General features: G+C 32.6%; 1 protein-coding gene across 2 annotated transcripts; it reads right to left on the reverse strand.

Moving 5' to 3' along the window:
- Positions 1–17,630: 17,630 nt before the first annotated feature.
- On the reverse strand, positions 17,631–80,174 carry LOC149898084 (thyrotropin-releasing hormone receptor-like). 2 transcript variants are annotated; one of them, XM_090115392.1, is made up of 4 exons: positions 80,002–80,174; positions 49,326–49,807; positions 39,987–40,167; positions 17,631–19,088 (listed from the first exon to the last, which is right to left on the reverse strand). In XM_090115392.1, exons 2-4 carry the CDS (start codon positions 49,750–49,752, stop codon positions 17,993–17,995), a joined length of 1,704 nt encoding a protein of 567 aa, XP_089971518.1. In that variant the 5' UTR covers positions 49,753–49,807; positions 80,002–80,174; the 3' UTR covers positions 17,631–17,992. The 2 variants fall into 2 exon arrangements, with proteins under 2 accessions (XP_089971518.1, XP_089971519.1); XM_090115393.1 differs by lacking the exon at positions 17,631–19,088 and adding an exon at positions 27,358–28,632.
- Between the last annotated feature and the right edge of the window lie 24,835 nt (positions 80,175–105,009).

The following is a 105,009-nucleotide window of genomic DNA, read 5'->3' on the forward strand; positions in this document are numbered from 1 at the left end:
GTATTTGCCTTTTTTGAGGCAAGTAAAATAAGTTATCCGATTGTAGTACATTATTACTGAATTACATTAGTTTCACGCTTTTTAAATTACTTCAGATAAAACAAACTGCAAGCGCCCCCTCAGCTTATTCTTCATTTTTCTTGAAATTCTTCTGCAATTTCTTAGATTATTTTCTGATAAAACATTACCTGAATAATGGGCCTTTCATAACAAACCACTAATAACCTAGATTACTGATGTCTACACATCTTAAAATGTTGTCATACTTTCAAATGCTTATAACTCCAGTTTATGTTTTGTGCAGATAATCACTTTTACCAGTAAGGGGACGATTTATGAAAATGCATTTAATATTTATGCTGATGGTTTGCTGGAAAAGCGGTTTTGAATTGTAAAAGACTACATCAAAAGTCAAATTTTAATAAATATAATGATAGATCAAAAATTTTTAAATCGCTTCTTAATCGTTATATTACATAGAAATTATAGGTACCACCAGATTAAAAAACAGCTTTTACAGAGAAGAGTCAATAAAAAAAAGACGTGTGGCACTCGGGAACTGCCATGGTAAAGCTATTGCATGCTATGCCTTCAACTTTCAAGCCACACCTCCGTGCCCGTCGGAGTGGGGAGCGTGAGGTTTGCGAATAAAAATTGCGATAGAAGCTATGCAATAGCTTAAAAAATACTTATTTTTCCTAGAATATTATTGTAATTCTATAAAATACACATCCATTTCTTAAAATTTTTATAAAATATGTAGCTACCATCTCAAGTCTTAATTCTAAAGAAATCCTTTCGACCTTAGGTCAGCCATATCCAATCTGTCAGCCAATAGCGGCCATCTTGTTTTATGAGCCAATCAAAATGAACGCTTCATAAAGCTAACTCATTTGACACACCTGACGCGCGTGCAATATTTATTTTAATAGTTTTTTTTTCAATAAAATGTTTATGTTTTGAAGTTTCATGAATTATGAGTAAGTATTTGCTACATATTTATTGAATTATTTTACGAGATTTTTACCGATTTTTAGTTTATGAAAACAATGATGGATTTATCCAAAGGCAAAAAATAAATGACCTAGTGTGATAGTAACAATTTTTTGGGACGTGAAATTTTTCGTTCTAGCTCTACCTACCTATAGAAATAAAATTATTCACAAATCATTTTAGTGAGTATTAACGAACGACAATAATTTGTTATTTTATAGACAACGCGAGTGAAGCCGCGGGTGGAAAGCTAGTTATCTATACTAATATTATAAAGCTGAAGAGATTTGTTTGAACGTGCTAATCTCAGGAACTACTGGTCCGATTTGAAAAATTTTTTCGGTGTTAGATAGCCCATTTATTGAGGATTATAAATCATCACGCTAAGGCCAATTGGAGCGGAGCACTGCGGGTAAAACCGCGGGGCACAGCTAGTTATCTAAATAAGAGTCACTTGTCTAGATGTGAATAATGTCTTTGATGACTTGCAATAATACACAATGGTTTAACTTTAGTCTGCGAAGTTTTAAAGTCGAGGTGTTATTATAATTATTGACTTTCTTATCGAGTAATAACAAGACAATCATAATAGAACTATGTATTTGATCGTGTTTTTTTATTCTATTTTTGTAGCAAAGTTATTTGATCGATTATTATTTATGTATTTGTGAACTAGATTTCCACCCGAGGCTTCGCCTGCGTTTTCCAAGAAATTCCCGCATAGTTATCGTTTCTGCGGGATTTACGGGATTACGGACGGATACGGATCTTCAACTACCTACAAAGGCTAGAAACCAAATTTCTACTGTAATTGAACCCTAATCAGCATGAAAAAAAAAACATTACTTACTGACATTAACGAATTCTATAAAAAAAAGTTAACTACATAAAAAGTAAAAATACCAATTACTACACTCCGTTAAGACAGTACCTAATTAGTATACCTAGGTACCAAAAAGCGTAATTCCAAGAAAAAATCACGAAACCTCACACTAACGTGAACTAATAAAATTATTCATCCAAACTCCCATTTCGTACCTCAGCTTTACTTTTATGAACATTCGTAAAACATAATGATCTCAAATATAAGCCGAGAGCATATAATATAATACTAGTACCGAAGTTCGGATTTGCGCGATCTGTTTGTAAGGAGATTAGGCTTTTACGCTAGAACGACTTATAAACGAATTGTATTACCGCGTGGATGGATTAGATAAACTTACAGAATTGTTATTGAATCTTTATAATATAATTATACTAGCGACCCGCCCCGGCTTCGCACGGGTGCAATGCTGATACTAAATACACTACAGAAAAACTGTGAACGTTGTATATAAAAACATAGCCCGCTCCGGCTTCGCACGGGTATAAAATAGATAGCCGGGCGGCCGGCCGCAATTTTTAAATCTGTAATATCTTCGAAAATATTCACTTAAATCATACGGTGTAAAGGGCCATATAGATCTATATTAAATGAACAATGTATTCAAGGTATTTAATTGGTTAAGGATTAATGCTGTATTGGTTAAAATCGCATCGAAAATTAGCCATTAATTGTCGTAAAAAGTAAATGACAAAAAAAAGTTATTGTGGGTTATCCATAAGAGATAGACATATACCATCGCGGACTTTTCTGTAGACCTTTTCAATTTGTATAATACTTAGTACATTAATTTGATAAAACTCGTAGGGTTCAGCCTGCGTTGGCAATGTAAGCGGAAAAAATGTAATTTTTTACGACATCACATTAGAAACCTCAAAAATAACAGTACTTCTCCACTATTTAATAGATGTTATTATACATATAAACCTTCCTCTTGAATCACTCTATCTATTAAAAAAAACCGCATCAAAATCCGTTGCGTAGTTTCAAAGATTTAAGCGTACAAAGGGACATAGGGACATAGGGACAGGGAAAGCGACTTTGTTTTATACTATGTAGTGATAGTGATATGAATTTACAGGTTGTTCAAATACAACACCCAAATGTAAGCATATGCGAATAAAAAATAGAGGAAATATTCGATATTTTTCTTTTCAAGAAAAAACAGGCACAGCCAAAAATCTACACAAATACGTGAATTGAAATCGGGGGTTCGAGACTCGTCGTTGGCCTAATTGATGCCAACGACGAGTCGTCGTCGTAGTCTGATATCCTAGCCAACTTATTAAACTGTGCAGTTGAGATGCGGCCTAAATGATGACACTCATAACACTCATAATTAGGTTATAACCTAATAAAACAATTTTCACATCATAAATTATAAACCAAATTAATTTCCACCAACATTTAAGACAAGTCGAAAGTTAGCAACAAGCCTTACAAGTATCGCGATAACGAAGGCACTAGGCAGTTAATTAATAAGAAACATTTTGAGTTAATTTTATTTACTTGGGGCGGGCCGTAAATTACTAGATAATTCAAGCTTAACCTGATGAGAGTGTAATAACATTTTACGATAGTTCAAATGGCCAGCCGTGAGAGGAAGGAATTTTTCGATTCTTATATGTAAAATAGGATTTTCAGCAACATAACTACTGGATGTTTAGCTTATCTTTCAGTAACAATTTTAAGTTAGATTTTTGCAGCCACACAACGCTGCTGAGCCTATCTTTTAGTAATATAATTTTAAGTCTAGAGATGGTTATAATACGCTTTCAATGGCTTACTAAGCCCTGAAAACTACCAAAACATGTGTTTTCTACGTGTAACAGTCTTGATTGTTGGGTGATGAATATTTGTACCGATGCAGATGTCATTAGGTAATTGATAGGAATTGGGAAGTAAGACAATTATTTGTTAGTTCGTTCAGTCTAATCCCTGCAACTGATGAATTTGAAAAGTGAAGTACTATGTAGTATATAATCTTGATAAAAGCATACCTATAGGTTAGGTACGCAACACCTAGGTATTAAAATAATGTAATACTAGCTGCTCGCCAGGCTCTACCCGGCTAGACATATTTTCTAGACTTATAGCAAGTTGTTAATTTTTATAGGTTGAGAGAAACCAACCCAAAATTCATTAAAATCCGTTCAGCCGTTCTTGTATTACAAGTGGTGTAACTGACACTTTTTATATTTACAAGAAGAAAAAATTAAGCGACTTTTAACTGAATTAATGTAGGCTTAGCATCTTAGAGCTTAGTAATGTAAAATTGTTGACGGCTGCTAAAAGCCGAGTCTTGCTCGAATATAAATGACTGAATTTAACTGATTTAAAGGTTTGTGCTTATTCACTTAGAAAGAGTAGATTTTGAGAGTAAGTAACGTTATTAATTATTATTGACTACTATGTAAATAAAAGAGACAAGTTTCAGTAGAATTTAAGAGTAACAAATAAGGCATTCTTCTTAAGTTATTATTATTATTACTATATAAATTATCTGTGCTATTAGAAAAACTACAATATAATTTAAAGATACAAGTTTAACTTCCTAAATGTGTACAGTCAAGACGATGTTTCAGTTATTTAGCTGGGTTTTCATTAATTTGGAGAATATAATAGTTCAATATTGCACGCCTCATAAGCGAAGCGTTGAGGTGGGTACTACTGTCACTTCGCGCAAAACATCTGATTTTTCAAACTTAAAATGTCTTTATGTATCATACATTGCACTTGTAAGATAATACATACACACACATATTAAGAAAAAACACTATTTTTAACATTCATGATATTTTTGATGTCATTTTTGTTATTTAAACTAGTTAAAAAACAGTTTAAAAAAGTTCTGTCTTGGACGTCCGTGTGTCTGTATGTGCGGAGGATTTTCTTGTTAACACGATAGCGACCGAAATACTTTACTAATCGAGTCTTTTTTTTTCTCTTACGCTTGAGTATGCTCAGGAATAGAACCCTTTCATTTTTCAGGGTCTGATTCGATGTGGTTTAATTGTTATTAAATAAACAAAAATAATAATTAATAAATAATTATTAAAAAAAAATTATGAGGCGTGCACTTTTGGATTTTCCAAACTATTTTCTTCTATACTTTTTCGAATAATGTAAAAGTGAAATGTGTGATATTGGGTGTTTTTCTTCCTCGTTTGTTTTTAATAAAAGCATCTGATAGTAGGTACCTGTATGAAAGTACAGAGTTAGACATAGGTTACTTTTTAGGGTACCGTACACCAAGGAGAAAACGGGACCCTATTACTAAGCCTCCGCTGTCTGCCTGTCTGTCGGCTGTATCTCATAAACCGTGATCGCTAGAAAGCTGAAATTTTCACAAATGATGTATTTCCGATTCCGATATAACAACAAATATCTAGGTACTAAAAATTAATAAATATATTATATTACTGGGGGAGTGGGGGACTTCATACAATGAACGTATTTTTTTACTCTCATGGATTTATTTAACAACTAAAATAGACAGAGAAAATTAGTAGGTATAACTACAACAAACGTGATTTTCGATTTATGATGATAGTAGATACGGAACACTTCGTGCGCGAGTCCGACTCGCACTTGGCCGATTTTTATAACGATACAACTGGAGCAAAGCCACGCGCTTCATTTGAACAAAAAAGGAACAGTTTTATCTGGCATAAAACAGAAGGCTACTACTTATTACCTACTTGTCCGTAAAATCGATAAGTGAAACAGATGTGCAATCCCCATACCCCACAAGGGGACAATTAATAACTTGCGATATAAAGTAGTAAAATAAAGGTATTTAAGGTGATGAATTAATTTTTCTAACATTTACGGCCCTTTTTAAACCTTCGTAATTTTTATATTATTAAAGTTGTCGTGATGAAAATTCTTGACAAGAAAGTTCAATAGTAACTCAATACGTCTACCGTTTTAGAAACATGATTCCATGATATTTTCTCGATAGAAAAAAAATACAAAGTTCTCATTGTTATTTTTTTTTAATCTCTGGCATCTTCAAAATAACAAACGTAAAGTTACGACTTTTTGGATATTAACTATAAAATATACAACCTATACGTCTACCGATTCAGAATTTTGAAATATGCGATGGTTTTGAAATAAACAAGAAATACTTGAAATTAGCGCGCGACCAGCCAATATAGTGAGAGCCGCCCTGTACCTTCCTACCCCGATCGCTGCACGAGTCATTCCCGCTACGGCCGTCACACGGGGAACTTGTGTCGCTCGCGCAATCGTAACAAAGGGTGACAACACGATAAGACAAAATGAGACAAATGGGGACAATAAAGAAAATAAGAAGAAGAAACATGAAGGTTGGAGGAAAAAGAATGCTTACAATTGGAACAAATTAATGAAGTAAGTTGGTTTTATTTTAAATTTGATGATAATTATATTATAGACGATGTTTGACATGTACCCCTGTTTTAAGTACATAACGAATGTGTAAGGTTTTTTCATTTATAGCATAGATAATCTTTTCAGAAATCCGGAATCCAGAAGGAAAATAAACCCACTGATTGTTCACAATGTGAACCCACTCCTTCGTAAGTACCTTTATTCAGTCAAAAATGTATGTTATCAACGCTCTACTGGTTTTATCGCATGATTCCATTTAAAAAAAAAAGCAACAAAGTGCAAAGAAATAAAAAATCATGGTGAACTTAGTGGAAGTATGGCGGATGTAATATGGAACAGGAGCTCATTGGAGTAGTATTATATTTTAAAAAAATACGAAAAAATTTCAAGAATTACATTTCTTAGTAGGTGGTAGATAAGTATGTTGTATAAAGAATTTGATGTTGATATTTATTTCATTTATACTTACTACACCTGTGCGGGAAATTGCTTAGTACTAAAACAGGTTTATATTCATATTTACATAGTAATGTGAGTTTTCATTTCGAAAAATTTTGTGTAAGTATATTAAATTGAGTTCCTGGGTGATCTGGAAACACAATTGGGCCCGGAAGATGGCGCTGCAGTCCCTCCTCCTAATCACATGAACCGATTTGGATGAATATTTGTGTGCACATTTCATTGTTGTGGGATGATTGGTTGGTTCGTTTTCACATTAGCTAATATTATGTATTTTTGTTGTTAGAAAGTAAACTTAATTTAATGTTTATAATACATTATTATTGGTATAAATAAGCCAGTGTTCGTCTCACATTGCTGTACCTGCCTACCTACCCTACCAGGGCCTAACTTTGTACTGGCTATTTTATTTTGATTATTTGTAATGAATAATTAGAATTATTATAATAGAGTGCAAAAAATAAATACATGCGTCAATATATTTTGTGTTTTTTTTTAAACAATTTTTTTATTTAAAAAAATATCATTCCGACCGCGTCTTTGCCCGCGTGGAATTAGGTTATATCGTGAATCCTGTTTTATCCCACAGAAGTGTTCAGTTCGGATAAAAAGTATCCTATCTGTAAATCCAGGCAATTAGCTATATTTTATCAAAATAGCTATATTTTATCAATTAGTATTGACTATTGACGTGATTAAGTAACAACTAACAAAAAAATATACAAATTAACATCCAAAGTTTCGCATCAGTTTTACTGTATTAGTGATATCTTCCACTCTTGACTTTGACTGAGAAGAATTAGGGTTTATAACTTCTTTCAGAAATAGTACCTTTCATTTCTGGGCATGATGTAATATCTACGTCAGCATCAAATTCTATCTAAATCAATTCAGTAGTCCGCGTTATTGAGTACCATTTCATTTTTTCAGAGTAACAATATTTTTTGTTATTTTAAAGATTATTTATAACCTGTATTATTTTGTAATAAAGTAAACATTACGAAATAATAATAATTATTAATAATGTCTAAGTAGTTGTTAAAAAGAGGATTATTTGTTTATAAGCAAGAAAATAAAACCAATGAATCAACAATAAAATAAATGTATAACAATATTATAACTGTATGACGACTCCATACATGTTTGTCCCGAGTCGGCCAGCGGCAGCGCGGCGAGTTTGGAAGAATGACTTCGCGCACACCCGCGTTCGCGATAGCGAGCTATTAGACTCCGCCCGCCAGGCAGTGGATTTTTTTTTGTGTATCGTCTTAATATAAGTCGATGTCATATTACAGTAATTGCGAACGGGGTTTATCGCCAAATTTATGGGTGTAAAGTTTGAATTTCAACATATTTCCGAATTTATTACATAGGTAATAGAAAACTTTTTGATAAAGTTTATTTACTATCTTATTACATATGAAAATCCATTTTTTTTCAGAATTGTAGATACAAATATTTTTAACATTTTTCACGTCCATGTAATTCGCCAACAAATTGGCAAAAATATTTATGTCGTAAGACATATATACCTACCCACACATTTGTAATATGTTGTTTATATAAATTTGAACATTTTACAATTACATACATATATATAGGTAACAATTACTATTGACAATAGTGGATAATTTCTTGCTAATGCTATTAATTAAAAAAATATAACTTTTTACTGATGTCGAAAGAAGTTATCATACATACATAGTACATACATACACTCAAACAATTTTCCTCCCACTTTACTAAAACCCATCTAAAACCGGACACTACATTTTGTACTACATTTATTTAATAATAAATTTTATTATTAGAAAGAATTCTCATCTAATTACATACCAACTTCACGTTAGGTTAACCATTTAGTATAATTACTACGAACCTGAAAGTTTTTTTATTCGTCCAACAGTTACTACGCAATTGTTATAACTATCACTGACTGTAATAAAAACTTTAAACGGTGTAATCAGCAAGTAACGACACTTGTTAAATTTTCATGAGCTACCATTATCTTAGTCAATAGTTTTATAATTCTCTTTCTACGCTTTTTCTCCGACGCTGTTGATTTTATCCGATTGTGGCAAAGGATGGTTATGTTTTCTTATATTACTTTCTGTATTTAGACACTACCGTCTGGTTACTATGTCAATGTTTTTTTGTGTGTTTAGTATTACTAGGTACTGTATAGGTATAAGTATATTACTTACGTAATGTTTACTCTATCACTCTTTCAAATTTCATCAAAATCGAGTCAGTAGTTCCGATACAAAATTGAATCAGACAAACAGATTTACTGCGCATTTATATTATTTGTAGGGTATCTCAAATCACATAATATCTCAACAATAACACAAAGAAACCACAAGACATCAATCAACAACAAAAACTTTTATGATTGGCCATCTTGGATTCTTACAGAAATCTGCGGCATCGCAAACAGTAAAAAACAAATTTCAATCAGAGCGTAAGTGCGTGAGATCAGTACAGGCTTATTATTTTCCAGAAAAGCGACTGATTGAGAAAAATGGCCCCGTCCCAACAATTACATTGACCTTTTGGCTAGTGATGTACTGTTTTACTTCTTATCGATAACTTTTTTAAAGAATAATTTTTATCGATAATTTGAAATTCGTCTTTAGACTTCAAGTAGGCGATAGATAGGCTAGAGAGTAACACAGTACATAAGCTTAAGTTTGAATTTTTAAACAATTATTTTTCTTTCCTTCTTAGTAGCAAACAAATATAGAATCTAACCTTTTTCCATTATAAAATGTTTACTTAGAAAATACGTGATGTTCTAAGCTTCTTTAATTCCTTAAAGCATAGCACCGTGAAACGCGATGAGTTTGCTAATTTCCCTAATCCATTCTATTTTAAATTGGGAAAATTATTTGACTCAGGTATATTATGTTGCAGGCAAATAGTAAATTTTTGTTTACAAACAGAGACAGGATCGTCAGCTTACAAATGCGGCATTTTGTATTACGCCTTAAATTAACTTTTCCAAACGTTTGCAGTTTTACGGAGCTGCTATATCTATGTAGTAAATGAAATGAACCTAACCTAACCTACCCCCTAACCGAACCAAACAATTTTAATTCCAATTTCTCGGGATTTTAATTACAATTTTTCTCTTTAATACAAAATGCCAGGCGTTTGTAACCGGCACAATTGTACAATTTGTCTGTAACATACGTACACCGTTAAGAAGTTGAATTTATTACATTGCGATATAATATATTCTATTAAACACACTTAATGAATTGTAGAATAAATACACGTCTTCAAGATAACGTGATTGAAATTAATGAAGTATGTGTATGCGTACTAAAACTCAAGCATTTCTACAGAGTAAATAGCAAGCTAGTTAAAATGTATTTAATTATTAATACATGAAATAAATATCTTGTTAGTTCTATACAGTTATCAATAATAAAAGAACGAAATTTATTACGATGTCCTCCAAGGCTCTATACAAAAAATTCAAAATTCTATAAAATTTATATTTTTAATTCTATTCAAAATTCCAACAATAATATTTTCTATCGATATTTAACTATAACACAGCACATCACCACGCGTGGGTCGAATTTGTAGATATCCAAGTCACTATCTGGTCGGGCGCCAAAGTGCGGGTAAAATAAAAGCCGGTAATGAAATACCGTAGCGACGTTATTATTTTTATCGAATTAGTGATGTGCGGTTGTCGATGCCCTTATTTTTTTCGCCTATTTTTATGCTTACGAGGAACTGGAACTTATGTGTGTGTTTTTATCGTATTGTTGGTAGCGTGTGGGGAACTAATATTATGATAGGGAATGATTTGATTTTTTGTTTGTTTGTTTCGATCTAATTCAAAATCACACAAGAGTGATTTAAAAAATAAATGCATATTTAACCATTAAAACTCCAATTTTTTCCTGATATCGACTACTTTTTAACGGGATGAGGCTGAGAGAGATAAGAGACGTAGGTAGTTGAATTTGAAAAAATATTTGCTTTATCTTTTTCATTACTTTAAAGCTTATAATTTCCTTGTACAAAATTTCATTATTATTGGCGAAAATCATCATAAAATTCACAGATGAGTAACTTTGAAATGTATAATTTGAGTAAATATTTAATAAAAGCTTATGTTTATTTAGATAAAAATGTTTATTACTTATGTCTAAATTTCTAAATGTATTGTATGTATTCGGATACATAGATCGATTGAATTCAATGGAGTGTTTCTCGGTAGTAAATTGAATGAAATAAGGGATAGATTTATGAACAGCTGTCGCGTGATAAGAAACGAAGCCATGGGCGGAAAACTAGCAGGATTATTTTAAACAAACTATAATCTTATTTAATAAATAATTACTAAAGATCTTAGAAACGACATGTTAAAATTGAAATTATTAAAAAAATGCCTTTTACATATAGATTATAGTAACTTAATCTGTGACGTAGGGCTATAAAAAGACATATTCTCATACCCAAAACTTCTTTTATAAAAATCGGTTGAGCCGTTTCAGAGTATAATGTTTAACACTGTTATGATCTGTCATCAGTTTTTCTAGCTTAACTTACATTCTATAACCAAACTCCTTCGAAAAGCTCTTCCGTAAATAAATAAATCCCTTGGTTATTACAGATTCTAAATGGCCATAAATATAATTTATTCCTAACGTTTCCTCAATAAAATATATTCGTGTTACCAAAGCAAAATATTATTTAATATTCGATCATTGAAAACGTGTTGATGTTTTATTTATTTATATGTTAAGTATACTATCCAAGTGTTTTATATATGTAACTAAATTTCCGCCCGCGGCTTCACCCGCGTTTTCAAAGAAAAACCCGCATAGTTCCCGTTCCCATTTCCGGGATAAAACCTATCCTATATGTTACTCCAAGTTACCATCTATACGTGTGCTAAATTTCATTGTAATTGGTTCAGTAGTATTTGCGTGAAAGAGTAACAAAGACACACACACACACATCCTCACAATTTTTCGCATTTATAATATTAGTAGGATTTGTATCGGTATTAAAATAAATATAAAATGCCTCAGGTAGTATTTGTTTGATTATAGATTCGACCATAGATGTAGAGAAAAGATTTGAATAAATCTCTATGTTATTATTATTTGTAAAGCATAATCTCATCTATTTTTGATACGCATTATAACTATATAAATTTACGCAAATGAATCAATAATTGATCCTTTTTGAAAGAGATAAATAAAAATAACGACCAAGAAGTACAAGGATGCTTCCTGAAAGAAAATTGTTCAGTGTAACAGCTGTGAAATATAACAAGAACCCACAAGAGATATAGACTTTACTTAATTGCATCAACATCTTACCACTATTTATAAAAATAAAAAATTTAAGAGATAAATTACCTATTCATGGAACAACTTGACCATGTGTGAATTCCTCTAAATAGCATACCTATGTTATTATCTAATTAAGATAATATTTTAATTAGACGTGTAATATATTTGTACCTTCATTTATGTCTATGCTTTCCCCTTGAGGTTTCTTCGACCTAAATGTATTTTTAAGCTCGTAATTTGCTCGATTGCCTTTAGGAAAGCTTTAGGAGGTCACTACCAAGTAAAAAGGCCTTATCAACCTGTAGGTATCTACTAGGTATATAAAAATAAGTCGGGTTTTCCTTCCTGACGCTATAACTTCAGAAAGCACGAACCGATTTCCACGGTTTTGCATTCGTTGGAAAGGTCTCGGACTCCGTGAGGTTTATAGCAAAGAAAAGGTGTCTCTGGTGGCGAAATGGAGTTCGCCCGGTTTGCTAGTTTTGTATATAATTTTTTTTTCTCTTTATCACAACAAACGTTTTAACAAAGAGTTTTTAACAAAACGTCTAATAAATAAACATAAATATTAAATACTTCTTATAATGCACCTAATAAGGTATTACGAAACACAATTTCAAAGACTTCCGTTCACAAATCACAACAAGGGTACAAGTTTTTAATTTGTCAACGTCATAGCAAGACCAAGAGGCACTTTAATTAATGTTGTCCCAAAACTGTCGGCAACACTATTTAGTTTTTGTCCCATTTGTTCGGGAGATGTTTATTAAATCCGGGAAAATAAGTGCTATAGAATTTTGATAGGAAAGTGGGAGAATTTATGGCTTTCGGAGTCCAGATGCTTGAGGAAATTGGGGTAATAAAACTGGATAGATTACAAACAGGGTAGTAGATTAAGGAAAACTTAATGTGTAAAATAAGGTATATTTAACATATGAAAGATGGATGTTTGCTTGCTGAAATGGTACCAATACCTAGATTCTCGAAATTAAATAATAAAATTCTCAATTTGGTAGCGTATGAAATCTATGATAGAACATCATACATTAATTACAGTTATGTTTTGAGCAGTTGGTTAAGTTAAGTTATAAGGATTAGAAATTAAAGCCTTTTTAACGGATTTCAAACGCGATTTATTCATTAATCCTTATATTATTTTCCCGGTGTTTCGAGCACTTTATACAGGGAGCGTGGTCACGTTCACATAATATAATGAATAAATCGCGTTTAAAATCCGTTAAAGTCTTTAATTTCTAAATGTATAATACTCGCGTAAAATAAAACACTAGATAATATTATGTATAAGGATTAAGGATTAATTTTTGAACATTTTCTTAAAGAGTTTTTCCCCTAAATTATTACTTTGTCTCATAAATTATAAAAGTCCAACCTTGATGTCTTAATATCTTTAAAAGTATCTAGGTAAGTATTTTTACGTCTTTACTGGACTTAAAAATTAAAACGAAATTTATTCAAATAAAATATTGTAACAATTTACATTCATTCATAATTTTAAATAGCAGACGAACGGTGAACTAAGATAAGGTGAGAAGCGTGGAGTTTGCGAGCTTAGCTGCGAATAAAGCTTTCTTATACAATACTAGCTTTCCGCCCGCGGCTTCGCCCGCGTTGTCTAAACTTAACAAATTGTATACTCAAACCTTCCTCAAGAACCTTGCTATTCATTGGAGGAAGTAGGCTGAAAATAAGTGCAGTGGTTTTTAAGTTTATCGCAACAGAGACGCTTTGATGAATTTTATTTTTTAATATGTGGTGAAAAATCATGTAATAATAATAATAAATAATAAAAAAAATTCTTTATTGACATAATAATTAAACAGGTCAGAATAATGAATCCTTCGGCTCCCGAACTAGTTTAAAGCTGTGTCTCAGGAGCCAAAATATTAAGTAAGTATTCTGTTCTTTGTCTTTTTTCAACGAAGCAGCGCAACTCGCAACGAAGCGATTTCTATAGCCTTAAATATGATAAATTATTTATATAAAATGCCTTCACCACTCTACATGTAGTTTATAAATTTCATCGGCGTGCAACCACATCACCAAAGCCGCGGGACAAGCTGTATTTGCAAGCAAAGTATGATTATATGTATAACTAAAGTGTTTTAAAGCAAAATAAGCTAAAGCTGAAGCTCATGATGTTAGCGTCGAGCCCAGCTATCTGCTTTTCACGATTTATGAGACAGCTTCTTTTTAGCTGCAATGATTTACTGCAACGGATGATGTTATTGTTATATTCACTCTTTGTTGAACTTTTAAACGGGCTTTTTCGAGTGGAAAAGGCTGAATTTAAACTGAAAACGTTTGAGCAATCAAACCACGAATTCTTTCAAATACGAGCTTTTTTCGAATGCTGTTTTGTATAACGTGTTACAAAAAACTTTTGGCTATTTCTACAACAATTTTGACAAAAAAGTAACATGGTTCTTTTGGTAAGTTTGTGTTTATTACATAATGAAAATATTAATATACATTAAAAGAGGAGTTTTATAGGAAACAATTACTGTTATGGCTGTATTTTGTTAATATTTTAGTATTATTATTCTTTCATTCTTGTATGTAAAAATCCAGTTAAATCTATACCAATATTATAAAGCTGAAGAGTTTGCTTATTTGAACGCGCTAATCGCAGTAACTACTGGTCCGATTTGAAAAATTCTTTCGCTGTTAGATAGCCCATTTATCGAGGAAGACTATAGGCATTTATCATCACGCTAAGACCTACAGAAGCGGAGCCACGCGGGTGAAACCACGGGGCGCAGCTAGTTTAATATAAACAAGGATTTCACACACATCAATGAATATATATCTAACCCAAATTTATTATTTACGGTGCCATTTCCATAAAAGTTTAACCTAAAATCGTATTTGTTTACACCTCAGTGGCCGAAGCTATAACAACGAAAAACAAATATATCTACATCGTAAAAGATCAGTTTGCTAAAGTTTATTATTCTACGCTAGGTGAAATAAACAAAAGGGTATAAACAATTTTTTACCTTTATCTAAAGCGGAATGTATACATTTTATATAAAGATTTGAACATGAAAAACTACGTTGATCGAAGACATTGTTTTTATATTTAATTCAAATTATGACTTAATATTTCAAACTCAATATTTTTAGTTTTAAAATGATATACCTGACTATTGAATATACTTTAGGTAAATAGTAAATACCTATGTACTGAAAAGTTTTGTCTGATACTGATTTACTGTACTTAGGTACTTATTTTCAATAAGATATGGTAAAAATATTTAAATTAGGTAAAAATAATCAAAATACACAAACAATACAGTTAATAAGAAGAAATTCTCTCAGTATCTATATCTAAAAATAAATTCGTTCAGTGTGTTGTGTCCAAAGATTATGTCTCTATTTTCAAATTGCATATTTTTTATGAAAAAAACTTTTAATGCCATACCTTATAATACCTTAAGATAATACCTAAATAATGTTATGAAATACGTTATATTTACTATATTTACCCTACGTCTACAGCCAGCCTAAACTGACCTTATCGGTTTCAATTGAGCAAAACTCGTAAACCCGTAAAACCTCTCAATGCAAATCGTATTACTTGAGTGATTGGTCTGAATCTAAATGTATTGTATTCTATTTATCTCATTAATATACATAGTATTAGAAGAATAAGTTATTCTTTATGTAAGAGGAAGATAAATGAAGTCATGTGTCACCTGAAAATAGGGTTGCCAAATGCCAACATGTTATACACGAAAAAATGTACCTATTATTTTATATTTTAATTTTAAGTGTACTAAACAAAAAACAGAAAGAGAACATGTGAAAAATGAAAATATTGAACAGTATTGTCTGTTTTTGTTGTATTTTAAATAAAAATAATTAAAGAGTTTGTTTAAAATAATAAAATTGTTTTTAGTACTTCTACAAGCCTATTTATTAGATAGTATATATATCATTTTTAAGGGGTCTTCAATATTTGCTATTTAATGCCGAAAAACAGTTATTTGCTCAATACTCTTGTTAATATAGTCGGTAACTTCGTAACCCTACCACAGTAACCCTACCACAGTAACCCTACCTTAGGCACGCATCCTATTTAAATGTGTAGGTAACATATTATTTACAAAGCGCTCTATTTTTTGTTGTCCTCCATGACATGAGGAAAATTTTAGTCTCAAAAAGACAAGTATTTTGTTGTTCCTGTTTCCAGTTGAGACTGTAATTAGTTTCAGTAATGAAAATAATCACAATTTGTTAAAACTTTTAGCTTTTGTATTTTTAGAAGCCTACGTCATCAAGGAGGTAATATACATTAATTTTTTTCAGAGATAATTTAGTTTTAATCTGTACCGTTATTTCAGTGTTATTCTAATATAGGAAAATGGGAAAAAATATAAAATCGTATATCTTATCCATACTAATATTATAAATGCGAAAGTAACTCTGTCTGTCTGTCTGTTACTCAATCACGCCTAAACTACTGAACCAATTTGCATGAAATTTGGTATGGAGATATTTTGATACCCGAGAAAGGACATAGGCTACCTTTTATTGCGAAATATGTACCACGGGCGAAGCCGGGGCGGACCACTAGTATAATAATCACACCGTCTTGGTGTATGTTCATGTGATATCTCTTTTATGTCTATGATAATGTTAAAGCTTTGATGACGTCATAAATGCGTTTATCACTTTCTATTGTTGAATCTAAAGTTATCGTATAATAGCTCTATTATAAGCTATTTCCTTATCTATAATGCTATGGAGTATAAAATTATTGGGATCAGGGAAAATGGCGACAAATGGAAGGAAAAATAAGCCAGTAAGCTTAGGTAGTTGCCGAATGGCTTGCGCTTCTGTAAATGTTCATGGGCCGACTATAACATAACAGAATTAGTAATCTAAACAGACTCCTCTGTTTTTTTTTTTTAATTTATTGTATGTTTTCGAATAAAAACTATGGAGACGATCGATCAGTAAAACAATGTTTAATGCGTTTTTTCAATGCTTCACTTTTAATTTTACAATTAAAAATAGATATAGCTAATGAAAAAGGGCTAAGAATATTTCCATTTTCTTCAAAATTATAGTTGGGTATTAAAAATTGAGCTAAATTCAAACACAAAAAAGATAAAGCTATCGAAAGCTGCTCAGAGATAAGGCATCGCTATTTCATCATGAGTTTACGTTCTGCCTAAATAGCTTATTTCAGTCGAAATTGTACTGTCCGAATATTTGGACATAAAAGCTATACAAAACTATTTATTTTCTTTTGACATAAGCAATACATAATTATAGAATATGGTGATGTATATACTTTGTTTTTAACGGACGTCAAAAAGAAGGTTTCTAATCCTGTATGTTGTTTTTCGGTTTGTCATCTCAGAACTTTCACGGACCGATTTTGATGATTTTTTAATTTTATTTCAAAGTTGGTGCAATTTCAATTTGGCCTATTTTTAATAATTGGAAGGTGATTTTTTTTTAATAATAATTGTATGACAAAAATCTTTTACTTTAGTTACAGCAGTGAAGTTGAAACTGCCAATTTTTATTCATTTAGCCTCTTTGGAAGGTAAATAAAAACACAAAAATTGATATAAATGTAACTTGTATTTTTAACATAGCACTTATAGGCAGTATTGATTACATTTGTTTATATATTAGACCTGATTTACATCACGGAGTCCCGCTGAATTTTTATTTATTCCCTCTAAATTAATAAAACATTTGCATTCAAAACACATCATTTTTAGTGGGACTATCTGGGTATTGTAAATCAGGTCCATTCATAAATTAAACTATTACATCAAAACAATAAATATAAATAATCTTATATTCGCTATTGTCAAACATTCTTACGATATTATTAAGGTATCTATACAAACTTACATATAAAATTTATAAATTCTAACTAAATGCATTGATTTACTTGGCACATTGCCAACAGCCGTAATTAGACAAAACTTTCGTTACTTTTAAAATCGTATACAAATATATTTTTCTCTTGATCTGGTACATAAACATATCTATTTCTATCACATCGCTCATTCACGTCTAATGTCGCGGAATACACATTGTTCTTAGAGTCTAAATTCAGTATTTGTATCTGTTTACTGTTTTCAACAGCAGATTCTGATTTATCATCTTTAACGTGTACTTCTATGTCACTATGATCATTCACCGCTTCGAAATTTACATCATCATGTTTCGAATTATTTACATTAATTATATTACTCAAATCATCATTTAGTTCGTTCATAGCTGCTATGATTTTCATACTGTTCCGCCTCGTGTTTTCAACGTTAATAATTTCACCCACTTTCATCTGTTGAACTTTTGTGTCGAAAGCTTCTTTGACTTCTTTCAACTTTTTGCTTTCTCTGTTGAAGAAATATCTCTGTGATGATGTTCTGTTGCTGTATCGTCTCCAGAAGGAATCACTAGTATTTTGACTGCTAGAAAAACCCGTCGATGTGGTTGTGTTAAATGTGTCTCTCCTTTGCATATTCTCTCTTAAATTCCTGCCGCATCTCATCAATTTATTTACTCTCAGTAGTTTAACGAACCCATCCCTAAACTTCGAAGACATCAAATTGTATAATATCGGGTTGATCGCCGAATTCAAATATAACATTACTCTACAAAAATACAAAAGTATATAATAACCGTCTATACCTAATGACATTATTGTCTCTGGTGGGAACACGATGATCCACAGAGTGAGGGCCTTGAAGGGGAGGAGACAGATGAAAAAAGATAGAACTACAGTACCAAGCATGAGGATGACTTGCTTCCTGTATCTAATGACGTTGGCTGCATTATTCGAGTTTTTACTATTATGAGCGATAAGTACAGGATTCTCCATGAGGTTCTTTGCGATGATGCTGTACAGGACGAGGAGGATACCCAGAGGGATGATGAAGAAGACTGCAATGATCAGGATGAAGAATAGCGCCGACCAGAAGGTGTCGGCTTGCGTGAGGCAGACGGGGACTTCGGTGCCGTCGTCATACCTCTCGTAGGTGAATGTTGCTACTCCCAGGATTGGACTGTGAAAGAAAATACGTATTATTTTCCAGTTATTTGATAAAAAATGTTTTTAAAACTTGTTGTGTGCGTAAAGTGTCTGTGTCTGTGTATGTGTGGCACAATTTTGTGAAATTAAAATTAATTAATATTTTGTAAATTATCGTGTTTAATATTTAATATGTAATGAGTATAAAACTCAACATAGAATTAAGGTTAGCTGTGATCTGATAAAATTAAATATTCCATCAAAATAAATGTTTTATTTCTACCGCATATGCATGTATGTGTAATGTTAAAATACTGTTAATGGAATCCAGATGCAAACAAGTAAACATTGAGATGGATCAATATTTAAACAATTTTTATATTATCTTATTGAAGGAAATTTGCTTGCCAGGTAATCCTTAAACTGTTAAACCAATACTCTAATCAGAATGTTGTTATTTACTGAATTTACATTAGTCTGATAGCTTTGAATAACATCGCATCTTTAGGGATCCATTTTATTTTGAATTTCCAATTAAGAATTGATACCTATTAATGTTTTAAGTTGGAAGCTCTCTCTTTCTTAATTCTAACCTTGCTTATATTATAATAATATATTTTTCTTTACTTTCAGGAAATTAAAACTTATAGAACAAACATATATTTGAAAAACGATTTGAAACGAATGTTCATCTGCCTCTAAGTTTTCATTATGAATGTATGTCGATGCTATTGGAGCAAGTGAAATATTATAGGGTGGGAATAAAAGCCATTAAAACAACATTTTGGCATTGCTCACGAAAGTTACCTTAATCTCACCAAATTTTTCTACATTTCTGAATAGAAATGGTACCCATTATAAGGATATTCAACTTTTTGGCACTGTTCATAGAGGGTATAGATCTCAGTTACTGTATTCGATATTAATGAAGTCTTTTAATCGGCTTCAAAAAAAAGGACGATGTTCTTATTTCGACTGTTTTTTTTTTGTATTTGATAAATCGATTGAGTGAACCAATTTTGATGTTTCTTTTTCATTTGAAAGATATTACCTTCCTTTAAATTTTGTGCTATTTGTCAATTACTGTTGGAAATACCTCAGTTGTAGAAGTTATAAATTTTAAATGCTATAAAATTAAAAATATATATAATTTTTCAATTATTATATTAAAAATACTACGGAACCCCTGGTAAAATTAACTTTTACTTACGTTATTTAATAAATTACTCAGCGTATGTAAGTCCCTGATAAAAACCGGCATACTAAGTAGGTTTATTAACATATGGATAACCTTTTGTACATTTTATTTGAATTTGGGCTTGTTGTTGAAACCTAAATCCTGTTTACATGTATCGTCTGACAAATTAATTCTTACTTTTTCTGTCGAAGATTTAAATTGGACCTTTCCTTTAGATCCTGAAGAAAACCCTTTATTGTACACTAGCTGCTCCCCGCGGTTTCACCCCCGTGGCTTCGCTCCTGTTGGTCGTAGCGTGATAATATATATCGCCTATAACCTTCCTCGATAAATGAGCTTACTAACACCGAAAAATTTTTTTAAATCGGACCAGTAGTTCCCGAGATTAGCGCGTTCAAACAAACAAACAAACAAACAATCAAACAAACAAACAAACTCTTCAGCTTTATAATATTAGTATAGATTGGAAACGATATAAAATAAGATCTTACATCTGGTATCTACTATAGAACTCAACATAAAAATTTTACTTGGAAAAACAGGAATGAATTTTTAATATTTATTTTTGACATATTCCTTCATATTCCAATGACTGCTTCACATTTGTTGATCGGCTTACCTCTATTGAGACTTACCAACTACGCAAATGATACGTTTGTTTGTTTGAACGCGCTAATCTCCGGAACTACTGGTCCGATTTGAAAAATTATTTCGGTATTAGATAGCCCATTCATCGAGGAAGGCTATAGGCTATATTATATCAACACGCTAAGACCAACAGGAGCGGAGCCACGCGGGTGAAACCGCGGAGCGCAGCTAGTGATAATATACGTTCAAAGCCGTTCGATGTCGCTGAAATGTGCACAACTTGTTAGCATACCTAAGAACAATTCTTAGATAAAACTTTCTTTCTTTAACTGTCTTTATGAAAAAATACCAAACTCAATCGTGGAAGATTAAACTCTACAGACACACAGTAACACATACATATTGCATATATTAAACTTATAACACTTATTTTGTGTTAGATTAAAAATAGTAGGGATAAAAGATGCAGTTAATAGCCAAAAATAACTACAGCAGAAAGTTACTTCCCTAACTAAGTACATTTTAGAATATAACATCATTGAATTATTCTGGTAAACTTACAATTCATTTCATTACTTACCATACCTGTAAAATTAAATAATCTAATGTTCTTCCTACAGTAGAGAAAATCCATCCATACTAATATTATAAATGCGAAAGTAACTCTGTCTGTCTGTCTGTTACTCAATCACGCCTTAACTACTGAACCAATTTGCATGAAATTTGGTATAGAGATATTTTGATACTCGAGAAAGGACATAGGCCACTTTTTATTGCGAAATATGTACAATAATATTATGTAGTAGTTAATAATATCATATCTTTTTTATTTCTTACTTTTCCGTTTTTGAAGTCGGTTGTTTTTAACGCAGTTATTTTTATTTAATACTTTTTAGTGTATTTTTCAACACGAATCAAACGAGCCCAAACTCGATAAAGTTGAGTCAATATATTACTGAGTTCCTATGGCCACCTTCCGATTCCATCATCAAATCAGCTTCATGTCATGATAATGTTTCATCGCTATCAAATTTACATACGTATACAAAATTTCAGCTCAATCGGTTACCGGGAAGTGAATCAAAATTACTTCCTACATATCAACTTAGTCATCGAGTACAGACAAAAATGCTCATAAAATAAAAACTACTGGGCCTATCCGAAAAAAAAAAATGGGACCAATTCGACACCATCCCGCATCGAACAAAAAAAGAATCACGTAAGTCGGTTCAGAAACCTCGGAGTAATCGGTGTACGTATACATAAAAAAAAATATACCGGCCGAATTAATAACCGCATAAAATCGCATGGAGAGCTTAATTTTCATTAAAGGCTCTAATCGCACGGAAAGATAAATTTTCACAAAAAAGCTCTAATCGCACGGAGAGCTTAATTTTCACAAAAAACTCTCATCGCACGGAGAGCTTAATTTTCACAAAAAGCTTTAATCGCACGGAAAGCTTAATTTTCACAAAAAGCTCTAATCGCACGGAGAGCTTAATTTTCGCAAAAAGCTCTAATCGCACGGAAAGTTCAATTATCACAAAAAGCTCTAATCGCACGGAGAGCTTAATTTTCACAAAAAAGCTCTAATCGCATGGAGAGCTTAATTTTCATAAAAAGCTCTAATCGCACGGAAAGCTTTATATTCACAAAAAGCTCTATTCGCACGGAAAGCTTAATTTTCACAAAAAAGCTCTAATCGCATGGAGAGCTTAATTTTCACAAAAAGCTCTAATCACACGGAAAGCTTAATTTTCACAAGAAGCTCTAATCACACAGAGAGCTTAATTTTCACAAGAAGCTCTAATCACACGGAGAGCTTAATTTTCATAAAAAGCTCTAATCGCACGGAAAGCTTAATATTCACTAAAAACTAATCGCATGGAGAGCTTAATTTTCATTGAAGGCTCTAATCACACGGAGCTTTATTTTCACAAAAAGCTCTAATCGCACGGAGAGCTTAATTTTCACAAAAAGCTCTAATCGCATGGAGAGCTTAATTTTCACAAAAAGCTCTAATCGCACGGAGAGCTTAATTTTCACAAAAAACTCGTCGCACGGAGAGCTTAATTATCACAAAAAGCTCTCATCGCATGGAGAGCTTAATTTTCACAAAAAACTAATCGCATGGAAAGCTTAATTTTAATAAAAAGCTCTAATCGCACGGAGAACTTAATTTTCACAAAAAGCTCTAAGCGCAAGAGCTTAATTTTCACAAAAAGCTCAAGTCGCACGGAGAGCTTAATTTTCAAAAAAGCTCTAATCGCATGGAGAGCTTAATTTTCACAAAAAGCTCTAATCGCACGGAGAGCTTAATTTTCACAAAAAGCTCTATTCGCACGGAAAGATAAATTTTCACAAAAAAGCTCTAATCGCACGGAGAGCTTAATTTTCACAAAAAGCTCTAATCGCATGTAGAGCTTTATTTTCACAAAAAGCTCTAATCGCACGGAGATCTTAATTTTCACAAAAAGCTCTATTCACACGGAAAGCAAAATTTTCACAAAAAAGCTCTAATCGCACGGAGAGCTTAATTTTCACAAAAAGCTCTTATCGCATGGAGAGCTTAATTTTCACAAAAAGCTCTATTCACACGGAAAGCTAAATTTTCACAAAAAAGCTCTTAATCGCACGGAGAGCTTAATTTTCACAAAAAGCTCTAATCGCACGGAGAGTTTAATTTTACAAAAGCTCTAATCGCACGGAGAGCTTAATTTTCACAAAAAGCTCTAATCGCATGGAGAGCTTAATTTTCACAAAAAGCTCTAATCGCACGGAGGCTTAATTTTCAAAAAAGCTTTAATCGCACGGAGAGCTTAATTTTCATTAAAAGTTCTAATCGAACGGAAAGCTTAATTTTCACAAAAAGCTGTAATCGCACGGAGAGCTTAATTTTCACAAAAATCGCTAATCGCACGGAAAGCTTAATATTCACTAATAAAAATAACTGCGTTAAAAACAACCGACTTCAAAAACGGAAAAGTAAGAAATAAAAAAGATTTGACATTATTTACTACATATTATTTATATGTGCTATTTATTAAAAAGGTTTGATGTCGGTGCACGGGCTTAATACTAAGTGCTTAATGTTCGGCACCAACTTCAAACCTATTTAATAAATAGCACATCCATATTAATATTATAAATGCGAAAGTAACTCTGTCTGTCTGTCTGTTACTCAATCACGCCTTAACTACTGAACCAATTTGCATGAAATTTGGTATAGAGATATTTTGATACTCGAGAAAGGACATAGGCCACTTTTTATTGCGAAATATGTACCACGGGCGAAGCCGGGGCGGACCGCTAGTAAAGAATAAAATCAAAATGTTATTATGAAAGTACCTATACTAAAAGATTGACACAAAGTAGCTACGTGACGTCATGAAGAAAATATAAAATTTATTTTTATCTATTAAAATCTTATATATAAAATTCTCGTGTCACAATGTTAGTCTGCATACTCCTCCGAAACGGGTGGACCGATTCTCATGAAATTTTCTGTGCATATCGGGTAAGTCTGAGAATCGGCCAACATCTATTTTTCATATGTACCACGGGCGAAGCCGGGGCGGACCGCTAGTCTCTTATAAAATTGTATACCGATATTCAATTTTCCCTATAAAGCAAACAATATTACCTTCAACGTACCTCAAGTGTTCAAACAAAGTGCACCAAATGAAAACAAAAGATTTCTATGGAACATTGATGGTCAATACGTTCAGGTATTTTCATAAAATTATAGAGTGTTTATCAAGAAAACCTTAGGGTTTTATATTTTTCATCGATGTAATTTAAGTTTTAAATTGCTCGATGTTTGTGTTGAATGTACGTTAAAAAACCTTGTATAGTGTTATTTATCGAAAGTAACTTACGTATATAAAAGAAAAGCTTAATTGAAAAAAAGAGCGTGTGTGCCGAGCACACGTGTCAGAACTGAAACTTCTTTGCCAAGATTCAAAGATACTAAAATCATCTCCTTACTCCATGACGTGACGGTATTGCCATGACGCGAACTTGAATTTTTACTCTCAACGCGCCTAAAGAAGTTTCACTTAAAAAAATCTTGAGAACCAGCCAAATAAATCATGAAGTTTTGATTAAAACTTAATATTTCATGAGTTTTTATACTAACCATCGAATAATTACTATATCCATAATTTCCTTTTACAAATAAACAAACAAATTCTCAACAAAAATTATTAAATAGTTCACAAAAGATCACAATAACCATTGTTGAGGCGACGCAATAACCGCGCTATGACAATAATGGATCGGAATGTAAACTTCAATAAGCGAACTTGCTTTTAAATAAATATCGGAATGTGGAAAATATTTCGCTTTTGAAAATTCAGATATATTATACTATCCTATTAATATTATACGTATATATGCGAAAGTTTGTGAGGATGTGTGTGTGTTTGTTACACTTTCACGCAAATACTACTGAACCGATTACAATGAAATTAAGCACACACATAGAGGGTAACTTGGATTAACACATAGGATAATTTTTATCCCGGAAATCCCAACTATGCGGGGAACGGGAACTATGCGGGTTTTTCTTTGAAAACGCGGGCGAAGCCGCGGGCGGAAAGCTAGTCTAACATAAAAAGCAATCATATAACATAGCAATATAAACTTTTTATTAATTTGTCAAAAGGATTTCTTTAAAGCAATATCGTATAAAACTAGTAAACCAAACATGTGAGTAACATCTGCCGCCACTCGAACATCTCAGCCACTCTTCAAACTTTACTGTTTATTTCATACTAGCTGACCCTCCAACTTTGTCTGCTCTCGAGAGGTATATTTTCATCGCTTTGTAATATTTTTCATAGCTTATCTACTCCGATTGGTCTCCTATTGGTGGTATTGTACTTATAGGTAAATCTATGTAACGATTCATGTGCTTCTAGAGAACATTTACAAAAAAAAAATCAAAATAATGTAGAGTTGTAGACTATAAAGTATATATTTTGTCGGTAAATGGACTATCAAATTTTTTGTGTTAAGGAATTTGTAGGTCCTGAGATTACCATAGTAAGAAGTCTTCCGATTTATATTATTTATATAGACTAGCAATGCCTGCGACTTTGTTTATGTGGTCTTCACAAACAGTTTTTGTGAAATGAAAAATATACTAACTTACTTAATCTTTACTTTCATAAACCAAGGATTCATTTAAATAATATAAAGGCAAATGTAAGTTCGTCAGTCTTTCTAAGACGATTACAATATTTTTTTGTATACTTACATCTACTACAAATACTGCATCTACTTCTTCAATAAAATGTAAAAAATAAATAAAATGCAATCAATTGTTCAATTAATTTATTAAACAATCCTTCAATAGTCTTTTATTTAATAAAGCAATAACATTATAATTTAAACTACCTATCTACATACAGTATTGCAACTTACTTAAAAAATAAACTAAAAAAGCCTCCTAACATATATACAAATCAATCAGGTTCTCATAATATTAAAAAACAAATTCTATTCTATCAACAAATATAGCAAAACCCAAATTAAATAAATATTTAAATACAATTAAAACGTCTTTATATCTGTATACAAAAATCTAACTTTATAAAAATTTCTATATTTCTTTCGACAGATTACATAATAAGTATAAAAACTATTACATATCTCTTCATGAAAATAGATTACATAATACGTAAATGCATTTGATTTATGTACAGTGATTAATCAATATTTCACTTATTAAGCTCCAATTTTATAGTCATTTTATCATAAAAATTACTTTATAATAACCACAATACACTTGGATATAACCTCATTTCAAAAGTTGGCAAGAATAGCTAATATTTTGTTCAAAAGTACATTCGACTAGTAGCATAAGGGTGTTTTTCCACTAATAATGTGCGAGAATGTGCAGCAAGGAATGTGGTTGTTAAAAAAATCATATCGCTTTTGAAGTTTGAAGCGTTTAGCGTTTGAAGCGATACCACATAAGGGTCAGCTCACACCGAGACGCGACGCGGCGCGACGCTGCGCGCACATTTTTCATAGAGCGACTCAGAATATACTTTATTCACTACACGAAAAGATACACATTGCTACGCCGCGAGGCACCTCGAGGCGCAGCGCTGCGTGGTGCAACGTAATCTGAATTCTCACAATGTAATGTGTATCTTTTCGTGTAGTGAATAAAGTATATTCTGAGTCGCTCTATGAAAAAAGTGCGCGCAGCGTCGCGCCGCGTCGCGTCTCGGTGTGAGCTGACCCTTATACATAATAGTAGCTAAACGCTACAAAACGGACACTCTCCGCCTCCCGCCAAAATTAAACACTTACCTCACCCCGCACGATCAGTCTAAAAATGGTCCACATTTTACTGCAAGGACGATACGCAACGAAGATTGACAACATTAATCAAATTGACTTAAAGTAATTTATTATTTTGGATTTAAGATTATCGTTTTTCGTAGAAAATGGTTAGATTTTGTGCTGTTTACGGATGTGTTTCATTCAACGCGAATTTTTTTTACGCTAGTCACAAATGTGCCAACCATAAAGCGTTAACACACACATTTGCAGTCTCTACAGTGTGACTGTCAAAACGATAATTTTGTTTGGGTGTGGCGATACTATTGGTTATTTACATTCACATTCCTCGCTACACATCCTCGCACATTATCGGTGGAAAAGCCTAAATGGGTTAATTTATCTCGATGTCTACACAGATCAAACAAAGCTCTCCGGAAAATCGTAATCAACACTCTTAGATTTGATGCCGACGACACAATCAACCTTTATCTTTTCATAGACAACGAACTTTTTATGACCATCGCCTTCTAAACTTTTGGCTTTAGCGCTGTTTATGAGGACACTTCGTCTGAGCGATCCTTGATCACGATTACCCAGATCGAGTTCCACATCCAGTCTATTTTTAACATTGGAATGACCTATAAATCTCGCGCCCTCCGCGTCCCCTGTCCTATCTACGTGTAAAATATTCCTCACTTCCGTCATGTTACCTTCGCTGCGCATTCTGTTTATTTTTTTCGGTTTAGCCTCACACACCGGAGCTGAGTGCTGCCTTATAAATCGTCTGTTATTAAATATTCTATCGAAAAATCTGCTGTGCTTAACGGTATCTTTGCTTTCTTTGGTGTCGGCTTCTGTGTCACTTTTATCGATACTACTTCGATGTGTGAACAATTTCTTCAAGCTATTCGTTGTTCTAGAAAGACTACTGCTAGTCGTCGACCCGTTAGTTACAGTTCGTTGCACTCGCCTATTCTGACTCTTATCAGAAGTGCGCTTGTAACAAATACACACTTTGCAGAACCCTATACGAAATTTCGATGACATTAAGTTATATAAAATTGGATTTATAGCGGAGTTTATATACAACATTATTCTAGAAAAATACAATAAATTATACCACTTTTCGGGGCTTATATTGTCCGATAGTTCTGATGGCGTAACAATTATCCAGAGCGCCAACACTCGGTAAGGCATTAAGCATAGAAAGAAGCACAGAACCACTGTCCCTAACATTAAAATCACTTGTTTTCTTGCTCTCACATTGTAAGGATCTACTGTCTTATTCATCACCACTTTGGAAGCTGCTGATATTAAATTCTTAGCTATAACTGTGTACAGAACAATTAGAATAATAAGAGGTAGCAGGTAAAGGAATATTATGACCATCACGAAGAATGTGATTTCCCAAAACGTCACAGCTTGTGTTAGACATTGCTCGAACGTTCCATCTTGCCTCGTCACTGTATGCAGCTCCGCGATCCCCAAGATTGGACTGAAATAGAAGAAATCCATTAAAACCAAATCAAAATTTTTAATCTCTAACATTTCATTCTAATTGCAAACAGAAAAACAATACCTAAATTAAAAGATAGGAAAACTACGAAAAACAACCCAACCGAAAGGAAAAACAAACATGTTATAACAAATGATGTGTGAAAAAGAAAATGTGTATGTAAAAACGGAAAAGACGATAAAATCAGGGGTGCAAAGCATAGTGAGGTGCGAATGTAAAGCTAGTCGTACAAAGCTGTCATATATTGTTGTGTACGAACCTTGTTCTCAAAGGGTTCTTGGCGGTTAATCACATGCACGATTTGTCATTATCACTTTTAAACGATTATTTTATGAAATTATTATGTATTTTTTGAATTACAAAACGATATTGAATATGAAAATCGTGTGATATTATAGACTTTTTGGGTAATAATTCACGCCATGCTACTTGTATTATATCCTTATCGATACATAATTGAATAGAAACTTCTAAAAACAAAATATTAACCCGTTTTCGATTCCTAGGTCTTGTTGATAAAGTCTTGATAAATAAAAGTCTATCTGTAAGTACTAAGTAGTTAAGTAATCACTACCTCAAAAGTTAATAAATCCCGTGCAAAACTTGAAGCAAACACAACCTCAAGAGCCTACAATTGAAAAACTTGGTCAGCAAATATTAAAGTAGCTGTGCCGCACGCGGGCAAAAGCAAGTATTTTTTATAACTTATGTATGGTATGTGTTATGTGTTATCCTTATCTAGCAAGATAAGTACCTAGTAAGCTACACAACTGCAAAGTATCATCAAAATCCGCCCAGCGGTTTTCACGTGAAATAGTAACAGTCTAAACGTACATTCTACAAACATTCGTTTATAATATTAGTATTATGCGCTGCTTCCTCAAAGCGATTATATCAAAACATATTATTTTAAGCGTATTCTTAGCTAGCATGTAATATTACTTTCAATTTCACAAGGCGACCCAAATTGTGAACAATACAGTACAAGTTAGTACTGGTACCAGGAATGGTCCATAAAATGCAGAAGAACTTGCAAGTAAGTGTCGTCAAACCGTTGCTCTGGGGCCATAAACCGTGGCTTTTAGGTTACGTTATGTATTGATAAAAGATAGATAAATTGGTTTTAAGAATATCTTACTTTTCTTGGATATAAAGACTGGTATTTTTGGTCTAGTTGCATGTATTTTAAATATTGGTTTAAAGTTTTTTGTGTATCAAATAGGTTACATAAACTTTGATATATGCCAAGTTTAGTTTAAATTGCATGTTATATTGTGCGGATATAATTTTCTAAATCATTGGTATATATTTCGTTTATGAATAAATAGACATTAGACATATTCCTCGACACTGTTTGGATAATTTCGATAATCATAATAAATCGCAGGTTTTTATAGCAAAACTAAGGTACTTGACAAGTTTAGAAAACATCAATTACTTTAAAAGTCGATGTTGATATTTTTTTCACAAACAATAATTCTGATTTTGGAAATTAAGATTTCTTGTTTGTGTTTTACTGTTCGTCCTTTATTTCAGCTCAATTACTTGCTGAAGCGTTTATGAATCGTCATATTACTAACTATTTAAGTACCTCTAGTTAAAAAACATTCACAAAAAGAGACTAGGTACTAGTAGTTAACTTTTTACATAGCAATTAGAAAGTGTTTCTTTTTATATTTCTAAATCTATTTAACGCTAGTTTCATGGCGCACTATCCAATAATGCTTGCTCCGCTTACAGGATTAAATCGCTACTTTATTTTTTAATTAAAGCAAAAATTTGCATCGCACGACGGGGTTAACATAATGAAGACCCATTGATGGGGTCAGTGACTCTTTGATGCAATTTGTGTAACGAAGATATTGATTCAAAAACTTTGTAACAGAGATCAAAAAATTAGTGTTCAGAAGTGAAACTGCTTAGTCAAATTCAAAGATATTTCAAAAATGTCGCTTTTTTTCCATGACGTGATGGTATTGCCATGACACGATCTTGAAATTTTACTCTCAACGCGTCCAAGTGAAGTTTAACTTCACATGTGTTTTTTTTTCTCATTTAAATACAGTAAATATAATTAATTTTAAGTGGCAAGTTCGGTTTTATATTGCATACTAGCGGTCCGCCCCGGCTTCGCCCGTGATACATATTTACGTTTTCTCTACATAAGAACCATCCTCGTACTTCAATATATAATAGAAAAGAATAGAAAAGAATTATCGAAATCGGTTCAGCCGTTCACACGTGATGCCGTGACAACGCGAAAGGGGTGCGGACCCGCCGCCTTTATAGCTCCCGCCGCGAAGCGCGTCGAACGCGGCAACTCATACACAAAAATAATCCTTATGGCATGATTCTGTAATTCACGCGCGATGACTTATAGCGTATTTCATGTATAACTTTGGTGTTTCTACACCGATTTACATGATTCTTTTACTATAACCTGCCCAGGAGTATGAAGAATAATTGTGCCAAATTTCGTTAAAATCCGTCGTGTAGTTTTTGTTTCTATAACGAATATACAGACAGACAGACAGACAAAAATTTTACTGATTGCATTTTTGGCATCAGTAGCGATCCCTTATCACCCCTTCATAGTTTTTTTTTTAATATATTTCATGTACAGAATTGGCCTCTCTACAGATTTATTATAAGTATAGATTAAAATGAATCGCGAAAAAGAACGCGCATTATTAGTAAATTCCTATTTCTACTGATAGGATTTCTATGAATAAAATCCGTCACAAAAATTGATACATTTTTTTTATTTTGTTTTAATTCAATATTCTTAGCAGACCATTAGGAAAACAATATTTATTTAATGATCCTCCCACGTTTGAACGTTTAAAAGAAAACCTTTTATTTCAGCTAAATAATTGTACAAAAAGAAGTTATCTTTACAAGAATATGATATTTATATAATAAATTGCACGATTTCTGACACGCGTCCGCGGATAATCTCGCAAAGCTGTACTTTATTATTTATATTTCTATTTCATTTGACGTTATCGACGAAACTTGCTGAATTTATCTGTCTCCGCTTATTCTGTACAAACTTCTTTATAAAATATTATATTAAACTAGTTGTTCGCCCCGGCTCTGCACGTGTAGACGATAAGCTAAACTGTAATATTTATTTATTCAAAACTAGCTTTCCACCCGCGGCTTCGCCCGCTTTGTCTATAACATAATAATTTATATACTAAAACCTTCCTCTTGAATCACTCTATCTATTAAAAAAAAACCGCATCAAAATCCGTTGCGTAGTTTTAAAGATTTAAGCATACATAGGGACAGAGAAAGCGACTTTGTTTTATACTATATAGTGAAGATTTCGTTTAAAAGCGCTCGTGGATCGTCAAAATACAGAAAATTTTACCATTACTACGCAAAATAAACTTAAATATCATATTTAGGTGGACTTTCTTTTCAAATTATTAATTGTGATTTTGCTAATGCAAGTAGAGACAACTACAAACCAAAAATTATTAGAATTTGTTCAGCCTTTCTAGACTTTTTTGATGTGAGACAAACACTTTCTCTGTATTTAGATTTCGATGGATAGATTGGAGAATTATTGCTTCTTTTGGTATATAAGAAATAGGTCAAGTATGTTTTGTGAAATCCAAGTGGCTACTTTCAATTTTTGGGTCACTGAGAATCAGTATTGTTAACTGTAATTTACAGACCTGCCAAGTAAGTACGTATTGTTGAAAATAAACCGCCTTTTATTGTGGTTTGATTAAAGTCTTATTACATTTGTCATTTTTATTTTTATAGTTTTTATAACGCATATTTTCTGTGCGGATTTAATACATTGATTCTTAGCAAATAAATATAGTAATAATAATCGGTATTAAATGGTTAATCTATTCAAAGCGTATTTGAATATATAAAACTAGCTGTTGCCCGCGACTTCGTCCGCGATTAGGTCGTTTTTCGTCATTCGTCGTTTAAAAAAAATACGTGACACTTTATTTTTGAATGTTCTTAATTATTGTCTCTTATAAAATTTAACTACTTACTTTAAAATTGAACACTCTGATAAGAAAATCTTAAAATCTGAAGAAAACATGAATGAATGTGATTTAAATTCTACATTACTTAGTATCAAAATATAATAATCTAAATTAAATTTAGATTAACAGTTTGAGCACACCATTATAGAATATGTACTTAAGTATTAAATTACGTTAGTTAACATAGTAACTTTACTAAAAACACGATGACTTTCTTTCGCGCTCGGTACCACAAACTAAACATGTTTGTGGTAAGTGGCCCGCGTGACGCGTCACTTGACCCCCCGCGAGTTCCCCTCCGTTGCTATGCAAAAATACATTCGTTGCTCTATTTTAGGAAAAATTTGTAATACTGTGGCCTGGGCGTTATAACACGTCCAGGGAGTTCCTGAGTGCCGATATCACCATCTTGAGGAAAAGCTTCTAATGTCGATTTAAAACTGCATACATACGAATTAACCTGTTCTAAAATTGTGAAATGAGTTCAGTTTTAAATTTGAGAAATATTGATTTCTTGTATTCCACTATTCGTTGTAGTCGAATACAAAATATACCTATTTAAACAAACTTAGGTTGGCCTACAGGCAAAAGGGATCCTATCAAATGGTAAACTTGACCTTGTATCTTAAAAGTAAGCATGAACGGACCTTCTGATAATTATTGAGCACCAAAGGATCATTTGAAACGCGCTACTATAAGAGCGAATATTGTCTAATAACAGTTTACATTGCACAGTATGTTCCTCTAAAAGTAGTGATTTCAAAGGTTCCGTTGTATCTTCAAATGAAAGCCGACTCCTTACTACACTTTAAAGCATTACAAAAAGAACATACTACGCCTTTACAGAAGATGATCTGTAATCAATTGTGAGGTTATAAGCAAACCCACTTTTATATTTGTCAGACCACACCACCGAATTCGTAGATTGTTTACCTCAAGTCATTAAGACTATGACGAAATCTGTCTGCAGTAAGACGGGCCTCTCGCTATTCGTCCGTTTCCAGAGACCGAATAGTTTCAATTCTTAATCTTTCATTAAACAAACTTATTAATCGTTCTTGTCTCATATAATTGTAATATTCGCGTCCCTACTCTAGTCATTGCTTATACTCATGTTCATCTTCAAGAGATCGAATAATATTATGATGCACCCTATCATTTGTCAAACGGTCTTCATATTGAGTAAAGTTTCAGATTCTCGAGATAAAATATGACTGTCGTGATCAGTAGTGAGACGTAATTCCCTCTCAGTGAGGGTTTCGGTCTCACGGGATAGTACAATATGCCGTTTGCGATCAGCTGTGAGACGTCATACCCTCTCAGTGAAGGTTTCGGTCTCACGGGATAGTATGGGGAGACCGGGTTTGGTTGTCTCACGGGTTGGTTGTCACAGCGGTCTTAACACAAAACTGAACTATCGAATAAGTCTGTTGAACAGCGTGGCAAGAGCGATACAGTGACAACGCTGTCCCCACTTCGCGTCAGACCGCCCCGATCTGCCGTGAGGGCCTCACACGTGTTTATTGTTTTCGCACAGATTTTTTATGATATGAGGACCGAATATGCTCCTCATAACATCACTTTTTTGAACGAAATGACAGCGCGGTTTAATTTAATGCCAACACCATTAGAAAAAAGGATTATTATTAATTGTGAAAAAATATCATGATTTACACTATTAACACTCTTTTAAGATAAAATATAAGCCTGTGAGTGTGTAAAAATAAATCCAGCTAATTACACATCAAACTTATGTTTATAATTAGGTATACGACATGAAAATATATTAATTACCAAGCAATAATAATACCTACAGATAAGCAGTGGTGGCTCTGTGGTGAGACCTCGGACTTCGAATCGATAAGTCCGGGGTTCGAGACCAGGCGAGCGCGCAGGAAATAAATTGATTTTTCAATTTATCTGCGCATGTTGTAACATCACCACTGCTCGAACGGTGAAGGAAAACATCGTGAGGAAACCGACATGTCGAAGAATTAAATAATGAAAATGATATTATATTTATAAAATATCAACAAAAAACATGAATTGCTATCATTATAAAAAATAAATACCTATAAGTAACAACTTACTTTTTGTGGGAACGCATGATGGTGAAAATTCACAAAACACGAAGATTGCATTTGATATTTTTGGTTTTATGGCATTCAATTGCTTTATAAATATCACTACATAGTATAAAAAAAGTCGCTTTCTCTGTCCCTATGTCCCTTTGTATGCTTAAATCTTTAAAACTTCGCAACGGATTTTGATGCGGTTTTTTTAATAGATAGACTGATTCAAGAGGAAGGTTTTAGTATAATATAATTTATTAGGTTTTAGACAAAGCGGACGAACCCGCGGGCGGTAAGCTAGTAAATTTATAAAATACGAAGATTTTTAAAATTGTAACTAATGAACGCAATCAATATTAGATTAACTTTAGATAATGGTGTCTAGTTTTACTTAAAATAATAAACATCTACCCTCACTTTAAAAAAATGTAGTATATTTATTATTTACACGAAATATACCTTATAGGGAAGGGAAGATATGGGCTAAAGAGTTAAATAAATAACATAATTATATTTAAATTATTAATTTCCAACTGTGTATTCAGTAGTGTTAACATCTAAATTGATTTGATTTTTACGAAATCTCATAGATGGCGCTGTTACAAAATTAACATTATACAACTTACATTCTTTAAACTATGTTTCTCTTCCCAAGTTACTTAAATGGCATAATTTTTATAGTGTCAATCTAGATATTGTCAAACAACATTTATATATGCGTCATTTGATTATTAATTTCCAATAGTTAACGTGTGTTTGATTTTTATAACACTTCATAGATGGCGCTGTTTCAAATTTGTCTTTATACTGCTAAGATTCATTTAACTGTTTCTCTGCCCAAATTACGTAAATGACATAGTTTTTATTTTGTAAAGCTAGATAATAGCATGGCTTACTCGAAACCAACATTTAAACATGAGTCTTTAGATTGTACGCTGTCGTAGTACACAGAATATGTAAGAAAAATAAAGGCTCACAGCTCCTCCCCCGAAGGTGATATCATGATAATATGTTTAAACTATCCTCACCCGACCTCTAAGGAATATTCATGCAAAATTTGAAGTAAATCTATGCAGTACTTTTCGAGATTAGCTCGGTCAAACATACAGACAAACAGACAAACAGACAAACAGACAAACAGACAAAAATTCTAAAAACTATATTTTTGGCTTCTATATCGATTATAGATCATGGATTATGTATTCTTTTAAAAAAATATTCAATGTACAGTTTTGACTTTCCTACGATTTTAATGTATAGATTCTCGTGTCACAATGTTAGTCTGCATACTCCTCCGAAACGGGTGGACCGATTCTCATGAAATTTTCTGTGCATATCGGGTAAGTCTGAGAATCGGCCAACATCTATTTTTCATATGTACCACGGGCGAAGCCGGGGCGGACCGCTAGTTTGAATATATAAATGTTTGAGTTTGAGTAATCAAATTGCTGAAAAGAGCTTTACGTAATTTGGCACAGATAAACACAATCCGATTCACATTACTAGTAGCACGATGAAATATTGACTTAATTCTACTTGTATATTATAAGTAATTATCACACGTTATTTTAGCATTATCAAGACATACTATAGGAACTAAATAAGGAAGATATCAATACGAAGATCTTTCTTCTCTATTTTCTGCTTTAAATATTTTTTAAAGAAATATGTAAATGTATGTTACTATAACTAAACCAGTCTCATTTAAAAACCGCCTTTTCTAATATGAAAACGTTTAAACGGTAGTCGTTAATTCCAAAGGTAATCACGCATACTAATTTATCTCTCTGCTAATGATCATTTCAAGTGCTATAAAAAGCTCGAAACGGTTCATTATGTTTCATGTGATCTGGATAAAGATAGGCCCTTAAGGACTCATGTATATATAGATAAATAAAACTAGTTATGCTCCGAGGTTTCACGTGCGAAAAAAAACTTTAACCAATTTCAATCATATTGAGTTGATTTTTGAAAAAAATTGCCTATGAGGAAAAACTTAACGCAATTTCAACACAATTTGTTTTTTAAAATACTAGCCTTTGTTTTCAGCTATTTTTTATTCCAAATCCCATGCAAATCGGTTCTGTAGTTCAGCTGCAGCTAGCGATTGTTTTTTTGTGTGTTAATTTTTTCAAATATCATAACCACATAATTACTCCGAAAGATTTGTTAAATTATTTACTATTCAATTACGCTTGCTCGACAAGTCTCATTTAGCGCGAACGCAGTCACGTGCATCAACTATCCAATAAATCTGAATAAAAAATAGCCCTTCATCCCAGAAAACGTCTGCATATCAAAACTTGTTCAATATATTCCCATTTCTGACAGCCCTATTGCTTAGTCAATTCAACTTTACATATCAAATGGCCCGAAAGTATAGCTTGAAAAATGCTGAACGTTAAATATGAAAAGTTTTAAGTGTAAGGAAACCTGCGAGCCAATTTAGTGGACGTTTTGACAGCGTATCACAAGATATCGAGGAGTTTTATTCGTTAGGGTTGCGCTCTCGGAGTTATTTCTATACTTTATGGGTGCGATGCTATGTTGAATTTGAAACAAAGGAATAATTTAGAAGGTTATTCTTGTTGTAGATAAAATTATTTATGATAAAAACTGTTTTAGCGCGATTTATTTTAAAGTTGTTATGTTCAACTTTTACTTGCTTAGAACTTATTTATAAAAAGTAAATTTAACGTAAATATAGACCCTCTTAAAAAGTTTTAACAATTATTATATTACCCAATTTGATACATTGAATAGTCTAGAACTTTTTAATGTAATTTTTTACAAGCCCTTTCATTTACTTTGACTGGCCGGTTGGCTTGGTTGGTAGTGACCCTGCCTTCCAAGCCACTGGTCGTGGGTTCGATTCCCACCCGGGGCAAATATTTGAGTGATAAACATAGATGTTTGCTCTGTGTCTGGGTGTTAATTATCTATACTAAAAGTATTTATTTAAAATTATATATGTATGTTTATCAGCCATCTGGTTTCCATAACACAAGCGAAAGCTTAGTATGGGATCAGATCGTGCCGTGTGTGAATATAATCCCGAAAAAAATATTTACTTGACGTGAGATTTTCAAATTTTAATAAAAAGCTTCAATCTATATGAATACTAAATCTATTATATCGCAAGTAATTCCTGCTTTTGACCCGATGCAGTATTCAATTCTCAGAAACAGATGTCGCCAACTGTCATCAAACAATGGATTAACAATTGTCCCATCGAAGCTTCCAGAACTTTCGATACAGAAGTTCCACAGAACTTTATATTGCGAACTAATTGTCGAATTTCCTGAAATTTAATGCTTTATTGAGTATTCAATGGTGGAATATTTGGAACGCTGCGTTTTCTGTTTGATTAGTTCTTGCAAATTGGATATAAATTGTACCTATTAATGTTATGAATTTTACCTATTTTCCGTATTTACGGTAGTTATTTAAGTATAGTTAAAAATCTCAACATTTTTTAAAACAAACTTTTTACCTCGTCTGCCTATCTATTCTTGATTATAACAAAAAATAAAAAATAATTTATACAATTGTTGCAATAATATCACGGAAATCTTTTGTTCTTAAATCATTTAAAATCAATGAAATTTTATAAATGTGGAAAACAATAACTTATTCTTTATCTATTTAATTAATTAAAATTCTATTATTTTCACATAAAAGTTAGTAGACACGAACCCAAAATATTAATCTTTATTTTCAAAAGTTTTCAAAATTCGTGTTTATTAACACGAAACAACTATCAAACCCATCCTAATATAATTTCGAAATAGTATTTTTATAATTAATTTAATAAGTATTTGGTAACAGCAGAAATACAAAACACACAAGCGAACCCCAGAAGTTTCTATGTGGGGTATCGATATAGCATTATAAATATTTTGTGCGTATTATGCATTTAAAACATGGTAATATCACACCAAACCAAACAAAACCAATTTATATGCTTGTGAAATATTTCGCATAATTCTAACAATTCGTCTTCGCTTCGCTTTTACTAAAAGAATAACGAAGCTATGTTATTTTCATTGACAAATGTGATAAAATCAGTTCGATAGATTCAAGGCGCAAAACATACTTCATATTTAAAAATCTTGTCATTCATTTAAACATCATTCTTAATTAATTCTTATTTGGTTATCACCTTAAAGATCTGTTTACCTTATAATTACTTTATTAATCGAAATCACACCCTTAGACTTTCCCATTAACACGATACATTGCTCGCTCACCAAGCGCCCCAAATACACATCTACTAAACAAAGCAGCAAACAACCACGCCAGCGCACATATTACCATAGCCGATCACCATACTTTCCCAACATCGCTATCCATTGCTCGCTCATCAAGGTGGCTTGATGCTTTGTTTACTAAACTAAACAAAGCAGCGAGGAACCACGCCAGCGCGCATGTTAACGCTACCCTACCACACTTACCATACTTCACAATCCATCGTTCCCTCACCAAATACATTCCTAGTTAACAAAAGCAGCAAAGAACCACGCCAGCGCACATATTCAAGTTATTCTAGCATACTTTCCCAACATGCAAAGGCTCTATCACACTTTTTCATCATCACAATCCATTGCTCGCTCACCAAGCGTCCTAGAATACATACCTACTGTGTTCAGCGGCAAATAACCACGCCAGCACACATTTAACGCTACCCTACCACACATTCCACACAGACCGCCTCCTTGGTACAGTGGTTGGGGCTTGAGCGTAGAACCGAGGGGCCCTGGGTTCGATACCCGGTGGAGACGAAGAAAAAAAAATGTCTCGGTCTGGCAGGACACAGAAGGCTGATCACCTACTTGTCCCTAAAGAAAATCGATCAGTGAAACAGATGTATGAATAATGCATCTGCCCCTTACCCCACTACGGGGACACGGGACTTCACTTTTTTTACCACACATTCCAACATCACAATCCATTATCCCCTCACCAAATACATTCCCAATAATTAATATAGCAGCAAACTTAAAAGCACACTTTCCAAACATCACAGTCCATTGCGCGCTCATCAAGCCACGCCAATACGTACCTAGTAAACAAAGCAGCAAAGAACCACGCCAGCGCACATTTACCGCTACCCTACCACACTTTTACAACTTCACAATCCATTGTTCCCTTACCAAATACATCCCTAGTTAACAAAGCGGCAAAGAACCACACTTTTCCAGCTTTACAATACATTGCTCGCTCATCAAGCCACGCCAATACATACCTAGTAAACAAAGCAGCAAAGAACCACGCCAGCGCACATATCAACGTGGCCCTTGTCTTGGTGCACACGTAGCCAGCTCGGAGGGGCTCACAAATCGCGTAGTATCTCTCGAAGCTGATCGCCAGAATGGTAAGTACGGACGCGTGGGCGACTGTTAACTCGACGAAGGGCACTGCTAGACCTGTAATATAGTGTTTTATTAATTGAAAGAATTTTTATATGTTTTTTAGCGATTAGTAATTATTGACATTAATACGATTTTTTGTTTAACATCAAAATATTACGAAATAATTTTGATACATGATAGAGATTGGAGATTACAAAATAGGATTCGATGCTATATTATTTATCAAAATCCAAATCAAAAATATTTATTCAGTTACAAATTTGTTAACAATTATATCAGTCTTTGAGACATCCTTTAAGCATTTAAATGCTTGCGTTAGAATATCTCGCTCTTCCTATAGTACATTACCATTTATTGTTACACGAATAACATTTTCTTCAATCCATACTAATATTATAAATGCGAAAGTAACTCTGTCTGTCTGTCTGTTACTCAATCACGCCTTAACTACTGAACCAATTTGCATGAAATTTGGTATAGAGATATTTTGATACCCGAGAAAGGACATAGGCTACTTTTTACCCCGGGAAATAGGATAGGTTTTATCCCGGAAATCCCACGGGAACGGGAACTATGCGGGTTTTTCTATGACTGCGCGGGCGAAGCTGCGGGTGGAAAGCTAGTAAAGTATAAAGTGATATATAAAGATGAATCTCAATGAAAATTATTAAATTAACAATAAGAAAAACTTATATCTCAGAAATTTATTAAACGTTTTTGATGCATTATTTAAGTTCGCAAGTGCCAGTATTTTCCGTTGAATAGAACAGATATTATGACATCATCTATAACATACAGATAATTACATTTCCCAACCTAAACCTAATTTCCTAAGTCCCTCATCGCTTGATAAGTCTAAAGTGATAAATTATACCCGCATGCTGTTCTATTGATAAGCTCTATCTAATATTATCTTAGTTAAAACCCGTTACTTGTATATTCTAACATTTTCTATAATTTTTAGAAGCAATACTTTATAACTTAGGTACATACGTGGGTTCATATCTATACATGATTTTATTTTTTTAATAAAATCGAAGTTTATGTAATGTGAAAGTAACGGTTGTATCAAGTTCTTTAGTTTTTAAATTATATCTTACTGATAATTATAATACGATGTTCTGTCGTTCACTGAACTTCTAGGATTCAATCAAGACAGTCTTTAGTTTATGGAAATCGAACCCAGGCCATGTGTAATCTTTATGTAAGTTTATCCAGGAACAACTCGGACAAAGCCGGCACCAGCAACTAGTGTTAGAAGTCTTCACGCAATCCTAACAATATTTCATATAGAAACTCGTTTGTCTGTTCGTCTCGCCTCAAACCACTGAACTGATTTTGATGAAATTTGGTACAGAGGTTAAGATAATTTAGTATAGAAGCAAGGCGATTTTTCCTTGGAATACACGGGCAAAGCCGCGGGCGGAAAGCTAATCACTACATAGTATAAAACAAAGTCGCTTTCCCTGTCCCTATGTCCCTTTGTACGCTTAAATCTTTGAAAGTACGCAACGGATTTTGATGCGGTTTTTTTTAATAGATGGAGTGATTCAAGAGGAAGGTTTATATGTATAATAACATCCATTAAATAGTGGAGAAGTACTGTTATTTTTGAGGTTTCTAATGTGATGTCGTAAAAAATTACATTTTTCCCGCTTACATTGCAAACGCAGGCTGAACCCTACGAGTTTTATCAAAATAATGTACTAAGTATTATGCACATTGAAAAGGTCTACAGAAAAGTCCGCGATGGTATATGTCTATCTCTTATGGATAACCCACAATAACTTTTTTTTGTCATTTAATTTTTACGACAAATAATGGCTAATTTTCGATGCGATTTTAACCAATACAGCATTAATCCTTAACCAATTAAATACCTTCTATACATTGTTCATTTAATATAGATCTATATTGCCCTTTACACCGTATGATTTAAGTGAATATTTTCGAAGATATTACAGATTTAAAAATTGCGGGACGTAGCGTTTGCGGCGGTACAGGCCGTTCGCCCGTATACAACGTTCACAGTTTTTAGGGTTCCGTAGCCAAAATGGCAAAAACGGAACCCTTATAGTTTCGTCATGTCCGTCTGTCCGTCTGTCCGTCTGTCCGTCTGTCACAGCCGATTTACTCGGAAACTATAAGTACTACAGTGATGAAATTTGATGGGAATATGTGTTGTATGAACCGCTACAAAAATATGACACTAAATAGTAAAAAAAAGAATTGGGGGTGGGGCCCCCCATACATGTAACTGAGGGATGAAATTTTTTTTTTCGATGTACATACCCGTGTGGGGTATCAATGGAAAGGTCTTTTAAAATGATATAAAGTTTTCTAAAAAACATTTTTCTTAAAGTGAACGGTTTTTGAGATATCAGCTCTCAAAGTCGTAAAAAGTATGTCCCCCCCCCTCTATTTTTATAACTACGGGGTATAAAATTCTAAAAAAAATAGAGGTGATGCATGCTAATTAACTCTTTCAACGATTTTTGGTTTGATCAAAGTATCTCTTATAGTTTTTGAGATAGGTTGATTTAACTGTAATTTATTATATTTGCTGCTACGGAACCCTTTGTGCGCGAGCCCGACTCGCACTTGGCCGGTTTTTCTGTAGTGTATTTAGTATCAGCATTGCACCCGTGCGAAGCCGGGGCGGGTCGCTAGTAAATAAATAAAGCTAAATGAAATAGCTTTCAATGTATGCTCTTACTAAAATGGCGGATTATCTCCTATAGCATTCTACTTGTAAACAAATTAATTAAATGCATTTCATTAAGACAAACATGCTATTAACGTTGAAATAAAAAGGATTGTTTGTTTGAAGGCTATTTGATAAGAAAATACGTATTTATTTTATAACATGTCAATAACTGCGTTAAAAACAACCGACTTCAAACTTGCACTTGCAACATTTACAAATACAGACAAAAATGCTCATAAAATAAAAACTACTGGGCCTATCCGAATAAAATTTTTATGGGACCAATTCGACACCATCCCGCATCGAACAAAAAAAGAATCACGTAAATCGGTCCAGAAACCACGGAGTAATCGGTGTACATACATAAAAAAAAAAAAAAAAAAAAACATACCGGCCGAATTGATAACCTCCTCCTTTTTTTGAAGTCGGTTAAAAAGTCAAATTATATAAACTTGAAACTATTAAATAAATACACAAACGCATACAGCCTTAACAGTTAACATATCGGTTAATATTTTTGTATCAATAAAAAAAGAGCGTCTATGCCGAGCACACGTGTCAGAAGTGAAACTATTTTGGCAAGATTCAAATATCAAAATCATCTCAACGCGCCTAAAAAAGTTTCACTTCAACAAAATATTTTTACATACGGGAAAATTTGAAGAACGTGCAGTTATTCATAAAAATATAACAACCACAATTCGATCAGTGGCTGTGATAAATACGTGTACAAACATACAAACATATCAATCGAATTGATGAACTATTCTTCTAAAGGTGGTTAATATTTGAAAGCTCTAAATAAATATTATTTTTAACCAATCAACGAAGACAAAAAGTCTTACAGAACAGTCACCCCTAATAGTCTCAATTAACAATAACAGCGCGAAATAAAAAGGAAAATTCTAGAAAAAATATATTCTATTGCCCTCTTGTTTTTATCGAAGATTGAATGGAAAGTTCGAGATTCAATTGAATTAGAAACTTATCAAATTTCAATTCATATCAGAATGCTAAGCGTCGAGGAATCCCGCCGTTTTGACGTTTCTTAAGTTAGTTTTCTAGGAATTTATAAACTTTAAGAATTAAATTGAACTGGCTGTCTTGGAATAATTTTGAATTCAATCTCTCGATGCTAGTATGGCAGATTTATATATGCTGGCGTTCCCGTATTTACCCGCGATAAGAAAATTATTAATCTGAATACCTACTTAAGTATCCTGCCTAAGTAACCAATCATACCAACCCAAATGTTTTGATATTTTAAATTTCAAGTCAAAAAGTTGCCTATATGTTGCTCTATGTTGCTTATACTATCTTCTAGGTTTGATTTATATAAATTGATTCTATTCTATAAATTAACGAAATCAGACAGCCAAATAAAACTTTCAAAACTTTATTTTACTACCTATATAATTAGATCTACATATGTACTTATACATTGAAATCACAGTAGAAGTGTGCATATGTATGCTATTCGTTTGAATTCATTAGACTGAGTTATGATTTTAAAACCTTCGTCTGAGCGATCTACTAAAAAATCATCCAGTCAGATGTTTAAGGAAAACTAATTTTTGTGCAAAATTTCAGTTTCAATTTAAATATAGCATTTCTTGTAATTGCCTTCATAAACATATTGCACGCCTCATAAGCGAAGCGTTGAGGTGGGTACTACTGTCACTTCGCGCAAAACATCTGATTTTTCAAACTTAAAATGTCTTTATGTATCATACATTGCACTTGTAAGATAATACATACACACACATATTAAGAAAAAACACTATTTTTAACGTTCATGATATTTTTGATGTCATTTTTGTTATTTAAACTAGTTAAAAAACAGTTTAAAAAAGTTCTGTCTTGGACGTCCGTGTGTCTGTATGTGCGGATCCTTTTTCTTGTTAACACGATAGCGACCGAAATACTTTACTAATCGAGTCTTTTTTTTTTCTCTTACGCTTGAGTATGCTCAGGAATAGAACCCTTTCATTTTTCAGGGTCTGATTCGATGTGGTTTAATTGTTATTAAATGAACAAAAATAATAATTAATAAATATTTATTAAAAAAAAATTATGAGGCGTGCACTTTTGGATTTTCCAAATTATTTTACTTTTTATTTCCAACCAATATGACGAAATATGATAAAAGCATTTCGATTTCTTCAATTTCCTCGTAATTTCTTGTTATTTTTGATAATTGAATTTTAATTATTTTTTTTAATGTAATATAATGGTAATTTTTGTGTCCCAATCTTCTTATATATAAAAATGAATCGCAAAATGTGTTGGTAAGCGCATAACTCGAGAACGGCTGAACCGATTTCGATAATTCTTTTTTTATTATATTCCTTGAAGTACGAGGATGGTTTTTATGTAGAGAAAACGTAAACATGTACCACGGGCGAAGCCGGGGCGGACCGCTAGTAATATAATAAGAATCTCGATTTGTGTGTAAGTATATATATAGATTGATTTTATTATGAAACTGAAAAATGAGGTTTTAGTACTAAAAGTAACCTGTTTCTACAGAAATATTTATAGATCACTATTTTACTATTAAGAAAATATGATTATGCGCTCGTTTGTATAAATAACATGGCCCTGTTCCCCTTATTTTTTGTAATTTCTAGATTTTTATGTTGTTGTATGTTAATAGTGCTTAGAATTAATAATCAATTTTTTTAAGATTCTTGATTTTCATTGTTTTAAAGTTATCTGTATAAAAAGGAACACGATAAAATTAACTTATTCCTCGGGTTACAGCAGCTTATGAACATATTATGTAGTTTTTATCAAGATCGATCAAGTAGTTTCAGAGTTTTATGACAAGAAATATTAACATTTTTTATAATTAGCTTCAGACCAAATTATCAACTCTCAATTACCTATTATCTGTATTATCTGCATATAAATAACTGATAATTCAATTAAAACCAGAACGAAGTACTTACAAGTAATAAAAGATATAATTTTAAGTAATTTTCAAGATTGACGCCCACTAAATTGATATTTCATTGAAGTGAAGGGATTTTCAAAAGGATGGGTTCCTTGTCATTTTATATCAATTAATAATTGAAATCTTTGAACCGCAATTATAAACATATTATCGTTCGAAAGAATTTGTGGTTAAACTCTATCGAAATTGCACGACCGATTATGATGAAATTTTCGATATAAGTATGGTAAGTAGGTCAATTATTTAATAAGTCCTATGAAGCGGTGTCCTGCTAAAACAATGTTTAATGGATCAGGCAGTGAACATATTATTTTAATTCATAGTTATAATTGTCATTTAATTCTATAGGTAGGTATTTATGACACCATAGATATACAAATGATGAAGTCACAAAAAAACCAGAATATAAAAACGTTCTCTTTGAAATGCCCTTATTTCGCATGCATCATAAAAACGTGGTTGGAAGGTATAGCTGTAATTTTATCAGTATTTATTTAATTTAGCAGCCGTTGATAACAAAATATTGAAAGATAATGATTACCATATTATTGGCTTATTTGTAAATTAACATATTTGTAGCGAGTGGGTTTGGTTAATTAATTTTATCTTTACGGCTTTGATTTATTACTAAAGAACATTGTAAAATCTTTAAAAGTGGGCTGAGGAAGGACTTCTCCGCCTGGACCCTCCTTGGTACAGTGGTTGACGCGTGAGCGTAGAACCGAGAGGTCCTGGGTTCGATTCCTGGCGGAGACAAAGAAAAAAAAATGTCTCGGTATGGCAGGACACAAAAGTCTGATCACCTACTTGTCTCTAAAGAAAATCGATCAGTGAAACAGATGTATACATAATACATCTACCCCTTACCCCACTTGGGGACATGGGACTTCACTTTGAGGAAGGACTGCTCATACACAGCATAGTACAATACACAGTATGGGCAGATGTTTAGAGTATTTTTTTTAACCGTTTACAATATTGTTTTTAATATAGATCGTACATTTCATTTTATTTTTTTATTATCTCAATATTAAATTCGTTAACTACTCTATAAAAAAAAAACAATATCAATAAGTATATAATTGTGCAGTCTTTATATCGAGTTGTTGCCAGTTACAAATTCTTACGTGAAAGAAGGCCACGGGCGTTAGTTAGTTTATTTTACTCTAGCATTATAAATAAAATATTCAACAGTTGCAATAAATAAACTTCTGACAATTCCTTCACCAGTAGATACATCATGGCTGAGTAGACAATAATACATGTATATTTATCAACACAGGCAGAGCCACGTTGTGAGGCTTGTATTATCGAGAAAATAATACAGAACCCTCAGACTATAATCAACTGAAATTCCACTGTTTTTGTATCAATGGCTCAAATTACAATCAGTATCGCAGAATATCGGTTCATAAAAACAGTTATGATTCTCAATTTAGTTCGAAAACTTTTTATTAATATTTAATGAAGCCGCAATGGGACTATCTGAATATAAATTTCAAATTAATTTGCTCGTAATCTCGTAACCGAAGATTTTAGTGTTGAAAAAATTGTTTTTGTTGAATTTACCGATTTTTTACGTAACGATGAGTTTTTTGGTAATATTGACCATATTGGGTATTATATTAAATACTCCATTGTTGAAATCTCTTTCAATATTGGATTAAAAGACAATAATTGGAGATCGTGTTTTTGGTTGGCGAAATTGTTTGTTTATTACTGTATTTGTATAAGTAAATTTTTATATCAAACTAGCGGTCCGCCCCGGCTTCACCCGTGGTACATGTTTACGTTTTCTCTACATAAGAACCATCCTCGTACTTCAAGGAATATAATAAAAAAAGAATTATCGAAATCGGTTCAGCCGTTCTCGAGTTATGCGCTTACCAACACATTTTGCGATTCATTTTTATATATAAAGATAACACTGTACTATATATATATTTTAATACTATATATTTTTATCAAATATTTTTGAAGTTATATAATAGTAGAGCAAAACTAAATAATTATTTGTACGATTTGTTTCAGATAAAATTTAAACTGGCTTGAATCCTTATCAAAATACGTCAAATGACAGAAACTTGGGCGCAAAATAGGTTACATATGTTTTTTATTTCAACAATTTCTGTACTGTCTATACTAATATTATAAAGCTGAAGAGTTTGTTTGTTTGAACGCGCTAATCTCGGGAACTACTGGTCCGATTTGAAAAATTCTTTCGTGTTAGATAGCCCGTTTACCGAGGAAGTCTATAGCCTTCCTCGATAAATTGGCCTGGATAGCCATCATCATCAAGCTATCTATCTAAGGCTATCATCAAGCTAAGACCAACAGGAGCGGAACAATGCGGGTGAAACCGCGGAGCACAGCTAGTATCTTAAATACATATTAATTTACATAGAAGCAACAGGATCTTAAACCACATGCCAAAATCAGAACAACACACGTATCAAATGAAGTCCTTTGAAGGCATAACAATAGCATGTATGAATAGACTCAATAGTATAGAATTATATTATTTGTGCTTACTATTATAGTTTAAGCCATTGATGTGGTGATTAGCGAATTAGTAACAAAAGACGATACAAATGTAATATAATAGGTTAAGACGTTATTGTTAAAGAGAGAAGTACTTGTAAAACGTTTGTGAGCATATTTATGTATCGTGTATTTGTATGTGTCAAAATTTGTTGGCTTAACTTGTCCAAAAGTTACGGAGTATTTAAAACACGGCACAAGTTGCACAATTTTATGATATTTAACATTTGAAACATTTCATTACAATCATTTGAATTGTTTTAACGATATGATATTATCTGACGCCACAAAGCTTACGACTCCTTCTTTTGTCAAATGCATTGATGTTTTTTTTTTAATTGATTATTGAAAACTTTTTTTCGTCGTCCTATAACGGCCTTTATTCATAAAAACACGTGTAAAACCAAAAACATCACTACCACGCTAATTTGTCTTGGAAATGAGATAAGAGACAAAAGGTCTCTTTTATAGGAGCTTTAACACAGTATTATTTAATTAATATACTCCGAATTCTAAGTTATCTCTATATTTCATTAGCTTTTCCTGGAAACTTTGAAACGCTTCATGAATCATCTAGATAATATAACATTTCCAAAAACGACAGAAGTTCGCAATTCTTAGGACATGTCCTTTTTCGAGAGTAATTCAAACATTAATTTAAACAAAAGAATGTGTTGTCTAAAAGAAAAAAGCTATAGCGATGAAACTGTTCTCATGGTTCTCATTCATTGATCACAGATCAAGCCAGTTTAAAAGTTATATAATGATGTTTCTATCTCGACTTTATGCAATACACATTTAATCCTTATTACTTTCGGTCTCCTCTTTAAATATAGCCATTTCTTTGCATTATATATATCGTATGATATTGATTATGTATATTGCTATACATAATCATTTCTTTACTTTTATAGAAGAATTATAAATTATAATTTTTAACATTGATAATTTATTGTTACAGGTACTCAAAGCTTCATCGTGTTAAGTTCATGACGAGTTAATACTTACACAGTTCCTTTCCCAGCACCCACGTCTCCGGCTTCGAGTTGACTTCCACGAGCACGGTGGGCGTGCATACCAGCAGCACCATCAGATCCGCAATGCTCAAGTTCACCAGGAATATGTTCGTCGAGTTCCTCATATCCTTCGTCTTCAGTATCACTATCGGCACCATCACGTTACCGATCACGCCCAAACACATGATCACTATGCAAAACGTCATCGACGTCGCCTTTATGTAATATGGTATTTCGGCGTACTCAGTAAAATTGACGGCCATGAACGAATTATTCGATGCGTTCGACTCGTAATCGATTCGATCGAATATATTCGATTCGCGACTCGCGTTCTGCGTTTCATGTTTGTATGTGTGTATCTGTGTCTCGTACGGCTGGCTATTTGTCGTTGTGTGAGTGAAATTGGCGATTGAAATCATGTGCGGGCGCGCATTTCACATTTTTGGGCTTATTCCTCTCCTCCGTACCGCTTTTCTGGAACAATGGTGTTGAATTAATGATTGCGAGTGGGGTTTTTGACAAATTTTAGTTTACATACAAAGGGGTTTTTTATCGGAGTGTCTTTAAAGCATGTCAATTTTATCTCTTGCTGATCGTGAGACATTTTAATGGAGACGTTTCTATAGCCATTATTATTTAGAGTAACAAATGTGCGACAACTGCCTTATGATGTAATCACTTTCGATTGTAAAGTCAATGGGCAGTGTAACAGAGGCTTTGCAATTTTTTGTATGTATAGAAGCGGAGATGACGCGTATTGGATGATGATAGACACTACATAATGTTATATAAATAATACAGGTATTGTACATAAAAATTCGGGCTTGATAACGATATTCATAGATTTCCCAAAAACTTTGAGCCACTTATCAAATTCAAAAACTGAAATGTTAAAAAAATCATACACATACACCTAGAAGAACGCTCGTTAGAATATTTGTTGTGCTTTAGCACAGCATATTTGCCAACAATTATTGTCACACACATAGCTTATAACTTGAACTAACAAAGAATGATTTTATCCCAATTCAAAGAAGAAAGAAAAGAGTGTCCAAATCAAAAGAGTATAATAAAACAGATACTTTACATCAAAATCGAATCAAAAAACAAGTCGAATTCAAACCACAAATCCTAGTAATCAGAACAATAAGTTTTTGCGTCACCAAGCCAAAACTCCCATAAATTGATCCTTGATCACAAGAAATACGTCTGGAAGCATTTTCTTAGTGATTTGTGACCGATATTTCCCATTAAATTGTTACTAAGTAATTCGCTCTATAAATCAAATTTTGAAGTTTTTCTCAGCACTCATAAATATAATCTATGTTATCTTTTTTCAGGTGTTATTTAGAAGATATTGCAACCAGTTTTTCTCGGGATGAATAAGGTCAACTATTGGATCGTTCTGTTAAAATCGCTTCATCACAGATACAAAAATATCAATTTACTATGATATAACAGCTCGGATACGGTTTGACCGATATTTATTAGATTTTTGTGTACATATTCGATTATCCTCCTATCTTAATATCTTAATACTATTATAAAGGCTAAAGTTTGTAAAGTTTGTATGGATGTTTGTTACTCTTTCACGTAAAAACTACTGAACCGATTACAATGAAATTTAGCACACATATAGAGGGTAACTTGGATTAACACATAGGATAGGTTTTATCCCGGAAATCCCACGGGAACGGGAACTATGCGGGTTTTCCTTTGAAAACGCGGGCGAAGCCGCGGGCGGAAATCTAGTTTTTATAATAAGTCGTAACTCCTGACTTTTTTAAATTATAATATTAGTGTATACTAAACATAAAAAGCAATAATTGCTTTTCGTTTGTCGTTTGTCGACCGAAAACAGTTTCACAATTATTTTGTTCACCGGGTCATCCAGTAATTATATTAGTTTTAGCGTCTACATTATTTCGTGAGCTTTTTCTTGTAATGGAGCTAGCGGGGTGCCCACTTGGGTCAGAATCTGGATGGGGAACGGTTTCTTAGTTTCATTGGAACCATGGGGTGTTTTATAAATATATAGTGATAGATCCTTTGTGAGGGAATTTGGGATTGAGCAAAGGTTTATCCTGTGTATGTATGTGTATTTATTTATGCTTTGTATGTTGAATATAATTCAAGATATACATAATGTAAAATTCCCTAACTCTGTAACTAATGTATTATGTAGGTAATAGTTGTTACAATAATATATTTTATTAAATAATAAATATAAAACTATATGTTTGTGTTTCATTGAATATACCTCCACCTTCACCTTTAAAATATCAATACATATACAATATACATACCTACTCTTATTGACTATAATTCATATATAATTATTTTTATTTAGATTCGAAACAATGTGGTATAAATCTCAACAAAGTGGAGATATGTCTATTAATATAAATACAAAAGTTACTCTGCCTGTTTTCACGCTTAAAGTACGCTAGTGTTCATTATTATGGTTATATTATACTATTCCTAAGCCACTGAACCGATTTATAGTAAGAACGGACTCAGTTTTACAACTGCATTCATGAAATAAAAGTTGATAGGTGTGGATGAAAAGCCGCAGAATACCCATACATATATCTAATCATTATCAATACTTATGTATTTATATCCCGCATGATTCTCGTTTCTGTGGGATTTCCGGGATAAAACCTATCCTATGTGTTAATCCAAGTTACCCTCTATATGTGTGCAAAATTTCATTGTTATCGGTTAAATAGTATTTGCGTGAAAGAGTAACAAACATACACACATACATCCATCCTCATAAACTTTCGTATTTATGATATTGGAACTTAAACTCATTGTCCACCAACTAACTATTCCCTTTCAAATTTCTGTCCCTTGTCCCATAGGATTCAACACAGAACTTCATCTAAAAGGAAAACTTATTTAAATCGACTGAACCTTTCCAAGAATCATTAAAGTGTTTATTTTAAACGGAAATGTTTATACTTGAGGAGAGTTTAAACTGCATCAAACATAATTAAAGTTAGGTGTTCATCATCTCACAAGCATTTTTAAGGGTTTCACTAAACAAAGCTCTTTTCAGCCTAAGTTTTCAGCCCACTTCTAAAAACAATTAAGGTTGTCAATTCGACTATATTTTATTGTTTACAACCGACTTCAAAAAGGAGGTTCTAATTCATCTTTTTTGTGTTTGCTACCTCATAACTTTCGACTGAGCGAACGGATTTTGATGGTTCTTATTTTATTGGAAAGCTCGTCCTTCCCGTGTGATCTCATATTAATTTTGTCAATTTAAGGCAATGTAGTTTCATGTTAAAAATAATAATTTACTTAGCATTAGTAGTCTCCGAAGTTTATCGTTTACATACAGAAAAGACAAAACAAACAAATGTAAAATCTTACTCCCGTCCCTTAAGAGGGCCACATTAGTCTTGTAATAAAAATAAAAATTCGTAGCCAAGAGCAACGTTTTAATAAATTCTATATTCGACTGTGTATAATAATGAATTGCTGAGTCAACGTTATTTTTACGGCCGCTCATAAACGCTGCTATCAAAACCTATTCTTATCATCGAGATGAAGTTGCTAGGGTTTGTATGCACGAGCGTTTTTATCGAAGTTATTTTAGTTTTATCGAAATAAGTAATAGGTTGTGGTAGATATCAGAATGTGTAAAAATGTACATAAAACTGCATGCAAGTTAAAACTCTTAACTCAGGGCAATTTTGTTTCTTCTGCTATATAACGTTCCAAAGCTAAGGTTAAACTCCTAGTTTAGTAGTATGTAGTAGGTTTATATTAAGAGTGTGTTTTCACATGTAATAGACTTATGTAAGGAACTTGATTTTATCCCATTTTTCGTCACAAATAAGGCCAATGTAAATGTAGGTAGATTATAATTTCGAAAAAAGTTTTAATTTGCAGATAAATCGTAATTAATATGATTTTTTCATGAAAAGAGAAGATGGAACTGGATGCATACATTTTTATTCCATAGTAATATACACACTTACAGACAGTTTATAATATTAAGTAATTAACAACAATAACGCATAACATTATAATATTTCCTGAACCGTTCGTGCATAAACAGCCTAAATGATTCAAGTATGCACTTCACTAGATTACTAGCTGTTATTTATTGTTACATTCTTTTGTATAATTATGTTCAGTACCTAGTCTAGCACCTGATATATATTGCTATTTGCTACTTTATGTATTCAGATTATTTTTTATTATCCGACTGTGCGAAAAAGGGTTATGTCCTTCTAAATTACTACATAGTATAAAACAAAGTCGCTTTCTCTGTCTATATTATGTATGTTTTAGTCTTTAAAACTACGTTGATGCGGTTTTTTTAATAGATAGAGTGGTTCTCGGGGAAGGTTTTAGTATATCATTTAATAGGTTTTAGACAAAGCAGGCGAAGCCGCGGGCAGAAAGCTAGTGTGATATAATTTCGCGGGGACAATTTGTAAGTTCTACAAAGGCTATAAAGACTTAGAGGCGAGTACGGAGTAACATAATCTTATAACAATATTTTGTTGTGGAATATGAGCGTAAAATTATATTTAATCTTCTATTAAATTTATCGTTTATTTAAAAATGTATAGCTATAATAGAAGTGGTTTATAAGGTAATTAATTAAAATCTCAAGCTTTTCACGCAGTCAGGTTTTTCTCTTTAATAAATCCTTGTTACATTTTGCGTCCAGATCATCTTCCCGGCTTATCTCGACAACACCTGCGACAAGCAATTGGAAACTAGTGTATTTAAATTAAATATAGGTTTTAGTTTTATAGAAAAAAACTTTAACAAAAACTTATAACAGAGCGTAACAGCTTGGTAACAGCACGTAAAAAAGAGTATTTTTTTTGCTATGTCATTTTGAACACATCTGTGACATTTTGAACTATTCAGAACATTGTAAAATCAAATCTGAGCTATCCTGAAGAAACCATGAAATTTCATACACAAATTCATTCCCAAGTTACAGACAGACAAATAAAATAAAAGCACTCCCATAAACTAGACATGATCATTAAAATAACAATCCGAACTAGAGGGAATAATTCAGCCAATCGGAGTGGGTTTTTATTGGCCACAAACCCAAATCTTTTGGCTTCATAGCGCCTCATTAATTTTTGGGCTCATTTTTCCAAATGGCCATCTAACATGAACGTGATTAACACGATTGACGTTAAGTGGTCGGAATTTGGGGTTATTTAATGGTTTAGCATTATATATTACTAGCTTTCCCGCGGCTTCGCTTGCGTTTGCAAAGAAAAACCCGCATAGTGACCGTTCCCGTGGGATTTCCGGGATAAAACCTATCCTATGTGTTATATGTGCGCTAAATTTCATTGTAATCGGTTCAGTAGTATTTGCGTGAAAGATTAACAAACACACACGTATGTGTATTCATCCTCACAAACTTTCGATACCGTGCAGTTTCCTTAATATGTAGAGTCTTAGATAGTCTACATTGTAGGCTATCTAACACAAAAGAATGATTCAATTCGAAACAGTGTTCCTGCTATGAATGCGTTCATACAGATAAACAAACAAACTTTTCCGTTTTATCTTAATCTTTATCTTAATCTTAATATTTAATATACTATTATAAAGGCGAAAGTTTGTTTGGATGTATGGATGTATGGATGTTTGTTACTCTTTCACGTAAAAACTACTGAACCGATTACAATGAAATTTAGCACACATATAGAGGGTAACTTGGATTAACACATAGGATAGGTTTTATCCCGGAAATCCCACGGGAACGGGAACTATGCGGGTTTTCCTTTGAAAACGCGGGCGAAGCCGCGGGCGGAAATCTAGTTATATATAAGTGTAGATTTATTTTATTGATTATTACATTAACGTATTTTCTCAAAATAGTTTTCAGACAGAGTTTGTAAAAGGCAGCAATTTCCACCTAAGATTACTGAGAACTATTTCGATAAATGAAAAACCGTTTCAAAATCCATTTCGTTTGAACTAGGAGAGTCGAAAAGAAACAGACAGATATGAAGGAAAATGTAGAAAGCGAATGAAAATAAATAATACTAATAACGATATTAAAATACATAATACGACCTCCTATCAGAATTTTGAAGTGAAGAAAGATTTGATTTTATTATTGTTTGCTACACAAAAACTATTTGACTTATTTTAACGATTCTCTTACCTAAGATAGGCTATATTTTACATACTTTATTGATCCCGGGTAACCTGGGAAAAGAGACAAACGGCTACATAATAAAGAACATTGAACTCATAGATCTAAAACCAAACTAAACACGTGGCAACTTACAAAATAATTTTGTCACGTATTTTTGCGAAAGAGGCGCGAAGTCAAGAATTGTGTTATAACTTTCGTGATGCTGTTGCCATCTTATTTTTATATTTCCTTGTAAATGTGGATTATATTTAGATAAAAGGATATTGATTTGGTAGAAATTGATGGATTTTCAAATTGTTTCTTTGTTGAAGATGTTTTCATTAAACAGACATCCCCAAGTCTGTTACATATAATATTATATGCCATGAAAATAAATTGAAACAATTTCAGATCACAAGTCATGAACAGGTATAAAGTGACTTCTAATATTTTTTTATCTTAAAAAAATGTTATTTTCTCCTCGTACTTTTAAGATTGGTTTATTTCTTGAAATAAATATCCTTTCTCTACTATATTAATACAAACTATGCACTAAAGGTAATTCTTATATTTTCTTATAAAAACCTCGACCTAAGCAATAACATAGTTACGCACTTAGCAGAAGTGTGGCCACAATCGATATAACTTCATTGCCTACATTATGTGATTGTAGTGAAATTGCTTTGATTTTCAATTTGTTTTTTATTTACCTATGTGTATTGTTTAATGATGAAGAAGGGTGTCTTACAGGTAAATGTGTGTTTTAAAAAATATGATTGGTTTATATCAATAAAATAAAGATACCATACTCATGAGTATTTGTAATTATAGCTTTTATGGATAAACAAGCTTCAGTAAGCTATTAAATTGTGAACTTTATCTCTTTAAATCAATCTGCTGTTAAAATATAAATTTAGGGCCGATCTTTCAATGCTTGGATGAAACTTATCCGTCCAATAAAGTATTACACGATAATATTAAAATGTCACTTAAACTGTCAAATACGGGCAATTAGAATACGTTATTAAAATGGTAGTTTTATGAATTATTCAACGAATAAGTTTTATCCAAGCATTGAAAAATCGGCCCTAAATAGTTTTAACACGGAGATAACAAACGAACAAAATAACTATCTCGTGTTTTTTGACGTTTAAAAACAGTAATAGTCGTTGTAATTCTTATTTAATACACAGTTAGAGGTACCAAAAAACAATGCAGTTAAAATTAAGTAAGGAGAAAATAGAACATAAATTGGTTTCAAAATGGTCACCACATACATGTGTTGTGGATGTTTCCGCAACACTGGTTTGTAGAGACTCGTGGTTAAAATAACAGAGTGTGCGCTATTATTCAATCTAGCCTTTGCCATGTCTACAAGTTTAACATACTACATAATTTGTCTCAATTTATTCATACATTTAACACTTTTTTATCTTAGTAATTTTTTTTACTATTTATTGATAGAGTCTGGCCAGCCAAAGCTGAACCCAGTAAAAGGAGGCAAATTTAAAAAATATGGACCTGGTAACATCGGCTTTAGTATTTATCTTATACACAAAATAAAACTGTAGTAGAAGTAGAAGACTGTCTGTTGACCGGGTTTCGTATAAAAACTACTGGATGAATTTCGATGAAACTCTTCTGCTATCCATTCCTTTGCAACAAAAATACTAAAATTTAATTTAAATATATTACGCACATGCGAAGTTGCGGGCACAATAATGAAATGAATAAGAAAGAATCAAGTCAACATGCAACCCATACTCCATTTAGTCAAACTTCGACAAACCATGTAAAGGTTTTCCATTAAGGAAGGGAGAGCAATAATTGCTCTGAAAAGCTTTTAGCTTAAGAGATTTATTTAGGCGCTGTTTGATTGATATCCCGCCAAAATATCATGGCTGCTGGAAGGGGTTCCTAATCGATTAACAAATACTTCGGAAAATAAATGTATTTTTATTGAAGCAATCACTTATTTTAATTGCTAGCGATTTTGCCTGCGTTATTTGTCTATATCGTCTTGACTAATAGTATAAAGCTTAAAAACGCGCTAATTTCAAGAAATACTGGACCAATTAAAAGATATATGTACATTTTAATATGTATAACGTAATATTCTGTATGTATTTCATTTTATATTGCTATTGGCTATATTTGTATATTAAACAAAGCAGGGGCCGATATTAGTCGTTCATCATTATCATAATAGAATTAATCATTTTACTTAAAAATACATGTTTAATCATTAAGGGCCGATTTTTCAACGCTTGGAAAAAACTTATCCGTCCAATAAAGTACTACACGATAATATTAAAATGTCACGTACACTGTCAAATACGGGCAATTAGAATACGTTTTTAAAATGGTAGTTTTATACATTATTCGACGAATAAGTTTTAACCAAAGATTGAAAAATCAGCCCTAAGTATTACATCCAGTAAAACTCTCACAATAAATACAAATCTTATCTAACAACACCACTTACGCTAAAATCCATCAAGCGATTTACCATAAAGAGCGTGCCAAAAACATACATTAACCTTCTTCTAGCGAAGTCGGTTAAGACAGTCATCGTCTATTAATTATTTCATGTGTAACTCACGACAGACTATTTTTGAATTAAATGTACTTACATACTTCTTATTTTACATTGCGCAGGTGGGTTATTTCTGCTTTGCACTTTGTTAAATATTTAATGAATGAATATTTATTTACTAATATTACTCATTCAAAGGAAAGTTTTAGTGTTTGTTTTGTCGTTGAAAGCTAGATCTTTAGCAATTATAGGATTATTTATTTCGGGCTAACTATGGCGAAGCCGCGGCAACCAGCTAGTCACTTTTTACACAGCCTTCAAAGATTAGTAATATAATATTATTTTTCGTAAACTGAGCTACCTATAGGTACCTATGTATAAAATAGTAGTTAAGTAGTTAATACTAGTTGTGCTACGCGGTTTTACCCGCAGTACTCCGCTCCTGTTAATCTTAGCGAGATGATATTATATTACCTATAGCCTTCTTCTATAAATGGGCTATATAACACTGAAAGAATTTTTCAAACCGGACAAGTAGTTCCCGAGATTAGCGCGTTCAAACATACAGCAAGTTTTATTTCGTCAGATGTACTTCAAACCGTTTCTCTTCTCTATAATTCACTCAAAAATCGCGAGCAGAAAGCTATTTATACATCTTCAAACCTCATTTACTCCAAATGATAGATATAATTAAAAATCGTAAAACATCGCGCCAAATCGGCCATTCAGACACACTTGACAAGTTCAGTTGAAAGTAATTTATTTAACGTCTACAAAATTAACAGGCCCCTGATGTGACAGAAACATGGTAAATACTAAAATATTAGGACAGCCTATTTATACAACTAAACGCATATAAATAAAGTAAAAGTAACACATACAAATTTCGTGTTACATCTATACTATCTATACTTAATATGTATTATAAAGCTGAAGCGTTTGTTTGTTTGTTTGAACTCACTAATCTGAGGAACTACTCGATTTGAATAATTCTTTCGGAGTGAGATAGCCCATTTATCGAGGAAGGCTATAGGCTATATGTATATATATTATATCATCACGCTAAGACCAACAGGAGCGGTTAAATCTTTGTCACACAATTCGAAACGACACCTCATAAGTGAAAACTCAAAATCCATCCAGAGCTTAGGGCTATACAGCGTGCCAAAGAAATATACATAGAAACATACACTCGAAAATCATAACCCTCCTAAGAAAGAGTCTCTTTTTACTCGACTGTGATCTTTCACAGTAAAAAAGTTAAAAGAAAAACGTAAAAAAACGATGATTTAAAGAAACTTATAAGCTTGCGAATTAATTTATGAAAAAGCAAGTTGTTGTCACGTATTATGTTGCTAAATATCTAAATATCACAAAATGTCAAAACAACATTAGAATATGGCGTAGCTGTACGCAGGGTGTGTCATTTTGACAGACCAGTATAAATGGATTGATGTCAAATAGTCAAATATATGCGAATAGTTGTTTTGAATAATCGGTATATGATTTTTTTATTGGCAACTCCTCCTTTCTTATATAAATGTCACTCTTTATAATATGAGCTATCTGCCAGTGAGAGTTGCGTCGAAATTGGTCTAACTGTTAAGAAGAAAAGGAACAACCGATATTGCTTATATTAATTTTGTAATTAAAGTTTATTGTTAATAATAGTAATCTTTCATGTTTTATAATAATAATTAGATGCAAATTTTATTTGAAAATTACCTATTTGTCCATGTATGGTATTTCTTATTATATCATACCTACGTAGTACGATAGAATATAAAAATCAAACAAAATATTTTATTGATATTGTTTTGAAGAATATTTTATTTTTCCCATCTGTTTTGGTAATGAGGTCGTTATTAATAATAATAATAAATACACTTTATTCAGCACCAAGTAAATACATGTAAAAAAGAAACAGACAATATGTTATAAAGCTAAAAAGGCGGCGGTTATTGTTTCTATTATCGTAACTAATTATTTTTACGCGCAAAATGTTTTCAATATTTTATCATTTCAAACGTAATGAAGCTAACATTAGAAATATAAACCTTACAAAACTAATTGCGATAAACAACTTTATAATGAAATTCGCAAGACCGCAAATCTAAAAATATCATTCAGACCTACATAACCCTTGGCAACGGGCAGAAAATTAATAAAATCTTAGCGTCTTCGTTTTATACAAGAACTTGTCTACTGCGAGCCAAATATCACAACATGATTAAAAATTAAAATTCGCTGTACAAAATAATTCGGTCAATTTGCGAAGTACATTGACATTTATAAAAATAGACAGAGTCCATTAGGTATGTTATTACAGTGTAGTAAGTACGAGCAGTTAACATCTCTGTAACAATTAAAATTTGAGAGTCGTAACTAATACAAAATACAGTCGTGGATAGAAGCGTTTTTCCTCTATGCAGTTGATTGCAAAGTTAAATCTTTACTAATATTATAAAGCCGAAGAGTTTGTTTGTTTGTTTGAACGCGCTAATCTCGGGAACTACTAGTCCGATTTGAAAAATTCTTTCGGTGTTAGATAGCCCATTTATCGAGGAAGGCTATAGGCTATAAATGATCACCCTGAGATCAACAGGAGCGGAGCAATGCGGGTGAAACCGCGGAGCACAGCTAATGCGTGATACACTCTCTTTATTGCTCTTACGTATCTACGATTTTATTCTATTTTTATTTTTGCCTTGATAATGGCAAGTTAACTCATTACGTTGGCTGCGTGGGTAGATAAATGTCGTCAAAGTTTTTGATAAAAAACAACAATTTTATTACAATGTTTTTCTTTACGATTCAGATCACTGCTCCAATTGAGAATAATTGACAATTTAATATATTGCTCAGTTTAATCGGAAGATTTAACCACTGAGCCTCCACTTCGTTACGTCATACTTTAAAATAATAAATGATTGCATGACACATCACACATGCTAACACAATATGACATAATAAATTGTAGTAATTTTACCACATTGAAACATTTCTCAATCCTTTATTTAATTGCATTTGAATGATGAATGAAAAATACTTTATTGCATTGAAAATACATATAACAAAGACAAGACTACAGGAACAGCAAAGGGCGGCCTTATCGCTAGGTAGCGATCTCTACCAGGCAACCCAACAATCAGAGGAAATATAACAATATAATGTGGGTGAGCAAAAATAAGGTAATACTAACACATTGATAAAATGTACAAGATAAACATATTATGCATTTGATGCATTACACTCTGATTATATTCAATTACAGTTCAACAACCGTTTTCATTCTGCAAAAACGTTATTTATTGTTTTAAGGACGATTATATTTAGCTTTAAACACCAGTGAGTCATTGTCTTATATCAGTACACCTCATTTTAAGAGTTGAGGAAGTTTGGTACATTAGACGTCTTAATTTTCAGTAGATTACATACTATGCAAATGAGTACTATCAGCAAAATCATGCAAATCAGACAATCTCGCTTCCGCTGAGAAATTATTAAAATATAATGCACGTTCTACGCGACTGTACTTTGGCAGGACTCCAAGCTTTTGATGTCGGTTAGTAATATAGACAAAACCTAGTGGCCATTTCGTGGAAATTCCCTTTGTACGATATATCTTGTTATTCGATTATTGTTTTAATAAATGCTTCTGCGCTACGTGTGTACAAATATGGTGACAGAAGATTTTTTGTGAGATAGCCGATATATTATTGGTCGACCTTTTTTGTGGAAAATGATTTTTCGTATAGAAATCGTGCTGATGAAAAACACAATTTTGATAATATGGTTTGGTCATATGGAAGTTCGTTGATGTAGTGATTGGTGCTTTAAGTAAAAATACTAAGAAAATCGTTAAAAAATACAATGCTGAATTGTTTCTGTTTAACTCTCTAAAATAGGTATTGCTTTTTTCTTGGTATACCTAGGTATCGATTGGAGTAAAATTATAATTTACAATCGTTGTTTACAAGTACAATAAAAGCATGAAATCATGTGCTTGTCTTTATAATTGGAACAACCCCGTTTCTCAGGGAGCTGTCGATCTTATCAAACTATGAGAGCGATATAATATGGGATGCATTTGCGTTGGCGCATACTTGTACATCATAATATTTCCTACGCAGGTGTACTCTATCAAGAATAGCAACTCTGACTTCAATTTTATCAAGATAACTATTATTACTATATTGTTAGTAGTTATTGGTTTTAATTAATGCTTCTAAACATAACATGTCATCGATATTAATAAGGAACAGTTTTGGTGACAAAACATATCCCGGAGGGACACCACAACAAAAATACATCGTCTAGAAACTAAATAACATAAATGCGTTTCAAAAGCTTCAATTTAATTAACCTAAATGAAATAAGTATACTTAAATTATATCTATTTTATCTAATTAATTACTCTCAATACTGATCAAACAAAAGACATCGTCTCAGTGCCTTCATCAAGTATTTATATCCAATATCATTTCATTCGCTTGAAAATTAACAATACAGGTTGAAAATACTAAACCTTATTCCCCTTGTTTTTCTATGCAAATAGACCTCCTACGCGATCTTTTATCCCAGTCAACTTTAATTATAGACCGTCGTTAAAAGAATAAAAAATGCCCTAAATAAGGGAAGAGTATTGATAATTTATTGTAATTAACGCACAACATTGCTGTAATAATATCTGTTTATTATATCTATAAATGCAAAAATTGCTCTACATTTCTGTCTATTTTATTTATTACTAGCTTACCGCCCGCGGCTTCGCCCGCTTTGTCTAAAACCCAATAAATTACGTAATAAATTATTATACTAAAACCTTCCTCTTGAATCACTCTATCTATTAAAAAACGCATCCAAATCCGTTGCGTAGTTTTAAAGATTTAAGCATACAAAGGGACAAAGGGACAGAGAAAGCGACTTTGTTTTATACTATGTAGTGAAAATATGCATTTAATTCACTCTAGGAATTGTAAGAACTTTTTAAGAGGATTTAGACTCCTTTACTTTTCAAAAATTATAAAGGCTTTTTAAATTTAATTATTAGCGTCTTTTTATTCATAAAACTGCAATAATTCAATAACAAGTTTAATTAATATTAATATTATCAGTCCAAAAGCTATAAATTTATGATGACCTTAGTTTTTGTATGAAAGATACAAAAACTACTGTAATGATTTGGCTTAAATTTGAAATGCAAATAGATGAACCAGCATAACTCAGCAAGAAAACCCGCGGATTGAACTTAGTACTTAACATTATTACCTGCCAATTTTTTTAACCGAAAAATTCCGACAAAGAACTTAGCAACATTCATTAAAGTAAAAATATTCCTTATAATTAGAATACAGAGAAAAAAGTGTAAAATGGGCCTAATTAGGCATCTCTTTTATACGTGCTCACACCAAATATAGATACAGAAGTGCCGAAATAATTCATAATTATAGTCCCAAAAACAAAAGAATTCAACCCATATTTAATTTAAGTTTAACCCGACTTCGAACAAAAAAATTTTAAGTGTGTATTGGCCTGCATTAAATTATGGGTTCCGTAGTTTACAATTTGTCTTAAAAATAATTATAAATATGTATAAATATTTTAACACAGTATCCACGCACGCACGGGTGGAGAAGATATAAAAATCTATAAAATGTAAGACTACAGTCTACACTCTGTAGTCTGTAGCCTTTTAGTACTAGTGAAATATTTTTATAGGCCGTTCAGATATTTCAAATTTTCAAAAATTACATCACGCAATACAAACATTAATTGATGTTTTGTTTATTTATTTATATTTAACCAAATAACTACAGGCAGATTAAGAAAACTGTATCATTTCCGCCTAGCGAGTAAAAAAGACTATTAAGGAGAAGAAGAGAATATATGTATTCTAAAACTGAGTCTCGTGTGAAATCGCCTTACGCCTACTTAAATATAAACGTGAATTCAGTTAAATTCCTCTCCCTGCGGAACTCCAAAAGCGTGAGTTCTCCAAAATAAATCGGAAACTCAATTACGTGCTGTGATATCTTGAATGCAGCTTTGTACCGAGTTAGTGCATTTCCCAAATAACCTATTTTCTCCTAGATTTCACGGATTTCAAAGGGATTTTACGATTTTGTAAATTATAAGGTTGCGCGTTAAGAATTTTAATGTACAAAATTTTTGTAGCGATAAAATATGTTTATGGTTTATTTACTAAGCTATTATTGCTTATCGCCGTCGCTATATCGCCAATATCAAAACTCTCTGTATGATAAACACCATCATTCATCTTAATCTATCCATTTTATTAAAGTGAAACTTTTATTACATCGTCTCAAACTTTTTGGTCTGTGTAGCGCATGTCGCGTGACGGTCGGCTGCCGAGTAGGTATAAAGCAGTGTTCGAAACCGTTCGAACAGTTTCACTTTTACCGTGGTTTCATAAAACCACACAACATTTTTTTTAAGAATATAAAAATATTTTGAGTTGAACATTAACCAAACATATTACAACTAAGGAACTAAATCCTCTTTCGATACACAAACATTAACACAATCAATAAATCAGCATACACTTCACACAAACAAAGCGGTGTGAAAAGGCATTACTTTTAAAGCTAAGTGTTTAGATAAAGGTTATCCAACGGCACCTGCTTAGCATTCACAACGTAATACTATTCCAACTAAAAATAAACCTAGGTTAAAGGTCTTTGTCTTGTACCGATGCACTCTACTTATATATTATCTGTATTATGTTATCTGTGGTACTAGTATACAAACTATTGGCTGCAATGTGTTTAGCATTGTGTAAGACTTTTAACGGAATTAAAATGCGATTTATTTATTGTGCTATTACGATGTTAGGATCAAAAATGTGCTTAAACTTTTTTATAGCTATTTTTTTTGTAAGTAACACTTATGTCGCTGTAACTACGCCTGTTTGTTATTTTTTGTAAGTTTTAATAAGTATATAATACGATACAATATATACTTTGCTATAAATAACGCAAAAATTATATTTTACACACAATTTATACGACTATTTTCTATATTTATACGCACGCGTATATACCACTTGTTCGCGCGTCACCCGTTCCTCATAAAAATTCCCATAGCTTGTTTTCCACACATGTTAAATTAAACAAGAAATAAGAAAAATCGCTTCTTCTGTTACAAATAGAGTTTCTATAAATAGCCTGGATTTATATAAAGCCACGTACATATATTTAATAAGCTCGCCGACATTCCTTCTGATGTGAATAAATATTTATAGTCACGTTGTAAATAAATCATATATATTCAATGTTCGCTTCGCATAAGATATTCAAATTCCTATCGTTTGTGTGCAAAGTGACATTCCGAATAAAGATTTGTTTGAATTCCACCAAATTACGTGAATTTTTACTCGATCGTCTTTAAAGAATTTCTTGAAAGGATCTTTTGCTGTTTGTTGTGAAATTGAACGTTATTCTTTGTTCTTTGCATGTAATCGATGCTTAAATAATCTCAACATATGGAAAATTCTCGTGTCATAGTGTTAGTTAACATACTCCTCCTAAACGGCTAGGTCGAATCCCATGAAATTTTGTTTATCCATTGCCCACGATTTCGTCCGCGTGGTCATAAAATTATTAATCTAAATTTTAACGAAAATTATTGCTATCGTTTATCATTATTTTTATATAAGATGTAACCTATTTTATTATTTTCTAGTTCTATTTAAAATTAGCATTTGCATTTGGCATTTGTGATAAGAGAGAGCGCTAATAATAAAAATAAAAGGCTAGTTAGTGGGCGGAGGAATACTTTCAAACGGTACTCTATCGAAAGCATTTGATTTATGAGTTTTTAGCTTTGTTCTAGATGCTTTATGAAAATAGAAGCAGTCGTCTTCAAGACATTCAGTATCTCAGCCAATACTGTATCTAAATGGTTATTATTTTATTAATATTACTAGCTTCGGTCTATGTCGGTATTCGCGTAGATGGTTTATTTCTCCATTTTGAGTAACTCTAACAATGACATAATGACATCTTATAAAAAAAATGTAATCACATATTTGGGTTTGGTATCGATCCAGTAACTCCCTCTGCTATTTATTTTTCAATATTTTCAATGTAGGTACAGAATTGACCCTTCTACAGATTTATTATATTACTAGAGGTGCGTCCCGGCTTCGCCCGTGGTACATATTTCGCAATAAAAGTTAGCCTATGTTCTTTCTCAGGGTCTGAAGATTATCCGTGCCAAATTTCATCAAAATCGGTCCAGTAGTTTATGCGTGAAAACCATACATACAAACCTTTCCTCTTTATAATATTAGTATACCTAGATGTAAAAATAGATGTTAAGCATCGGTATCACTATCTAATATCTATACTTTTACTTTTTTTGACTTTTTATTTTCTCGACTTTGATGATAATAATTTACTAACTTTTTAGTAACGTTTTCATTTTATATGAAACTTTCTGTGCGATAGAGTTCTTAACACGCTTTTATTTACACCTATATCTTCTTATATATATATAAAATTCTCGTGTCACAATGTTAGTCTGCATACTCCTCCGAAACGGGTGGACCGATTCTCGTGAAATTTTCTGTGCATATCAGGTAAGTCTGAGAATCGGCCAACATCTATTTTTCATATGTACCACGGGCGAAGCCGGGGCGGACCGCTAGTGTTTGTATATAACAGACTACTTAAATTCAATGTTGAGTTTAATTCAAACTTTGTACACTTATCAAAGATCAATATAATAATTTCACTAGTATATCTTATTAAAGCATGTTTTCTAGTATTATATTTATAACTAGCTGCGCCCCGCGGTTTTACCACTCCTGTTGGTCTTAGCGTAATTATTTATAGCCTATAGCCTTCCTCGATAAATGGGCTATCTAACACCGAAAGAATTTTTCAAATCGGACAAGTAGTTCTTCTGTTCTGAGATTAGCGCGTTCAAACAAACAAACAAACTCTTCAGCTTTATTATATTCGTATAGATTATCACACTGAATAAAACGCGTAAGTATCTAACAATTGTCCTCAACACGAGACAATATGATCCATTATAAGGTAGTTCAAAGTTTACGATTCGACCGAACCAACCGAACCTAGCAATGCTCTATAAAGACGCAGTAAAAACAACCACTTGACAAGACTATCGCTTAATTTTATTGGTACAATGACAGTAGACTAGATAATAGATATAGACTTACTTGTTTTTGTAGGTTTACTGGAACTATCAAATAAACAGTAGTATGGACACTTTGAAAATATTTTTATATGATAGGCAGAGGTCTGTAAGCCACATTTTTATCTTCTCTTATATATAAAAATGAATCGCAAAATGTGTTGGTAAGCGCATAACTCGAGAACGGCTGAACCGATTTCGATAATTCTTTTTTTTTTATATTCCTTGAAGTACGAGGATGGTTTTTATGTAGAGAAAACGTAAATATGTACCACGAGCGAAGCCGGGCCGGACCGCTAGTACTAAAATAGTTTTTAATAATAACACCGTATATTTGAATGCTATAAAACTAAAATTAATCAACAGTGTTTAAATGCCTCTAAAAACATGATTAGTGATTACCAATGGATAAAAAAAAACAATCTCTGACTTAAAGTTTAAACTCACGTCACGGAGTAATTCGACGATTTTGGTATCTTTGATTCTTGCCAAACAAGTTTCACTTCTGACACGTGTGCTCGGCACACACGCTCTTTTTTGTCTATTTAAAGTGAAACTTTTATTACATCGTCTCAAACTTTTTGGTCTGTGTAGCGCATGTCGCGTGACGGTCGGCTGCCGAGTAGGTATACCTACTCGGCAGCCGACCGTCACGCGACATGCGCTACACAAAGCAGTGTTCGGAACCGTTCGAACAGTTTCACTTTTACCGTGGTTTCATAAAACCACACAATTTTTTTTTTTTTGTGTATAGTAAAATAAAAACCAAAAAAGCTGAATTCTCATACTTTGTCATTACATAATAACATTTTCTGCTATCTATATGAAAGGATTTCCATTTGCTTATTTGTATCTTATTTTGTAAATAAATAAGATACAGAACCTCGCATCTGATCGAATCTTCGACTGACAACAAAATTGGGAAGGTATCTGAATATTTCGTTTATTTCAATGTCTTTGCTGTATTCTTGTGACAATTGGACTAGTTTACGTTATCTATATCCGAAAATGAAGATAGCTTTGTGTTTGAAGACATTTTTTTTTATTTCGTCGAGCACTATTTGGTAGATTTTCCAAGATTTTCCGCCTTGGGATACCATATAAGTGCTTACTTTTTTACACTAATAAGTTTGAAGTAAGTACATTCTTTGTATAAAATATTGTATTTAAGTACTGTTTATTTTATTTTCGTAGTAGTTTTAGTACGCACCTACTGTTTATTTTTTTTTTTCATAAAAGTAGTTATTTTTTAGCCCTCTTTCGCAACGCGCAATAAGGAACTTCGTTCCAAATATTATTATTTTTCTCAACTTATATTTTTTTTAAACGTCTCATTTACAAACGCAAAATGACATTACCAAAGGAAACACTTGCAACACTTATCACGCAATTCGCCCGCCATTTTGATAATCTCGAACGAGTTTACACAACACGTGCTATCGAAAATCAACCCTATCTAATTGTGGTACGATTCAATTTCCCATACTGTGTTTGTGACTAATGCCCTTTTGGATTGACAGCTGATAATTCGAAAACCAACCTTATATATCAAGATATAAGATTCAATTTCACATACTGTGTATGTGACTTGTGTCGGTTTGGATTGGCAGCCGATAATTACGTCGATGAAAACTTAAGGAAATGCTAAGTGCACTGATAAGAGGTACATATTTTCAGCACATTTTCAGTTTGCGTCATTCTTGAATACTAAATATATGAAGCATTTTCTTGTTCGATTTGAGCATTGCCATGTAAAAATATGAATTTAAGTACGCGAAGATTTGATATTAGTTTTGTTTCTATATGGTAACAAGAATGTTCAAATTTTAAACGTATGTATTTTAGCAGTGGATTACTACACCCTTGGCTCACCCCCTACCCTTAAGGACTTTCAATATGACCATCTGGACATGTCAAGGAATAATGCAGCAATTTTCAAAACTACACGATTTATTACCCCTAATTTTACTTATTTTCTCGGATTATTATACAGCAAAAATCGTAACTTGAATAAATACTTGAATAATAAATTAGGTAAGTACATTTGAAAACATTTGATAGAAATTAATTGATTAATTTGAAACTATAAAATTACATCTTACTTTAAAAATAAATTAGCCTAAATACTTAGGTGTGGGTTGATTAAACGATCTAATGAAGCCTTAAATTTATACTGACCTTAAATTTGTAGTGCTCATTAAATAAAAGCCCACGGAAATTGTAGAAAGTTAGTTTTTTTTTATATGTTGATAATTAAAGTGTTTCTTTCATGCTCTATATTTGCAGGTATATGTATGATTCATCTGTTGATTTATTCATTTTAATAAATTGTACAAGATGCATATAAATATTTGCTTTATTGTAAGATTTATTGATGTACTAGCTTCCGCCCGCGGCTTCTCCCGCGTGGTGTTTTGATAAAAGGTAGCCTATGTTCTTTCTCAGGGTTTAAAGATTGTCTGTGCCAAATTTCATCAAAATCGGTTGAGAGGTAACAGCGGGAAAACGTAACAGACAGACAGACAGAGTTACTTTCGCATTTATAATATGTATTAGTAGGGATGTTCCAGACAAGGAGTAAATGCGAAAAATTTGACAGTAAAAAATGATATACAATACGTAGGTAGAGGAAAAACAAGCAACGAGGACCCTTTGACCTCTTGTAGTCATTGCAATGTATTAAAATTAATTTTTCTATACGTTTAACATTTTCCTCATTCTTTTTTTTCCAATTGTTTTCTGCTTGAAGCATACATTTATATGTATAATCAAATACCGTTAGCACATGTGGTTAAACTTATAAATATTCCCGTAAATAACAAAAGTAGGTTTAACTTTCAAATATTAAAGAACAGTAAAACAAAATAAAACAACAAATGCTCCCTGGTGAGAATGCAGGAAGGTTTTAACTTGTCCATTTTATATCTTTGCCATAGAATACAGAATAGTGCGTCCTTTTTAGAGATCCGTAAACGCGACAAAAAACGAAATAAATATGCTAGGATTTTGTTGTACTTTTATTTTTTAAGACTGTTGTACAATAAAGAGTAAATAAATAAATAAATAAATAAATTTTTATAATTTTCTCACGTAATTTATGGACACCCCCTAAATTGTCAATAATTGGCGTAAGCTTATAAAATTATCGATTAGATTATTACGTTATGGAAGTCATACATTTTTACACATGACGTGCGCATCGGTGGCTACGCCGTGCCTTTCATTTTTAAATTTTTAATCACACATCGTAGGAATCTAGACCCCTACAACATTTTTAAGCCGTTTATGTGACAAACGTGCTCAAAAATATAATGCTCCAGGCACTATGTATAAATCAATATGAAAATAGTTGACAACTGATATCATCCACAGCAAATAACTATGCAAAATACTACCGTATTTCTTTATTCATTGGAAAATCTAGTAAAAAACGGTGTACTTTGTACTTAAATATTAATAATGCGGAACCTTACAAACAGGTTTATGTCGCACTTGCCCATTTATTCTGTTTAATATTCTAACAACGGTAAAACTCAAGAATGTTAAACATTTAAACTTTTAGGTCTATTTTTACGAAACTGATATAAATTACGAAGACTAACTTCTCCTTAAATTAATTTTAAGTAGATCTTGAAAGGGTTAATTGAATTCATTAAATGGCAATTAGATTTGAAATAATTAACTTTTTTTAAGTACACATTAATTTGTTTTATATACCTTATTAATTTTACAAACTTATTGCTATTATACTCGTCCATTAAATACGTTTTTATATGCTTTTGTTAATTGTTATATTGCTGAACTAATTTGGATGTAATAAAAATTTATAACACAGATATTAACGTTAATAAAAATATCAAATATTGATTGATGTCCTTCGTTTTTAACATTTGCATATTAACTTTACCTCGATTTTCGCGAAGTAAATTTCGTATATACTCACAACTTGCTTAGACTACTTGAACAAAATAAAACTAATCCGATCAGCCGTTTCTGCATGATAGAGTAACAAACATGCATTCATTCACAAAAACTATCGCATTTATAATAGTAGAATAATTAAAGGACCCTCACGACCCTAAATTTTAATATTATTAGATACAAATACATTTTAACCATCTTCAAAAAAGTTTCTCTATCTTATGTATTATGTATATTATAATATGGACATATGTACAGTGCACTGTGCAACATCCGTAACAGTAGTGCAAAACTATAAAATTCGAATAACTTTAACACCTAACAAAATATTTCCAAACTCGATACTGAAAAGTTAAATCGAGTTGCAGATGGCATCTTCAAGTTAAGCCGAACTTCAGATCACATGCAAATGGCATGTATTGTAAGAAATATACTGAGAAAAGAATACAGAATGTCTTTTTGTTGAGTTTAGCAGTGACGTAGCGCGGGCTTACAACGACCGGGGGCGCCTCGGGCCCATTGGGAAAGTGCATATTATGGTACTTAATATGATGATAATATAATGCATACGAAATTCATACATCAGAAATGCTCAGTAAGATGAACTATTAAAATGTATAATCAATATTTGTAATAGGTACTACGTATTTTTTACATTGTCCGAATTAAAAATTAGTGATTTATCCCGCCAGGAATTCAATAAACTGTCTAGATGTCTTAACAACTTTTCTTTTATATAAATAAACATAAATTGCGTTGAATAAACTATCTTCAAACTTTTTTTTAAAACTACTACTATATCATTGTATTGAAAACAGTCACAGACGACCAAAGACCGGTATATAAATAACATGAAAATGCATAGAAATTGAGAAAATTTATGAAACTTTAGAGACCGGCGTCATTTGATGAACTACTATAATGTATTACTAGCTTAACTGCAATAAATCTTCAAATTCAAAAGCTTTGCGGTCAATTTACTTATTTGTATTGATGGAAATATTTATTGTCGTCGTATTTTTTACGTATATTTTAATGTGTCTCGAAATAGTTTTTTACTACCAAGTTCTGTTGTTTGCAATAATTATTTATCTCACAATAGTAATTTAAACCAATTATTATCATATTTTTCAGCCAATAATCTATACATCTATACAAATATTATAAAGAGGAAAGGTTTGATTTTTTGTTTGTTTGTTTGTATGAATTGAATAGGCTCCGAAACTACTTGGCAGATTTGAAAAATTCTTTCACTGTTGGAAAGCTACATCATTTCTGAGTGACATAGGCTAGGTTTTATCCCGGAAATCCCACGGGAACGGGAACTATGCGGGTTTTTTTTTGAAAACGCGGGCGAAGCCGCAGGCGGAAAGCTAGTAATTTATAAAAAGAGCGTGTGTGCCGAGCAACACATGTCAGAAGTGAAACTTCTATGTAATATTCAAGGTACCAAAATCGTCGCCTTACTCCATGACGTGACAGTATTGCCATGACACGACCTTGCAATACTCTCAACGCGCCTAAAGAAGTATTCACTTCAAAAACACATGAAGCTAATTAATAACATAAATTACTAAAAAAAAATAATGACATGTATTTTGGCGCCAATAATCTCATATCACAGATAATGTATGCCAAAAATAACACGCTGTTTATTTGATTTTACGATGCAATAAAACGATGCACTTAATTTTATTTTAGAATGAATGTTTTATCGTGTTAAATCCTTTGTTTAGTATTGTTTGTTTGTTTGGCTTTACTTACCGTATAAATGTACAAACACACTTTGAATTAATGTCTGATGGAAACAATGAAATTAATATTTTATTGAAATTTATATTTTAAAGACATAAATTAACATTTTTAAATGAAGAGTATAGAAAATTATTATATTATAGTTTCCAGGCCTTCTTAAAAATTTAAATGGTCGAAAATTTGTGTAAAAATATTAACAGTTTGAAAATGTGTGACAGTAATTCACTAGCTCTAGATTAATATATTTCTATTTAATAGATCTTGAGTTAAATTGTAATAAAATAAAAAGTCTCAAAAGAAAGAAAAGAAAATTCCGAACATACCGTATGGTATAAAAAGTTTCCTTACGCAAAATATTATCAGAGGTTATATTATTATGTCAATAATTTGGCCTATAATCGGGTGTTCGTAAAAAGGCATTAAATGTGATCGTAAAAACGTAAACCCTTATATCGTTTTATGTCTTCACCAAGTGCGAGTAAGCAATTTGTGTCGTATTACCGTTGGATTTTACACCTTACGATATTTAATTATATCGTAAGGTGTAAAAGTCGTTAGTGTTTAATTATTTAATATTCAACTTATATTTTGTGTAATAAAATGATTGGAATTGTTATACAAATAACTATTATATTTCGATGGCGGAACAGCTGAACCAATTAATTTGTGTTAAGCAATTAATAGGAAAAAGTTTCCTGGAAAATGTACTTCAAAAGGTTGATTCAGAACAATAAAGGTTCTCAATATTTCACTCGAAGATTTTAAATTAAAAAATGCAGACCAATTACACGATTTAAAAGTGCTCCAAATAGATGTTTATAGTAACACATGTCAGTAGACACTTTTGTTATATTGTTAATACCAGTCACACACTCAGAATAAAAAAAGAGCGTGAGTGCCAAACACTCGTGTCAGAAGTGAAACTTCTTTGGTAAGATTCAAAGATGCCAAAATCGTCGCCTTATTCCATGACGTGACGGTATTGCCATGACGCGACCTTGTAACTTTACTTTCAACGCGCCTAAATAAGTTTCACTTCAAAAAGAATGTCACTACACATACTAAAGAAAAAGATAATAATCTTACATTAGATACCAACACACAAAAAACAAGATTCTCCATTTTGCACAGTCGGTTAAACATACTACATATTTAGCTGTACTACTTGGTGTTCCAATTAGTCGCTCAATACAGAATTTATGGACACCGCTGTCACCGACGAGTGGCCATAATTCATGTATTGATGTGAACCTAGCTTGTGTGACCTAGGAAGTGGCTGTACATCATTTGAGTGGTGAAATTGATATTTGATTGGAAGGAATGATTAGTTTATTGCTAAGTAATTGTTGTTTGTATTAAATAAATAATAATAATAATCAAAAATTAGGCGTTTTATTTGTTGTATAGTGTAGTTTTGTAGCGTGCACATGTTAGTTTTCATTTGAGACAAATCTTTATTTATTTCCGCTTATGTTAAAAGAAAAGAGAGATTTCATTTTTTTAATGTATAGAGTTCAAAAACTACTGTATCGAAATTCAGCTTATTTTACTATGATTTACCGACATAAGACATTTTTTACTCGGGTCACCGTGGATAAGCCGTGGATAAAGCCAGAGAAATGAAAAACGTGCTAATAAAAATAATAAATATCAAACAATGTTTATTTCCGAACTAAAAAATGATCATACGACGATTAATGACATAAAATATAAAAAAATAGTTAAAATTTAATATTGGAAAAGCGTGGGACGGATTTAACTACTTTTAAAACATTTGATGTCAAGCATCCTACGCTTTGTAATAGAACTTTCTAGATTTAATATGTAATTTATTGTTTTCTACTTATTACCTAGTTTGCTATAATATGTAATAGTAATTGAATTGAACTAGCACCAACACGCGGTTTTACTTATATTCCAAAGAAGCTATAACGTTATTTAGACTTCTTTGAAGCAAAATTCATCTAGTTCCGATCAAATGTTGTGCATAAAAATGTAACATGCATCCTAAAATATGTTTGCGTTTATAATAACAACGGGGTTTAAATACAAATCTGTAACGAATGAGTTAATAACTAACTTAAGAACTTATAAGTAAAATTATCGAATATTGGCAGAATCATGAATTGCAAGTTTAACCGCAATAGCTTATAGCTGTTGTAAGAAGAATTATCATATTATAATGTTTCGTATTTGCACAAATAATATGTACATATTATAAAGTCGTATACGCCAAATTAATTTAGGTAATCAATTAAGTTCGTACCGTACGGTTCGTACGGTACGGTACGGTTCGTACAGTACGGTAGGTTCGTACGGTACGGTACGGTTCGTACAGTACGGTATGGTTCGTACGGTACGAACGGTTCGTACGGTACGATTCGTATGGTACGGTACGGTTCGTATGGTAGGGTGCGGTTCGTACGGTACGGTACGGATCGTACTGTACGGTACGGTTCGTAAGGTACGGTTCGTATGGTACGGTTCGTACGGTACGGTTCGTACGGTACGCTTCGTACGGTACGCTTCGTACGGTACGCTTCGTACGGTACGGTTCATACGGTACGGTACGGTACAGTTCGTACGGTACGGTTAGTATGGTACGGTACTGTTCGTACGGTACGGTTCGTGCGGTACTCTTCGTACGGTACGGTTCGTACGGTACGGTTCGTACGGTACGGTTCGTACGGTACGGTTCGTACGGTACGGTTCGTACGGTAGGGTTCGTACGGTACGGTTCGTACGGTACGGTTCGTACGGTACGGTTTGTACTGTACGGTACGGTTCGTATGGTACGGTACAGTTCGTACAGTACGGTTCGTATGGTACGGTACGGTACTGTACGTACGGTACTGTTCGTACGGTACTGTTCGTACGGTACTGTTCGTACGGTACGGTTCGTACTATACGGTACAGCTCGTACGGTACGGTTCGTACGGTACGGTTCGTACGGTACGGTACGTTTCGTACGGAACGGTTCGTACTGTACGGAACGGTTCGTACTGTACGGTACGGTTCGTACTGTACGGTTCGTACTATACGGTACGGTTCGTACTGTATGGTTCGTACAAACCGTACCGTAGTACGGTTTGTACTTCGTACTGTACGGTACAGTTCGTACGGTACGGTTCGTACTATACGGTACGGTTCGTACTGTACGGTTCGTACTATACGGTACGGTTCGTATGGTACGGTACGGTGCTGTTCGTACGGTACGGTACGGTTCGTACGGTACTGTACGTATGGTACTGTTCGTACGGTACTGTTTGTACGGTGCGTTTCGTACGGTACGGTTTGTACGGTACGGTTCGTACGGTACGGTACGGTTCGTACGGAACGGTACGACACGGTTTGTACGGTACGGTACGGATCGTACGGTAATCAGTGCCATGTTAGTTGCTCTAACGCAAAAACGGCTGATCAGATCTGGTTGAAATTGTCATAATGATAGATCAATAAAAATAGTGTAGTCATTTACGTAGGTACAAGTTTATTGTCCGCATACGTGTTGATTAGACTCTTTATTTACAAAAATAGATATGACAAGAAAATAATAGCTCATATACTTTTATTCACGCGAGTAAAGCCACGTGCCAAAGTTAGCAAACATAAGCCAAAAAGTAACAACAATTCAACTAGATAGGCAGTTACGAGTCACGGGTCAGTGACATAATAAAACTTTAGATTGCTTTTTTCTATGAAACCCTCGGAGCAAGGGAATTACTGTATTCAAGTGCGGTGACAAAACTTCAAAATTGTATGTAGATAATATTACGTTAGTTTTTGTATTTATTTTTGTTGTTAATCACAGTATTTCGGATATAATCTTACTCAGATATAACTGTAAGGACCTGAATCTTCAATATTACCGATATACAAGTTTGTAGCCTGGCTTCGCATTGGCTGAACGGGGATAAACTGAAAAATATAATATAACTCTATATTATATTTTGCAATATTAATTATATAATATAACTCCTTAATATAACTCATTTAAAATATATAAAAGCTACAGAAGTCTTGTATTTTTTTATACTAATCGAATTAAAAATTGCGAATTTTCTCTGTCATGCCAATTCTTTAGTTCATATTTACGGCTACATTTCATACACCCAAATAATAAATACTTAAAGAACACAAGCAAAACCTGGGCACATCACTAGTTAAAGATATTAAAATCAATGTCCCCTTCACTGTGACCTAACATAACTAGTAATAGGGCATCTAAATATAGCCGTACGGGAGGGTCCCTAACTCCTTATAAGTTAATGTCTACCATAGACGATATTGGCTATGTCCTGTGGTTTTACTCGCGATAAAATCCTAAAGAAATTTGAACATGAATTGCGCTAAATAGTAAATGTAAACTATAGTTTGTAAGGTTAATAGATCATACGTTTTAGAGGTTCGATGGCACAAACATAAATAAATAGCTTTCCGTCCGTGCAGTCAAAAGAAAATCTGTAAACATCTCCCGTTCCGCTCGCGCCCGCGCCGTCTCAAACTATCTATGCACCAAATTTGAAATTTTATACAAATCGGTTCAGTGGTTTAGGCGTGAAGATGAGATAAACGGACAGGTAGATAAACAGAGTTATGTAATTTAACTCTTCCTGTTTTATTACTCTTCAGCTATATTATTTTTTTAAATTATAAAGCTGAAGAGTTTGTTTGTTTGAACGCGCTAGTCTCGGGAAGTACTGATCCGATTTGGAAAAATTCTTTCGGTGTTAGATAGCTATATATCATTACGCGACCAACAGGAGCGGAGTACTGCGGGTAAAACCGCGGCACGGCTTGTAATTTATATATATAAGAAAGTTGTTTTTCCAAAACTGTGTGTTTATTCTTATTATTCGTACATGTCCGTTGGCATACGATTACTAAGATAATCTATCTTATCTAAAGAGAAATCAACGGAAACGCTAATCCAATTTTGAAAATAATAACAGTTCCCTGAAAGCAATTAAGATGCGTGTAATGCGGATGAAGTCATGATATTATCTGTGCCAGTATATGTTACGTATAAAAAGTAATAAAACGGATTAAAAAAAACTGATTCTTTTAACTCGAAGTTTAAATAATAACAGGGTTTATTTATAGTTTATACGATAACAATTTTTAGGGTTCCGTAGCCAAAATGGCAAAAACGGAACCCTTATAGTTTCGTCATGTCCGTCTGTCCGTCTGTCCGTCTGTCCGTCTGTCACAGCCGATTTACTCGGAAACTATAAGTACTACAGTGATGAAATTTGATGGGAATATGTGTTGTATGAACCGCTACAAAAATATGACACTAAATAGTAAAAAAAAGAATTGGGGGTGGGGCCCCCCATACATGTAACTGAGGGATGAAATTTTTTTTTTCGATGTACATACCCGTGTGGGGTATCAATGGAAAGGTCTTTTAAAATGATATAAAGTTTTCTAAAAAACATTTTTCTTAAAGTGAACGGTTTTTGAGATATCAGCTCTCAAAGTCGTAAAAAGTATGTCCCCCCCCCTCTATTTTTATAACTACGGGGTATAAAATTCTAAAAAAAATAGAGGTGATGCATGCTAATTAACTCTTTCAACGATTTTTGGTTTGATCAAAGTATCTCTTATAGTTTTTGAGATAGGTTGATTTAACTGTAATTTATTATATTTGCTGCTACGGAACCCTTTGTGCGCGAGCCCGACTCGCACTTGGCCGGTTTTATTTCATATAAATATCAGTGAAAGTATACGTATACTTTAGTTCTTGTTAAACATACAGCTATTTAACGTCTGTCTAATGTCTATTCTGTTTCCAAAACTTTCATTAAGCTCATAAATAATGAATTACAATATTGAGCTTCAATATTATTCCGCGAATAATGATACACAAATAACTCTATTCTAAGAACGATTACAACGGATTTAAACCCGTTAAATTACGTAAAAAAATCCTTTCCATGTATTTTTTGCGTGTTTAATTTTTAGCTGTAGCACAGTAATTATACCCTACGATACATATAAATTATTCGTAGAGCGTAACACTTCATCTAGTAACATTTAAAACGCGTTTAAAACCCGTTAAAATCCCCGTAAAAGCAATCCACAAAATTTACTGCATGTCTACAGATATATCGTCGGCGTAAATTTATCGTTGTGATTAATTATGTCGCCAATTCATTATTTTGAACGTTCGTGTGTTTTGTAACTGGCTTATAAATACCCTGAAAACGATTATTTTCAATTATCACTTAAAATAAAACGTGTGTTCACGAAATTGAGGTGTTACAAATTACAATATTGTCAGAAGTAAGTATTCTTGTTACATTTTATTTACTTATTTGTGGATTTCGCGTTTCAACCGATTTACAAAAAAGAGAAGGTTTTAAGACGGTTTAGTTTGTCGAACTTGTAATGCAAAATTAAGTTTAAAAAATGTACAAAATTGTAAGAAATAATATTTTAAAATTCATGCAATGCATTAAAAATTAAAACCGAGAGATAAATTATTACATGGAAAAAGCTGTTGAAAATATAATTTTCATCTACAATTATGTATTTTCTCTGAAGTGTAGTTATTATAAATAAATTATCGTACAATACATTTTCTCTTTTATCTTTATCCAATTTATGCGTTTTGCACAAGTTTCGTAGACACATTATTAATATTTATGTTCTACACGAAGCGTTACATTTTATACAAATTGTGATTTAATAGTACTTTAATATTTATGAGCGACTGAAAAAATGTTCCAAGTTACAAATCGTATTAGATAAAAGAGCTTATAGGTGATTGTGTTTTTTATGTTGCGAATTATTCGTAGATTCATTTATTTAATTTGAGAAATATGTATTACAATAAATAAATTTTTTATTTGTCACTATAACTACAATAAAAACCAAAAACAGAATAATTATGAATTGATATTCTTAAACAAATCCTTATTACTATTTTCGAGTTTTACTTTCTAATAAATATTGTAATAATTGTCATATTAACTACTATGCAAAAATAAATCCAATTAAAAAAAACTTCCCAACAATACAATGTATTAACACGTTCAATTGATAATATTAATTAAATTAAAAGAAACAAATGAAGATAATAAAAATACAGACACTCCGATAAAGATAATAAAAACTTTCAGTACTCACTTTTCAAAAAATCGGCCAAGCAGCTCACGTACACTCACAAATTGAATTCTAACAAACACTAATATAACACGTTCATACCTACGTAATTATTTCCAAGCACTCCTTTGTTACTCGAAAACTTTCGCGCGCGAAACTTAAAGCGCTCGACGTAAACTCTGCACACAACCACTCAGCACGCGATTCGCGCGAACACTAAGTCCTCTGAAGGAATTTCTTCGGCCGAATTTTCATTTCTATCACGAAAAAAAGGCGGTTGGCCGTTCGAATTACGAATGTTCAACTCGCGTTGTCTATGGCCAAATTGTTTCCATTTATAGGCAAAGGTTTTTTATGATTCAGCCAAATTTTTATAGACATTTGATCTGGTTTCGATAGTGCGATCTTTTATTTTCTAGTTTAGCGCCGAAATGATGCTTATAAGTTCCTAGTAAGGATAAAAAGATTTCAATTTGAGATTTCCGAGGTCTTTCAGTTATTTATATGGTGGAGATGCGATAGCAATCGCCGATTTATTGAATTTATTGTCTTTAGAGAGCGAAGCTTTTCTTATAACTTTCGTGTGTGGTTAGAAATCATATAGTTTTCTATTAATTTCGTTGATGTAGAGTAAATATTGATAGAGCGCAGTGCTTATAAAAAATGCAAGAGCGTGAAGGGTCACTTGACCATTCCAGTGTCTCTACAATTTAATTGGAATATCACTTGAACTTTGTCTTAATTCATTTTGTTTGTATATCCGCCATTTTTTTTTTTTCAATCTTATTCATAATAATATAATAATATTATAGATCATATTTTTCTAATTGTTACATTTTTATGTTTAAAATCTAAAAAAATACAAAATATAAACGCCTCTACCATATTGGAAATTTGTACACATTATATACTTATAAGCCTTAATAAATACTTATAATAGAAAGTCCATAATGGAAAGCTAGAAAATATTTTAACAAAAATAGTATTTCTCGAAAATTAGAAATGAAGAAGCTCTTAACAACATGGCCGTTTCTCTAAAAGCTTAATGTGAAGCGATTTCTTACAAGAACCACTCGTAGACTTCGCTAGCTATATTGATACAAACGATCGTAATTTGTGCACAATCCCGGATAAACTGAAGCTATTAATTATTACTGTTAATTGCTCTAATAAGCCCTAATGGAATAATTGACACGCAAGTATAAGTTAGCTGGCTAACAAGGTTAATCTATAACTTTATGGGATATAGATGCGCGTTCTTTTTTTTTCAAATTATTCACAGGCCATATTCGTAAAAATATTTAAAAAAAAATCAACATTGTGTTCTAAATTTGAAATTTGGTGGGAATGGTGCTAACTATAAAACATATCATTACTCATTAGATAAATTTTCTTCTAAAGGTTACGGTATTTTAAGTGTTTCAAGCGTGTGTGGAAACAAATGTGATTGTGCGACGTTCCTCATTATTTTCAACAAGACGTTACTTTCCAATAGTTTCAATATAAAGGTGCGTAGCTAGAAAACTATTGCGATTTATATAAATTTTACTTTGTTCCATTTTTCATACTGTATTACCAATTTCTTATACTTTATAGAAAATATTAATTTACATCAATCTGATATTCTAAGCAAAAAACACATCCAAATTCAACTTCAAGACGATCATTCTCATTCATTTATGTAAGCATCAAACCTCTCAAATTTTCCGCCATTATTAAATAAACCATAAATTATCTAAACTCAAATCAAAGACACGTTTAACGTTTTTATCTAATGGCCGAGCCCCGCCCACCAATTAATCATTTAAAAACATCAAAGTATATGACGAATGTGATTTTAAAATGTCTTATTTATCATACTAATGATGTGAAAGACTAATGATAAATTAAATATTTTCTATGATATACAGGGTGTGCTTAATAATTTGTACATGTAAGTTTTTTATGAAATTACTAGCTTACCGCCCGCGGCTTCGCCCGCTTGGTGTAAAACCTAACAAATTATATGCTAAAACCTTCCTCTTAAATCACTCTATCTATTAAAAAAACCGCATCAAAATCCGTTGCGTAGTTTTAAAGATTTAAGCATACAAAGGGACATAGGGACAGAGCAAGCGACTTTGTTTTATACTATGTAGTGATAGTGAAGGGCAGCATTTAGAGTTTGATAACTAGTGCTTTTGAACCTCTTTAATAATCTCAAATGTTACTCAGTGGTAATGGACTTTTCTAGTGGCAAACTAATTATTAAATTGGTCCAATATTTTTTGACTTTATTCATTACATACTTACATTACGAATAAACAATTCTTTCCTCTTTATAATATTAGTGAAGATAAGACAAACGTTTAGGAAAGATCCTCTAGAGAGCAGCCGCAAAAAAGACGGCAATTTTCGTATAATTAATACGAAAATTGCCGTCTTTTTTGCGGCTCAATCAAATGAAACAAATAGAAATAAGAAAGTCAATATTAATGGATAAGTCGTTTAATGAACTAAAAATACACTTATTATATTAGCATTTAAGACAAATCTTATAAAACTACACACGCTCATGTAACTAAATTTATGAGTTGTTACCTAACTTATGGGCTTAACTACTGTCATTTTAACACACATTGAAGCTCACAAGTCACAATCCTTTGATAGGTCATAAACATTACAACATTTACACAATAAGTAATTATTTGTGAGTTTATTTCTTACTTGCCTACAAGCAACAGCTTAGTTATAAGTGACTAGCTGTGCCCTGCAGTTTCACCCGCATTGCTCAGCTCCTATTGTTCTAGTGTGTTGATATGATATATAGATGATAGTCTATAGCCTATAGCCTTCCTCGATAAATGGGCTATCTAACACCGAAAGAATTTTTCAAATCCGACCAGTAGTTCCTGAGATTAGCGCATTCAAATAAACAAATAATAATAAAGCCGCAAATTGCCAAGTTTTCAAGCATTTATTTAATTAAAAAACACCCTGTACAAACCTATTTCTACCTTCGCATGTTATCTGTCATGTTTTATAGTATACGTGTATATTTCAAAGGGATTCCTGCGCGTGCGCAGTGATGCAATCACTAGATCATCCGTGATTTAACCGACAGTGAAAAAATAGTTACGGAGATTTTTATTCCTGTTTTTTGGAATAATTTTAAGGGTACTAGTATATCGACACTAATATAATTTTTTAACCAAAAACATTGAAAATCTGGAATTCAGAATGCACGTCAGCACATTTTGTCAGGTAGATCTGAAAAATGAAGAAATGATACATAAAATTGTATATATTTCTGAGTGCTCTAAATTTAGATTCTTAATTAAAATAAAATAAAAAGACTCTGAATTAAGAATCTAAATTAAGACTCTGAATTAAGACTCTGAATTAAGACGCTGAATTAATTATGCATTAAGATATGCATTCCGACTGTGTGAGTCTGACCTTATAGTGTAAACATTCAGCCACAAACAAAAAAACTTTTTTTTTTTGCTATTTGAATAGCCATTTAAAAAGTCACAACTAGAAATCAAACTTAGGAACTCGGTGATTTTCATTCCAAACGTAGACAAATAATACGAGAGTTAATACATGTTAATTCTACGGAACCATTTATATAAGAGTCCGACTCGTATACGGTGGATTTATTTTTAGTATTACACAAACAAACTGCGGAAAACATCTCTAAATCTTTCAGAGGACAGATTAGGTATATTCTCTACCAATAGTCCTATTTCTTGTATTTTTTACATTTTAATAAATAAATTATAATAAGTAGGTACTTACTTAAATTGCGTTTTAAACTGACTTCAAAAAATTGAGGATGTTCTCAATTAGACTCTATTTTTTGTCTAGTTTTGACAAAATGAAAGCGGTTTAGTGCCTGTTTAAAAAATATATAACTTCTCATATCATTATTAAAATAGATACTTCATTAAAATATAAAAACACATAGATACAGTTAAAAAAAAATAGAGTAAAATAATAAGACATTAAAATGTATTTTGCGTTCAAATGAAAATATGTCAATTTAAATTTATATGTATGAACCAGATTGGTTTAACGTTCTTGTTATTGAATTAATAAAATTCTCTGCGTAAATATTTAAAAGGGCGTTTATTTTATACCGTGTTTAATCTCCGGTTTTCTTTTTATTTCTGTCTTCATTATATTAGCTTAGTTCTATCACAGATATTATATAATACTACTAGCTTTCCGCCCGCGGCTTCGCCCGCTTTGTCTAAATCCTAAAAAATTATATACTAAAACCTTCCTCTTGAATCACACTATCTATTATAAAACCGCATCAAAATCTGTTACGTAGTTAGATTTAAGCATACATAGGGACATACGGACAAAGAAAGGGACTTTGTTTTATACTATGTATTGAAAATATATTATATATATAATATTATTATATTATAGTGAAGACAGCATAGGACAATGATTATGTTTACAAATTTAGTGCATGTCGAGGCAAAACATGATGTTTAGGTATAATTTGTTTATGGCTCTTCTGTTATGAAAGTGGACTTGAAATGAATTATAACCCTCCTTAATTTAACAGAATGGCCTAGGGTTGCCACTTTACGGTAAAATCTTTTAATTAATGTTTATGTGAACTCCAAAATAATCGATACGATAGAGTCGATACATTTGCCCTAATAATTTTGATAAACACTTGAGCACAATATTAAGAAACTTTTCAATCGCTTAATTTAAACTCCATAGCTTTACAAAAGCTACTTCATAGAAAAATCTTATCTAATTTTAGTCTACGAAATGAAAACTTTGTGCAAAATGTCTTGAGGTTTGAGTAATGGCTGTAACGGTGACAGCCCTAAAAATGGCGGACGAAAATATCAAAGTTAACCCTGAAGCCTTAGTCCTTCGCCTACGTTATATCAAAATATCCTCATTTGAATAAATATGAATTTTACAAGCTTTTATACGTCACGCAGTTTGCTGGGTCTGAAAAATGTTCGTCTCGGAAAGTCTGGATCCTCTTATAACAGTTGAATTACGCACTTACTATTCTAACCGACTTCCCAAAAAAATGATTCTAGTTACATAGTTTTACCAAAAACCTGCTGTTTTATTGAATAAAATCCTGTAGTAACAAAAGCTCCCTTTTTTTACCAAGATAGTTAGTATAAAACTTTAATCTTTAACTTAAGTATTTGTCTATGTTTTATTGTATTTTTAAAGGAAAAACAAATCCTTTCCGCGCGATATGAGTCGAGCTCGAGCGTCCATTGATGAAGCATTCCTGAGTCCTGACATAATCTGTAAAGGCAAGGGCTTTTGTCCATTCAGCCAAGTTTTATGTCAACTTGCAATAAATATAGAATGAAGTACTTTATATATTTGATAGATATACATAATAAGTTAATTTATTCATAATATCGAGTGTAATATTATTGCTTTAGGAGATATATACATATACTTAATTTTGAACATAATTATTTTTCTTGAAGCAAAATATCACAATAACCGATCTTTCCTCAATATAATCTGTGTGTATTTATAAAAAAGCACACGTGCTTTCTTTGTTTATTTGTCATCAAAATACGTGAAACAATTAATATATCTGTTACAACATTATAACCAAAATGATAGCACGTCAAGCGAGAAAGATTATATCCTTAGCGTTGACATTAAAAAATTCGAATTTCGAATTCGAATCGTTTGGCGCGTAAACAAAAACGCGGGAAAAATAAATTGGTCAGCATTCCCGCCACAGATTAATTAAAACGACAGAACAATACTTTATTGTCTTGGAGGCGAATAATCAACTAATTATTTGTGATTTATTTTGGGAAACTACTTTTGGTATCGTTTGGATCTACAAATATGGTAAGCTCTGGGTCATTGTACGATGTTTTCAAAAGATTCACGTAGGCTTTATTTATGTTGTTGTCACTTGATCACGTAATGTTACCAAAACAAGTTAAATGAGATAATTTGAATAGAAAAATATATATAAGTTATTGCATAGCTTTTATCTCGGACTTTGAGCGCGGCGGCCGAATGTAAAAATTCCGTAACGAAAAAACCTAACACCCTCCACTCCAACCGGCACAGCGATGCGATGCTATGCAGTATGCAATAGCCGTGGCAGTCCTCGAGTACACCACTACATGTATTTTTTTTATATAGGTTATAGTAAAACTTATAAATTTTTGTATTTCAGTAGGTACCTACTATATGAATGCTTACAGAGTTTGAATTAACGATCTCCAACCCATACATAATGTTCATAAACTATGTAAAAAAACAATATACCACCAAAACCCAAATACATTTCATAGAAAATTATAAAAAACGTGAATCACACTGAACTTGACACACATAATTATATTGTATGACGAATTCTTATCAAAATTTCAGGAAACATTCCGCGGTATTCCCAGGGTGTTTTATCCCGCTTTAATTCTGATAATTTTATTATCATCAAATATTGTCCTTCTTTTGTCGTTTGCTAAAAGTTGAATGAGGGGTCAATGACCTTGTCAAAAATGTAAGTTAAATAGCTATTTTTTGCCATTTATGAAGGAAAGATACAATTATTTAGACAATAATCTTATATATAAAATTCTCGTGTCACAATGTTAGTCTGCATACTCCTCCGAAACGGGTGGACCGATTCTCATGAAATTTTCTGTGCATATCGGGTAAGTCTGAGAATCGGCCAACATCTATTTTTCATATGTACGACGGGCGAAGCCGGGGCGGACCGCTAGTTATAATATATATTTTATTTATTTATTTATTTATTCTTTATTGTACATAATATACCAAACATAAATAAGCTATTCTATAATTACAATTAAGATACAATGAAAACACACGGCAGCAATCTCTTCCAGGCAACCCTGATTGGTAAGGAATGTAAGCTAGAACGCGACTTGGCGCAAATTCAATGAATAAATTAAGCATTACAATATATGTTATTAATAAAAACAATATACATATATATTATATACAATAATAACAATAAAAAAAACCTTATACCTTCTATATACCTTCAATATTAATACAATTAAATTTACTATACAGCTTACTTTTATTTTATATTCAAACAAAAACAGAAAACTCAAAATAAAATTCGTATCATGTAATTTTTAGGGCGATTAATATTGTTTGAAACTACCACAGATTCAAAAATCGCTTGCTCTATTTAATTAAAACTGTACAACGGAAGGAAAAAGAACAATAAACTCGAACGAAACATAATCAATTTCGGTGAAGAGGTTTTCCTCAAACAAATGCACAAACTGTGGGCAAGGTCGGCTATTTATGAATGGGCTGAATCATTTCAATGAGTTTTAACGATTTCGCAGAGACAATGTGCCTGTTGCATACTCTTTTATTTTAAATGTTAATTTTTCGTGAACACTCTGTCAACACTGAAGTAATAATTATGTGGGTTTAGGATACTTCAATTCTAAAAAATATACGTTTGAAATAACTTTCTAGATATGCATTTTGGGTGCATTTATACATATTCCACCATTGCAACTGTAAAATTTTCAAAATTAATATGAACTTATATGTAGTTAATTACAAATAAACACACAACTTTAAAATTTCTCTTCCTTATATTATATTTTGTCAAGATGAGATTTATATGTTAACATTGCATTAAATTCAGGATAGATTGGAGAGTTTTAACTTTTAAAATTACGAGAGTATAACATAGCCTTAACATCATCCTGATTTACATTTGTTTTACTAAGTGTGTCATTTAAATTACTTCATATGAAGTTTATAGCATTTCATTGCATACATCAAAGTGAAATTTCTTTTATTTTCCAAAGAATTACACGCAATAATCCCGTCTAATTAACAATTTGGTCCGTAAAAAATTACCTAATAAATATGATAAATTTATTTTTAAATTTCGTTGTATTTTTAAAGACTTCGTGGTGATGTTTTTCGTGTCTGAAAATATATTTTTAGGTTATTGTAAAGTAAATCACCTACCTGGTTGATGTGTTATTATACCGATGTAAAATTGTAAAAACCGTTAGATTATAATTCTTACTCGCGAGATTGCAAAATATCGAAAAATTGTGATCCGTAAGTCCGTAACATACCTACTACAAGCCTACTACATATAATTTAACACATTATATTTGAAGATTACAATCTATCGAAGCAAAATCGCCTGTATCAATACCCCCGATTCTAGTTACAATATAGTTTTATCGGTCACTATAACTAATATGAAGCTCATCTGCCAAACATCCCACCTGTTATACCGCTCGTCTTTGATCTGTGTCAACGACAACAGACTATATTTATGTCTAGATTTTCATTAATGTCTATGCTAAATGTCTGTCGTAACTCGTTAGACTGGGATGTATTACGAAATGTCGAATGTGAATAGCCGATCCTATTATTAAATAATATGTTTTTGAGCTCATTATTAAAATCAACAGTTAATCTTTGTATTTCTGTGGTTTCTTGCCGGTTCTACTCCATAGATACTGCTTTCCGAATCGGTGGTAAATGTTAAAACTATTATGACGATTCAAAAGTGCTTCTAGAAGTCGCATTGAAGTTCTGTAGGCGCGTTGAGAGTAAAATTTCAAGGTCGTATCATGTCAATACCGTCACGTCATTATCTAAGACGACGATTTTGGTATCTTTGAATCTTACCAACGAAGTTTCACTTCTGACAAGAGTGCCGAAAGAAGTTTCACTTTTGACACGTGTGCTCGGCACACGCTCTTTTTTTATTAGGTATATTATGTCCTCACTCACACAAAAGGCATCTATATAAAAAATCGCATACGAATCAGACACAGATAAAAAATCCCCAACTCCAACAAAAATAGAAACTTTCAAACCATATCGTACAAATGTAAGACGTTTAGAATGAATGATAACATCATAAATACTTCGTGCCTCAATGATGGAGTGTGTAATATTTTATTATTTTGTAAACGTGAACCAAATATAAATAGACCATAGAACAGAATACATAATAATAGCTAACGCTGACCATAGTGTAAAGATGTATACAGCCACTATACAGCAGATGTTCACTTTCTTTTTTCTAACTTGCCATTTGAATATTTCGAGTGGGATTTTCTTTTAAGTTTTAACTTTTACGGAAAAAGCACACATTATATTTTGAAATGATAACCTATACAAATAAGAGAATATCTTAGAGTTTATATGCTAATACTAGTTTTTTCGCATTATAAGGTAGCCTATGTTCTTTCTCAGGGTTTAAAGATTGTCTGTGCCAAATTTCATCAAAATCGGTTGAGAGATTTAAGCGGGAAAGCGTAACAGACAGACAGACAGAGTTACTTTCGCATTTATAATATTAGTAGGGATAATTGTTGACCCCCCAACGGTCCAGGCCTTGTCGCGGCGGAGGGGCTCAGTAGCTCAGAGTTATGGCCCTCTGAGTGAAGCGAAATTGGACCAGCGAGGGGCTGAACGGCTGGTTTAGAGTCGGGGAGATTCGACCGGCCCGACAGCCAGGGCTAGGTGTGGCCCAGCGGCCGCTGTGTGCGGCGTGGGATGGCGACCAGAGGTCGTGGCTTGGCGGACCCCGTGTCCACTAGGCAAAGGTGGCGCTGAACGGCAGTCGGGGTTGGGAGGCCTCGACTGACCCGACGGCAGAGGTCCTGTTTGTGGACCAGAGAGGAGCCAGCTTTTATGCGGCGGTGGATGGCGGCCAGAGGTCGCGGCGCGGCGGGCTCGCTGGTTTAGCAAGCCACGCCGTGCAGCGGAGGGCGGGATCCCGACGCGTCATTGTGATGACGCGCGGAGACTCCTGCAGAGAGGTGTGGGGCGGCGGCCGCTGTAAAACGGCCGTCTGCCAACTCGTAATCCGGTCCGTGGGGCCGGACCGAGGGCCGCCACCTCTGGTGAAGTGGGGGCTGCGAGGTAATCTCTATAAAAGTGCGCCGGAGGGTCCCCCGACGTGTATTTCACACATCGGAGGACCTTCCGGCGTGCACCCTCCGGCCGGACGGTGTTGGGGTCGGAGGTTCGGGGGAACGCGGATGATGGAGCGGGGAAAGATCCATTGTCTGCGCGTTGGTGGCATAAGCCTTCGTTCCAGCAGCCGCCAGCGAGGGGGGTTCTAGTGGTGGGCCTGGAAACGGGCATCTGCTGGGCGGGACACGCGGTAGAGTCGTAACCGTTCCCGCAGTTCCGTCCAAAGCAGCGCGATGGAACAGAGTGGGGTTTTAGTCGGTAAAAATCCGACATAACCACGGCTCCACCCCCGGGAGCCGGGGGTATCTAAGAAGATTTCCCCACTTTAAAAAAAAAAAAAAAGGGATAATTGTTGACCACATCAAACAAAGCTTTTGCCATGGGCAACATTAAAATACCTATGTAAAATTAGCAAATTACAGTATAGGAACTTAGGTACCTAGTACCTACTACCTCTTCTTTGTTGTACTTAAATTAATAAATATTTTATACAATATTTTGATTAATAGCGATGTTCAGAGAAACTAAAATGTAAATTGCATTTCTATAATGAGGAGATAATTGAGGAATTTCAGGAAATTATAACAAAGAGAGTTATAATTTCCTGAAAGCTTTCGATTGAATAGTATTTGTCACCGCAGTATGTCAAATAATTCGAGGAAATTTGATTCAGTAAATTGTTATTTTCAATTTCATTATACAGTAAAGTTTACGTCGATAAAAAAATAATTTTTGCTACCAAGTTCAATAAAAAATTATGAAATTATCGCATTTTCGCTCAATACAATAATTAAGACTACCTATCTATAAGACTATATTTTAAAATACTAACCAAAAAAAACTTTTAAAGGTGTACCAATGTGGTCAAAGCTTTTGACAGATATTAAAACAGAGGAAACTAATAATTATACAGTAGATTAAACGGAGTTCACAATAATCAAAAAAAATATATATTTCGTAACGTAACTTGATCAATCTTAAAACGGGTGCCATATTAAATTTTACAACACAATAAAAGTATTCACGTCCGTTCTTTCGTAAACAAGAATATCAGGGGATTACACTAAGTCTGACTCCCAGAGGTGACCGATAAACAACGCCGCGTTTATGATGCTAGCTAAATTTAACATTTTAATCCATGTTAATATTGAGACTGTAATAAATTTATAACGTACAGAACTAATAAAGATTTGAATTTTTTAGACCATTTGATGTTATAAAACAATTATATGTATTGCAATCTTAACTAATTACATAATATTACTAAAATAAGATTGATATTTTCATTTTAATTAATATACCAGTATAATCGAATTCTTAAGTTAAACTTGCAAGGTATACCTGCAGTATTGGTTCATCAAAGCATTGTAGTTACCCATTCGGGTTGAATCTAAACTGAACGTATTGACTATTAGGGCGCTAGGGCGCTAAACCCAAGGACCGCAACCATTTGAGTAGTTAGCACAAATGATTAAATTGTCACTATGTAATAACCTCTATCTGTTCAGGAACGACAAGATAGAGACTGTTATCCTGATGTGATTGAGTATTTAATTGAAATTACATCTTAAATTTGATATCTAACTAGCGTTCCACTCGTGGATTTACCCGCTTTGTCTAAAACTTAGTTAATTATATACTAAAACATTATTCGAAAATCACTCTATCTATTAAAAGGGATATAGGGACAGAGATAACGACTTTACTTTATAGAGGTAGTATCTAGTGATATTTAAATTATAATTAAAAATCTACATATAGAGATGACGAACTACACAAACTAACAACTATAGCTAAACCTATAACAATATAAAATTACAAATTTTAATATCAAATCCGGTCCTGTTCTCATTCCAGGCACGCAGTCACAAGATAAATGTTATTGCATTTCCCTAATGCAGTCGGTTAGTTTCACAGCTATTGGATCCCATGTATCTTGCATTTAACAATATTCACCTTTCAATATATTCTATATCCTATTGAGTAATATGTATATCTTCTTCTTATCTTATATATATAAAAATGAATCGCAAAATGTGTTGGTAAGCGCATAACTCGAGAACGGCTGAACCGATTTCGATAATTCTTTTTTTATTATATTCCTTGAAGTACGAGGATGGTTTTTATGTAGAGAAAACGTAAATATTATGTACCACGGGCGAAGCCGGGGCGGACCGCTAGTCTTATATATAAAAATGAATCGCAAAATGTGTTGGTAAGCGCATAACTCGAGAACGGCTGAACCGATTTCGATAATTCTTTTTTTATTATATTCCTTGAAGTACGAGGATGGTTCTTATGTAGAGAAAACGTAAATATTAATTATTATGTAACACGGGCGAAGCCGGGGCGGACCGCTAGTATTCTATAATATCACACTACATATCTACAAGAATTCGTTCTATCTTTCCGATTTCGTGATGTAATCTGTTTCACAGATAATTAATATTTTTATGATAATACTAGCGGTCCGCCCCGGCTTCGCCCGTGGTACATATTTACGTTTTCTCTACATAAGAACCATCCTCGTACTTAAAGGAATATACCTAATAAAAAAAGAATTATCGAAATCGGTTCAGCCGTTCTCGAGTTATGCGCTTACCAACACATTTTGCGATTCATTTTTATATATAAGAATAGACTACTAACCGACCCATAGCATCAATTTTCTAGAAACTTCGAATAATAAAAATAATTAAAGGCAAGTGCGCATTTCACGATATCGAAGTCACGGTTAAAATATATTTGAATAAAACATAAAATAAAAGATAATTATAATTACATTATATTATAAAATAATATTAATAACTAAGTCTTCCAACCTACTACATACCCAATCTTCGACAACCTCTCAATAACATGGAAATATCAGCTAACATTTGTAACTACAATCGCAAAATATCCAACAGGAATTTAGGACGACCTCGCTGTTATCCCCGTTCAATTTGCAATTGACAGACGAAGCAAACAGACAAACAGACAACGATCAAAGGGACATCCGATATAGTGTAAACAATACTATATCTATATGGAGCAAAGTTTGCGAGACGGGAATAGAATTGTTGTATGTATGTATGTATATCGTTTATATGTAACTTACGATGTTATTATGGATGAAGTTAGTTGCATTGTCAAAGTAAATATAAATAAAATGTTAAATTTCTGTTAGCAAATCTCAATCATTGCAATAAAATTATATTTTATCTATACTAATATTATAAAGAGGAAAGGTTTGTAATTATGTATGTATGTATGGTATTCACGCATAAACTACTGGACCGATTTCAAAAATTCTTTCACCATTAGAAATTTGCATCTTCACTGAGCAACATAGGCTATATTGCATTTTCAAAAAAAATAGAGTTCCTTACCAAAAATGCAATAATGTAACCCAAGATGTAAAAAATCCTTATAATAAAAATTCTGTCATCGCGTGCGCTGCAGAACCTATTCCTTGAAGTACGAGGATGGTTCTTATGAAAAAAAAACGTAAACATGTAGATACCACGGGCGAAGCCGGGGCGGACCGCTAGTTTGCTTATAAAATATGTAGTTAATGGTCTTTTTTCAGACCTATCGAATATATATATCTACACAAACAAACATAAAAATGAAATCGAGGTGAAATATTTTCAAAGGAATTTAGTGACAAACACTGTGTTACGAATATTTCATATATTATGTATAGAATATAATATTATCTATATATATAGTATCTATATAGTATTGGACATAAATTTCTCTCTGACATTCTAATGCGTTAAGACTGAAATAATTTACTATCAGATTAAACCCAGTACACGTTTGATTTATTTAGTTAAATTAATGTGAAGATCAGTCGTCTAGATTTGTTGCTTTGGTGCAAGCTCTAGGAATAACACCTAGTGACAGATAATATACAAACAAATAATATAGGCTCAACGAAAAGCTTCCTTCTTAACTGACGTTCCTAAAACTGTGCTAAAACCTACAGAGATTGTCAACATTTTACTAAATAGTTATTCCTAGTCTTTACTAATAAAAATGGATGGACATATAATTATTCACGAAACAGATTATAATCTCAATTAAATATCTAAATATTACTCAATTCGTTGCTTAAATTATTAAAACTATCTACTTCCTACGTATTTAACAAAAATTTTACTAAATACATTTTTTTATTTATCAACAATCTTACTCAGAGCAAAAGTATCACATAGATCAATACTGTTATAGCATTTGGCATGAACATTTTATTGAAATAAAATAACATCTTGCGATAAATTACCCATAACTCTGGGACTAAGCAGAACTTGTACTTGTAGCTCTTTGACTAACTATTATTATAGACATTATGACAAATTCTACTAATATTATAAATCCAGAAGTTTTTATAGGCTTAATATGTTTCTGATCTTCGCACAAAAAACGTATTACGTATTTTCTGAACTGATATTACTTTTTATTAAAGCTCCAAGTTAAAACACCAAGATATCCTTGGGATATGACAATATAGCAAGTCATAATCCAAGAAATCGTAACCTAAGGTAGGTATTCTATTTATCTTCTTCCTTCGGGCTCCATGATCACTGATTTATGAACTTAACCAAAAATGCCACAGTTTTGAAATAAACGATAATTATGAAAATAGTTGGACCCAATCGAAACTTTTATGTATCAAAAAATACAGTCGTATTGAAAGCCAGCGTTTTTTAAATCAACTGAAAAATACATGCTTATAACTTATTCCCGGGAAATCACAGGCGTCTTTCACACAAGCAAACCTGCAGTATAAACCTAGTATAGTCTATCTAGAACAGAATGTGAGTCATCCATCATAAAGACGTCTAAAGATTCCTTCATCAAAGAGGAAATGGTTTTCAGATTACGAAATTTCCATTTAAATTAACTTTTGAGACACTTTAGTGATGGCGCTTTAACCCACAAGATTATCTACGGATAGACTAGTTTTTGGGGTTCCTTTGTATATTGGCCTTTAAGATTCATTAAGTCTATAGAAAATTGTTTCAATTTTTAGCCCGAGCGAGTTTTTTGCCAATTATCCGCAGCAGATTGCGTATTATAGTAAACCTTTTTGTTTTATAATTATTGTTAATTTAATATGAAAACAGTCCAATGTTAATCGTACATCGTAACAGGGTGTCCCACTGTTGGTATACTAATCTCAAAGGAGGTTATAGTTTTGCATACGCTGAGTAGGTACGTAAAAAATACTTATAAAATTCCAGACGCATTTTTTTTCAAATAGATGAATTCTTAATACTCTATGTGTACAGTGTACACCCATAACAAGCAACCCGCCCAACTTTGCCATCAGCACGTGAGCTATATCGTTTAAGATTATGTTTTCATAGACAAAATGCTCACATTAGAGAAGCGATATATGCTGGTTCCGCGCAGCTAGAGAAGTAAACATGGATTTACAGGAAAAATTAAGCAAAAAATTTTTGACGTAATTTTGTTGTTTAAGTATTTTTTACGTGATCAGTGTATGCAAAAGCTTAGTATACCAATAGTGGGACACCCTGTATAAACTACTAATCTATAAGCAACTTTGACATTTCTCCTAAGTTCACACAACCCTCTAAAGTCTAAACTAACAAATTACAATGAGTTTGAAAAACTTAAACTTACACCATCAATCAACTTTGTTTACGATGTCGTAAATAAATATTATTGTTGTTTATTACTATGCATAAATATTTATTTCGCTAAAACTTCACATTTCGATGATAAATTGAGTGCCGTCTGCATACTTGGTTTTTGCTTTATCGTTGAATTTATAAGTCGATAAAATCAATTCAATATATTTTGATTTAGTGTCCATGTTGTAAAACAAAAGAACTGGAAAAAGGATTTTTTTGTATTCCTAAATTTTCCCATATTACAATTTCAACAGCATGTAGATAATATTACAATTTTAACTTAGGATATTTCTCCCATGATTCAATAAAATAAAACTTTTTTTGAAGTAATATCATTGCTAACTAATAAAAATATGCGAAACCAAAGTCTACAATTAATATCTCCCAGAAATAGGTACTACAATAATTATAGTATAATCCACTAACATGTGACATAGTGGAGACCCAACTAATACTGGAAGCAAAAATAACTTGAGCTATTAACTAAATAAATATAATTAATCTCGGCTACCATCCATTACTCCACGCAACACATACACACTATTTCTAACTACATTGACAGTATAGACGAAGAGATGCCGCATTTTAGTTATAACATCTTTTTTGCTTCAACTACCATCAGAATATAATATGTATCTGTATAAATACATAATTACAAATGTAGCCGGTTGAACTAAGGAGTGATGTAGGTTTCTATATGTAAAATAATTTTGAAAATTGATTCAGTAATTTTTGATCGGACTGCAAAGAAAATTGTGAAATGTGATTACAATCGATCGAATTTTATCATTACGTATAATCCTAGTGCTGTTGATCAATCTTGGTTTTATAACGATTTATTATAACAAATCGGCTCAAATTGATACTAAAAATCTTGACGTTCAAGTTAATATGACCTAATAATGAACTTTATCATGTTCTTCATAACACATGGACGTTAAAAACATTATTGAATAAGAGAGAAAGCTCAAAGCTGTCATAGAAATAATCTTTTGAAAAGAAACGTCGGTATCTATTTCTATAACAAAAGTCAGACTAAAACCAAAAGCATACCAAGAAAACAATATATAAAATATTTACAGCTCTTACGCTACACCTACGTCTGCGAAGTAAGTCTGCGGGAAGTTTATTTCATTATGTTCCCAATAATACCTCTCGAAGTTTTTATCGCAAGCTTGTTTACCTTAAATCGGATTTGTAAGCTAATATATCAATATAACTACTAAGATATGCTAGTTTGTCTAAGAATACGTTTATTTGAAACAACAATTTAATAAGTTTTATTTGTAATTTTATTAGTTTAGTGTGTTTCGCGGATTCACTCGCGGTCTATTATATTATTTTAACCCACATAAGTCATAAAAAGCTCTATAAACTTCTGTATCTTTTAGATCGGTTCACCCTTCACGAGATTATTCCGGACAGTCAAAAAACACTTTTTTGTGATACAATTATTGTGTAAATATCTATACACTTGAGAAAACATAGATATTATGAAATAAAATCACAACCAAGTAACAGCTACCTGCTCCTATTTTATTTACGTGTATTTTACTTTCTTTAACTATCTAGGCAAACAACCCCAATTTGCTAAACAACACATACCTGCTTTTTATTTACCTTTTTAACATAATAATGTAATAAAACGCGAATTCTCTATGGTCTATATAGTTCCTTGTAATGGTCGAATTTATCGTTCTCTGGTGTGGAAGCTACCATTATGGAAATGAAATAGTTTTCTAAAATAAAAACAAATAAGATACCCTTACCTTATTACCCTTACTACTTCCTATTAAGGGGCCATGGACCAAAATGTCTGTTTCTAAATCATGGTTTTTGGATAGAAATCATCATATTTAAAATCCTAAAAAAATATATAGCACAGATAAACGTTTGATCTAGTGACTTTTTTGGATAAAAACACAATATTAAACATTTGACTCGATCAAAAAAAAATCAGAAGTAACATCGATTTTAAAAGCATAATCAGTTTTATGTGAATTAGGGGAACGCTATGTTTATGAAAATTTTACATTTCATTTACTAATCAGGTTTTACAGGGAAATTTTTGGATAGATTTATAATTTAGCCCTTATTTTTTTCTATATAAAATATAATACGTAAAATGCGACTCGCGCGCACCACGTCAGTGCCGCCAGAGTCCAGCCGGACGTCATCGAAGGAGGACCTGTGCTAGTTTTGCTCCCGACCACGTTGTAGTCGCCGCTCGCGTATTAGAACCGAGCGGCGAGTAAAACGGCGAGCACGTCACGGTATAAATAAATCAGTAGTTTGATTTTATTAGTTATCCTAGGATTATTGTTGTAAATATAAATTAACTTCTTATTTTATACTATTAAACGAGCAATATTTGCATATTAATATTATATTAGTTTGTAAATACAGTGTGGAAATTTTCGATGGGCCCTGGGTGAAAGTACTAGAAATACTGGAGATAGCAAATTTCCTTTATTTTTAAAAAGAAATAGAACTGCATTAAAAGATTTTCAAAAATTCATTTTCTTCGACCGGGAATCGAAAGAACTATAAATAAAAAAATAAAATTTTCTATTTTATTCTTCAAATCAACTGTAATGTATAAGTTTCATATTACAATTATTTGTAACTAGCGACCCGCCCCGGCTTCGCACGGGTGCAATGCTGATACTAAATACACTACAGAAAAACTGTGAACGTTGTATATAAAAACATAGCGGCCCGCTCCGGCTTCGCACGGGTATAAAGTATATAGCCGGGCGGCCGGCCGGTACCGCCGCAAACGCTACGTCCCGCAATTTTTAAATCTGTAATATCTTCGAAAATATGCACTTAAATCATACGGTGTAAAGGGCCATATAGATCTATATTAAATGAACAATGTATTCAAGGTATTTAATTGGTTAAGGATTAATGCTGTATTGGTTAAAATCGCTTCGAAAATTAGCCATTATCTGTCGTAAAAAGTAAATGAAAAAAAAAAGTTATTGTGGGTTATCCATAAGAGATAGACATATACCATCGCGGACTTTTCTGTAGACCTTTTCAATGTGTATAATACTTAGTACATTATTTTGATAAAACTCGTAGGGTTCAGCCTGCGTTTGCAGGAAAGTAAAAGTAAATATAAGCGGAAAAAATGTAATTTTTTACGACATCTCATTAGAAACCTCAAAAATAACAGTACTTCTCCACTATTTAATGGATGTTATTATACATATAAACCTTCCTCTTGAATCACTCTATCTATTAAAAAAAACCGCATCAAAATCTGTTGCGTAGTTTCAAAGATTTAAGCGTACAAAGGGACATAGGGACAGAGAAAGCGACTTTGTTTTATAGGTACTATGTAGTGATATTGCCGGTAACATAATATTATGATGTATGATAATAATTAATAATTCATAAAAAAGTATTTTATACATTTCTTAAAAAGCTTCGATATTGTATACAATAATACAAATCATTAATTGATTATTATTCAAATTGTTGTAAAATAGTCACACTTTTTTAAGTTGGTTGAATACACTAACATACTTATTACGTATACTTATATTCAATTATTATTTTGCCTTTTTTATTTGTTTTATTTTTAATTATTATTACCAATTTTTTCAGAAGAAAATAAATTAATGTATCCAGAACGAGAGTTTCATTTTAAACTTTAAATGTATGTATAAAATAGACCAATAAACCAAAAGCGTTCTTTATGTTTAGATGATGTTGATTCTACAATAAAAATTTTCGATTCCATGATATTTTTATTTCTAAGAGCAAATATTTTTACGAGAAATTAACAATAAATTATTTTTTATATTGTTTCTATCGATTTGAATAATAAAATAAAATTTGAAAAAGGAATGTTTCCTTTCAGAAAAATTTGCTATCCCTAGTATTTCAAGTACTTTCCATTCAGGGCACATCGAAAATTTCCACACTGTATATATACAAACAAATATATAAATATGCAAATATTGCTCGTTTAATGGTATAGGATAAGTAGTAAATTTATTTATCAACAACATTCCTACGATAGCAAATAAAATCGAACTACTGATTTATTTATACTGTGGCGTAATCGCCCGCCTTCATAGGTCACCGGAGTTCATGTCGCGCCGGCTCCTGCGCAACGCGGGCGTGAGCCGTCTCAGTGCCTAAAATGCCTAAACTTTCAGTATAAAGGGCTCTTAACGCTACTATCCTACTTATACATATTATTACCACAGTATTACAATATTAATATTGTAATACTGTGTTATTACTATGAAAACAGTATTTTTAAAAGAGAAACTATCAAGTTTCTTGTTGATTCTTCTCGGAAGAAGGGAACTTCCGAATCGATGGTAATTAAAAAATGACTATTAATAAACACTTCTTAAAGTTTACAAGAATAAAAATAATTTAGTTTGAAAGTTTCTAAAGATATATAATATTTGTTACTCTTTCAGACTGTTGTTGTTTTAACTTTTAACGGCAAATCAGATTTGGCTGATAGAGACATAATATTATTATAGGCTGGATTAGCACATAGGCTATTCATTATCTACACTACCCAACGGTGGACGGAGGCTAGTAATCTACATTTGGAATTGTTAGTGTTCAATTTCTGAGGTAAATAGACATGTCACTTGTACGAGGTCTTTATAGAAGAAGAATAAATGTCAAATAATTTTTAGAGGTTTCACTGTCTCTCTGTATACGTTAATTGCACTTATAATTTTCTTTTAACCTCCTAAGGAGCAAGCTAAAAAAATCCTATTCTGCATTACCACCCATTGTTCTCACCTGAGTACATAAAAATACAATAGACCTGCCACCCAATGGTATTTTTTTATTTTTTTTATTGTTAGAGTTAAAATTTACTTGTGGGATTTTTTATCTGTGTAAAATATAGCTTATAGAATACATTTCTGAAAAAAAAAAACTCGATTTATTTTGTTCTCATGTGATCACATCAGACCTAAGTGAATCCAAAAATTTTTTTATTAAAATAAGGTTTTACTTGTAGATTTTTTTATTTACTTATGTTATAAAATATGAGATCATACAAAAACCTCTACAAAGTATACAAAAGAATTAAAAACAGTTTTTCTTAAATTCTAAATGTGTAAGTGTACTAACTACATATTAGGTAATAAAATATCTAAACTATCTGAACATATGTTAAAAAAAGAAATAAAAACATTGGAAGTACAATATTAGGAACTTGAAATATCAATGAGCTAACTAAAAATCGATTCGGAAACAAATGGTGGGTCTCCTAATAGTCTTCATCACTAGGGATAAAATCTCCGTCAGTCGACTAGGAAATCGATGATATTATCGTCACGAATAACTGAAAAAATAAGGAAGATAACTGTATATTTTGATTGCAATAGTAATTCCTGTTGACAGTTTAAATAAATTATATGTAATCATAAAACAGGACAATTACACTCAAAATTACTGTAAAACAACAAAATAAATTATTAACTAATTAAATGTTTTATAGTCATTGACTACCAATGTCTTCAACTGAGTACAAAAAAAATGAAACTAATATTGTAAGTAACGACCAATGTTCTCACATGATCACATAAAAATTATCCGTGAATTTTAAAAATACAATATGAATTGTTTCGTTAAATTTAATTAAAATACGTTCCTTTACTGTTTTTACTATTCATTTTTCAATACCAAATGAAAATCAAGTGAGAGATTAATATGATAATTAACGATTTAACTTACCTCTGTTACGTTGACCAGCCATTTTCAAAACTTTAACTAAAGTATTTTAAAATTCTGTGATTGGATAACCCATTTACCTATCAAACCTAATAGTTCAATTCAGCCAATCGCGTTACACAGTGATCATAGGCAGAATTATTTCGAATTTTCGATTTTGTCATCGGATGAGGACAGTGGTTGGTAATTTAGTTAAAACTTTTTGGTGCTTTGGGTTGTTATGGTGATGGTGTTTATAATAATAATAATAATAATAAATCTTTATTTCAGACATCAATATCCATACATAATATAATTACACATACATTTACAATTTGGCATATATTTGGGACATTTAACTTTAACTTATTTATCAGTATAAAAAAAAACAATTGAACTATTTACGGTTCCTACCTAAATGAACACACAACCAATACCTAAAAATGGGACTGTTTAAGTACTCGGAGAGCGTATTTATGATTTTGTTATTAGAGGAGCGTATACGTGACCAAAAAGATGCTATTCGCAATCTAATAATTGCGAAGAAGTCATTGATGCCGCCATCTGCGAACATGCTAGACGCACTGCAGTACCTAGGCAATTTCATTAGGATGCGGTATGCATCATTATACTGCACCCTAATGGTGCCAAAAGCTTTTCTAGTGAAATTTGACCATAATTGACAAGTATACAAATTTTGACAATATGTTTTAAATAGAATGGATTTTACCTCTTTATTACATTTAGAAAATCTGCGTGCTAGCATGTTGCATCTGACGGCAAGCGCTCGTCGCTCACGTTCAATATCCTCATCATCATTTAGGTTTTCTGTGAGAAAGTGTCCCAAGTACTTAAACCGCCCCACACGTTCAACGGGTGTACAATTCAAGTAAACGTTAGGAACCATATCCGGCCCTCGACCTGCCTTAAACACCATCACCTATGTTTATGTACTTATATGAGGCCATTGGTCCTTAGGAGGCTAAGTTAAAAACTTTATTATTCTGAAATTTATATCTATAACTTCATACTTTTGTTCTCTTTATTTATTGCTACAAAAGGTGTATTAATTTTTAATACATTTACAAATAGGAAAATAACCAATCAACACGATTGAAGTTCACCCACCAATAAACACTATCCACAGGTCAATGTCCTTCCTTAATACCTTTCTAACTGAATTATCCCGACTTTCGGCCCATGGAGCTCAAATTATGCGGAATTAATCGTTGTAACCCCATTGTGGTTTGGAGATAGAATACCACGTTTGGTAGTGACGTCATAGTGAAATCGTTACCTAATTTTTCTGGAGACATGTATTTCTAGAAGTTTCTGGATAATGCGGCAGATTACTAAATAGTTATGTAAATAATAATACTAGTATAGTATTATATTATCTGTGGTGATACTATGTTTTAATCAGAACACAAGCGAAAGCTTAGTATGGGATCAGGTCGTGCCGTGTGGGAAAATTGTCCTGAAATATAAAAAAAAATTTGTGATGTGGGAACGATTTCATAGCTAATTTGAAGATGATTCTTTTTTTATTAATGCTAATCCATCCAAAATAAAATTAGACCAATATTTTATAATAAAAACGTATACTAGTCAAACTATATTTACGACTAGCTGCTCCGCGCGGTTTCACCCCCGTGGCTCCACTCCTGTTGGTCGTAGCGTGATGATATATAGCCTATAACCTTCCTCGATAAATGGGCTATCTAACACCGAAAGAATTTTTCAAATCGGACCAGTAGTTCCCGAGATTAGCAAGTTCAAACAAACAAACTCTTCAGCTTTATAATATTAGTATAGATCTAAAATATACCAGAATTACCCCCTTCGTTCGCACGATATTCCTTAATATAATTTGGCTCACATAATATCGGCAGATCTCCCATAATACATTATAATTGTTTTCATACTGTGATGATAAATTCCCCGGCTACGTAATAGGCTGTCAGGGATAACAAATGATCGAGTTATAACCGCATTTTTACAGATTACACGAATTTCCTCTTAGTCGTGTCGTGTACGTATACGTATCGTAGTCGTGAGGTATAAACGATATTCGATCGGGAAAATTATTTTGGTAATCGGCGATATTGTTAAAAGTTTGAAACAAAATAAAGAAATAATGCTTTGGTACCATTATTGTCATTTGTGGCTACAGGCTAATATTTGTGCTGATATTGTGTTCAGTGTTAAAATATTAAATATTTTTTGTGTGCAAATTAGGGATGTAACGATACCGATACCGATACCGATATATCGGCCGATATAATCGGCATGCCGATATATCGGTATCGCCGATTATAAAACAACCGATACCGATATCAAACAATTAAAAAAACCGCGCCCAATGAACGATGCGGGAGGCCGCCCGCGCGTGCGCACTTTGTTGAAAAAACTCTACCAATAGTAAACTTTTATTAGGAACTGATTGTATGTGTATAACTTAAAGTTTAATTGACTTTGCAAAGTAATAATACTAAAATAAATGGTTTTCTTGTTTTTTGATTTGGCATTGTTATTTAAAAGAATACGATTTACAGTTGAGTCTCTGTTAATTAATGTTGGTAACTTTTATGCATAATTCACTATTTATTTTTCTACCAAGCCATCGATATCGGTATCGGTATCGGTATCGCCGATATTTTATTACAAATATCGGTATCGGTATCGTATCGGCAAAATCATGTATCGTTACATCCCTAGTGCAAATTATTAAATAAATTTTTGAAGTGAAACTTCTTTACTTCTTTTGGTGCGTCGTGAGTAAAATTTTAAGGTCGCGTCATGGCAATACCGTCACGTCATGGAGTAAGGCGACGATTTTGGTATATTTGAATCTTGCCAAAGAAGTTTCACTTCGTGCACACACGCTCTTTTTTTCTATTTTTCATAACATGCTATCAATACTGAAAAAGTACACGCGAGTGAAGCCAAAAATAAAAGGTTAGTTCAATGTAGGTAATAAATCACACAAAATAAATATGACAAGAAAATGTCGCGTCATCTCATTTTAACTCTAGAATTAATTATATAATTTGTTTAAGAATCTAGATTCTAGAATCTAGATGAATACTAACTTCACGGGCTTTTTAATTAAACTGACCATGTTAAAAGTGCACTAAGCTGACTTTGAAAATGTTTTTCGGCTTACCTCCACTACATTAAGAAAGCTATAATTATGTTTCTCATTTCCATAATACTCGGGTACCACCAGAAGGACAGTACCCGGATCTTTGGAAGGCTTACGTGGGGACACGGATCCAACACGCAGAGGCCCTTTCGAGAATTTTAATGTGTTATGGGACACCAGCCGCAGCCTGCCCATGACTGCACTATAGAGATACAGCCCTAGGCAGTCCGCGGCCGATGTAGGACTATTGCAGGGTATGGAAATTTAATAATTGGGCTATGGATTGGGATGCTAAATGGACTGGTATTGGGGACTATGGGAAACTATGGCACCTGCCTTTCTACTAAAATAAAGTAAAAATATGTTGGCAGGTGGTGACTCGCCCTCTCACTGTATGGGCCCCCGAAATAAGTCGCTGCAAAAGTGCGACAAGGGGGCAACATATTGTGAGCAGCTAAGGGTGGAGAGGCGTCCCTGGACTTTAAACTACGATCACGCGCTCCCTGAGGGTCCAGCATCACGTGCCCACTCGCCACTTATGATTCGCATCCACCCTTCGAGCTAAAAGCTCTCGCGACTCCA

This window comes from Colias eurytheme, chromosome 23, assembly GCF_061535395.1.
Source record: "Colias eurytheme isolate Ceu_HAF_F1 chromosome 23, ilColEury1 Martin Lab GWU primary, whole genome shotgun sequence".
NCBI lineage: Eukaryota > Metazoa > Arthropoda > Insecta > Lepidoptera > Pieridae > Colias > Colias eurytheme.

What these genes read in the sequence shown, in the direction of transcription:
- LOC149898084 (XM_090115392.1), bottom strand. Translation starts at nt 49,752, where the DNA reads ATGATTTCAATCGCCAATTTCACTCACACAACGACAAATAGCCAGCCG. An exon ending in GGTGCTGGGAAAGGAACTGT is followed by an intron (nt 40,168 to 49,325) that starts GTAAGTATTAAC and finishes ACTATATTACAG; the next exon opens with GTCTAGCAGTGCCCTTCGTC. An exon ending in TTTGCTGCTTTGTTTACTAG is followed by an intron (nt 19,089 to 39,986) that starts GTATGTATTGGC and finishes TTTCTTTCACAG; the next exon opens with TCCAATCCTGGGAGTAGCAA.